Source organism: Hylobates moloch, unplaced genomic scaffold (genome assembly GCF_009828535.3).
Source record: "Hylobates moloch isolate HMO894 unplaced genomic scaffold, HMol_V3 SCAFFOLD_12, whole genome shotgun sequence".
NCBI lineage: Eukaryota > Metazoa > Chordata > Mammalia > Primates > Hylobatidae > Hylobates > Hylobates moloch.
In genome coordinates, this window is record NW_026652287.1 from 62,474,173 (window position 1) to 62,600,956 (window position 126,784).

The window sequence follows — 126,784 nt, forward strand, 5'->3', positions numbered from 1 at the left end:
GAGACAGAGTCTCACTCTGTCACCAGACTAGAGTGCATTGGTGGGATCTCGGCTCACTGCAACCTCCGCTTCCTGGGTTCAAGAGATTTTCCTGCCTCAGCCTCCCAAGTAGCTAGGACTACAGGCATGTGCCACCAAGCCTGGCTAATTTTTGTATTTTTAGTAAAGACGTTTCACTATGTTGGCCAGGCTGGTCTCAAACTCCTGACCTCACTATCGTCCTGCCTCGCCCTCCCAAAGTGCTAGGATTATAGGCGTGAGCCACCGCACCCGGCTAAAAAAAATTTTTTTAACCACAAGAAGGAAAACACTTGAAGTTGAGCTATAAAGGAAAGACTTTAGGGAAGACGGAAGATGAATTTGAATAAGGCTGTGAAAAATGAATAGGATTCATAAAAGCACAAAGAATGAGAAAGGTCGAGAAAGCTCAAGTAAACTAGTTTTGCTGAAGAGACTATGGTTTAGTGAATAATTAGAAGGAAGCCTCAACACAGAATGAGGTCAACTCAGGGAGGACCATTAATGCCAGGATGAGAAGTCTGAGATTTATTTTATGGGCAATGAGAGCCACCTAAAGGTTTAATAAAGGTCTTTCACATGATCAATGCAGTATTTTAGGAAGACCACACTGGCATAGTATAAGCCCAGATGTGGGGAGGCTGTCACTAAACCCCTCAGTCTCCCTCTAGGATGCCTTTTTTAAAAATAAAAAATTAAAAAATAAAAAATAATAACATGAGCTTTGGGAACAGAGTTATCCTCCAACAATAGTTGCTGGATGAACATCTCCATGACATTCACTGCTGCACATTCCTTGTTTAATTAGAAGAGACCACAGATGACCAAATCATAGGCTGACACATTCAAGCCCTGCCTTGTGATGAAACTAAACAAGACAGGGCTTACCTAGCGTAACCACAGGACAAGCGGGAGGAACCTTCCACTCTGCTCCCCAAGGGTAACCACTGGACAAGCAGGAGGAACCTTCCACTCTGCTCCCCAACGGTAACCACTGGACAAGCAGGAGGAAACTTCCACTCTGCTCCCCGTTTCCTACATCCAGACAAAATGCCAGCATCTCTAGTCCACCTCGTTTTGTTCTAGTCAAGTCCATTTTTTTTTTTTTTTTTTTGAGACGGAGTCTCATTCTGTTGCCCAGGCTGGAGTGCAGTGGCGCCATCTCGGCTCACTGCAAGCTCCCCCTCCCAAGTTCACGCCATTCTCCTGCCTCAGCCTCCTGAGTAGCTGGGACTACAGGCGCCCGCCACCACCCCCGGCTAATTTTTTGTATTTTTAGTAGAGACGGGGTTTCGCCGTGTTAGCTAGGATGGCCTCGATCTCCTGACCTCGTGATCCGCCCGCCTCGGCCTCCCAAAGTGCTGGGATTACAGGCGTGAGCCACCGTGCCCGGCCCTTTCTTTTTCTCTTTTTAAGAGAGAGACAAGGTCTGACTCTGTTGCCCAGACTGGAGTGCAGTGGCGAGATCTTAGCTCACTGCCAGCCTCTACCTCCTGGGCACAAGCAATCCTACAGCCTCATCCTCCTGAGTAGCTGCCTCCCTAGTACCACCATGCCCTGCTAATTTTTTTATTTTCTTATAGAGATGTCGCCCAGGCTGGTCTCGAACTCCTGGGTTTAAGCAATCCTCCCGCCTCAGTCTCTGTAATTCCAGAGTGCTGGGGTTACAGGCATGATCCACTGCATCCAGCCTAATTTGTTAAATTTTTTATGAGCTCTGTGAGCATAATGTAAAGATCCCAATGCTGGTCCTCATCTTCTCCATGTACCTGCCATCAGTGTTCATGCTATTAGGTCTTAGGACTTTTGGGCTTCCTACCCTTTTGCTTTGCCTCTCTTCGGCTGTGATAGCAATGGTCATCTCTGCAGATTGGACAAAACCAATTGTATTAGTCCGTTCTCACGCTGCTATGAAGAAATACCCGAGACTAGGTAATTTATAAAGAAACAAGGTTTAATTGACTCCCAGTTCTGCATGGCTGAGGAAGCCTCAGGAAACTTACAATCATGGAGGAAGGTACCTCTTCATAGGGCTGCAGGAGAGAGAATGAGAGCAAGCAGGGGAAACGCCAGTTGCTTATAAAACCATCAGGCCGGCTGGGCACAGTGCCTCATGCCTGTAATCCCAGCACTTTGGAAGGCCGAGGTGGGCAGATCACGAGATCAAGAGATCAAGACCTCCTGGCCAGCACGGTGAAACCCCGTCTCTACTAAAAATACAAAAATTAGCTGGGCATGGTGGCACACGCCTGTAGGTCCAGCTACTTGGGAGGCTGAGGCAGGAGAATTGCTTGGACCTGGGAGGCGGAGGTTGCAGTGAGCCAAGATTGTGCCACTGCACTCCAGCCTGGTGACAGAGCAAGACTCCATCTCAAAAAAAAAAAAAAAATCAGATCCTGTGAGATTCACTCATTATCACAAGAACAGTATGGGGGAAACCATCCCCATGATCCAATTACCTCCACCTGGTCCCGCCTTTGACTTGTGGGTGGGACCTTTACAATTCAGTGTGAGATTTGGGTGGAGACACAGGGCCAAACCATATCACCAGTTACTGGCATCTTGGCCTGTACTCTTTACCTTTTAGGGCTTTTTGTCCTGGGGCAGATGCCACAGAAAGACTGCTGAGATGCTTATTTCTACCCCTCAAAACACTATAAACAGGGGTGAGGCTGTGCAGGCTCTTCTGTTCTCCACCAAAATGTTCTACACATCATCATCTTGGTAAAGAAGCTTAATTCTCACAGGCTCTCATTCTGTGCTTGGCATAAAGTATACCCAGCAGCAGAAAACCAGGATAATAACACTCAGTATCAGACTTCTCTTCATTTTGTTAAACACTCTAAAAAAGGTAACAGGGCATGCTGTATCTTCCTGATCAAATATTATCAATATCTCCTAATATCCCAAATAAAATCCTTTGGAAAGAAAGAAACTAATATTTGTAAGGGATATCTTGTGTACCAGACTTTCTTCTAAGCAGTTTCCATACATTATTTAATCTCCAAAACAACCCCTTTAGGTGGGTATTTTTGTTTGTTGGTTGGTTTTTGTTTGAGACAGGTTCTCACTCTGTCACCCAGGCTGGAATGTAATGATGCCATCATAGCTCACTGTAGCCTCAACTTCCCAACCTCCCCAGCCCAAGTCATCCTCCCAGCTCAGCCTACCAAGCAGCTGGAATGATAGGCACGAACCACCACATCAGGCTAATTTTTTTAATTTTATGTAGAGATATTGCCCAGAGTGGTCTCAGACTCCTGGGCTCAAGTGATCCTCCTACCTCAGCCTCCCAGAGTGCTAGGATTACAGGCATGGCACTTGCCTCCAATCTGATTATTTCGATAAAAGTAATACTATGGAAAACCAACTAGCAGTAGCTGTTAAAATTAAACATATACATACCTACGACCCAGAAATTTTACTTCTGCCAGGGCCTAGTGGTGCATTCCTATAATTCTAGCGCTTTGGGAGGCTGAGGTGAGAGGATCTCTTGAGCCCAGGAGCTGGAGGCTACATTTTGAGCTATGATCACACCACTGCACTCTAGCCTGGGCAGCAGAGCAAGACTCTGTCTCAAAAAAAATTTTTTTTAATGTAAAAAGAGTGTGAAATCTTTGGGATTTCCTCATGCACTCACATATTACATTTTATGGAGCTCACACAAACTAAACTGAATAGTAGTACAATTATTTGATAAGAATATATTTTATTGGCTGGGCACGGTGGCTCGCACCTGTAATCTCAGCACTTTGGGAGGCTGAAGCGGGCAGATCACCTGAGGTCAGGAGTTCGAGACCAGCCTGGCCAACATGATGAAACCCCATCTCTGCTAAAAATACAAAATTATCTGGGAGTGGTGGCGTGCGCCTGTAATCCCAGCTACTTGGGAGGCTGAGGCAGGAGAATCGCTTGAACCCGGGAGGCGGAGGTTGAGCCGAGATCACGCCACTGTACTCCAGCTTAGGCAACAAGAGTGAAACTCTGTCTAAAAATATATATATATTTTTAAATTTGTTTTGTATCAAGAAAAAAATATGAAATCATAACTTTATTGTAGCAATCTAATGCAGGTGTCTTTTAAAACTATCTTTTATTTCCAGATGGTACTTGGGAATTTCTTTGTTTTATTTTTTAAATAGATTATCTTTCACAAACTCGGGGAGGAACAACTGTTTTTTAACCAAAAACTCCTCACCCAGGAACAAGCAAACTGCCTGAGAGCTGCATCTATTTTGCAATAGTGCCCCTGAAGCGCGCACGACGCCGCAGGGTAGGCGTCCCGCTCCTGACGGGACTCGTGGCACGGTCCTAAATTTGCAGAGGGATCCAGGGAGGATCAACCCACTCAACACTGGCAATGTCCCCACCTTCCCTGGCTGCAAACTGAACCCAGTAGCCGAGCCTCCCGCTCAAGAGGCGCGGCGAGGGGTGTGGCCGCGGCTGGGGTGGGGCTAGGGGCCAGGTCGTGCCCCCCGAACCTGGGCCGTGCCCCCCGCCCACCTCACTGCGCCTGTGCCCGAGGGCGCGGGGCAGGCTGGGAAGTCGCGTTACGGTGGTGGTTGGGTGCTTTGTGGGTCACTTGTTGCGCTGCTCGCACGTTTGTCGCGGCTCCTGGATGCCTCTTTGGCCGCCTCGCCTGTTCCAGCTCTCTCATCTGCCCCAGTCTTCCCGGCCCCTGCCCCGGACCCTCCTGCGCGCCCCTCCGGCTGCCTGTGTGCGACCCCAGCAACCGGCCCGGGGTCTCGCCTGCGCCGTCAGGTCATCGTCCAACCTGCTTGTTCTCAGCTTACCAAGAACGCCCCAGCGCCTGCGCTCCTCCTGTCTGACTTGTATTGAGTCATTTAATCCTCTTTGCAACTGAGACAGTGAAACGGAGACGCTCAGGAACGTGCTTCAGGTCACAGATCCAAGATGAGTTAGGGCCTGGAATTGAGTCGGGCTGCCTGCCACCATTCCACCTTGCATGTCACACCTGGACGAATGCCCTGTGCTTCACCTAAATTCGCCTAAATGTTCACTATTTCTTTTTATTTTGTTTCTTTTTTTTTTTTTTTTTTTCTTGATACAAGGTCTTGGTAGCCCAGGCTTCAGTATAGTGGCGTGACCAGAGCTAGCTCACTGGAGCTTTGAACTCTTGGGACTCAAGTGATCCTCTCGCCTCAGATTCCCAAATAGCTGAGACTACAGGCGCAGGCCACTACATCCGGCTAATTACGACATTTTTTGTAGAGGGGGCGGTCTCACTATGTTGCACAGGCTGGTCTCCGACTCCTGGGCTCAAAAGATCTCCCACCTCGGCCTCCAAAAGTGCTGGGATTACCGGCGTGAGCCACCGCATCCGGCCTGTTCACTATTTCTTTTTTCTTGACTTTCTTCTTTTTTTTTTTTTTTTTTTTTTTTTGGAGGCAGAGTCTCACTCTGTCGCCCAAGCTGGAATGCAGTGGTGCAATCTCGGCACACTGCAACCTCTGCCTCCCGGATTCGAGTGATTCGCCTCAGCTGGGATTACAGGTGCCTGCCACCAAGCCCAGGTAATTTTTGTACTTTTAATAGAAACAGAGTTTTGCCATAATGGCCATACTGGGCTTGAACTCCCGACCTCAAGTGATTCACCCTCCTCGGCCTCCATAACTGCTGGGATTACAGGTGTGAGCCACTGCACCTGGCCTGTTCACTATTTCTTAATCCCTGCCAGGGTCGTATTATCTTTGCAGCTGAGAGTTCTAAGTGACTTGACAAAGGACACTAGTGCAACTTTAATAGCAAAGCCTGGGCCATTTGCACCACCACATGTGTGGCCTGTGTTCTTTCCCACACCTTTTAAAATTTTAAACAGCCTTATTGAAGTGCTGGTGTAAAGCCTGTACATATTTAAAGCATACAGTTGGCCTTTTACATATGTGTGTATACATCCCTGAAACCACCACCACAATCAAGAGAATGAACATATCCATCACCCCCAAAAGTTTCCTTCTGCTCATTTATAATCCTTCCTCCCAGTCACAGCCTACCATATCAGTTCCCCAGATAACTGTGAATTTGCTTTTGGTCACCGTGGATTAGTTTGCATCCTATAGAATTGTATGTTAAGGAATCATATACTATCGGCTTTTTCTCAGGGTAGAGGCCAGTTACCGGGGCCAAGGGGTCACTTCATGATGAGCACAGAGGCCAATACTATGGCATGAGGTTTTGAGAAAAGGAAAGCTTTATTGCCAGTTGACCAGCGAGGAGACAGGAGGCCAGATCAAGTCTATCTCCCCATGCTGGCCTTAAGGCAGTACATTTATTAGGAAGGTTTAGGGGATGAGTTAGGGATCAACAGGTAGAAAGAAAGGGGAGGTCTGGAAAGTCCTTGGGCATGCACAGTTGTCTCTTGATGGGTTGCATGTGCAAATCCAGGATGCGAGAGTTAGTATGGAACATGCTGTGAAAGTTCAGACTGTGATGTCAGCAGCCTCTTTCTGCACAGACTCCAGTTGGCCATATTGGTTCCAACTGATTTCAGCCAGTTTCGTTCTCTTATAATTAAAGGGAGTTTCTGCAAAATGTTTCTTGTTTTATCTGCCATCATGTAAGCTTAAGAATTCCTGGCCTGGTGCAGTGGCTCACGCCTGTAATCCCAACACTTTGGGAGGCCGAGGCGGCTGGATCACCTGAGGTCAGGAGTTCGAGACCAGCTGACCAACATGGTGAAATCCCGTCTCTACTAACACCACAAAAATCAGCTGGGCATAGTGGCAGGCACCTATAATCCCAGCTGCTCCGGAGGCTGAGGCAGGAGAATCGCTTGAACCCGGGACAAGGCTGCAGTGAGCTGAGATCACGCCACTGCACTCCAGCCTGGGGGACAGAGCAAAATTTTATCTCAAAAAAAAGAATTCCTGTTAGTCACCAGTTTAACCCTTTGGGGCACGATTTCACTTCTTAGCTCTGTGCTTGCAAAATAATTAGACATCCTGTTATCAAGAAAGTATGGCCAGATGAAACTGGTGTGGAAGTTACACAGTCAAGCTTAACTATTTTGAAATTCGTCCATGTTTCTGAATAGGTCAGTAGTTCATTTCTTGTCATTGCTGAGTAGAATTCCATTGTATTGATATACTGCAGTTTTTAAAATCCATTCCTCCGTTGTTCACTTTTCAGTTTCTGGCTATAACAAACAAAACTTCTATCAACATGGGTGTGCAAGTCTTTGTATGAATGTATGCTTTTATTTGGATTAATAGCAGTGAAATGGTTGTGTCAAGCAGTGGGTATATGTTCAACTTTTTAAGAAATTGCCAAACTGTTTTTCAGATGAGATCAGGTGTGTTTAGGGTGATATGGCCATAGACCCGAACTATTTTTCAAAGTGGTTGTTCCAGACCAGGCATGGTGGCTCATGCCTGTAATCCCAGCACCTTGGGAGGCTGAGGTGGGCGGATCACCTGAGGTCATCAGGAGTTCAAGACCAGCCTGGCAGACAGAGCTAAACCCCGTCTCTACTCAAAGTACAAAAATTAGCCAGGCATGATGGCGGGTGCCTGTAATCCCAGCTACTTGGGAGGCTGAGGCAGGAGAACCAGGAGGAGGAGGTTGCGGTGAGCTGAGATTACACCACTGCACTCCAGCCTGGGTGACAGAGTGAGACTCATCTCAAAAAAAAAGAAAAATACAAAGTGGTTGTTCCATTTCACATTCCCACCAGAAGTGAATGAGAGTTCTAGATCCATATGTCCAACACTTGTTAGACATTCTAAAAGTATGTAGTGGTATCTTGCTGTAGGTTTAATTTTTATTTATCTAATGACATTAAGCATCCTTGGCTGGGTATGGTGGCACACGCTTGTAATCCCAGTACTTTGGGAGGCCGAGGCGGGAGGATTGCTTGAGTTCAGAAGTTCAAGACCAGCCTGGGCAACATGACAAAGCCCCTTCTCTATTTTTTTTATTTTTAATATAAAAAATTTATACCCAGCACTTTGGGATGTCAAAGTGGGCAGATGGTTTGAGCTCAGGAATTCAAGACCAGCCTGGGCAACATGGCAAAACCCCATCTCTACAAAAAAATACAAAAATTAGCTGGGCGTGGTGGCCTGAGCCCATAGTCCCAGCTACTGAGGAGGCTGAAATGGGAGGATTACTTGAGCCCAGGAGGTGGAGGTTGCAGTAAGCCAAGATCGCACAACTGCACTCCAGTCTGGGCAACAGAGTGAGACTCTGTCTCAAAAAATATATATATAAAAAATTTTAAAAAGACATTAAGTTTCCTTTCATGAGCTTATTTGCCATTCATATATATATTTTTGGTGACGTGAATTCAAATATTTTGCCCATTTTTAAAATTAGTTTCTTTATTACTATTCATAAAAATCTGGTATGTCTTTTCAGATATGTGTTTAATTTTTTTTTTTTTTTCGAGACAGGGTTTCGCTTTGTCACCCAGGCTGGAGTGCAGTGGTGCAATCACAGCCCACTGCAGTCTCAACCTCCCAGGCTCAATCAATCCTCCCACTTCAGCCTCCTGAGTAAGTAACTGGGAATAGAGATGCAAGCCACCACACCCGGCTAATTTTTGTATTTTTTGTAGAGACAGGGTTTCGCCACATTACCCAAGCTGATCTCAAACTCCTGGGCTCATGCAATCTGCCTGCCTCAGCCTCCCAAAATGCTGAGATTACAGGTGTGAACCACTGTGCCCGGCCCTCATAAATATTTCCTTCCCTCATAAATATTTTCTTCCTCATAAATGTGGCCTTCATAAATAATGTCCTTTTATTCTCTTAAAAGCATATTTCAAAAGCATTCTTAATTTCAATAAAGTTTAATTTGCCAATTTTTTTTTTGAGTTGGAGTCTCATTTTGTCTCCCAGGCTGGAGTGAAGTGGTGTGATCTGGCCTCACTGCAGCCTTCACCACCTGGGTTCAAGCAATTCTCCTGCCTCAGCCTCCCGAGTAGCAGGGATTACAGGCATGCACCGCCGCACCTAGCTAATTTTTGTATTTTTAGTAGAGACGGGGTTTCACCATGTTGGCTAGGCTAGTCTCAAACTCCTGACCTCAGGTGATGCACCCACCAAGGCTTCCCAAAGTGATTTGTCAATATTTTAATTTGTAGCTTGTGCCTTTAGTGTCCTAGCTAACAAATATTTGCCTAACCCAAAGATTTTCTCCTGTATTACATTTTTCTCTTGAACTTTTTTTTTTTTTGAGACGGACGCTTGCTCTGTCGCCCAGGCTGGAGTGGCACGATCTTGGCTCACTGCAAGCTCCACTTCCCAGGTTCACACCATTCTTCTGCCTCAGCCTCCTGAGTAGCTGGGACTACAGGCACCTGCCACCACGCCCAGCTAATTTTTTTTTTTTTTTTTTTTTTGTATTTTTAGTGGGGACGGGGTTTCACCGTGTTAGCCAGGATGGTCTCGATATCCTGACCTCGTGATCCGCCCACCTCAGCCTCCCAAAGTGCTGAGATTACAGGCGTGAGCCACCGCGCCCGGCCTTCTCTTGAACTTTTATAGTTCTAAGTTTTAGAATTACATCCATGATCTACTATGTTAATTTTTATATATAGTGTGAGATGTGGGTCAAAGTTAATTTTTTGCATATAGAAATCCAATTATTTCAGCCATTTGTTGAAAAGATTTTTTTTTTCTGAATTGCCTTTGCCACTTTGTTGAAAATTAATTGATCACATAAATGTGAGTTTTTTATGGAATCTCCATTCTGCTCATTGACCTGTTTATATGTCTTGACACTGACATGGTCTTGATTATCATAGCTTTATAGTAAGTCTTGAAATCAAATAAGTTTTGTTTGTTTGTTTGTTTGTTTTTGAGATGGAGTTTTGCTCTTGTTGCCCAGGCTTGAGTGCAACGGCGCTACCTCGGCTCACTGCAACCTCCGCCTCCTGGGTTCAAGCCATTCTCCTGCCTCAGCCTTCCAAGTAGCTGGGATTACAGGCACCCACCACCACGCCCAGCTAATTTTTTTGTATTTTAGTAGAGGTGGGGTTTCACCATGTTGGCCAGGCTGGTCTTGAACTCCTGACCTCAGGTGATCCGCCTGCCTCGGCCTCCCAAAGTGCTGGGATTACAGGCCTGAGCCACTGCGCCCAGCCGAGATCAGATAGTTTTAATCTTCCAACTATTTTTTTCTCAAAGTTGTTTTGGCTACTCCATGTCCTTTGCATTTCTAAATGAATCTTAGAATCAGCTTATCTAGTTCAACAAAAAAAGCCTACTGGGATTTGACTGAAATTCCAGTGAATCTGAAGATCAATATAGGGCAAGTTAACACCTTAAAAATATGGTCTTTCAAAATCTATGGATATGGTATATATTTCCATTTACTTAGCTATTCTGTAATTTCTCTTAGAAATGTTTTGTACTTTTCATGAGCAGGCCTTGCACATCTTTGGTCAGATTCATTCCTAAGTGTATCATACTTTTGTGCTTTTTTTTTTTTTTTTTTTGAGACGGAGTCTCGCTCTGTCACCCAGGCTGGAGTGCAGTGGCGCAATCTCGGCTCACTGCAAGCTCCGCCTCCCGGGTTCACGCCTTTCTCCTGCCTCAGCCTCTCCGAGTAGCTGGTACTACAGGCGCCCGCCACCACGCCCGGCTAATTTTTTGTATTTTTAGTAGAGAAGGGGTTTCACCGTGGTCTCGATCTCCTGACCTCGTGATCCGCCCGCCTCGGCCTCCCAAAGTGCTGGGATTACAGGCATGAGGCACCGCGCCCGGCCTACTTTTGTGCTCTTTTAAATTGTTTTTGCTTGTGTTTTAGAAACAGGGTGTCACTCTGTCACCTGGCTGGAGTGCAGTGGCATGATCATAGCTCACTGAAACCTCAAACTCCTGGCCGCAAGCAATCCTCCTGCCTCAGCCTCCCAGAGTGATGGAATTACAGGCATGAGCCACTGTGTCCAGACTATTTTCAATTTTTTAATTTAAAACTTATTTAAAATTTTTAATTTAATTAAAATGTATTTTAAATTTTTAGTTTTTTGCTAATATATAGAAACATAATTGATTTTTGTCTATTGATCTTGTATCCTGAAAATTTGCTAAACTCACTTATTAGAGTAGCTTTTTATACATTCGATAGGATTTTCCATGTAGACAATCATGTCAACTGTGAATAAAGACCATTCTCTTCTTCCTTTCCAGTCTGGATGGCTTTTATTTCTTTTTCTTGCCTATTGCACTGGTTTGAACCTGCAGTACAATTCAGTGGGGGAATGGGTGGTCTTTTCACTAAATGAGTCTGGGTCAATTAGATACTAATATAAAAAAATGAATATTATAAACCAAATAGTATCTGAGACAGGTCTCAATCAATTTAGAAGTTTATTTTTCCAAGGTTAAGGACATGGGAAAGATCTGTGCATTTCTCCAAAGATGACTTTAAACCCTTCAATATTTAAAGGGAAAGAGCAGGCTGGAGGGAAAAGAGGGAGGGAAAGGTCACATTACTAAATCCACGTGTTGCAAGAGAAAAAGAGCACATAAGGGAGTGTCAATCATGTTATTAGTCTCCTGCTCAGTAAATCAGCACTTTACATAAGATAAGGTGAACAAAGCATAGCTACCTGTGGACATCTTTAACCTTTTATCCACAGCCCTCTGCTTAGGAACAAAAAGAAAGTTACTTTCTTGCCTGATTCAGCTTTCAGCTTAATTTTTTCTCGTTTTGGCATAGTGAATTTTTTTTTTCTGTGTACTCTCACAGGATGGAATGGCATAGTGAATTGGGGTCCCAAGTTTCTATTTTTCTTTCACAACCTATACCCCTACCAAACACCAAACACAAAATTTAATTCGAGAAGCATCATCGACCTCAATGTGAAAGGCAAACCAAGAACACTATTAAAGAAAATATAACAGATCACGTTAATGTGTAAGCATAAGCAAAGATTCCTTAAACACGATGCAAATACCAATAACCATGAAAGATTAATAATTTATAGAATAACTTTCAGTTGTAAATTAATTAGTAAAATGGGTGTACCTCAAAAAACACCATTAAGAAGGTGAAAAGGTAAGTGACAGGCCAGGAGAACATATTGCAAAACATGTGTCAAAGAGCCCTAGAAATTGATAAGAAAAAGACTGACAACCATTTTTTTTTTTTTTTTTTTTTTTGAGACAGAGTCTTGCTCTGTCACCCAGGCTGCAGTGTGGTGGCACGATCTCAGCTCACTGCAACCTCTGTCTCCTGAATTCAACCGATTCTCCTGCCTCAGCCTCCCGAGTAGCTGGGACTACCGGCTCGTGCCACCACGCCCGGTTAATTTTTTGTATTTTTTGTAGAGATAGGGTTTCACCATGTTAGCCAGGATGGTCTCAACCTCCTGAACCTCCTGACCTCATGATCTACCGCCTCAGCCTCCCAAAGTGTTGGGATTACAGGCGTTAGCCACGCCCAATTTTTTTAGAGGAGGGGAGGGGCAGAGGCATGCCCTGACCTTCACCAAAGAGGATAGCCACAGGCATATAAGCAGAAGAAAAGGTGTTTAACATCATTAGTCCATTTGCAAATTAAAACCAGGACAGAGATACTGTTGCAGGGCATGTGGACCCCAAAATTGGGGCTTAACCCAGGAAGATTCTTGGCTTTGCCCAGAAGAGAATTCAAGGGCGAGCCGGTGGTGTTAGCAACTTTTCTTGAAGCAGCCGTGAATAACAGCAGCAGAGGGGCTGCTCTTGCAGAGCAGGGCCACCCACAGGCAGTGTGCCCAGAGGAGCAGCTCAGAGGCAGTGCTGCAGTCACACTTATACACACTTTTAATTATATGCAAATTAAGGGACAGATTATGCAGAGATTTTTAGAAAAAGCGTGGTAACTTCTGGGTCATCAGGTTATTGCCATGGAAAGGGATGGTAACTTCTGGGTGGTACCACGGCAATGGGGGGTACGGCACACCACTGGGTGTGTCTTATGGAAAGCTGCTTCTGCTCAGACACTGTTTTACCTAGTCCTCAATTTGGTCCAGTGTCCAAGCTCCACCTGTGGGGTCGAGCCCTGCTCCCTGTCACAATATCACTACAAACCAACCTGCTCAACCCCACCTAAGTGCAACCACTTAGGAAAACACATGGCGTCTACTGAAACTGAACATATTCACTCTATGACCTAGCAGCTCCATTCTTAGTATATATCCAACATGAGTGCTATGTCCACCAAAACACATGTATGATAATGTCCGTAGAAGTTTTATTCATAATAGCCAAAAACTGGAAACAACTCAAACGTCTATCAACAATAGAATGAATAAATAGATTGTATCTATACAATGCAATACAGTCGTGTGCCACTTAACAACGGGTATACGTTCTGAGGAACGTGTCATTAGGTGATTTCATCATTGTGCAAACCTTATAGTGCACTTACGCAAACCTAAATGGCCTGGCCTTTACCTACCTACACTATATGGTATCGTCTATTACTCCTAGGCCCCTAAATTAATTGCACAGCATGTTACTGTACTGAACACTGTGGGCAACTGTTACACAGTAGTATTGGCCAGGTGCAGTGGCTCATGCCTGTAATCTCAGCACTTTGGGAGGACTAGGCAGGTGGATTGCTTGAGGTCAGGAGTTCAAGACCAGCCTGACCAACATGGTGAAACCCTGTCTCTACTAAAAATAGAAAAATTAGCTGGGCGTGGTGGTGGGCGCCTGTAATCCCAGCTACTCAGGAGGGTAAGGCAGGAAAATCTGAAGCCAGGAGGCAGAGATTGCAGTGAGCCGAGATCTGTGCCACTGCACTCCAGCCTGGGCAACAGAGCAAGACTCCATCTAAAAAAATAAAAAATAAAAAAATTAAGTGTTTGTGTATCTAAACATAGAAAGGTATAGTAAAAATACAATATAAAAGATTTTTCAAAAGGTACATCTGTGCATGACACTTACCATGATGGAGCTTGTAGGACTGAAAGTTACTCTGGGTGAGTGAGTGAATGAGTGGTGAGTGAACGTGAAGGCCTAAGACATTACTGTACACTACTCTCAACTTTATAAGCACTGTACACTTAGACCACACTAAATTTATTTTTTAATGTTTTTATTTGTTCCATAATAAATTAATTTTAGCTTACTGTAAACTTATAATCTTTTTTAATGTTTGACTTTTGTACTCTTGTAACACAGCTTAACACATTGTACAGCTGCAAAAAAAAATTTCTTTCTTTATATCCTTATTCCATGAATCTTTTCTATTTTTATTTTATTTTATTTTATTTTATTTTATTTTATTTTATTGTTACTTTTTAATATAAACACACACATAAGCCCGGGTCTACATCAATATCGTTGTCTTCCACCTCAACATCTCAGCCCACCAGAAGGTCTTCAGGGACAATAACACTCATGGAGCTGTCACCTCCTGTGATCATAATAATGCCTTCTGGATACTTCCTGAAGGACCTGCCTCAGGCTGCTTTCCAGTTAACCTTTTTTATGTAAGTAGAAAGAGTACATTCAAAAATAACAATTAAAACTATGGGCCAGGCACAGTGGCTCACGCCTGTAATCCCAGCACTTGGGAGGCCGAGGTTGGGCAGATCACCTGAGGTTGGGAGTTCAAGACTAGCCTGGTCTACATGGTGAAACCCTGTTTCTATTGAAAATACAAAAATTAGCTGGGTGTGGTGGCAGGCACCTGTAATCCCAGCTACTTGGGAGGTTGAGGCAGGAGAACCACTTGAACCGAGGAGGCAGAGGTTGCAGTGAGCCAAGATTGTACCACTGCACTCCAGCCTGGGCGACAAAAGCAAAATTCCATCTCAAAAAAAAAAAAAAAGAGTATGGTATAGTACATACACATACAAAATGCTTATGAAAGAAATCCAAGACTTGAATAAATGAAGAGACATGCCATGTTCATGGACTATAAGACTCAACACAGTAAAGATGACAATCAGCCCGAAAATGATATACAGGTTTAATGCAATTCCAATTGCATTGTTACTGAAGATACCGTTTGCTAGAGGGCATGAAGCTTTTAAGTCGGCGCAGCTCATGCACCTGCTCAATGCAGATCTTGTCTTCTTGTACCTGAGCCCTCTGCTGAGTGAACTGATACAAAGCTTCCTGCTGGTGGAATGCCTGATTCTGCCTTGCTGGTGTGTGTGGTTCCTGCCATGAGTCCTTCTGAACAGGCCAGTTGAATCAATGTTTTTTGTTTGTTTTTGTTTTTGAGATGGAGTCTCGCCCCGTCACCCAAGCTGGAGTGCAGTGGCAAGATCTTGGTTAACTGCAACCTCTGCCTCCTGGATTCAAGCGATTCTCCTGCCTCACCCTCCCAAGTAGCTGGGACTACAGGTGCATGCCACCATACCTGGCTAATTTTTGTATTTTTTTTAGTAGAGATGAGATTTCACCATGTTGGCCAGGCTGGTTTCAAACTCCTGACCTCAAGTGATCCGCCCACCTAGGCCTCCCACAGTTCTGGAATTACAGGCATGAGCCACCGCACCCGGCCCGTGAATCAATGTTTAGTTGAATATAAGAAGACCCCAGTGGGCACTGCAGAGTGGTGGCGACAGTAAACCAGACTTTTAGTCCCTACACTCCATTTGGCCAATGAACTATGAGATGACAGGGATAAGGAAGGACATGTAGACGAAGCTTCGAATGCCTGGGTAGGAGGGTCCATTTGCCCAGCCTCTGGCATGGAAAACTCTGCAGCCCATGATGGGGAGCAGATGTGGGTTGAAATGAAACCAAATTCATGCTAAGAGGAGAGACTGCTCCGTGTTCATGAAGGGGACCCGGGTAGAAACCCACCTGCGGCCGGGCTGTGGGGACGGATTCATGTCTGGCTGGGATGGGTGTCGGGGGTGGAAGGCGAAGACAATGATCCTGCAGACCGCGTGCTTGGGATGGGACTGCCACTTGACAAAGCAGGGGAACGGCCAGATTCACTCCAACTCCTCCAAACTCCAATTTACGAGAGAGAAACGTTTGGGAACCCCCAAGACAGTATAGAGCTAAAGCAGACAGGCAAGGCTACAATGGCAACAGTTTAGTAGGATTTGGTGAAATCCCATTAAAACGTTAAAGAAAGCTCTCCGCGTGTGGGAAGGGGTAACCTAAACAGCATCCCTGAGTCTGAAAAGCTATGGGCTGAGGGTGCCCAAGTCAATTGAACCCTGCATTGGAGTCGGACCAGTGTCCTCTGCCGCCATCTAGTGGAAATACACAGGAATGCGGACATTTTCTAAAGTGACAGGAGATTTTTTAAGCAGTCATAAATAATTGTTTATTTTAAAGGTTTAAGCCATACCTTAAGACTGGATAAAACCCTTCATTTACATTTGGCAGACAGAGGGAAAATACACTTTTTACAAAATGCTTAAACAACTTTCACTGTAGTAAGTTGGTTTGGTTAATAACTATCATGTGATATCATTTTATGTAAAATATCTAGGCCGGAAAAAATATATATATGTCTAGGCCGGGCACAGTGGCTCACACCTGTAATCCCAGCACTTTGGGAGGCTGAGGCGGGTGGATCACTTGAGGCCAGGAGTTTGAGACCAGCCTGGCCAATATAGAGAAACCCTGTCGCTACTTAAAAATATATATATATAGCTGGGTGTGGTGGCACACGCCTGTAATCCCAGCTACTCGGGAGGCTGAGACATGAGAATCACTTGCACCCAGGAGGGGGAGGTTGCGGTGAGCTGAGATTGTGCCACGGCACTCCAGCCTGGGTAACAGAGAGAGACTCCATCAGAAAGAAAGAAAAGAGAAGAGAAGGGAAGAGAGAAGGAGAGAAGAGAAGCGAGGAGAGAGGAAAGAAAGAAAAAAAAAGAAAGAAGAAAGAAAGAAAGAAAGAAAGAAAGAAAGAAAGAAAGAAAGAAAGAAAGAAAGAAAGAAAGAAGGAAAGAGAAAAGAAAAAGAAAAGGAAGAAAGAAAATGTTTAGAATTCATGGAATAAAAGGAGTATTGCATGCATTATAAAAATTAATGGCAAAAACTATTTCAGTTGCCTAGCATATGGGGGGACATCCCATTGGGGAATAGAAATAGAAATACAAATCCTGGTGATCACCAAATGTACTAACTTGTCTTTTTTTCTTTGTTTTTTTCTAGACAGTCTCACTATGTCACTCAGGCTGAAGTGCAGTGGTGTGATCATAGCTCATTGCAGCCTCGAACTCCTGGGCTCAAGCAGTTCTCCTGCCTCAGCCTCCCCAGTATCTGGGACTACAGGCACATGTCACCATACCTGGCTAATTTTTTTTGTAGAGACAGGATCTCATCATGTTGCCCAGGCTGGTTTTGAACTCTTGAGCTCAGGCAATCCTCCTGCCTCAGCCTCCCAAAGTGCTGGGATTACAGGCGTGAGCCACCGCACCCAGCCTGAAGTTGTCCTTTTTTGTTAAAGGTGTTAACCAAAGTCTTGGAGGTGCACCATTGGCAAAAGTTTAGCAAAATGCTTCTGCATGAGAATCTAACCTTAGGGTTAGTTCCCTGAAAGCATGTGTCAACTACATTGCTAGGCAACATTGCTTAGAGTAAAAATGATCATTGGTACCTTGCACCTGGAATCACCAGGTAAAGTTGTATGTGGTATTTATACCAGTTTTTGCTTTCTGAGGGTGGAATTTTTGTAACTGGGCATGCCCCTTGCAGAGACCCTGGAAGCTATGTTTATAGAATTGTTATGGGGTTGTCTCCTGTGGGGCACAGGGCTTTTAAATCAGGAATGCTGGAAGCAGTGGCTCATGCCTATAATCCCAGCACTTTGGGAGGTTGAGGTAGGAGGCTTATTTGAGCCCAGGAGTTGGAGACCGACATGGGGAACATAGCGAGACTCCATCTCTACAAAAAAAAAAAAAAAAAAAAATTTAATTAGCCAGATATGGAGGCATGCACTTGTGGTCCCAGCTACTGGGAAGGCTGAGGCAGGAGGAGCGCTTGAGCCCAGGAGTCAGAAGCTGTGATGAGCCACAATTGTGTCACTGCACTCCAGTCTGGGTGACAGAGTGAGACCCTGTCTCAAAAAAATCAATGAATCCATCATTTAGGGCAGCTCTCCTAAAGGCCCAGTGTAGATCTCGCCTGTCTCCTTGTATCTACTGAGTGAACTGCATCAAGGACACTAGATTTGAGGAATGACTACCTGAAGGAAGCCGCTTTGATAACAACTAGGGCCCCTGCGCTTCATCCTTCTAAATACTCTGAATGTGACTCCTGGTCATCTCGTGAGTTTGAATAAGCCCAAGACCACTAGTGGGGATTGCATAAGTTACATCAGCCAAAATGATTTTTCTTTTCTTTTGAGACGGAGTCTCACTCTGTCTCACAGGCTGGAGTGCAGTGGCCCAATCTCTGCTCACTGCAACCCCCACCTCCCAGGTTGAAGTGATTCTCATGCCTCAGCCTCCCAGGTAGCTGGCATTATAGGTGCCTGTCACCACACTCAGCTATTTTTTGTATTTTTAGTAGAGACATGGTTTAGCAATTTTGGCCAGGCTGGTCTCGAACTCCTGACCTCAAGTGATCTGCTGGCCTCAGCCTCCCAAAGTATTGGGATTACAGGCATGAGCCACCACGCCGGGCCTTCTTTTGTCTTCTTTAATTTGGAATGCTTCTTTAACTTATTTTGTTTTTCCTTTTATGACATGGACATTTTGAAGAGTACAAGCCTATTGTTTTAGTAGAATGTCCTTCAATTTCACTTTGTCTGATGTTTTCTCATAGTCAGATTCTGGGTTGGGGCTTCCCCGACTTTAGGGAAGTCCACTCTGATACCCTCCCTCAGCCTTGCTCTCAAGTTCACAGCCAAGGGGTCAAGCCCATTGGAGCCTGCCCACTGCCACCTTCTGGAGCACAGGTTGGCAAATTTTTTCTCTGAAGGACCAAAGAGTAAATATTTTAGGATTTGCAGGCCACATGGTGTGTGTCACAATTCGACTTTGCCATTGTAGCCTGAAAGCAGCTATAGGTAATACATAAATGAATTAGCATGGCTATATTCCAATAAAGTTTTATTTACAAAAAAACAAGCGAAGGGCCAGATTTGGCCCCTGACTCTAATCCGTGTCCCAGCCCCCAAAACCTCCAGAGTTCCATGCCCAGCCTCCAGTCTATTTCCAGGGTAGGCCTCTCTTTCCTGCATGCCGTATCCTGAGGGGCATCATATTGCCATGCGGGTGTATGTTTTCCCTAGACTAAGAGGTGGCTGGGTTTTGTTTTGCTTCGTTTGAGATTGAGTCTGGCACCGTCACTCAGGCTGGAGTGCGGTGGCACGATTTCAGCTCACTGCAACCGCCGCCTCCCAGGTTCAAGTGATTCTCATGGCCTTGTCAGCCACTGCGCCCGGCCAAGGTGGCTGTTTTGAGGACAGATGTGGATAAACAAGCTGAGATGTCTGCAAGAGTGCAGGTGAAGACCTGGCACATTGCCAGGCTCAAGGAATCCTCCCACCTCAGCCTCCCAAGTAGCTAAGACCAAAGGCGTGCATCACCATGCCTAGATAATTTTTTAAAAAAAATTTTAGGGCCGGGCGCGGTGGCTCACGCTTGTAATCCCAGCACTTTGGGAGGCCGAGGTGGGCGGATCACGAGGTCAGGAGATCGAGACCACGGTGAAACCCTGTCTCTACTAAAAATACAAAAAATTAGCCGGGCGTGGTGGCGGGCGCCTGTAGTCCCAGCTACTTGGAGAGGCTGAGGCAGGAGAATGGCGTGAACCCAGGAGGCGGAGCTTGCAGTGAGCCGAGATCGCGCCACTGCACTCCAGCCTGGGCGACAGAGCGAGACTCCGTCTCAAAAAAAAAAATAAAAATAAAATAAAAAATAAAAAATAAAAAAAATTTTAGAGGCCGGGTGCGGTGCCTCATGCCTGTAATCCCAGCTCTTTGGGAGGCCGAGGCAGGCGGATTGCTTGAAGTCAGGAGTTCAAGACCAGCCTGGCCAACATGGTGAAACCCCATCTCTAATAAAAATTAAAAAAAAAAAAAAAATAAGCCTAGCGTGGTGGTGGGCACCTGTAGTCCTAGATACTCAGGAGGCTGAGGCAGGAAAATCACTTGAACCCGGGAGGCGGAGGTTGTAGGGAGCCGAGATCACGCCACTGCACTCCAGCCTGGGCAACAGAGTGAAACTCCATCTCAAAATAAATAAATAAATAAAATAAAAATAAAAAATAAAAAAAATTGTTTTGGCTAGGCGCAGTGGCTCACACTTATAATCTCATCACTTTGGGAGACTGAGGCAGGCAGATTGCTTGAGCCCAGGAGTTCAAGACCAGCCTGGGCAACATGGTAAAATTTTGTCCCTAAAAAAAATTTGCTTTACCTAGCTGGCACTGGCCAGGTGTGGTGGCTCACAGCCATTATCCCAGCACTTTGGGAGGCCGAGGTGGGCAGATCACTTGATGTCAGGAGTTCAAGACCAGCCTGGCCAACATAGTGAAACACTGCCTCTACTAAAAATACAAAAATTAGCCAGGCATGATGGGACATGCCTGTAATCCCAGCTACTTGGGAGGCTGAGGCAGGAGGATTGCTTGAGCCCAGGAGGCAGAGGTTGCAGTGAGACAAGATTGCACCACTGGACTACAGCCTGGGTGACAGAGCGAGACTCCATCTTGAAAAAATAAAAAAAAGTTAGCCTACATGGTGGTGTACGCTTTTAGTCCCAGCTAATTGGGAGGCTGAGGTGAGAGGATTGTTTGAGCCTAGGAGTTCAAGGCTGCAGTGAGCCGTGATTGCATCACTGCACTCCACTCTGGGCGACAGAGCAAGACCCTGTCTTGACAAAAAGAAATGTTTTTTTAAGTTTTTGTAGAGACAGAGTCTGGCCATGCTGCCCAGGCTGGTCTGGAACTCTTGGGCTCAAGTGGTCCACCCACCTCAGCCTCCCAAAGTGCTGGGATTATACGCGTAAGCCACCAGCCCAGCTACAATTCTAATTATTTTTCCTTTTTTTTTTTTTTTTGAGATGAAGTCTCATTCTGTCGCCCAGGCTGGAGCGCAATGGTGCGATCCTGGCTCACTGCAACCTCCGCCTCCCGGGTTCAAGCGACTCTCCCGCCTCAGTTTCCCAAGTAGCCAGGACTACAGGTGCGCACCACCAGGCCCGGCTAATTTTTGTATTTTTAGTAGAGACAGGGTTTCACCATGTTGGCCAGGCTGGTCTCAAACTCCTAACCTCAGGTGATCCACCCACCTTGCCCTCCCAAAATACTGGGATTACAGGTGTGAACCACGGTGACTGGCCTAGAATTCTAATTTTTAGACATTAGACACATGGTATGTCATCTCCATTTGCACTTTGCCCCTGCCCCATAATGCAAGGGGCAGCCTGTGTGAAAGCACAGACGCTTCTCAGAACAGCCTTAGCCAGGCTGGCCTGGTTCCCACAGATGTTCACCCGGGAAGAGAGTCTGCAGGCTGGCTTCTATCTGCACATCTCCCCTGGGAGAGTCTGGAGCAATTCCCAGGGCATGCCTCCCAGCCTCCCCTTGCCTGCAGCCACTCAGCTCCGCACCGGGCCCCAGCCTTGGTGCTCAGCTTCTCAACAACAGAGCAGAGAAGACCCCAAACTGGCCAGTTCCTCAGTCTTCCCACTCTCTACTTCTGGAATCTCTTTCTTTCTTCTTTTTTTTTTTTTTTTAATACATTTAGGGGGTACAAGTGCAGATTCCTTAAATGCATATATTTCGTCATAGTGAAGTCTGGGCGTGTAGCATACCCATCACCCGAATAACAAACAATGTACCCAACAGGTAATTCTTCAACCCTTATCCCCTCCCACTCTCCCACCTTCTGGAGTCTCCAATGTCTATTATTCCACTCTGTATGTCCATATGCACCCATTGTTTAGCTCCCACTTACAAAAACATGCAGTATTTCACTTTCTGTTTCTGAGTTATTTCTGCTTGAACAATAGCCTCCAGGGAGGCCGAGGCAGGTGGATCACCTGAGGTCAGGAGTTTAAGACCAGCCTGGCCAACATGGTGAAACCCTATCTCTATTAAAAATACAAAAATTAGCTGGGCGTGGTGGCCCATGCCTGTAATCCCAGCTACTTGGGAGACTGAGGCAGGAGAATCGTGTGAATCGGGGAGATGGAAGTAGCACTGAGCCAAGATCGTGCCACTGCACTCCAGCCTGGGTGACAGAGCGAGACTCCATCTCAAAAAAAAAAGACCCAGAAAAAAAAATAAATAACAATTGCTTCCAGTTCCATCCCATGTGGCTGCAAAATACATGATTTCATCCTTTTCTAGGGCTGAGTAGTAGTCCATGGTGTACATGTACCACATTTTCTTTATCCAGTCCTCCGTTGATGGACACTTAGATTGATCCATGACTTTGCTATTGTGAACAGTGCTGTAAGGAACATACAAGTGCAGGCGTCTTTTTGATATGATTTATTTCCCTTTGGGTATTTACCCACAGTTGGTTTGCTGGACAGAATGGTAGTTCTATTGTTAGTTCTTTGAGAAATCTCTATACTGTTTTCCATAAAGGTTGTACTAATTTACATTCCCACTAACAGCGTACAAACATTCCCTTTTCTCTGCATCTTTGCCAACATCTGCTGTTTTTTGTGGAATGTCTTTTCTTTATAGTCTATCTAATTTCCTTTAACCTCTTGATATATGAACAACAAATTCATCCTTCGTGGCAGCATTAAGACCTTTGGAGGTTTCTTGTTCTCCCCCTCTCATTCATTGAACACACACACCACCACCACCACCCCACTACCATGACTACCCCATCTCTGCCATCTGATCAGCACAGGGCCTGAAGGCACATTCCCTGTACCCAGAACACTATGAAGCAACAGGATGTTGTGGGAGTTACCATCCTACCAACACTACTGCATGCTCACGTCCAAGATGCTTTGGAATTCCGGCTAACAAAGTAACACCAATATGGTACCCAGGTCGCATAAGCACTCAAGTGTATCCAGAAAGATGAGCAATTTTTTTTTATACTTTAAGTTTTAGGGTACATGTGCACAACGTGCAGGTTAGTTACATAAGTATACATGTGCCATGTTGGTGTGCTGCACCCGTTGAGCAATTCTTTAAAATGTGATCCCATGAAATATTTCTAACTTTTCACAATCTCAAAAAGTAAGTGACAGCTATTGCTCTAAATATCACTTTCAATAATATAATACTTGTAGCAAGGCATCCTATAATTTTAAGAGCTACTGCTATGTAATTTACATAATTACTGTAATATAGTAACTGTTCTTTTCATTATTTTGCTGTGTTTTTACTTTTATCCTAAAATTGCTTTCCATAAACTCCAAAAGTTGTTTCTTTTAATACTTTCAGTCTCTAGAAAAAAAGCAATTTTATGAAATTGTTTTGCAATAATATATTGATTAATTACTCTATCATTTTATTTGCCAATAGTTATGCCCATTCCTTAGCGTAATTTACTTATTTATCTCTTCATTGACTCAGGCCACCATCAGAACACGTAATTATTCACGATAAGAAGTTGGGCAAAGCAGGAATTTTGCACACAAAGAGGTAGAGCCGAATCAGATATTGAGTACATTAATTTCTTTTGTAACTGGGTGCTGTAATAAGAGAGCTGAGGCTTGGACTTTAAAACTTGTGGTACAAATCTTGACCCAGCCGTCAACCACCTCAAGTCAAGACTATCACCTTCCCCAGCCCTTAGTGCCCCCACTATCAAAAGAGGAACTTGGTGATACTGATTCCTGTACAACACGGGTAGTATGAAGATCAAGTGATAAAATGCTTATAAGAGAGCGTTAATACCGGTGACATTAATGTGCTAGTTGTTATCTCATGACATGCAAAGTCTTCTCATTGGATCATGCTTCCCATGGCATTGCTTTCCTTTGACAGACTGCGATGGTTAATTTTTCACAACTTGGCTAGGCTAAGGGATGCGCAGATCACTGGTACAACATTATTTCTGGGTGTGTCTGTGCAGATGCTTTTGGAATAGATTAGCATTTGAAACAGGTGACTGAGTAAAGATTACTCTCACCCATGTGGGTGGGCATCATCCAATCTATTGAGACCTTGAATAGAACAAAAAGACAAGAGGCCAGGCATAGTGGTTCACACCTGTAATCCCAGCATTTTGGGAGGCCAAGGCAGGAGGATTGCTTGAGGCCAGGTGTTCAAGACCAGTCTGGTCAACAGAGTGAGATCTCGTCTCTACAAAAAATTTAAAAATTAGTGTGGCGTGGTGCTGTGATGGGATTTGTTCCCTTGACCTTGACCCCCTTCATGGGCGAGAATTGGAATGGCTCATTTCACTCAGCCTGCCGCTGGCCACTCCTTGCAAGAGGGAGCGTGTGAGCAAGCAAGTGTGGGAACCAGAGGGAACAAACGCTAGAAGCAAGTTCTGGCGGGAGCAGGCTCTGTATAGGTCTCACAGCAGCATACAAACCCCTGCCCTTTTCACACCCAGGTTCTTGTCCAGCATCCAGGAAGAATTAGGTTGCATGAACGGATTGAAGGGTAGCATATGTGGAGGATTTTACTGGGTGATGGAAGTGGCTCTCAGAGGGATGGGAATTGGAAAGGGGATGGTGTGGGAAGAAGGTGATCTTCCCCTGAAGCCACAGCATCTGAAGTTAGCCGTGTCTATCGGTCGTCTCTGATGCTGAGTCGCTTGTATCCCCACTGTTCAGCCGCTTGTGTTGTTCTGCCAGCTGAAATCCTTTTATGCGTGCAGGATAGGGGCGTGGCAGGCCAAAAAGGCAACATTTAGGCAGAAAAACAGGGTCAGCTGTTTTCACTTAGGGCCGTGGTTCCAGGCTTAAGAGTGGGGTTTAGCCAGGAGCCCAGCTGTTCTGTATCAGTGGTACATACCTCTGATCCCAGCTACTCAGGGGGCTAAGGTGGGAGGATCACTTAAACCCAGAGTTTGAGACTGCCATAAGCTGTGATTGTACCACTGCACTCCAGCCTGGGCAACAGAGCAAGACCCTGTCTCAAAGAAAAAAAAAAAAGAGGGAATTCTCTCTCTTTCTGTTTCTCTCCTTGAGCCAGTACATTCATGTTTTCCTGCCCTCCGACATCAGAGCTCCTGGTTCTCAGGCATGCACCCTATCCCCACGCCTGCACTTTTCCATTCTTTGGCCTTTGACTTCAGACTGAATTACACCACTTGCTTTCCTGGATCTCCAGTTCCCAGACAGCAGATGGTGGGACCTCTCAGTCTCCATAATCACATGAGCCAGTTCCTACAATAAAGCTCTTCTTATCTCTCTTGCTCTCCTTCTATAAATAGGTCAGAGAGAGACAGCGAAACAGACAGACAGCGATTCTCATGCCTCAGCCATCTGAGAAGCAGATGGCTGCCACCACATCCCGTTAATTGTTGTATTTTTAGTTGAGACGAGGTTTCGCCATGTTGGCCAGGCTGGTCTTGAACTCCTGGCCTCAATAGGAGATAGATAAGACAGATTGAGCGATTGAGAGATCGATCCTGTTGGCTCTGTTTCTCTGGAGAACCCTAATACACAGATGATGTTATCTGGACTTTTCTGCACAGGCAGCAGTGTGCTGGAGCTGTCCTCTCTCTTTGTTGGAATCGTACCTTGACAGTAAGTGCTTCCTTAAATCTTGTGCCCTAGGTGCCTACCTTGCCTCGCCCTAGTCCCAGCCCTAGTACTTTGGAGAAAGATCCATAAAAAGCCAGCAGATGCAGGAATAAGCCACTGTAATCATGTCTCGGTCTAAAGAGCTCTGGTTCCTGAAGTTCCTTCATACAGGAGTTGGTCCTCTCCATTCCTCTGCATTGGGCTGACAGTGGACCTAGAAGTCATTGGATTTTAACTTCATGTCCCATCATTATCATCCATCTCGAGAACTTTTTCATCTTCCCAAACTGAAACTCTGTATCTAAGCAATAATGCTCCAATCCCCCCCGCCTCAGCCCCTAGCAACCACCATTCTACCTTGTGTGTGTGTGTGTGTGTGTGTGTGTGTGTGTGTGTGTGTGTGTGTGTGTGTGTGTGTGTGTGTGTGTGTGTGTGTGTGTGTGTGTGTGTGTGAGACAGAGTTTCGCTCTTGTTGCCCAGTTTGGGCTAGAGTGCAATGGCGCGATCTCAGCTCACTGCAACCTCCACCTCCTGAGTTCAAGCAATTTTCCTGCCTCAGCCTCCCAAGTAGCTGGGATTATAGGCATGTGCCACCACATGTGGCTAATTTTTGTATTTTCAGTAGAGACGGGATTTCACCATATTGGTCAGGCTGGTCTTGAACTCCTGACCTCAGGTGAACCACCCGCCTCAGCCTCCCAAAGTGCTGGGATTACAGGCATGAGCCACTGCGCTGGGCTCCACCATTCTACTTTCTGTCTCTGTGAGTTTGACTACTCTAGGTACTGCATACCAGAAAAATCATACAATATTTCTGGTTTTGTTAGAATATCCTCTTTTCAAAATGAATAAACTCCTGGTTAAAGATGGTGGGTTTAATCCTATAGTTTATCACCACTCCCTCCCAATACCCCACTAAAATAATATAGTAAAGGAAGGGCCAGGTGCAGCGGCTCACGCCTGTAATCCCAGCACTTTGGGAGGCTGAAGCAGGCGGATCACAAGGTCAGGAGATCAAGACCATCCTGGCTAACACGGTGAAACCCTGTCTCTACCAAAAATACAAAAAATTAGCTGGGCGTGGCAGCGTGTGCCTGTAGTCCCAGTTACTCTGGAGGCTGAGGCAGGAGAATGGCGTGAACCTGGGATGCAGAGCTTGCAGTGAGCTGAGATCACACCACTGCGCTCCAGCCTGGGCGACAGAGCGAGACTCCATCTCAAAAAAAAATAATAATAATAATAATAGTAAAGGAGGTAATAAGTTGGAAATCTACAAGACATGGGAAGCCACCAAGAGATAAGAAATTTCAGCCGGGCGCAGTGGCTCACGCCTGTAATCCCAGCACTTTGGGAGGCCGAGGCGGGCGGATCACAAGGTCAGGAGATCGAGACCATCCTGGCTAACACAGTGAAACCCCGTCTCTACTAAAAATACAAAAAATTAGCGGGGCGTGGTGGCAGGCACCTGTAGTCCCAGCTACTTGGGAGGCTGAGGCAGGAGAATGGCGTGAACCCGGGAGGCGGAGCTTGCAGTGAGCCGAGATCCGGCCACTGCACTCCAGCCTGGGCAACAGAGTGAGACTCCAACTCAAAAAAAAAAAAAAAAGAAGAAGAAATTTCAACAGAATTATTAAAGATGTTAAGTAGCCAGGTGCAGTGATTCATGCCAGTAATCCCAGCACTTTGGAAAGCTGAGACAGCAGGATTATTTGAGGTCAGAAGTTCAAGACCAACATAGAAAGACCCTGTCTCCACCAAAAAAAAAAAAAAAATTAGCCAGGCTCGTGTTGCTGTGTGCCTGTATCCCCAGCTACTCTGGAGGCTGAGGCAGGAGGATCACTTGAGATCAGAATTTGAGGCTACAGTGAGCTATGATTGCACTACTGTACTCCAGCTCAGGTGACAGACAGCAAGACCCTGTCATTAAATTTAAAAAAATAAAAAAAGACGTAAAGTAGAGGGTGGACCCAAAGGACAAATACTGTAGGACCAATACCACTTATATGAGGTTCCCAGAGGGGTCAGATTCACAGCCACAGTAGGCAAGATGGTGGTTGCCAGGGGCTGGGGGAAAGGGGAATGAAGAGTTATTGTTTAAATGGGTACAGAATTTTATTTGTGTGTTTGTGGCTTTGTTTTTGTTTTTGCTTTGTTTTTGTTTTGTTTTGAGATGGAGTCTTTCTCTGTCACCCAGGCTGGAATGCGGTGGTATCATCTTGGCTCACTGCAACCTCCGCCTCCCAGATTCAAGTGATTCTTGTGCCTTGACTGCCCCAGTAGCTGGGATTATAGGTGTGCACCACCGTGCTGGGCTAATTTTTGTATTTTTAGTAGAGACAGCATTTCACCATGTTGCCCAGACTGATCTTGAACTCCTGAGCTCAAGCGATCCACCCACCTCAGCCTCCCAAAGTGCTGGCCGCGCCTGGCTGGGGATTGAATTTTAGTTTGGGGAGATAGAAAAGTTCTGGAGACAGATGGTAGTCATGGTTGCACAATAATGTGAATGTATTTAATGCTACCGAACTGTACGCAGAGAAGTGGTTAAAATGGTGATGTTTATGTTATGTGTATTTTATCATACGCACACAAAAATAAAGGGTAGCAGTAATGGACGAGAGAAGCAGAGGCTGACAGGGACTGGAATGGACACGGAGTGAGGGTGGAGAGGGGAATAGCAGCCAAGCAGAGAGCAACCCATACTTTGGGACCACCAAGTGGCTCATGCCCCATAAATTCCCGGTAGAGCAAAGGGTAGAAGTAGGACACGGAGCAGAATCTTCCTACTCCCTGACCCTCACTCATCTCACACAGCAGCCATGTGGTAGCTTGACATGCACCCACCTCAGAAAAGTTGCAGGGGTTCTTCTGTTAAAAAAAAAAAAAAAAAGAGGCTGGGTGTGGTGGCTCAAACCTGTAATCCCAGCACTTTGGGAGGCCGAGGCGGGCGGATCACTTGAGGTCAGGAGTTTGAGAACAGCCTGGCCAACATGGGGAAACCCTGTCTCTACTAAAAATACAAAAATTAGCCGGGTATGGTGGTGCACACCTGTAATCCCAGCTACTCAGGAGGCTGAGGCAGGAGAACTGCTTGAAGCAGGGAGGTGGATGTTGCAGTGAGCCAAAATCGCACCACTACACTGCAGCCTGGGCAACAGAGCAACACTGTCAAAAAAAAAAAAAAAAAAAAAATCAAATGTCTTAAAACACCCACAATCTGTCATTTGGAGGTTCACCAATGTCTAGAGAATGGCTTCCTTCCTGATCACCCTAAGTGAAGTCCTCCAGTGAATGAGTCCACTAAAAACACCGAGGCCCTCAAGAAATGATTTATGACATCGTTCTCACATACATTCCAATATGGTGACTTTGATGAAAGTCTCCAACATGCAAGACTCACACTAAGATATGCAAGCAAAAAGCAGGACCAGGAGGCAGGGACATCTTCATGCTATGTAACTGTCAGCACAGCCAAACCCATGCATAGTCAGAACCAGTAGCACATGTGCATAACAGGCCCACCCTACCATGCACACAGCCTGGACAGCAGGCCTGCATGGAGCAAAGGTAACTCAGGAATAGAAAAGAACTTTAAAATTTCTCTACGTACTTGGCCTGTGAGCTAAATCTGCATTTATCATAGCTGGAAATCAATAGACAATCTCCAAAATGGATGAATCAAGAACTGGTGATAATGGGATACTACTCAGCCATTAAAAAAAAAGAAATTGTGTCTTTTCACATGTAACCGCAGCACTTTGGGAGGCCAGGATGGGAGGATTGCTTGAGGCCAGGAGTTTGAGACCAGCCTGGACAAGAGAGGGAGACCTCTGTCTCTAAAAAAAGAAAAAGACATCATGTCTTTTGCAGCAACATGGATAGAACTGGAGGCCATTATCCTAAACGAAACAACTCAGAAACAGAAAGAAAAATGCTGCATGTTCTCACTTGTAAGTGGGAGCCAAATAATGTGTACACATGGACATAAGTGTGGACTGATAGACACTGGAGACTAGGAAAGGTGGGAGGCTGGGAGGAGTGTGGATGATGGGAAATGAACAGGTACAGGTTGGGCGCAGTGGCTTATGACTATAATCCCAGCACTTTGAGAGGCCTAGTTGGGTGGCTCTCTTGAGCCCAGGAGTTCAAGACCAGCTTGGGCAACAGGGCAAAAACCCTGTTTCCACAAAAAATACAAAAATTAGCTGGGTATGGTGGTGCATGCCTGTAGTCCCAGCTACTTAAGAGGCTGAGGTGGGAGGATTGCTTGAGTCCAGGAATTCCAGGCTACAGTGAGCAGAGATCGTGCCACTACACTCTAGACTGGGCCACAGAGTGAGAGCCTGTCTCAAAAAAAAAATAAATCAAAAAATAACAGGTACAATGTACTTTATTCAGACAATGGGTACACTAAAAGCCCTGACTTCACCATTACTCAATAGATCCATGTAACAACACTGCACTTGTACCCCTAAAATTAACACAAATTTAAAATAGGACAAGGTGCAGTGGCTCAGGCCTGTAATCCCAGCACTTTAGGAGACAGAGGTGGGTGGATCACTTAAGGTCAGGAGTTCAAGACCAGCCTGAGCAACATGGTGAAACCCTATCTCTACTAAAAATACAAAAATTAGCCAGGCAAGGTGGTGCATGCCTGTAATCCCAGCTACTCGGGAGGCTGAGGCACAACAATTGCTTGAACCCAGGAGGTAGAGGTTGCAGTAAGCCTAAATGGGTGACAGAGCGAGACTTCATCTCAAAAAAATAACTAGTGATGTAACCCTATTGTTTCCATGCAACAATAACCACCAGGAGAAACAGCTGAAGGAACTAAATATGGTTGCCTCCATAGGACCATAGGACCACAGCTGGGGAGAGAGAGGCCGGAATGATCTCCATGCATCATAAACCCTCCTGCATAATTTGATTGTTTAACCTTATGCATGTATTAGTGATACTTTGATTTAAAAAAAAAGTGTTCCAAAGAAAATGACTAGAAGGTTTTTTCTCCTATAGCATTGTTTCATTCTGGAATCTTCCAATTAAGCTTTTGGCTAAACATATAAATATGATAATGATAATTATTCAGGAATCAGGAGGTTTGTAAAAACATTGTGCCATTAGAGTAATCAAGCTCTGCTCTAACACATCTTGGCTTTTTGGGATAATTAGACCACACTGGAGGCCCAGATGGGGTGAATGAGAAAGCCATGGGTGTCTGCCACAGAGTAACAAGAAAACATCACACAAACCTACTCAGCTGGTAGTTGAAATCTGCATGTTAACTTAGTACACAAGGAGAAAAGAATAAAAATACTTGGATTTAGGGCAAAACATTTCACTTTAAAAACTAAGCGTAGAACATGAGTGCAGTAATTAATGTCCTACATAACTTATTTTAAGCCCTTGTGTTAAAATCAACTCTTTTGGCTGAGGGGAGGGGACAGGTCTCACTCTGTCCTCCAGGTTGGAGTGCAGTGGTGCAATCATAGCTCACTGCAGCCTCGATCTCCCAAGCTCAAATGATCCTCCCGCTTCAGCCCCCCAAGTAGCTGGTACTACATACATGCACCACCATGCCTGGCTAATTTTTGTAGAGACGGGGTTTTGCCATGTTGCCCAGGCTGATCTCCAACTCCCAGGCTCAAGAGATCTGTTTACCTTAGCCTCCCAAAGTGCTGGGATTACAAGCATGAACCACCAGGCCTGGCCTAAAACAAAATCTTTAAAGCTAGAAGTGATTTCTTCTATATGTTCCATTTTTAAAAAAATTCACCTCGTACTGTGAGCATAATACAAAAATAAAATTTAACCAATTAATTCATCTAACCAAGATTTATTGTGTTCCTACTCTGAGCCAGGTCAAGTTGGTGCTAAGAATGCAATGGTGAGACCGGGCATGGCAGCTCATGTCTGTAATCCCAGGACTTTGGAAGGCTGAGGTGGGTGGATCACCTGACGTCAGGAGTTCGAGACCAGCAACTATCTCAGACAGATCTCAGCAGTGAGAAGTCTCCTGAACTGAAAAATATCTAGGCGGAGCTGCAGTGAGAAGGCTTGACGGGGAGAATCTGGGAGAAGTTTCATGTGGTTTCTGGAATGTAGGACAAAGGCTTGGAGGGGCGAGGCACAGTGGCTAACGCCTGTAGTCCTAGCACTTGGGAAAGCGGAGGCAGTCAGATTGACTGAGGCCAGAAGTTCAAGACCAACCTGGCCAACATAGTGAGACCCACTTCTCTATTTATATTTAATCATATTATACGATAATGAAATGGTTTGGACCTGTGTTCCCACCCAAATCTCATGTCGAGTTGAAATCCCCAATGTTGGAAGGGGTCCTGGTAGGAGGTGATCAGATCATGGGGGTGGTTTCTAATGGTTTAGCACCATCCCCCTAGTGCTACTCTCATGATAGAGTTCTCACGAGATCTCCATGGCTGTTTAAAAGTGTGTGAGTGGTGGCTCCTGCCTGTAATCCCAGCGCTTTGGTGGGTGGATCACTTGGGGTCAGGAGTTTGAGACTAGTCTTGGTAACAAGATGAAATCCCATCTCTACTAAAAATACCAGAATTAGCTGGGCATGGTGGCTGGCGCCTGTAATCCCAGCTACTTGGCAGGCTGAGGCAGGAGAATCGCTTGAGCCCAGGTGGTAGATGTTGCAGTGAACCAAGATTGCGCCACTGCACTTCAGCCTGGGGCGCAGAGCAAAACTCCATCTCGAAACAAAACAAAAATTGTGTGACACCTCCCCCCACCATTATTTCTGCTCCATCCATATAAGACATGCCTGCTTCCCCTTCCCCTCCCACCACAGCTGTAAGTTCCCTGAGGCCTCCCCAGCCATGCTTCCTGTATAGCCTGCAGAACCATGAGCCAATTAAACCTCTTTTCCTTATAAATTACCCAGCCTCAGGCATTTGTTTCTAGCACTGTGAGAACGGACTAATACCGATAATATAAAAAATATTATTAGGCCGGGAGTGGTGGCTCAAGCCTGTAATCCCAACACTTTGAGAGGCTGAGGCAAGCCGATCACCTGAGGTCGGGAGTTCATGACCAGCCTGGCCAACATGGTGAAACCCTGTGTCTACTAAAAATGCAAAAATTAGCTGGGTGTGGTGGCACACACCTGTAGTCCCAGCTACTCCAGAGGCTGAGGCAAGAGAATTGCTTGAACCCAGAAGGCAGAGGTTGCAGTGAGCCGAGATCACAACACTGCACTCCAGCCTGAGCAACAGAGAGAGACTCTGTCTCAAAAAAAAAAGAATTTTTCTTTACTCAGAAAAATTAATTATAGATTAGTTTCCATTATTTTGATTACTTTCCAATCATACATATCTTATCAATTTCTATTGTTTGTTGTTAGGGTAGTTGGACAAATATTTGAGGAATGGTAAGGATAATAAAACTAATTGTAGAATGCTATTAAGTTTACAAAGCACTTAGTCATGCTTTTACTGCATTTACTTAGGAGGCAGATGGTATAGACAGATTTGCACCTGGTGCCGCCATTCTTCTGCCCTGTGTCCATGGAAGGCACTGGTAATTGATCACAGTACAAGCTCCTGATGTCTCAGACACAATCTCAGAATCCTTCTCAACACAAATCTCCAGGCAAGCAGTGTCATCTCCTTAAGTTGTCACTTGATGAAAAATTATATTTGCCATCCTAAAACGGTTTAAAGCACCTACATTGTGGAATTACAACAACTTGATTGAAATCCACGACTTCCACCTTAATACTAGATCTAAGTTACTTGACTTCCGCTTTTGAGTGGGGGGTGTGTGTGTGTATATGTGTGTGGTTTTTGTTTCATTTTTTTTTTTTGAGACAGAGTCTTGCTCTGTTGCCCAGGCTGAAGTACAATGGCGTGATCTCAGCTCACTGCAACCTCTGCCTCCTGGGTTCAAGCAATTCTCCTGCCTCAGCCTCCTGAGTAGCTGAGATTACAGACATGCATCGCCACGCCCAACTAATTTTTGTATTTTAGTAGAGACAGGGTTTAACCATGTTGGCCAGGCTGGTCTCGAACTCCTGACTTCAAGTGATCCACCCTCCTCCGCCTCCCAAAGTGCTGGGATTACAGGCATGAGCCACCGCACCTGGTTGGTTTTTGTTTTTTGTTTTTGGGGGGTTTTTTTGAGACATTCTCGCCCTGTTGCCAAGGCTGGAGTGCAGCACCACGATCACAGCTCACTGCAGCCTTGACCTCTTGGGCTCAAGTGATCTTCCCAGCTCAGCCTCCTGAGTAGCTGGGACTACAGCAATGTGCTACCACGTACAACTAATTTTGTTTTATTTTTGTAGAGCCAGGGTCTCGCTATGTTGCCCAGGCTGGTCTCGAACTCCTGGACTCAAGCAATCCTCCTGCTTCAGCCTCCCAAAGTGCTGGGATTACAGTCATGAGCCACCATGCCCAGCTAGTTTTCTCATTTTAAAATTAGACATAAAGACATGTAACAGAGAGCTGCTGTAACTAAATTAAGAAGCAGCAAACTATGAAATTTTACCATCTATGTCTTTAACTATACCAGTTCAATGATTCTGCTTTGACAAGAGACAGTAAGAGAAAGATAGGAATTAGTAACAATTCCACTCAATGTGCATGCACCCCAGAGCACGTATGGGATGGGAGACACCTTCCCTAGCAATGGTTATTAGTCTCAGTTTCAGTGTGTCTCTCACAGAATGAGAAGTTCACCCAATGAGAATGGGTCTGTTGTTTGAAGGAACATATTTTCCAAAACACATGGCCTCCAAATGCAAGCCAACAGCATCATATATTGCTTAAATGAAGGACCAGCAGTCTATCTCAACTTTAGAGAAAAAAAAACTAGCTAGGAGGTCCTCCCTAAGGATATAACAGATATGTTCCTAATGGATTTAAATATGGCCCAAGGCCAGGTGTGGTGGCTCACACCTGTAATCCCAGCACTTTGGGAGGCCAAGGCCGGTGCATCACCTGAGGTCAGAAGTTCAAGACCTACCTGGCCAAAATGGCGAAACCCTGTCTCTACTGAAAATACAAAAATTAGCCAGGCATGGTGGTGCATGCCTGTAATCCCAGCTACTCGGGAGGCTGAGGCAGAGGTTGCAGTGAGCAGAGATTGTGCTACTGCACTCCAGCCTGGGCAAAAGAGTGAGACTCCATCTCAAAAAAATAAATAAATAAAATAAAAATTAAAAATGAATATGGCCAAAAAAATCTTTCAAATTCCCCTTCCAGTTAGACTGTAAAGATCTAAATAAGCCACCAGTTTTGCTCTAAAGATGGGGGAAAACATAAAGTAAAATATCATACTGATTTTTTGGATATCATAAAATAGTCTAAAGGAACTAAATTCTAGAGAAAGAGGACAAGGCTTCATAGGTAGGAAAAATTAGGGATCAGTGGGGGCATTTGCCAAGTCTGGGCATGGGCAGGCAGAGGATGCGGCTCTCCATGGCTAAGAAGAAACCACTGATTCTTTAAACATCTCTACGGGCTGGAGCAACAGATGGAAATATCTAAGAACTCAAAACACAGTGCTAATCTTCCATTTTTGCTAAGTGGGTTGCAGTGCAGGAGGCTGGGTCTTCTGTCTTCCTCATTGAAAGACAGACAGAAAATTCCACTAACTCTTCATGCTTGGGTCCAAAATTCCACTAGAAGAAGGGGCCCATAAGACACGCAGATCACATCTTGCCCTTAAGACATTTAAAATCCAGGTGAACAAAAACTAACTAAATCTGCAATTCATCCAGCCCCAATTCAACTCCACTCTTGATTGGATCTGACTGATCAGCTCCTCATCCTAATTGACTGGCAAGAGGAAAGGGCTTGCCCTCTCCAGGGAAAAAAATATTTACTTCAGTCACTTTGGTTCTTTACAATGTCTAGCATACAGTATCTGGCTAGACACAATATCTGGCATAAAATTAAAAATTGTGAGATGCAAAGAAGCAGGAAATGTGACACATAATCAAGAGAAAAAAACAATCAATACATACAGATTCTTATATGATTGAGATGCTGGAATTCGCAGATAAGGACTTTATGATAATTACTATAAATATGTTAATGAAATTAGAGCATAAAATAGACAAAAAGATAAGAAGATGAAGACTTGCTTTTTTTTTTTTTTTTTTGAGACAGAGTTTCACTCTTGTCGCCCAGACAGGAGTGCAATGGCATGATCTCGGCTCACTGCAACCTCCACCTCCCAGGTTCAAGCGATTCTCCTGCCTCAGCCTCCCCAGTAGCTAGGATTACAGGTTCCTGCCACCACGTCCAGCTAATTTTGGTATTTTTAGTAGAGATGGGGTTTCACTATGTTGGCGAGGCTGGTCTTGAACTCCTGACTTCAGATGATCCACCTATCTTGGCCTCCCAAAGTGCTGGGATTACAGGCGTGAGCCACTCTGCCAAGCCAACAAGATGCAGATTTTCAACAGAAAAATACACTCTTTAAAAAGATAGCTGGACATGCTGGTGTGCACCTGTGATCCCAGCTACTTGGGGGGCTGAGGTGGGAGGATCCCCTGAGCCCAGGAGGTTGAGGCTGCAGTAAGCTGAGCTCGCACCCTATACTCCATCCTGGGTGACAGAGCAAAAGCCTGTCTCAAAAAATTTAAAAAAAATTTAAAAAGAGAGAAATCCATTAATCTGGGGATCAAGTGTACTAACACTAAGGTGAGATGCAATTTCAGGATAAGACTTTGGAGTATTGTTTACCATATATATATGTATATATATATGTGTGTGTATATATATGTGTATATATATGTATATAGATGTATATATATACGTATATATACGTGTATATATATGTGTATATATACGTGTATATATATGTATATATATATACGTGTATATATATATATTTTTAAACGGAGTCTAGCTCTGTCACCCAAGCTGGAATGCAGTGGCGCCATCTTGGCTCCCTGCAGCTCCCTGCTTCCCAGGTTCAAGTGATTCTCGTGCCTCAGCCTCCTGGGTAACTGGGATTACAGGTGTGTGCCACCATGCCCTGCTAATTTTTTGTATTTTTAGTAGAGACAAGGTCTCATTGTGTTGGCTAGGCTGGTCTTGAACTCCTGATCTCAAGTGATCTGCCTGCCTCGGCCTCCCAAAGTGCTGGGATTGCAGGGATGAGCCACCACGCCCAGTCACTATATCTAATTTTTACTGGCTTCCAGAAAGAACTCATCATGCTGTTCCAAAAAGTGAAGTTAGCCAACAGGATCTACTTCCTCTTTCAATCCGAGTCCACGCTCCTCCCAGACAATCCCAGCCAACGACAGAACACAGCAGGGGTACTAGGGCCTAACCATTTCTGTTCCAAAGAGCCATCTTTGCTCCAGGGCTTCCTGTTGGGTTGGCCAAGACGTTGTCAGATCTGCAGTACAGTCTAGGGCTCTCCCTGCTCAATCCTGCTTCTTCTCCATTTTACCTTTCCCAGGCATTACCTCCAATAAACCTCTTAACTCTGGCTCAGCATCTATTTCTGAGAAGAACCAACAGACACATATGGCTTTAGAACTCAACCTGTGGACTGGCCTCCCAAAGTGCCTGTAATCCCAGCACTTTGGGAGGCCGAGGCAGGTGGATTATTTGAGGTCAGGAGTTCCAGACCAGCCTGGCCAACATGGTGAAACCCCGTTTCTACTAAAAATACAAAAATTAGGTTGGCGTGGTGGTGCATGCCTGCAATCCCAGCTACTTGGGAGGCTGAGGCACGAGAATCTCCTGAACCCAGGAGGTGTACGTTGCAATGAGCCGAGATCATGCCACTGCAATCCAGCCTGGGCCACAGAGCGAGACCCTGTCTCAAAAAGAAAAAAACTCAACCTGTGTAAGATGTGTCTCCTCCAATGTGTGTAAGATGACTGACCCAATACCAGGCACAAAGCAGACTTTGTGTACTTTACAAAGTATACAATACCAGTGTATGTTAGGTATCTTTGCCTTTTGCATCATTTAGGATATGTGTTTGCTGGTCAGGAAAGACTCAAAATAACACTGCCACAAATAGGACAGCTGACAGTCCAAACAGTAAGGTGGCTTCACAGTGTCACAAAAGTCCTGGACTTCTAGCTGATCCTGTGAAATGGTCAGATAAGTGAGTGAAGCCATGTTGGACCCTCTAGACCAGGCAAGCTGCCCTCAATGATTCCAGTTGAGGCTATATGGAACTGAATGGCTTAGTCAAGCCTGATCCATGAAATTGAGAGGTATAATAAAGTGATAATTGTTTTAAGTCACTGAATTTGGGGTTGGTTCCTATAAACAGAACACAGCTCCTAACTAATACAAAGACAAAAACTTACCTTAAAAGTTTATATGTAGGCCAGGTGCGGTGGCTCATGCCTGTAATCCCAGCACTTTGGGAGGGCGAGACGGGCGGATCACAAGGTCAGGAGATCGAGACCATCCTGGTTAACACAGTGAAACCCCATCTCTACTAAAAATACAAAAAATAGCTAGGCATGGTGGCGAGCACCTGTAGTCCCAGCTACTTGGGAGGCTGAGGCAGGAGAATGGCGTGAACCTGGGAGGCGGAGCTTGCAGTGAGCCGAGATCGTGCCACTGCACTCCATCCAGCCTGGGTGACACAGTGAGACTCCATCTCAAAAAATAAACAAACAAACAATAAATTTATATCTAATACCATGGTACCATAGCATTTGGAAATTACTACTTTCCTGCTTTATTTTCATATGTTGTTTTTTTTTTCCTTTTAAGAAGGTCTTTATACTCACACAATTCTGTATTCAGCTTTTTTACTTAAATATTATTTCAAAAGCAAGTGCCTGTTTTTGCTATATAACCTTAGTTTTAATAGGGCCATTTTACATGGAAAGTTTGCCTTTTTGAGATAGAATTCACATATCATAAAATTCACTTTCTTTTTTTTTTTTTTTTTTTGCGATGGAGTCTTGCTCTGTCGCCCAGGCTGGAGTGCAGTGGTGCGATCTCGGCTCTCTGCAACCTCCGTCTCCCAAGTTCAAGCAATTCTCCTGCCTCAGCCTCCCGAGTAGCTGGGATTACAGACTCCCACCACCATGCCCAGGTAGTTTTTTTTGTATTTTTAGTACCATGTTGGTCAGGTTGGTCTCAAACTCCTGACCTCATGATCTGCCCACCTCGGCCTCCCAAAGTGCTGGGATTACAGGCTTGAGCCACCGCGCCCAGCCCTAAATTCACTTTTTAAAGTATACAATTTAGTGGGTTTTAGTATATCCACAATGCCATGCAACCATTATCATTATATACTTCCAGACATTTTCTTTCTTCTTTTCCTTTTTGACATGGAGTTTCACTCTTGTTGTCCAGAGTGGAGTGTAATGGCACTATCTTGGCTCACTGCAGCCTCCACCTCCTGGATTCAAGCTATTCTCCTGCCTCAGCCTCCCAAGTAACTGGGATTACAGGTGTGTGCCACCACGCCTGACAAATTTTTTTGTATTTTTAGTAGAGACGGGGTTTCACCATGTTGGCCAGGCTGGTCTTGACCTCCTGACCTAAGGCAATCCACCAGCCTCGGTCTCCCAAAGTGCTGGGATTACAGGCATAAGCCATTGTGCCCGTCCTACTTCCAGACATTTTTATCACCCCAGAAAGAAACCCTGCACCCCTTGGTAGTGACTTCCCATTCCCACTCTTCACCCCCATGTCCCAGCCCCTTGCAGCCACTAATCCACTAATATTTTCTGCCTCTATGGATTTGCCTGTTCTTGGCATTTCTTTTTTTTTTTTTTTTTTTTTTTTTGAGACAGAGTCTCACTTTGTTGCCCAGGCTGGAGTGCCTCTCGAGTAGCTGGAATTACAGGAATGAGCCACTGACAGTGAGCTTACCCTTTTTCCATCTATAACAATTTCCAGGCCGGGCGCGGTGGCTCACGCTTGTAATCCCAGCACTTTGGGAGGCCGAGGCGGGCGGATCACGAGATCAGGAGATCGAGACCACGGTGAAACCCCGTCTCTACTAAAAAAAATACAAAAAAAAAAAATTAGCCGGGCGTGGTGGCGGGCGCCTGTAGTCCTAGCTACTCGGAGAGGCTGAGGCAGGAGAATGGCGTGAACCCGGGAGGCGGAGCTTGCAGTGAGCCGAGATTGCGCCACTGCACTCCAGCCTGGGCAACAGAGCGAGACTCCGTCTCAAAAAAAAAAAAAAAAAAAAAAAAAAAACAACAATTTCCAAATTTACATCTCCATTTCAGATCTCCTGACTTTTAGGGTCATACCAATTATGAAACAGATGCAATTGCTTGGTGTCCCAACAGGCACTTCCAGCTCAACAAGTGCAAAATTATCTGCATCTATTAATATTTCCATCCTCCCCCCAAATAAACTACCTTTTATCCATTCTCCTTATGCCCATCACTGGCCCTAGGACTCACCTAGGTGTTCAGTCCTGGAACTAGGAGTCCTTATCTGGCTACACCCAATCAGTCACCAATCTGGTAGATTCTACTTTATGTTTTGCAACTCATGGTTTCCTGCACTCTAGGGCATCAGGAACTATGTATAATGCAGCTGATCAGCTGGTAGCCCATAGTGTAATATGCACATTAATCTCCGTTTCATGTACTACAAACAAGGTTGAGAACCGTGACACATTTTGTGACCATCGCAGCCTTCCTAAAGATCCAAAATCCATTGTTGCTTCCCTGCTTAAGAGCTCCCGGTAGCCTGTAGAAAAAATAAATTCTTCCCCATTCATGTTTTCAGCAGTAGAAGCTCTAGAATTTCTACACTTGAGGAGCTACGGGGTAAGAAAGATCTGCAGGATTTGCAAGGCTTGTCCAAAGCAATTGCCACCTAGTACACTGTTTTTTCCTTGTATTTGTCTTTATGAGGCTAGGGGATGGCTGTTGGACAATACGGGAGAAACAAAGCCCTCAACCCTCACCACCTTTGGTGTGGCCACTGCTATCCACTATCACTATAACTCCTAATATACTCTGCATACTGTAGGCTCTGGCCACACTGAATTGCTTACTTTCCAGAATGTGTATCTCACTCTTCCTCCTGTAATCACTCCATCTCCTGTTTGATCTGAAAGCTTCTTAATCCCATCTCTATTTCAGGCAAGATTTGAAGTCCCCCTCATACCATAGACAAAAATTGGCTCAAAATAAATCAAAGACCTAAATGTAAGAGCTAACACATAAAACTTAGAAGCAAACATTATGGGTAAATATTTGTATCCTAGATTAGGCAATGCTTTATTGCATATGACACCAAAAGTACAAACAACAACAACAAAAATGAATAAACTGGACTTTATAAAAATTAAAAACTTTTGCGCTTCAAAGGACACTAACAAGAAAGTGAAAAGACAACCAACCCACTGAATGAGAGAGACTATTTACAAATTATAGATCTGATTAGGGACTTGTATCTAGAATATATAAAAGAACTCTTTCCACTCAACGATAAAAAGAAAAATTGCCCAATTTAAAAGTGTTTAGCTGTGTGTGGGGCTCACGCCTGTAATTCCAGCACTCTGGGAAGCCAAGGCAAGAGGATCACTTGAGTCCAGGCGTTTGAGACCAACCTGGGCAACATGGCAAGGCCCTGTCTCTACAAAAAAATACAAAAATTATCTGGGCATGGTGGTGTGCACCTGTGGTCCCAGCTACCTGGGAGACTGAGGTGGAGGATTGCTTGAACCCAGGAAGGCTGCAGTGAGCCATGACAGGGCCACTACATTCCGGCCTGGGTGACAGAGTGGCACCCTGTCTTGAAAAGATACACAAACGGCCGGGCGCAGTGGCTCAGGCCTGTAATCCCATCACTTTGGGAGGCCGAGGCGGGCGGATCACCTGAGGTCGGGAGTTTGAGACCAGCCTGACCAACATGTTTTGTACTAAAAATACAAAATTAGCCGGGCTTGGTGGTGCATGCCTGTAATCCCAGCTACTAGGGAGGCTGAGGCAGGAGAATCTCTTGAACCTGGGAGGCGGAGGTTGAGGTGAGCCAAGATCGCACCATTGCACTCCAGCCTGAGCAACAAGAGTGAAACACTGTCTCAAACAAACAAAAAAAGATAGACAATAATAGGTGTTGGTGAGGCTGTGGAGAAAATTGGAGCCCTCATACAATTGCCGGTGGAAATGTAAAATAGTGTAGCTGCTTTGGAAAATAGTTTGACAGTTCCTCAAAAAGTTAAACTCTAAGTTACCATATGGCTCAACTACTTCATTCTTAGGAGGATTGAAAACACGTTCCCATAAAAACTTGTTCATAGAGGTATTCATGGATATTTGTAATAGCAGAAGTGAAAACAACCCAAATGTTCATCAACTGATAAATGGATAAACAAAATATGGTATGTCCATACAAAGGGATATTATTTAGCCTTGAAAGAATTGCCGGGCACGGTGGCTCGCGCCTGTAATCCCAGCACTTTGGGAAGCCAAGGTGGGTGGATCACTTGAGGCCAGGAGTTCGAGACCAGCCTGGCCAATATGGTGAAACCCCATCTCTACTAAAAATACAAAAAATCAGTCAGGCGTGGTGGTATGCGCCTGTAATCCCAACTACTCGGGAGGCTGAGGCAGGAGAATCGCTTGAATTCAGGAGGCCGAGGTTGCAGTGAGCCGAAATGGCACCACTGCACTCCATCCCGGGTGACAGAGTAAGACTGTCTCAAAAAAACAAAAACAAATAATTCAACTTCCTCGCACGGACCTTGTACTGAAACAGGGATTTCCAAACCTTTCTTTGTAGCCACTGTGCACTAGCCCCATCAGAGCTCTGTCTCTCTCCTGTGTCCCTCTCTTATGATGCCAAGCTTCTCGCCATTTGCTCACTCAGCTCACCATCCTGCCTGTGCTCTGCCTTCATCCTGCTGTTCATTCATACAGCAAATATTAACTGAGCAGCTACCCTGAGCCAGGTGCTGTACTAGGCCCCTGATGATACAGCAGTGACCAAAACAACATCCCTATCTCAAAATGTTTACATTCTAGTGAAGGAGACAGATACAAATAATTAAACAGACATACTTGAGAGAGATACATGCTATAAAGAAAATGCAAGCTGAGTTAAGGAGATGTAGAGTGATGTGAGTGGTATTATTTTAAACAAGGCTGTCAGGGACGTCATCTCTGGAGGTGATGCTTGAGCAATAAAGTGCTCAAGTACTGGTTGAATTAGACGTGACTGGAACAGAACACGAAGCTAAATCATGTATATCCTTAGACACCAAAGTCTGATTTTCTCTCTGTGTAGCATGGGATCAGTAGAGTGAGTAGAGGAAGGACACGATCTGAGTTAGATTTTTTTTTTTTTTTTTTTTTGAGACGGAGTCTCCCTCTGTCGTCCAGGCTGGAGGGCAGTGGCACAATCTCAGCTCACCACAACCTCCGCCTCCTGGGTTCAAGCAATTCTCCTGCCTCAGCCTCCCAAGTAGCTGAGACTATAGGCGCGCGCCACCGCGCCCGGCTAATTTTTTTTTGTATTTTTAGTAGAGACGCGGTTTCACCATGTTTGCCAGGCTGGTCTCGAACTCCTGACCTGTGATCCGCCGGTCTCAGGCTCCCAAAGTACTGGGAGTACAGGCGTGAGCCACTGCGCCCGGCCCTGAGTTAGATTTTAACAAGATCTCTCTGGCTGCCGTATTGAGAATAAAGTATTGGGGGCAAGGGTTGACACAGAGGCAACTTTTAGAAGGCTACTGCAATTCAGCCCGAGTAATCGTGGCTTGTGGGAGAGGTCTAGGAATGGAGATGAGAAGAGGTCAGATTTAGGAATATATTGTGTAGACATAACGGAGAGCTGTAGTCAGAACAGATGTGGAAGCAAGACAGAGGGCAAGGCTGACTCAAGGCTTTTAGTCTGAGCAGTTGAGTAAAAATGGTACCGTTTACATCAATAGGGAACGGTGGTGAAGGAGCAGGTTAGAGGGGAAACAGGGGCATGGCTTTGGACCCTTAACGTTTGAGATTCGACAGAAACCCTGGTCCACGGAATTGATCCAAGCTACATACTGATAATTGGGATTGGTGAGTTACAATGGCGTCGCAAGCCATGAAGCTGGTTCAGACCGGCTGAATGAGCTGGACAGGAAGGGGCTGAAACACTTGAGTCCTTGTGAGAGCCCCAGCTCCAGGGGCAGCCTCGGGGAAAGCTCCCTGGGCGATGGCTGCGGTAATGGAACCGTGGGAGCTCCACGAGGTGCAGGTTCAGCGTCTTAAAAGGATGAGCAGCGGCTCGCCACAGCTCGGAGGCGAGTGGGCAGCGCTCCAGGCCGAGGGCCCCGCGTCGGCAAAGACACAGGACCCACGACAAGGCGACCACGGCCTGAGTCAAAAGGAGGGCCGCGCGCCTCCTCTCCAGCCCGCAGCAAGCGGGTGCCACGAGGCACTCAGCCGGTCCCCGAAGTTCCTCTCACGCGCCCCAGGACCACCGCCGTAGTGCGCTGCGGGGACTCCCCAGGCCGCGAATGAGCCAGGAGCCTCCAGCCGTCGGCCAAGTATCGCGAGAGCGCGGCCTCGCCCTCCCAGCATGCCCCGCGCCGCCGCCGCTGCCGCCGCCGCCGCCGCCGCGCCGCGGTTTGAGGGCGGGAGGCTGGGGGAGGGTAGCGGAGCCGGCGCCGCCGCCATGTTGGGTCTGAAGCGGCTGCTGTAGGCGCCGACGGAGCGAGCGGGCGTGCGGAGCGGGCGACAGCGGCGTGGGATCTGCCTCTCTGCGAGCAGCTGGGAGCGGCGGCGGCGGCGCCATGAGCGGGGGCACCCCTTACATCGGCAGCAAGATCAGCCTCATCTCCAAGGCGGAGATCCGCTACGAGGGCATCCTCTACACCATCGACACCGAAAACTCCACCGTAGCCCTTGCCAAAGGTACGCGGGACCGGGCCTCAGGGTGGGGGCCGGGCCGGGCGCCGCTCGGGGCTGCTCCCCGCTCCGGCCCCGGCCTTCTCGTTCCCTCCTCTCCCTCCGTCGAGCTCCGGGAGGCCTCTCCCCTCCCTTCTCCGGGCCCCGGCGTCGCGGGCCGGACCGCGGTTCCCTGGCTTCCGCCCCCCGGAAGGTCCGCGCCTGAAGCCCGGGGAACTACGGGACTGAGTGCGCGGCGGGCGGGCGGCGGCCCTGAAGTCCGAGAACGGGCCGGAGAACACGGAGAAACGCGTCTTCCAACTCCGAAATTCGGGGCTTCTGTCGTCTTTAGCACAAAACAAAGCCGGAGTATTCAAAGAATTTTTCCGCCCAGCTTGAGTTCATCGCGGATGCGTTGACTACACAGCACCCATTTTCTCACTTTGTTCATTTCAATTCGTGGCGATCTTCCTCTAGTGAGCTCTTGAGTAATGTGCTAAAACTTTGGGTTTGCTCTGCGACGCAGACATTCTCGAAATGCCATCGATGCCGTGGAGCAGATCCCATCTCCCTCGGCTCATCCTCTGTTGGTATTTACCTGTTAAACCGGAATCCTCAAAGCCTGTTGTGCAACCATCTCATTAGGGCGCGTGGTAAAAATGCTTGCTGCTGCCCCGACGCCCCTGTTTCTGGAAACGGGTTCAAGCTTGATCTAGGATCCTTCTTGACCAGGCAAGCTTGACCTTTGATCCAGGCTTAGTGGGCGTTTACTGATCCCTCTGGAGGCTCTCTGGGAAAGGGAATTCGGCCGAGAAGGAAGGTGCCCCTACCCATAGTATTAATATTTGGCATCTCTAGAGTCTGTGTGGGTTTTGTTTCCGTTCACACGTGCAGGCCCTTTGCTCCGCCAGGAAACCAGAAAGAAAATAAACTTTAGCTCCTGAATCTTAAAGAAAATCTCACAACAGTGTAAAATACTTTGGGGGAAGCTAGATAACCTAGGTGATTTTCCCAGCGCATCTGGTAGAGATGGGAACTGCATGGCATGGTTAGGGACCCTCTGGGTAGGTTAGGTCCAAGGATAAAGAAGGTTTTCGAAATCTGTAAAATTTTAAAAATCGTTAACTGATAGGGGAGTGGTTTCACGGGATCAAGTATTTAATAATATTTCTTGGGCTCTGGTTATTTATTTATTTATTTATTTATTTATTTATTTATTTATTTATTTATTTATTTTTCTGAGATGGAGTCTAGCTCTTTTTGCCCAGGCTGGAGTGCAATGGCATGATCTCGGCTCACTGCAACGTCCGCCTCCCGGGTTCAAGTGATTCTTCTGCCTCAGCCTCCCAAGTAGCTGGGATTATAGGCGCCTGCCACCACCCCCAGCTAATTTGGTATTTTTAGTAGAGACGGGGTTTCACCGTGATGGCCAGGCTGGTCTCGAACTCCTGACCTCAGGTGATCCACCCGCTTCGGCCACACAAAGTGCTGGGATTACAGGCATGAGCCACCGTGCCCAGCCTTTGGTAAATCTTTTTAATAGCCCTGGTGTTGGGATAAATCTTATACCTGGGTAGGGAACCTTTTGATGTTATAGAACTGTACACCATAAAGGAGTAGTACGAGGTGGTGGTAGTTGCACAACTCTGCAAATTTGCTGAAGATCATTGAATTATACACTTTTTAAAATCACCAAGTCTAACTTTAATAGTATGAAAAACCAGGGAGTACCCCCACATTTCCCTCTTCACCTTGTGAAACATTGTGCTGTGACACATTACCTCATTAAAACACCTGTAGACTTAGCGCTTAGAAATCCACTATAGGATGTATGATGGTATTTGGTGTTTATTAAAGACTTTCCCAGTGATGCTTCTTAAGTAACTTAATTTTTGCTTGGCCTTATTTTGAATTTATTTTTATATTTTTTATACAATAGTTATTTAGCTGTATAGTGTTTTTCTGGTTTTATGAAATTATGAAAAAGCCTCTCTTTATGAAATTATGAGAAGTGCTGGGTGAGAGCCAGATATGGGTTGAAAATAATTTCTCATTAAAGTGGTTTAATAAATATTTTTTAAAGTATTGTTTTACTTAATCTGAATTTAAAGGTGTCTTGCCAGCTTAGTGACTCGATAAGTTGGCTGTGTTACCTTTATTCCTCACAAAGAAAAAAGAATACATTTGAAAATTTTTAAAGTATTTTTGTTCTTTTTTAAAAACTATGAACATTTCTTTTTATGCAGGAACCCCAAAAGCCTACATTTTAACAACCCACATTTTAAAAACTTTTCAGCAGCTTTTAGAGTCAATATTTCATTAGTCTGTAATAGTTAAATTCATATGACATAAAATATAAATTTGTTCTTTGTGTCATGACTTGATAAATATATGAATATAGCAGTGAAAAATTTTTTTAACCATTGAATTTATGTTTGTACTCATGGCTTTGATATTTCATCCCACATCATTATATGCTTTTTTTTTTCTTTTTGAGATGGAGTCTCTGTTGCCCAGGCCGGAGCTCAGTGGCACAATCCTGGCTCCCTGTAACCTCTGCCTCCCAAGTTTAAGCAATTCTCCTGCCTCAGCCTCTTGAGTAGCTGGGATTACTGGCACGTGCCACCACGCTTGGCTAATTTTTGTATTTTTTAGTTGAGACAGCCTTTCACCATATTGGCCAGGCTGGTCTTAAACTCCTGACCTCAAGTGATCCACCTGCCTCGGCCTCCCAAAATGCTGGGATTACAGGCATGAGCCACCGCACCCAGCTGCTTTTTCTTAAGCAACATGAGTTAAACGTGTAACCGGTTTGGGGAATTTGATTATGTTCGCAAAAACTGACATTATCAAACCTTTATATATTATTCTACATGATATTATCTAATTGAAAACTACATTATAACTGTCTAGTCAATACTGGACACTTATTTCGGATTTCAAGATTAGAAGCAAGGAGTTCAATCTTAAAATTTTAAAATTCACATGACTTGTTGAGTAATTCGATATCAGAAAATTTCACTTCCGTTTCAAAATTTGAACGAAGAATGGTAGTCTAAAAGATTAAAGCCAAAAGTGTTTTCCTTTGTTTTGTTTGTGTTTTTTGTTGTTGTTGTTGTTGTTTTGAGACAGTCTTGCTCTTGCCCAGGCTGGAGTGCAGTGGTGCAATCTCGGCTCGCTGCAGCCTCCACCTGCCGGGTTCAAGCAGTTCTGCCACAGCCTCCCGAGTAGCTAGGACTACAGGCGCCCACCACGGCTGGCTAATTTTTGTATTTTGAGTAGAGACAGGGTTTCACCATGTTGGCCAGGCTGGTTTCAAACTCCTAACCTCAAATGATCCACCCACCTTGGCCTCCCAAAGTGCTGGGATTACAGGTGTGAGGCACTGCACCCGGCCTAAAGCCAAAAGTTTATTCATGGAATTTATAATACAGTGTGTATTTGGATGTAGAGATCCCTGTTACTGTTTTTTAAACTATGGATTAAGAGTTAATCTCTTTGAGTAACAGTCTTAGAATTCTCTTTTGAACTTTTTTTTTTAATTTCTCGGGGAGAGTGTTATTGGGAAACCTAACTACACAGGCTGAAAAGATACATAAAATAAAAATGAAATATTTTTAAACAAACATCTTTGTAACCACCACCCAGGGCAAGACAGACATTGCCAGCATCCCAGAAGCCTCACACCACCTATATTTTCCCATTACAACTATCACCATCTTAATTTAAGCTAGATATAAATGTTCTTCTGACATTTATAGTTTTACCGTGTAAGTTTACATCTCTAAATAATAGAGTTTACTTTTGCCCATTTTTAACTTTATGTAAATAGGATTATGTTGTATATATTTTATTTTTAGCTTTTATTGTTTCATAATATTCCATCATGAATATAACACAAGTTTATTCCTTCTGCCATTGTTTTGGATATTGCATTTAGATTGTTTGCAGTTTGGGGCTATTATAAACAATGATTTTATGAACATCTCTGTTTAAGTGCACTGGTGTGTGTTTATGTAGTTTTCTTGAGATTATATACTTAGAATTTGAATTGCAAGAACATGGGGAATGTTGGTCTTTATCAGGTAATGCCAAGTAGTTTTCCAAAGTACTTGTTTAGTGGTTTTTACTTCATTTATTAGTATGTAAGAGTTCTTGTTTCATATCCCTTACCAACAACCATACTTGGTATCATATATTTTAATTCTAGCCAATCCTGGTGGGTATGTAGTTGCATTTAGTTTTAATCATTTCCCTCATTACTAAATGGGGCTGACCACCTTTTCATATTTGGGTCTTTGGATTTCATTTTTCATAAAATGCCTTTGAAATCTTTTGCCTTTTTAAAATTGAAACACATGTCTTTTTCTAGAGTTCTGTATTCTGAATATATATCCATTGTTGGATGTATATACTGCAAACATTTTTTCCATTTAGTAGTTTCTTTTAATGAACAGAAGTTCTTCATTTTAATGTAAACATGTTCATCAGTTTTTTATGGCTAGTGTTTCTTTTTTTAAAACATCATAGAGATACTTTGATTATCTTTAAACCTCTTTGTGCTTTGCTTTTTCACATTGAGGTTTATAATGCATCTGAAATTGATTTTGTGTACAATGTGAGATGTTCAGAGCTTTATGTTTAGTAAGGGATTCACTTGGTTTATATGGTCCATATTATAATTTAGGGCTTGGATATTATAATTTAAATATATCTGGAACTATAAACTGCTCTTGAAATTTTTGGCTATTTACATTTGATGTGGTATATAATTAGGGCGACCATATGGCCTAGTTTGCCCTGGTGGAAAGTCTTTGTTTGTGCCTGCTCTGGCATAATTATTAAAAACATCCCGGCTGGGCAGGGTGACTCAGGCCTGTAATCCCACCATTTCCAAAAGGTTGAGGCCGGAGTATTGCTTGAGCCCAGGAGTTCAAAACCAGCCTCGGCAATATATGGAGACTCCATTTCTACAAAAAATTTTAAAAAGTAAATTAGCCAAGCATGGTGGCATGCATGTCTGTCGTCCCAGCCACTTGGGAGGCTAAGACAGGGGGATTGCTTGAGCCCAAGAGGAGCTGTGATCATACCACTGCACTCCAGCCTCTGAGACATAGAACAAGACCTTGTCTTAAAAAATAACAATGATAGCCTGTAATCCCAGCACTTTAGGAGGCTGAGGCAGGCGAATCACCTGAAGTCAGAAGCTCGAGACCAGTCTGGCCAACATGGCGAAACCCCGTCTCTACTAAAAATACAAAAATTAGCCAGGTGTGCTGGTGCATGTCTGTAATCCCAGCTACTTGAGAGGCTGAGGCAGGAGAATCACTTGAACCTGAAAGACAGAGGTTAGAGTGAGCCAAGATCGCACCACTGTACTCTAGCCTGGGCAACAGAGCGAGACTCTGTCTCAAAAAAAAAAAAAAAAAACCACAAAATAATAATAATAATCTGTTTTCTCTCTTGAAAATGTTGCAGTGTGGATAAGTTATCACGCCATATAATCAAAAGCCTAATTGCAGAGGTGCTGTGAAATGGTTGATGTGCTTTATTTTCTGCTAGAGATGTCACAGACTAGCTTTAGTTCTAGAAAGTGAAACAGGTAAGTTTGAGGGGCTTTGATCCTCGGAACCTAAGCATATGTCAAGAAGTCATAAAGGCAACCTAGAAAGGCTTTGATGTCAGTCTGCTACGTATGTTTATAGATGATCTGTGTTGCAGTTTGCTTCTGCAGTTTGTTGCAGTTTGTAGTCTGTGTCACAACTCTGAATTTATTTTCTTCTCAGCACTGATCATGACTTACACTTAATCTTCTTTGCTTATTTGCGTATGTGTTTATTGTCTGTCTTCACCTTCCCCCTCACCTCCAGACTCTGAGCTCCTGGGATGAAAGGATGTTTAGTTAGTGAGTAAATGGAAATGATTTAGCATTTTAGCTTATTGTTCTTGTAGAAGTATCTTGGGTATACCTCCAAATAATGCTTTTCCATGTTCACAATTGCATTTCCCTATAAAATTAAATTATCCTCCCTCACATTAAGAAATCTTGAAGAATTTCAGTGAGTAGGGATGCAAGAAGATGAAATCTAGTGACATAATGAACATTATTGGGGAGGTAAATTCTTTGTGACTCAAGCTCAATTATAATTTTCATTTAAAGTTTAAAGGAAGCCTCCATTCAGGATGTAGGAGGAAATTACACAGTGGTGACATGTATGAATATTTTATGGAATAGTTCCAGTTGTGTTTGCACCTATGTCTATGAGTGAGTAGGATGCCTAAATAGGCTAAAATGAATGAAATTCTTATCAAAAATAAATTCTTATATTTAGTTAGCTTACCTGGATAATCGTTCAGATGGAAACCAGGTTGCTACTGCATTGGGAAAAGAGACTTTGTGAAGAACGATTATATAAGCCACTTGCCTTTAAAATAAGTTCTTAAAATCAAGAGATTGGTGGAAGGATATAAGAACAAGTAAATTGTTAACAGATTTCTTTAATCATCTGGTAAGTCTGGCTCATTGGCATAATTTATCTACTTCTTGATGTTAGTCACATAGTCATAAACTATTACCTTATTGGAGAGAGTGGAAGAGCTTTGTGTGATGGATAAAATACTTGTGGGGTGCTTTATTTGATTTCTTGCATTACTTGGGGATCTAAATCTAGCAATTCACAAAATTACTACCTAAAATGACAAAGATCTAGTGAAACTTCAAGCGGCAGTTTCTTTTTGTTGCCCTATTTAGTGATGTTGCCAGTACTTGGAGCCTTGGAAACAGTTTATTATTGTTACATAGTCCACAGAAATACTTGGTAATTCTGGGAGTCTGAAGTCAGGTGTCAGAAACTGTTTGTTTTCTAGTAGGGGTAAGTAAGGTAAGCCATGATTTTCTAAGTCAGAAGTAAAGAAAACAGCATAAAACTGAAGAAAAAAAATAGTAGAAGGAAGGAAGTGGGAAGAAAAAAGAAATCTTATCTGTGTATGATACATAGCAGGAATTTTGTATTTAACTCAGTGCCACAGTAATAATAGCAGTAACTACAGATAGTTTAACTTGAATTTAATTACTCCATGCTAGAAGATGCTTGCTGTAGAAACAATTTGTCTTTCTCTCATGATGCTATAATATATTAATTAGCTGTTTTAAAAACTAGATGTCATTGAAGTAAATTTTGTTGTTGTTGTTTTGAGACAAGAGTCTCACTCTGTCGCCCAGGCTGGAGTGCAGTGGCACGATCACAGCTCACTGTAGCCTTGACCTCCTTGGGCTCAGGTAATCTTCCTGCCTCAGCCTCCCAAGTAGCTGGGACTACAGGCACACACCACCACACCCAGCTAATTTTGTTTTTTGTAGATACAGGGTTTTGCCATGCTGCCCAGGTTGGTCTCTAACTCCTGGGCTCAAGTGATCTGCCTGCCTTGGCCTCCCAAAGTGCTGGGATTACAGGTGTGAGCCACAGTGTCCGGCTTGAAGTAAGTTTTTTAGTGGACAAAATGTGAGTTGGTCTGTAAAATAATTTATTCCCAAGGGCCTTATTCTAGTTTTGTAGGGTTTTTTGTTTGTTTGTTTCTGGAAGAAAATGTGATCCAAAATGCCCGTTGGAATACTTAGCAGCTTTTTGGTCTTGGACAAGTTATTTAACCTTAGCTTTAACTTCTTCATCTTTTCAATAGGGATGGATAATATTAGCCCATCTTTCAGAGTCATTCTGATAATTAAATGAGGTGATATAAAAGAAGTAACTAGTGGCCGGGCGCGGTGGCGCACGCTTGTAATCCCAGCACTTTGGGAGGCCGAGGCGGGCGGATCACGAGGTCAGGAGATCAAGACCGCGGTGAAACCCCGTCTCTACTAAAAATACAAAAAAAAAAAAATTAGCCGGGCGTGGTGGCGGGTGCCTGTAGTCCCAGCTACTCGGAGAGGCTAAGGCTGAGAATGGCGTGAACCCGGGAGGCGGAGCTTGCAGTGAGCCGAGATTGCGCGCCACTGCACTCCAGCCTGGGCGACAGAGCGAGACTCCGTCTCAAAAAAAAAAAAAAAAAAAAGAAGTAACTAGTTTAATGTCGGTGCTTAATAGAGAATAGCTGTCCCATGTTATTTCCCACCACCATCTCCCTCTCTGTCTAGGTGCTCAGTCTCTCTAGTAGCCCAACTGTGTCAGTCATTCACACCTACTGTAGTCTACCGTCATCTTACTGCCTTTCACTGTCCTCTGATTCCCCTCATAACTTTACTTCCCTCTTTGTCCTGCTTCAACTCCGTGAGCAACTGTGACAGTCAGTACACATTCCCTCAGCCCCTACCCCATTCCCCCTGTTGCTGTCTTATACAAGAAATCACAACCCTGATTATATCAACACAGATAATATAACCAGCCTCACTCTAAATTTATGTTCGCTAGCCTCCGCAGTCATAGTCACTTCCTAGCAGTGACACTATACTTCCATAATCCATTTCACTTTTCTACATGGCTATTCCATTCATTTTCCTCAAGCCTCCAACACCTCCCCCATATTCACTTTCAGCCCCTTAACCGTGCTTTCTGTAATAGTTAACTGAGAAAAGAACAGCAAATGAAAGATAATTTTGATAAACTTACCCCTCATATACCCAGTTACCTGCATGTGTCCCCCAAGCTTCTATGTTTTTTTTCTGATCAATATGGATAAACTTCTTATTTCTGTCTAAGACCACCCTTCCACTTGTGCAGCATTCGTCCCCTCTTGGTGATTCAAGGACATTGCTCCAGCAGTTCTCTACTCTCCTCAGTTTTTCCTTCCCTAACGCATCTTTCTGTCTGCTTACAGATAGGTGGTTATTTCTTCTATCTTTTTTTTTTTTTTTTTTGTACATCAAAATGAGTTATTTTAATGAATGAAAAACATTAAATCTACCAGTCTACAGAAAAAGAAAATGTGTATTTGACATCGTTTAAGGTGGCTCTTACATCAACTCGTTACTTGGAAAACTGGTATTTAAATGTCAAGAATTAAGCCTTTCTCCTGTCTTCCCAGCATTGACGATTTTGAAAAATTTTTGATACTACTGTACGTAACAATGCTTTAGCTAAGTAAGTATATCTTCTTAGTTCCAAGTATCCTATCAAGCCTGCTCTCCAGTCATTCCTGCTTAGGACTCCCTGTGGCCGGGTGAAACAGGACTCTTTCCCTTGCTCCAGATGAGAGACCAAAGCTGGTTTGGAAGTGGGTGGCACTGCTACAAAGGCCACAGCCTCATAGTTCTCCAGCATCACATCCCTGTACAAGGCCCTCTCAGCAGGCACCATGATGTCCCATTCCTTCGCAGTGAAGTACACAGCCACATCCTCAAAAGCCACTGATTCCTGGGGCCTGGTTGTTAAGGACACAGCTGTCATCATCTGACCTCTTTTATTCCTTTCTGGGTAAAGGTAAAAGTCTCAGGTGCGTGGGCTCCTGGCGGCCTCTGCAGCTTTTCAGCAAGCAGAGATGGTGGGCGCCACTGGCCGATCCTCACAAACCAAAACCTCCTATTTCTTCTATCTTAAGAACAACCAAAAAACCCCACTGTACTTGAACTGCATTTCCTCTTTTCTAATGATTGCCCCATTTCTATCCTTCCCTTTATAGCGAAACCCCTTAAAGAAGTTGTCTACACCACTTGTGTTCATTCATTTTTGAGCCCTGTTTACTAAGGTTTTTATTCCTACATATGAAGTTTTCTTATCAAAATTACCAAAGACTTCCATGTTGCCAAATCCAGTAGTCAGTTCTTAGTCTCATTCTACTTTACCAGTCAGCATTACATGGTACAATTGGTCTGTTCCCTGTGAAGTATTTTCTTCACTTGATCGTATGCAATTTTTTTCCTCATATCTCACTGGTTACCTCTCAATCTCTTTTGTTGATTCAACTTCTAAGCCGCCAAATGTTGGAGAGCTCCAGGGCTCAGTTATCTCCCCTTTTCTCTCTGTCCGTTAGCATTTATTTAATCGTCTGCATTCTTTTGATTATCTCATCCATTTAGTTCCTGGTTTCAAATGCTACCTGTATATCACTGACTCCTATCTCTAGCCTGGATTTCTCCTCTGAACTCCTGACTTGTATATCCATTGCCTCTTTAACATCTCTACTTGTAGGGACGTCTGCTAGAATCTCAATTCAGCATTCCCCAAACCTGTTCCTCCATCAGCCTTCCCCATCTAATCAAATGACTGCTCTATTCTAGTTGGTAAGGCCAGACACCTTGGAGCCATCCTTAATTCCTCTCTCTCTGTCTCACCTCATGTGATCCGAACATATCAGCTCTGCTTTCAAACTAGGTGCAGAATTTGACCTCTGACCACCCTTATTACCCTGGTCCATTTTCTCTCACTAGCCTATTCAGAGATACTCAGATTCCTGTTTCTTGTTTCCAATATTGACCTCGCAGTTGATTCTTTCTACTCCTCCCAATTTTACTTGAATGAATCTTTGTAATTAAAAAATAAAACACATGGAAAATGTAGGTGACAAATTTTCTTAGTGAACCTATGTTTTCTTGATTGCTTGACTGGTTGGTTGGCTATGTATTTCCAAATTAAGAGTCTTTATTCTACAGAACTTTGAAATTACTGCTTTTTGTTCTTCTAATATTCTGGGGTTGCTGATGCCAGTCTGATTCTCAGTCACTTTTCTCTCTGGAAGCTTTTATTTAGAATTCTGTATTCCTGGAATTCACAAATGTGATCACACTGGTTTGTTGTTGTTGTTGTTGTTTGTTTGTTTGTTTTTTGGTTTGGTTTGATTTTTCCTCTGAGTGTTTCTGTGTGGACCTTGTGAATCTGAAGAGTCAACTCTCAGCCGGATGCGGTGGCTCATGTCTGTAATCCTAGCACTTTGGGAGGCCAAGGTGGGCGGATCACAAGGTCAGGAGATTGAGACCATCCTGGCTAACACGGTGAAACCCCGTCTCTACTAAAAATACAAAAAAAAAAAAAAAAAAAAAGCCGGGTGTGGTGGCAGGCACCTATAGTCCCAGCTCTTAGGGAGGCTGAGGCAGGAGAATGGCATGAACGCGGGAGGCGGAGCTTGCAGTGAGCCGAGATTGCATCACTGCACTCCAGCCTAGGTTACAGAGCAAGATTCCATCTCAAAAAAAAAAAAAGTCAACTCTCTTTAAATCTAAGAAATCCATTCATTCTCTCTACCTCTGACACTCGCTCCCTCTCCTCTCCCCCTCCTCTTTCTAGCTCCATCTCAGATAATTTCTGTCTTGCCTCCTACTCCCCAGCCTTGTTGTTGTTGTTTTTTAATTCCTCATGGATGCGTTTATCCTGCCCCCTGTTTTTTCACTCTTACATCATATTTTCGTATCTGTCTCTTGGTTTTATCATTTGGAGATTAAAATATAAAAACAGCCATAAGGAAGAATGCCCAACTTGAAAGCAGCTTAGAGAGTCAACATTAAATTTAAACCATTGAGTAAAGATAGCAAACTGGACATGCTTTTACTTTTCCTTCCTGTTGATAAATCCTATCAAAACTACATGAGAGGGACTTTTAAAAAATACATAAACCTGGCCGGGTGCAGTGGCTCACGCCTGTAATCCCAGCACTTTGGGAGGCCGAGGCGGGCGAATTACGAGGTCAGGAGTTCGAGATCAGCCTGACCAACATGGTGAAACCCTGTCTCTACTAAAAATACGAAAATTAGCCGGGCGTGGTGGTGTGCACCTGTAATCCCAGCTACTTGGGAGGCTGGGGCAGGAGAATCGCTTAAACCCAGGAGGCAGAGGTTACAGTGAGCTGAGATCGTGCTATTGCACTCCAGTCTGGGTGACAGAGCGAGTTCGTCTCAAGAAAAAAAAATACATAAACCCATAAAGGACAAAGTAGATTTGGAAAGGAGACAACATCAACACAGTTTGGAAGGCTGAAAAGCAAATAGATGAGTTTAAATGACTTAGCAAAGTTGCGAGCCACAACCTAAGTAGGCAGTGGGAAAAGCCAAGATGTTACTTGACTTTGACCCCAAACTCCTAAAAGGCTCAGGAGTTGACATCAACAGGCACAATGGAAACTAGAAGATTGAAGTAATTGGGATGAAGGGTGTAAGTTTTGGGTATAAGTTTAACTTATTAACTTTTAACTTTATTGGGTATAAGTTACATACTATAAAATTCACCCACTGTAAGTGTGCAGTCCAATGAAAGTTGTGTATCCATCACCACAGTCCAGTTTTCTAACGATTCCATCAATTCAAGAAGCTTCTTTGTCGATGTTAGCCAGTAGCTGCCTAGGACCCCCAGTCCTAGGCAACCTCTGATCTGCTTTCTTTTGTAGACTTTCCTTTGCTTTTTTTTTTTTTTTTTTTTTTTGAGACGGAGTTTTACAGTTGTCACCCAGGCTGGAGTGCAGTGGCGCAATCTTGGCTCACTGCAGTTCCGCCTCCCGGGTTCAAGTGATTCTCCTGCCTCAGCCTCCCGAGTAGCTAGGATGACAGGCATGCGCCACCATGCCAGCTAATTTTTGTATTTTTAAGAGACAGGGTTTCACCATGTTGGCCAGGCTGGTCTCGAACTCCTGACCTCAGGTGATCCACCTGCCTCGGCCTCCCAAAGTGCTGGAATTATAGGCATGAGCCACTGCGCCCGGTGTTTCCTTTGCTTTTAATATGTAAATTATACTTATTAAATTGATTTCCTAATATTAAAACATTCTTGCATTTTTAGAAACCTTAAATTTCAAACAACTGTATTTCTCTATATCAATGATCAATTGGAGTAATTAGCCATTATCTATAATAGATTCATTACATGGAGTTCATGGTAGATTTCAGGGAGTCTTGATCCCCTGAAGTTATAAGCAATTTTTATTTACATACAGAAACATTTGGGGAGAGGGTTCATAGATGTTGTTAATTTTCCGAGACCCAGATAAATACAAGCTACCTTCGCTATGCCTAAATTAAAAGTTTTAACATATCTTTTCACTTTTCTCCCTTTGTCCCATTTTCCAGGTTTTATCTAATTTGGGGTTTAAGTTACAGATTGTTATTATTACATTGCTTCTATTTTTAGAATCCCTTAAGAGCAGTTTTATTAGCAATGTTGACTTAGATAAAACTGAGTTTTTTGTCTTTTTGTTTTTGAGACAGAGTTTTGCTCTGTCACCCAGGCTGGAGTGCAGTGGCGTGATCTCAGCTCACTTCAACCTCCGCCTCCCAGGTTCAAGTGATTCTCCTGCCTCAGCCTCCCAAGTAGCTGGGATTACAGGTGTGTGCCACCACACCCAGCTAATTTTTGTGTTTTTTAGTAGAGATGGGGTTTCACTATGTTGGCCAGGCTGGTCTCAAAACTGACCTCAAGTGATCCTCCCGCTTTGACTTCCCAAAGTGCTGGGATTACAGGCGTGAGTCACTGCGCCTGGCCCTGAGTTCTTATTTTACAGCTCAACACTATTAACTTTGTCTGAAATTTTTTTTTACAACAAAGAAAATTTCTGTGGATTGTTATTCTGAGCTGCATGTCTGCTGATACCTCTTTTGTTCTCTCTGTGTTAATATTTTGCATTACCTGGTATCTTCCACATTGTTCCATTGTCTGCTTGCATTTACTGCTGCATATGAGATGTTAGATACCAGTCCGATTCTCTTGTATGTAAAGAATGTAGTTCTTGGTGGGCTTTCCCACACACTTCCCACTGGAACTCTTGTAGGGCTTTTTTCTTCCAACATTCCTGTCTTGTAAGGAATGCATGTTGATCCCAAGAATCAAGCCTTTCTTTAGCTCAGGAAAACTTGTTATTCTTTGATATTGCTTTTCATTGTGGAACTCCTATTGACAGTCCATTTTAAACATTTATGCTCCATGTTGTTTATTTTGTTTTCCAGCTTTTAACCCTTTCTGCTGTAGATTCTGAGAGAGTTCCTCAAACCAGTCTTCTGATTCACCGATTTGGCATTCACTAGTGTCCCTTCTGTTTGATGCTTCTATTGAGTTTTCGTGGGTATGTGTGGTGGAGATGTGTATTTCTTTAAAATATTTGTGTTTAAGTAGAGAATCAGTGTACTTGATAAAAACATTTCAAAAACATACTCAGTGAAAAGTGCAGTTTCTTTCCATACTGTTGTAGAGATACACAGTGCATATATAAGCATATGTATAAAAATACCAAAGTTGGCTTTTTGTTTCCTATTTACTTCTCTTTTCTTTCACAGCCTGCTCTTGTTAGATTTTAATAAAATTTTCTCTTCTTTCCTGTATTGAATTGGTTTGCATTGGCACTGTGTGCTCTGATTGTCAGTCTTGATCTCCTTTCAGTCTGGCTAGTCTTCATGTGGCCCTTTTATTTTTACTGAAATTTGTAAACAGAAGTCTAGAATGATTGCTTTCTTTACCTGGCATATGCTCTTTTTTTGTTTGTTTGTGTTGTTTTGTTATTGAGATGGAGTTTTGCTCTTGTTGCCCAGGCTGGGGCGCAATGGTACGATCTCAGCTCACTGCAACCTCTGCCTCCCAGGTCCAAACAATTCTCCTGCCTCAGCCTCCCAAGTAGCTGGGATTACAGGCGCCCACCACCACGCCCGGGTAATTTTTGTATTTTTAGTAGAGATAGGGTTTCATCATGTTGGCCAGGCTGGTCTTGAACTCCTGACCTCATGAGATCCGCCCACCTCAGCCTCCCAAAGTGCTGGGATTACAGGCATGAGCCACTGCGCCTGGCCGGGGTGTATGCTCTTTTAACAGTGACGTGGGTCACCGTCCAATTTCCCGATACGTAGTTCCCCAGTGAGACTGACTAGTATGTGAGGAGTCCTCACTGAACAATTACTTACTGAGTGCACATGGGGGAGATACCCTCTTTTAAAGAGTGAGGAGTTCATTCCTTTGGCTAATTGGTTAGTCAAAATAGCAGTTTAGTCTCCTAATTGACATTATTTATTAACTTCTGTGTGGTGTAATGCGTTTTAAATTATTTATTTATTAACTCTGTGCTAGTTCCATAGAAGGTACTCTTTAGAGTCTAGACTCTTGGTAGCCATAGCCACCCTTTGCCATCTTCCTACCCAGCAGATACATAAATGAATGCCCATGGTTAGAGAAAGTGCATTCAAGCTATGAACTTAGTAGGATTTCTAAGGCGAGTTCACGTCACACGTTGGAGTGAACAGTGAATGCCCAAACCAGACACCTGAAATTTGTCCCTTTCACTCATACTCTGTATTCATTCAGTTCTTTGGATTTTACCTCCCAAATACTTTTGACTCCATCTGCTACTTCTCTGCATCTTCCCCAGCCCAGATTTTCATCACCTCTTAGGTGGTCCACCATGGTCCCTCTTTCTACAGCATGGGCCACACTATAGCACAAGTAATCTTTTCAAAACACAAAATCAAGTTGCTTTCTTTTTTTTTTTTTTGAGATGAAGTTTCACTTTTGTTGTCCAGGCTGGAGTACCATGGCGCTATCTTGGCTCACTGCAACCTCTGCCTCCTGGGTTCAAGTGATTCTCCTGCCTCAGCCTCCTGAGTAGCTGGGATTACAGGCGCCCACCACCATGCCTAGCTAATTTTTCTATTTTTAGTAGAGACGGGGTTTTACCATGTTGGCCAGGCTAGTCCTGAACTCCTGAGCTCAGGTGATCCACCCGTCTCCACCTCCCAAAGTGCTGGGATTACAGGCGCGAGCCACTGCACCCGGCCTCCAGTTGCTTTCTTAAAACCTTTTAGTGGCTTTCTATTCTTAGAAAAACTGGAATCCTTACCCCACTCTTTGATGCTTATTCAGCTTTATTTCATAGCACACATCCCCTTCTGCCCTTTACTTCTCTTTCCTTTTTTGTTCCGTGAACATACAGGTCATTCTTCTGACTTCACCCTGCTCCTGTCCCATATTCATCACTAAATCTCAGTTCAAATGTTTATGTTGCCAAAGAAGCTTTCTTTGATCTTCACTCTATTGTTTTATCTTTTTTTATTCTTTATGAGAATAATAACCACTTGTACTGTACAGAATTCCTGTGAGAGTTAACTAAATTAATACATATTATAGTGTCTAGCATATAGTAAGTACTCACCAAATGTTAAGTCAGTGTAAAATCTTATATCCTTTGTGTTTTCTTCTTATATATTCTCAAGTTCTTGTTTCTGACTTGTCCTTATACCCATCCCCTTTCTCAATCTTTACTGTCACTCTCCATGATTTAGGAAATCATTGCTTCTTGCTTTGAATCTAGCCTCCTCCAATAATTTCTCAATCGTAAAAACTACTTAACAGTATTTATTTACATGGCCACTGCTGGTGGTATTTTTTTTTTTTTTCCTGAAACACAGATCTAGCTGATGTCCCTCCTAAAATTTTGTTTGTTTGTTTGTTTGTCTGTTTTTTTAGACAGAGTTTCGTTCTTGTTGCCCAGGCTGGAGTACAATGAATCTTGGCTCACCACAACCTCCGCCTTCCCGGGTTCAAGCGATTATCCTGCCTCAGCCCCCCAAGCAGCTGGGACTACAGGCGTGTACCACCTCACCCAGCTAGTTTCTGTATTTTTAGTAGAGACAGGGTTTCACTATCTTGGCAAGGCTCGTCTCGAACTCCTGACTTCGTGATCCACCCACCTCGGCTTCCCAAAGTGTTGGGATTACAGGCGTGAGCCACCGCGCCCGACCCTAAAAAATTTTTAATGACTACATTCCTTTCTGGATAAAAATCTAAATTTAGCAGAGATCTTCCCTCCCTATCGCCCTGCTTGTCCTAATGCTTTGCAGGGGGTAGGGGGGCACATGTTGTACCTCTTTCTAGAGTGCCCCTCACTGGATTCTTCTGTAATACTCACCCTAAGCACCAAGCATGTAAAAGCTTCTTTTCTGCCCCCTTAAATTTTCTATACTTACTATTTAATAAGCTCTTCATTCAAGAGAATTACTCAGCTCCTGCCATGACTATATGTTAGACACTATGCTGTGTGCTAAGAAACAAAAGAAAACAACAGAGACAAGGTTCTTGAGGACACAACATTTAAGCTGGGGCCTGACAGATGAGTTAGAATTAGCCACATGTAGAGGCTGTCTAGGAAGATGTTAAGGCTATCTGTTATGTACAGTTACATAAGAGAGATCCTTTGTAAATGTGTTTTGCTTTGTAATAAACCTTCTAAGGAGCCAGTATTGTTTTGTTATTACATCACTATCTAAATTTTCAAATTGCCTTTTTGGTTTTATAAGGACAAGATGGGCTCTTGTAACAAGATGGCTTTGGGGTTTTTTCAGTCGAAGATGATGTAACCTCTAGAGTTAAGTGGGAAGAAGTTGATTTTGAGAACATATTGCAGAAGGTACAAGGAACGTCATCTGGGTTATGACCTCTGGAAGTGGAGGTAGTTTTTTGTCATTGGGTCACCAGTGCTTGGCATGTGATCTGTGAGGTGATTGAGAATATTGCAGACACAAGGGCAGGAGTAATGCCTCTGTTAGGGGTGTTAAGTTCATAGTGGGTTCAGGAAGAGATGGTGGAGGCTGAGGAACAGATGTTTTCATTCAGTGCAGTAATATTTGCTAACAGGAAGAAAGTAGTGTGGGTAAGGGTGAAGAAGGGGCCAGAGAAGAGAGTGCAGATGTGCAGAAAGTGAGAGTTTGTGGAAGCAGGCTGTGATGTGGTTCCAAGAGCTGGACTGTCGAATCTTATTTTTATAAAGCTCTGCTCTTAAGTAGAAAACCCAGAGTCAGCTTTCTCCCATTCTACCTTCAGGGCCTGGGCAAGAGTACTGCGTTATAGAAGAGATGGTGCTTTTTAGTATTTAAGTAATTAAACCTTCCTTGTTGTATTAAATCCATGTATAATACCTTATTCCAAGATATCTCAGATAGTTTCTGTATCTCAGATAGTTTCAGCAAGAGTTTGTGTATGGCACTGAATGGACAAGAGCTGTACTTATGTATAAATGTCAGAAAGAGAAGAAAAGTACTAACTGTAACTTTTTTGTTTCCTGGTTTGCTGCTTTTGCATGTAGACTGTTTTTTAAATATGCTGAGGTTGGGTTTGTTTTTCCCACTTTCCCATTCTATCAACATCAGTTGTTATTTACTCTAAACAGTTATTCTTTCATTTTATCCTAAGTGAGTTTCTTTTATAATTTAATTCAATTCCCTTGGTATTAAACACTGTTCAGTACTTCGGAAGTAGCTTACTTAATAGCTTTTTCTGCTGTGTGATTTATTCAAGAAATACTCAAATGTCAGCTATATGTAGAGCACTGTGTTAGATTCTGTGGGAGTTGCAAAGATGATCTAGATACAGATCTTTCTCCAGATCTTTAAATTCTAGAAGGGTAGTATAGACAGAATGATAGAATGCTGTGTGGTTTTCAAAGGAAGAACAGATTACTTCAGCCCAGGTGGAGTTGGGTGATGGCTAATTTTATGTGCCAACTTGACTGGACCACAGTGTCTAGATATTTGATCAAATATTCTCGATGTTTCTGTGAAAGTATTTTTTGTATGAGATTGACATTTAAATTGGTAGATTGTGAGTAGCCTCCATTTGTGGGTGGGCCTCATCCAATCAGTGGAAGGCCTTTAATAGAACAAAGACTGACCTCTGAGCAAGGAGTTCTGCCAGCCTGCTCTGTAGATTTTGGATTTACCAGGTCTCCTTAACCCCTTGGGCCAATTCCTTAAGTCTCTTTCCGTGTTTATATATGCACATCTGATTTATTCTGTTTCTCTGTAAAACCCTGACCGATACCTGGAATCTTCAAGTTGAAATTTAGGGTAGGGGGAGAGATAAAAATAGAGGACAGAAAACCTGATCTGTGAACTGAGAATAATGAGCTTTGTTGGAATTTAAGTTTGAGTATGTTGGGACCAGGTCTTGCAGCTGATACTTGACTGAAGAGTTTTAACTTTACATCGTAAATCTTATTCTAAGTTTTCATTTGAACTTGGTCTTAGTTTCTTAACTTTGTAAGCGTCTTTTGGATAATTCAGTGTTTCATTTGTTGCTCTCAAATTTTGGTATTCAACAGACTTGTTTCTTTTTCTTTTTGGTTAACATTAGAGCCTAATTTACAATTTTTAGTTCATGTCAAAAAAAAGTTCAGGCCAGGTGTGGTGGCTCACGCCTGTCATCCCAACTCTTTGGGAGGCCGAGGTGGGCAGATCATAAGGTCAGGAGATCGAGACCATCCTGGCCAATGTGGTGAAACCCAGTCTCTAATTAAAAAAAAAAAAAAATACAAACATTAGCCTGGGCGTGTTGGTGCACACCTGTAGTTCCAGTTACTCGGGAGGCTGAGGCAGAAGAATTACTTGAACCCAGGAAGCGGAGGTTGCAGTGAGCCGAGATCGCGCCACTGCACTCCAGCCTAGGCGACAGATCAAGACTCCGTCTCAAAAAAAAAAAAAAAAGAAGTTCAGGCTTTGGGAAATTTTTTTCTTCTTCTTTTGAGACAGTCTTACTCTGTTGCTCAGGCTGTAGTGTAGTGGTGTGATCATAACTCACTGCAACCTCCACCTCTGGGGTTCAGGCAATTCTCATGCCTCAGCCTCCCGAGTAGCTGGGATTACAGGTGTGTGCCACCACAACCGGCTAATTTTTTTTTTTTTTTTTTAATTAGAGACAGGTTTTGCCATGTTGGCTAGGCTGGTCTCAAAGTCCCAACCTCAAGTGATCTGCCCACCATGCCCAGCCTGGTAAATGTTAATAGTGTCGTTTGGGGGGTACTAGCTTTACTTAACTATGTATTTTAAGTATATAATGTTTATCATGCTTAAATTTAGAACATTTTTGGTATTTTATAATGGAGGTATTGTACTGGGAAGTTTGTCACTACAACTCATTTCTCTGGCCTTGTACTATGATTTTATATACAAGTATTATATACACTAACAACCAGTTTGGCATTAGGATGATGTTTGAGCTTAACTAAATCTGGAGACTGGATTAGATGAGTGATTTTGCCAAATAATTTGACCCTGTTTTTTGTTGTTGTTGTTGTTGTTGTTTGTTTTTTTAATGCATGGGATGCATTTCTATTAATAAATCTTTGGTGTTATTTCAAGCTAGAAATATAAAATTGATTCTATTTTTAAGACTAATAAAATTATTAGCTGGGCATCATGGCTCACACCTGTATGTAATTCCAACACTTTGGGAGGCTGTGGTGGATGGATTGCTTGAGCTCAGGAGTCCGAGACCAACCTGGGCAACATGGCGAAACCCTATCTCTACAAAAAATACAAAAATTAGCCAGGTGTAGTGTGTGTGCCTGTAGTTCTAGCTACTCAAGAGACTGAGGTGGGAGGATAGCTTGAGCTGGGAGGTAAAAGTTGCAGTGAGCCAAGATGGCACCATTGCACTCCAGCCTGGACTGGATGACAAGAAGGGACACTGTCTCAAAAAAAGAAAGAAAAAATTATTAGAGCAATGTAGCAACATGATGAAGTTTAAAATGTAGAGGACAACCACCCCTAGTTTCCCCATTCTCCCCAACTACTTTTGTCATTCTCTGTGTTCTCTTGTAGGCTGTATTTGTAGATGTGTGTGCACTTGTGTGTTTGAAGTTGAAAATTCACATAACATGCAATTAACCAGCATAAAGTGTACAATTCAGTGGCACTTAGTGTAGTCACAGTGTTGTGCAACTACCACCTCTCCTTAGTTTCAAAACTTTCCATCATCCTACTAAAATACCCCTAGGCATTAAATAATCCCTCTTCATTTCCCCCATACCCTGTTAACCACTAACCTGCTTTCTGTCTTCATGGTTTTTCCTATTTCGGATATATTATGTAAAAGGAGTCATACACTGTGTGACATTTTGTGTCTAGCTTCTTTTACTCAGCATAATGCTTTCACACTTCACTCTTGATGTAATGTATAGCATTGTGGTTTTTTTATGGCTGAATAATATTACATGTATTTTAAAATATGTATAACATATATATAAGATATATAGAGATCATAATTTGTCTTTTCATTTGTTGATGGGCATTTGGGTTGTTTCTACCATTTGGCTGTTATGAATAATGCTGATATAAACATTTGTATATAAGTTTCTGTGTGAACATAATATAATCTCTGGTACTTTGTTTTGGCAGCCCTAGCAAACTATATTGTGTGCTTTCTTTCCAGTGTAGTGCTTAGCACACTTGCCGGACTGTAACTTCCCTGAGGGTGGGGACATAAATGTAATGCCTGCCTAATATTACTTAAATATTCTAAGCCTGCTGAATTATTACATTTTCGTTAATTCATAATCCCCAAAATATCCCAGAATCAGATCAGTATCTATTCAGCTACATTATGACTTAATAGTAGTATTATGGCTTACTTTGAAGCCTAATGCTGTGTCAGCTTCAGAGATTAAAATGTCAGGAAACCAATAGTAATACTTACTAGAGGCATTGCAAGTGGTATTGAGTGTTTGGTGGACCTTCAACTCCAATTCAGTGACATCAGATCCAAGTAAGCAAATAGACTGAACTCCTTGAGAATAGGAACTGGCTTCCCTAGCATCTAGCATAGTACCTGGGACAGGTGGTGCCCAGCAAGTATTTGAAAGAAATGGGATGAAATGCAATGACATACAGCACCTATGCTCAGCTTAAAGCTCTAGTCACATTACCTATGGGTATTTACATTGGAATGTGTAGTTGCTGTAGAATCCCAAAATGAATACTAGAGTAAAAATGTTCTTTCTCAAAGTACTACGTGTTATGAATGAAAAAAAAATGATTAGAACATAGTTCAGATTTTGCCAGCCAGCCAAAGGCATTCGTGCTGTAATCTGAGGTATGCCTTCCTGCACTAAGAGGAACAGGGTTAATGGGAAAGCTAGAATTAGGAGCAGACCATTTGAAATCTGTGCATCTTTGTAATTTAAGCACTAATGTAAACCTAATAAAAAGATGCTAGTGTGCTTAAAGATAAGTTAAAATTTTTAAACAAATAATTCAGTAAATTTAGAACTTTCCCTTTAAAAAGAGTAAAGGTGACCAGAAGTGGTGGCACTACTCAGGGCTAGCTGTATTTAACTGTTGTTACCTGCAAATGCAAAAACTAAATAACATTTTAAGAAAAATTGGAAATGAACCAATGTGATTTCTGAATGTACTGACACAATTCCCTTATTTACTGATTGCATATGAGCTAATGTATGTGTTGTAGAATAGTTCCAGTAGTTCTTTACCTTTTCTGTGCTTATCATGCCTCCTTCCTTTCTACTGTTAATGCTCAAGTTTTAATCTTCCAGACTTCTCATTTGTTCTGTAACAGTATCTTATAGCACATGTGCCCTTCTAATCTCTCTTGTGGAATTTGTTCTTCACAATACTACAAGAATTCTATTGCATTGAAAACCGCAAATCTTATTAAGCCAGCCTCCATCATTAGAGCATGTTTCACAAACTTGGTGTGTGCAAATCATTCTTGTTCTGTGGTTTCTATTTTCATGCTTTTTCAGTTTGCTTGATTTGCCATATGATAGAGGTTTTCTTCACACCATATTTTGGAAAGTATGCTCTTAGTTTTAAATTCTACTATGGGTTATTTCCAAGACCCATAGTAGAATTTAACAAATTCTTTCAAATAAAAAATTTTAAAGCCTTCGCTTATTATCAACTAGCCAAAAAAAAAAGTGTATCAAGTGGCTCCTACTTGACATGATGAGAGATGAAAGTATAAGTTTAGATACTACTATTGTCGAGTTTTCCTCTCTCTCCATTCATCTTAATCTCCCAATTTTTGTTAAAATGTTGTGATATACTGTTCTTAGTTTGTTTCACTTTGTAACTTTGTAGTCTTTTCCGGAACTATTTCTATTCTAGAACCAAAGTAAATTGTCATGTACACTTCTGTGTTTAAATGAATTTATTGTCCATTTCTTATCTTTGGATAACACTTTTTTTGAGTTCTTTATTTTGATATACCAAAGCATAAGTCTCTGTGGCTTGTAGTGGTCTGTTTTTTGTTTGTTTGTTTTGTTTTTTTCTGGAAATACAGTGAAAGCTTTTGATGAAATTTAGGCCTTCATGTTAAGACATTTCTATTCTGTTATATCTTTAATTATATTTTTCTTATTCTTTTGTCTATCTCAGGGGCAGCAGTTAACTGTTGGATCTTCATAACTATCATCTCTCTAACCTTTTTAATGCTGTAGTACTTTTTCATGACATCGTTTACGTTTTCTCAAAATTATTCTTTTCTAGTGATTTGGTTTTACTGCATTGACTGTTGATGCATTTTTTAGTTATGCTGTTTTATTTATCTTGTGTAATTTTCTTTCCTTAATTCTGCATGCTACGCTTTCAGTGTTGTTTTGATCATAAAAGTCTATGCTATCTGTTTTTCTTGTGAATGTCGAAGCAGTTGTTTCAGAAAATTTCTTCTATTTTATGTGATAAATACTAATACTGAATGTATTTCATCTACCTTTTGAAGACTGTGTGCTCTCTGTCAGGGCAAACTGCTGGTAATGGAAAAAAAACAAAATAAGCAAATGAAGACCGTGTCCTCTTTGATTCTTCTCTTCTTCTTTCCTGCCTTTTTTCTTTATTTTGATATACCTTTTTCCTTCCTTCCATCATTGCCTCCCTCCTTTCCCTCTTTTCTTCCCTTCTTTCCATCTTACCTGTAAAATTTTTCTTGATTCCCTGATTTTTCTACTCTTTTTTTCTTTAGTAGGTCCTTTCAGTACCTGCTGCTTGCCAAAACGTGAAATGCAGATTCTCTTTTACTTCACTGTGAATTCACCTGGCTAAGCTCTATTAGGCCTTAGGAAGCTTAATAGAGCTTGTCTAATTTTGTGGAAGAAGGGCCTTTGACTTTTTCCCCCTCTGCTTCAGGATGATCTCATTTGCTACTTTGGAAGCATGAGACTTTATTCGTTGTGATGGTACTGAGGTTAGGGGTGAGATTGATTTATTTGTGATTAGTCCTTTCTCCTCCCTATCCCTCCTTTTGGATAAAAGTAAAAATATAAAATCCTCCTGCCTGCTAAAGTACTGTTTGGCCATCAGAGAAAGGGAGCTTCAGGTAGGGCATTCCGCATTTTTTTACTCATCACACCTGTGTCCCTATCCCCATCTTAACAAGCTGAAGATGCTAGTCAAAATTTCTCTGCGGGGAGGAGAGGGCAGAGGATACTTACGTATGGATTCTGGGCTTGGTCTTTCAGTTTCGACTAACTCATTCTGTACCTGAATGATACTATTTAATAACATTTCGTGGTATGGGTTTGAGAACTTTTCATGATTTTAGGGATGTTTTAACTTCCTTTTTGTTTCTTTCCTCTAGTTTTAGGGAAGGATCTTCTGCCAAACTACCTGTGCCACTCTCTTTCCTGGAAGTCTCATAAGTACTAGAAGGAACTTTTAGAATAAGTGTAGGACGTTATTTACACTGAAATAACATTCTTTTTTTTTTTTTTTTTTTTTGGAGTCAGATTGTCACTCTATCACCCAGGCTGGAGTGCAGGGGCGCCATCTCAGCTCACTGCAACCTCTGCCTCTTGAATTCAGCCAATCCTCCCACCTCAGCCACCTGAGCAGCTAGGACTACAGGCTTATGCCAACATGCCCAGCTAATGATTTTTTGTATTTTTAGTAGAGATAGGGTTTCACCATTTTGTTGAAGCTGGTGTCAAACTCCTGACCTCAAGTGATCTGCCCACCTCGGCCTCCCAAAGTGCTGGGATTACAGGCATGAGGCGCTGCATCAGTTCTGCAAAAAAAACAAACAAAAGCGTATGCATTAAAAATGTTAAGGGGGCCGGGTGCGGTAGCTCATGCCTGTGATGCCAGCACTTTGGGAAGCTGAAGCGGGTGGATCACTTGAGGTCAGGAGTTCTAGACCAGTCTGGCCAACGTAGTGAAACTCCATCTCTGCTAAAAAAAAAAAATACAAAAATTAGCTGGGCGTGGTGGCACACACCTGTAATCTCAGCTACTCAGGAGGCTGAGGCAGGAGAGTTGCTTGAACCCAAGAGGCAGAGGTTACAGTGAGCCAAGATTGCGTCACTGCACTCCAGCTTGGGCAACAGAATGAGACTCCATCTCAAAAAAAAAAGAAAATAGAAATGTTAAGGGGTTTACTTCCTTTAGGATACTCTTTAAATGAAATATGTTTCATATTCCCTATTTGGAACTTCTGTATGGATGCAGACATTTTCAGAAATCTCCCAGGACAATGAACCTGAAACTTTTATATTTATAAGAAACTTGGGGATTTGGTTATTTTATTTACTTATTTTGAAATAGGGTCTTGCTGTGTCACCCATGCTGGAGTGCAGCCACGGTTCAGTACAGCCTCAATCTCCCAGGCTCAAGCGATCCTCATACCTCAGCCTCCTTATAGCTGGGACTACAGGCATGCACTACCACACCTGCCTAATTTTTAAAAAATTTTATTTATTTTTTTGTAGAGACAGGACATCACTATGTTGCTAGGGCTGGTCTTGAACTCCTGGGCTCAAGCACTCCTCCCACCTTGGCCTCCCATAGTGCTGGGATTACAGGCATGATGAGCCACTGTGCCCAGCCAGAAATTGGCTTAAATTGCAGATTTTTGGACCCTGTCCCCAGCAAAAAGATTCGGTAGAAATCTTTATTTGTAGCCAGCTTACTGTGTTGCAGGTGGTCCCCAGTTTAACTTTGAGTAATGCTGTCTTCATTGTTAAAATAATCAGATTTAATTATATGGTAGATATTTTAGGTAACTAGGGTGTTTCAGGCTGTCCCATGGGGCTGAGTAGCTGGCAGCTGCTCGGCTTGGCTTCTAGAGGACTTACTGCTCAGCAAGGTAAATGTTATTAATACCTTCATTGCTCTCTGTGTCCCAAAGGTCAATACCCAAACTTTGAGATTTTGTAGACTGGAGGAATCTTTGTCTCCCCCTCCTTCCCCAAGAAAGACATAGGTTGCTAATTTTTATTTTGTTGAACGAGGACATTAAAAATAAACTAACTGTGAGTCAGGCACAGTGGCTTAGGCCTTTAATCCCAGCACATTGAGAGGCTGAAGCAGGAAGATCACTTGAGGCCAGGAGTTCAAGACCACCCTGTGCAAAATAGCAAGACCTCATCTCTACTAAAAAATAAAAAAAATCAGCTGGGCTTAGTGGCACATGCCTGTGGTCCCAGCTACATGGGAGGTTGAGATAGAAGGATCGCCTGAGCCCGGGAAACTGAGGCTGCAGGAAGCCATGACCACACCACTGCACTCCAGCCTAGGGGACAGAGACCCAGTCTCATCAATAAATAAATAATGAAAGGACATTTTAACACCCCACTACAACCACTGAAGATACAAATAAATAAAAATATAAGAGGAACACAACCTCATAATACTGATAGTCTTTTATATTGCATATATTTAACTTCAGGCAAAAGCCACTCTATTTTCCTCTTTTAAAAAAATTGTTTTAGCTATAGATTAATGAATACTTTCTCAGACATTTCAGAACTACTGCTTAGTAGTTGAAATACAACATTTAGAATCTGGGGTACTACCTGAATGTGATGAGTAGTCACACATCTCATATCCTTTGTTTTCTTGCCAGTTCGATCCTTTGGTACAGAAGACAGACCAACAGATCGTCCAATACCACCTCGAGATGAAGTCTTTGAATACATTATATTCCGTGGGAGTGACATTAAAGACCTTACTGTTTGTGAGCCACCAAAACCACAGTGTTCTTTGCCTCAAGACCCAGCTATTGTTCAGGTAACTGATGGTAAATTTGTCTTGGAGTACAGGTAAACTCCGCACAGGGTTAGCCTTGGCTTTTTTCTTTCTAGTTGAATGTTCATGTAGCTTATCATTTCCAAGTTACCTGGATACCTGAAATTACTGGATAATGTTCTCATATAGGTTTTTCTGTTTGTATCATAAATTAGAACTAAGGTAAGAAACAGCTGAGGAATTTATTATGAAATATTTTCTAATTTCAACAACAATTACATAGCTAACATTGAAGGCTACTCTGTAGAAGTGCTGTGCATATAAGACACCCTCTGAGGTTAGTACCATAATTACTCTCACTTTTAACAAGTGAGGAAGTTCAGGTGGAGCCACAATTTGAACAGATCCAGGCAGCCTGCTTCAGAATCTAGGATCCGTGCTACCATGCTATTGAGATATGGTTGATAATTGCAAACCAGGGCAATAACAGCTACTCTTAGGTAAGATAATTAGGCTTAATGGGGAAAAAAAAAAAAAGCAAAATCACATTGTTCTGCATATGTTATAATATGCAGTGTTGGTTTTTTTTTTTCTTTTTTCTTTTTTTTTTTTTTTCTTTTTGACAGAGTCGTTGGAGTACAGTGGCGCGAACTCGGTTCACTGCAATCTCTGCCTCCCGGGTTCAAGTGATTCTTCTGCCTCAGCCTCCTGAGTAGCTGGGATTACAGGCACGCACCACCATGCTCGGCTAATTCTTGTATTTTTAGTAGAGATGGGGTTTCACCATGTTGGCCAGCCTGGTCTCAAACTACTGACCTCAGATGATCCACCCACCTCAGCCTCCCAAAGTGCTGGGATTACAGGCATGAGCCACCGCGCCTGGCCTGCAATGTTATATAATAAGAAAACACAAACATAAATGTATTTTAACATATTTAGATCAGCTCTTAAATCTCCCAATTTAAGCTTTTTAATAAGGAATTGTAAATTTTGTTCTTGCAGCATAAGCTGGAGAAATTCTCTACTCTCATCTGCCCCTACCCTTGTTAAGTCTTATTGGTGAAAGGAAGCCTGAAGTGGAAATGTGAATCTCTCTAAATGGAGAAGGAAAAGACACATTCTTAATAGAGATAGCTCCCTACACCAAACACTGGTGTTACCTTACTGTCTCTTTTATATGGCTTTTGATAATGCTCCAGGAAACCAGTTATTTGAGTAATCAGTTTTATGGAAGGAGAAAAACTAAGAGAGCGCATATGAAAATGGTGTTGAATAACTTCTTCCAATAATCATAAACTTCTACTTGATCTTCTTATTCATTCATTTAGTAGTATTTACAGAGTGTCTGGCATGTGCTTAACACTAGTAGTGAACACACAGAAAAGGTCCTGCCATCAGTGAGTGTATGTCCTGTTAGCCTTTAATACACTTCATGTTTATATTATGAAAGTTTATAATAAGATAATATATGAAGTATACATGTATTAATATATGTTATATAATATATTTTATATGGTTTAGGTTTAAGTTAAAGTTTTTATAAAATGTTCCTCAGCTTAATGTAACTATAAGTAAAAATGTAAATGGTTTTATGTGGGATATGTTTGTTTCTACATCTGTGAATTTAATAGTAGGCCTCAAATGATTGAAAATAAGAGTAAAATCACACGTGAGATTTATATCAACATCAGACTAAAACCCATTATTACTAAGTGTGATTTTTCTCATATTTTTCTTTAAGCAAAGTTACTTTACTTAAGTAACTTTCTTTCCTCAATCTATAAAACTCAACTCAAATGGGGAGTTTATTGTAGAAAAAAGTATTTGTAAGTCACATTGAGTATAATTGGCACATTATAGACAGATACTGAAATCAAAAAGTTGTTTGGCTATTTTAATATTAAGTGCAAATTGTAATTCATTTTATATCTAGTAGTTATAATTTAATAGTTTTCTTAAAAGTGTAAAAATCTGGAATTTTTTTTTCATTATATTCATGTTGCTTAGAGCTTGGAAAGATAACTCATGATTTTCCTTCAGTCTTCACTAGGCTCATCGACTTCTTCATTCCAGTCCATGGGTTCTTATGGGCCTTTCGGCAGGATGCCCACATACAGTCAGTTCAGTCCAAGTTCCTTAGTTGGGCAGCAGTTTGGTGCTGTTGGTGTTGGTATGTTTTCTTTTTCTTTTATTTTTTTGTTTTTGTATTCTTCCTTTCTTTACCCCAAAGGTATAGAAACTCAACACAAACTATTAGAAACATTGTTTGATGTTCCTTTTGTAACTTTGTTTTATGGTGTTCAGAACACATTTTGATGATATCTTAAAGCCTTTATTGATATTAGTGGGTTTTTAAAAGTCAGCTTTCACAAAGTAACATTTTTTTTTACACCTAGGTATATCCAATATCTACCAAATCTTATTGGTAATTGGATTTTTTTTTTTTTTTTTTTAAAGACAAAGTCTCGCTCTATCACTCAGGCTGGAGTCCAGTGGCACTATCTTGGCTCACTACAACCTCCGCCTCGTGGGTTTAAGCAATTCTCGTGCCTCAGCCTCCCAAATAGCTGGGATTACAGATATGCATCACCACACCCAGCTAATTTTTGTATTTTCAGCAGAGGTGGAGTTTCACCATGTCGGCCAGGCTGGTCTTGAACTCCTGACCTCAGGTGATCCACCTGCCTTGGCCTCCCAAAGTGCTAGGATTACGGGTGTGAGCCACTGCGCCTGGCCTGGATTTTAATTAATAAATTTTTCTTTTTAATTTCTTTTTCTTTTTTTTTTTGTTTCTGAGGCAGAGTCTCGCTCTGTTGCCCAGGCTAGAGTACAGTGGCATGATCTCCGCTCACTGCAACCTCCACCTCCCTGGTTTAAGCAGTGCTCCTGCCTCAGCCTCCTGAGTAGCTGGGATTACAGGTGTGCGCCGCCACTCCCGGCCAATTTTTTTGTATTTTTAGTAGAGATGGGGTTTCACCATGTTGGCCAAGCTAGTCTCGAACTCCTGACCTCAAGTGATCCACCTCAGCCTCCCGAAGTGCTGGGATTACAGGCATGAACCACCAAGCCCAGCCTAAAATGTTTATTTTAAACACATAAGACATGCACACATAAAGATACACATAGCATGATTGAGGGCTTGGTGTTTTGTTTCTGTAACACTGGATTTGAAACAAAACTGTAATGAGAATGTATAGCAGGGCTGGGCGAATGACAGGCTTGCTTATGGCTGGAGGGTCAAGGGCTATTGAGTGCAAAAGCTGGATGTAATCAGATTGGCTCAGTGTTGTTTTGTTTTTATAGCTGTGCATTTTAGCATTTAAGTACACCTTTGTTCCCACGGTAAAGAACAGCTTTTTTTAAAAAATCGCTTCTCGGCCTTTTGGCTAAGATCAAGTGTAAAAAAAAAAAAAAAAAAAAGCTTTAAATCTCAAGCTTTTGCCCCTAATCTTTTAAAATTTCATTGAAATAATTATCAGTTTATTGTTTCACTGCACCACAAATTTAGTTTCAGGTGTATCTTGAAACTCATTGATATGCTAATAAGTTTTATTAACATTATTAAATTCCTTCCTATGAATATACTTTTTATACAGATGTGACTTAAGTATTTAAATGTTTTACTTATTCACAAAATAACAAAGAATGGCAAAAAAAAGCAAACTAAAACTGAATGAGCTGGGCACGGTGGCTCATACTTGTCATCCCAGCACTTTGGGAGGCTGAGGCAGGCGGATCACCTGAAGTCAGGAGTTCAAGACCAGCCTGACCAACATGGAGAAACCCCATCTCTACTAAAAATACAAAATTAGCTGGATGTGGTGGTGCATGCCTGTAATCCCAGCTACTAGGGAGGCTGAGGTAGGAGAATCGCTTGAACCCGGGAGGCAGAGGTTGCAGTGAGCTGAGATCGTGCCATTGCACTCCAGCCTAGGCCACAACAGCAAAACTCCATCTGAAAATAAATAAATAAATAAAACTGAATGAATATAAACAGAAACCACAGATGCTATTACATATTAAATTGATAATATAACCACACAGAGGAAAAAATAATTCAGATAACTTTTACACCCTTAGGATATATTCTAACAACAAATAGAACTATTAAGAAAACGTGACTTTGATTTGTATTATTGGTGTTATTTTTTATTTATTTATTTATTTTTTTTTTTGAGATAAGATCTGGCTCTCACCCAGGCTGGAGTGCAGTGGCACGATCCCACCTCACTGTAACCTCCGCCTCCCAGGCTCAAGCCATCCTCCCACTTCAGCGTCCCGAGTAGCTGGGATTATAGGCATGCACCACCGCTCCCGGCTAGAATTTTTTTTGTATTTTTTGTACAGACAGGGTTTCCCCATGTTTTCCAGACTGGTCTCAAACTTGTGACCTGAAGTGATCCACCCACCTCGGCCTCCAAAAGTGTTGGGATTACAGATGTGAGCCACTGCACCAGCCAGGTGTTAATTCTTAAACTGTTTTGTATGTATTATAGGAAAGGGCAAATGAATAAAATACTTACGTTGGGAAATAGTGTTTTTACCATGGAGAAGGAAGATATAAATATGAAATGGGAAAGGTGAGAAAGAACCCTGTGGTGCTGAATGTAAATAGATGGTATGAGTATGGACTCATTTTTTTAAAAACTTGTTATTTCCTAGCTCTGTTCATAGAAAGGACCTAGAAACAATGGAAACCCCGTAGCAAAGAACACATGTAGACTCAGCTTTTAGTTTCTAAATACCACTCCCCACTAAAAGGAACAAGGGCCTATTGAAAAACAAAGGAAAAGACATACTTTTTTCACATAAAAATGCCTGCTAATAAGTAGAAGGAGTGGTAGATAAAGAAAATTGCCATTTTCTAATCTCAGTATAATAATTATCGAGGATTATCATTAGATGCTGAAGTCGTTGGGTGAAAGGTGTTAGGAGAGGATATTAAGGTGATCTTAAAGTATCATCCCACAATTTACAAAGGGGGAATGTACCCTTGTAACACAGACATCTGGTGGTTACCAACTCCGTCAAGTGCTCAAGTTTAGCATTGCCTTAAGCAATTATGTGTCTCCTGATGTGATGATTGGGGTGGGGGGGGCAAAATATAATATCACCTTTGTGGGGTTCTTGCTGAAAATGCAGAATCTAGTTTTGAAGAAATGGGCTTATATATCCAGAAGGTGGGTTGTTTTGCAAGACAGTTATCCACACTTTTCAAAAGATTCAATATTACAAAGAATGGAGAGAGGCAGCAGAACTGTTTTAGGCTGGCAAAGACTGAAGAGACATAATATCCAAATGTAATATAGAATCGAATCCTGGGCTTTTAAAAAGTTGGCGTGTTTGTTTCCTGCAGGGGAGGAAAAGAAAACTTAAAAAGTTGGTGTGAAGAACATTTTAGGGACTATTAAGGAACTTTTGAGTATGGACTAATCGTTGGATGTTGTTATTACTGTTAATTTTCTGGTTAATCATATGGGAGAGTGTTTTGGGGGAGGTGGTTTTGAAGTATTTAGAAGTAAAGGGCCAGATTGATTTTAGCCTCTCTAAACAAAAGAAAAATTTGCATATTAAAGTATAAAGATGGAGAAACAGTGGGTTTGGTTAGATGTTAGCAGTTGATGAGTCTAGGTGAGGAATATATTGATATTCTGTGTACTCCTTCAATTTTAACATAGGTTTGACATTTTTCATAATTAAAAATTAATTCCTTTTAGACTTATTTTAGGTGAAATAGTGTAACTTTGGTCCATAAATTTCCAAATCCAGTGGTAAGATCAATGTTATTTATTCATGTTAAATCAAGATATACTGTATGTTAACTATAACTTAGAATCCTCTCCTGGAGATTCAAATAAGGAATGATTGCAAATTGTATTATCCTTTTTGAGGCTCCTTTGACTAAATTAGTTAACTGACTTTGAGATCATCATTATACTTCTTATGTTACCATGAAGTTTATGTAAGTAATTATGTTCAAAAATTTGAACAGGATCAAGCACGTAGTATCTATATAGTAACTATTGCTTCTGCCATTCTTCAAGGTTTACTCTCTAATCAGAGTATTTTATGGTTGTGAAATGCTTTTTATAAATATTTTAATCTAATTTTAATATTATTGTGCGTTGTTAGTTTATTACTTGGGTGTCACAAAAGTAGAAGGTTTTACTGGTGTTTTCCATGTCAGTAGAATAATTTTTGCAGGGTCAGGTTATTTTTGATTAATTGATTTCCATAGTGGTTAGGATAATTTATGAAGTGGCTAATTAGAAAACTAAGTGTTAGAAGTTACCAAATGAGGAAGAGGAAAGCTGTGGCATTGGTCAAGGTGACAGATGTTTTTCAGAAAAGGAATTAACTTAAATTTAGCTTGTTTTTTGAGATGGCATCTTGCTCTGTCACCAGCTAGAGTGCAGTGGTGCGATCTCAGCTCACTGCAACCTCCTCCTCCCGGGTTCAAGCGAGTGTCCTGCCTCAGCCTCCTGAACAGCTGGGGTTACACGCCACCATGCCCAGCTAATTTTTGTATTTTTAGTAGAGACAGGGTTTCACCATGTTGGTCAGGCTGGTCTCAAACTCCTGACCTTGTGATCCACCCGCCTCGGCCTCCCAAAGTGCTGGGATTACAGGCGTGAGCCACCGCGCCTGGCAGACTTTTCTTAAAACTGATGCAAAAATAATTCTTATATGTAAGAGATGAGATCATTACTGGCCTTAATTTCTGAACTCTTGGAAAAATTAAACATCTCACAATAAATGAAGCATCAAAACAGTATTTCCCTATGTTACCATTGAACAGTAGCAAGAGCTTACTGCTGCAGTTAGAAAAAGGATTCATAGAAACAGTGAAAGGTATAGATTGACCACCTATCTAAAGTAATTCTGTAGCAAGGATTAAAATGAAGAAACATGGAGCAATTAGATATTTTTTCTGTTATATTTACTCCAGTTGATAAGGTCAGCTGGTTGTTCTCAAATAATTGAGACAGGTTGACTAGCATGTCATGGCATGCTGTTTAAGTCTCATAATCTTATGTGCCAGATGGAGGAATATTGGCTGAATAGACCATCAGTGGGTACATTTTAGTTGATTAAGTAGCCAAACCATATTGGAAGATGGTTCTCTTAGGTCTCCAGTGTTTTGTAGAGACTAATTTTTAATCACTGAGTGATGAAGCCTTGAAGAGATGCTTATGAACTTTACAGTTAGCATGAAGCCAGGGGGTTGTTTCAACCATTACGGATGTTAAACTAAGGATTGTTAAAGATCAGACCAGGCACAGTGGCTCATGCCTGTAATCCCAGCACTTTGGGAGGCTGAGACGAGTGAATCATTTGAGGTCAGGAGTTCAAGATCAGCCTGGCCAACATGGTGAAACCTGTCTCTACTGAAAATACAAAAAAATGAGCCAGGCATGGTGGCGTGCGCCTGTAATCCCAGCTACTCCGGAGGCTGAGGCAGGAGAATCCCTGGAACCCAGGAGGCGAAGGTTGCAGTGAGTTGAGATCACGCCACTGTACTCCAGCCTGAGCGACAGAGCGAGACCATGTCTCCAAAACAACAAAAAAAGAAAGATTGTTAAAGATCTATTTTGGTAAAACATGAAGGAATTAAACATTCCAGTTAAAAGGCAGAGTGTCAGACTGAATTAAAAAAAAAAAAAAAAAAAAGACAAGGCCCAACTATATTATGTTTATAAGAAATGCACTGAAAGTGAAAGAATAGGCCGGGCGTGGTGGCTCTCACTTGTAATCCCAGCACTTTGGGAGGCCGAGGCGGGCGGATCACGAGGTCAGGAGATCGAGACCACGGTGAAACCCCATCTCTACTAAAAAATACAAAAAAAATTAGCCGGGCGTGGTGGTGGGCGCCTGTAGTCCCAGCTACTCGGAGAGGCTGAGGCAGGAGAATGGCGTGAACCCGGGAGGCGGAGCTTGCAGTGAGCCAAGATTGCGCCACTGCACTCCAGCCTGGGTGACAGAAAAAAAAAAAAAAAAAAAAAAGAAAGAAAGAAAGAAAGAAAGAAAGTGAAAGAATAGAAGAAAGTATACCATACAAACAGCAATAACAAGAGAAGTGTGTAGCATACATTAGTATCAGACAAAGGAGCTTAAAGATCAGGATTTCTTGCAGAGATAAAAGTGTGTGTGGAGGGGGGGCGTTCTTCATAAAGATAAGGATCAATTCATCAGGAAGATACAACAGTCCTGAATGTGTAACTTTTATAAAACAGTATACCCAACAATTGCAGAATATTGTTTTAAGTAGACGTGAACTGCTCAACAATATAGACCAAATGCTGGACCATAAAATAAGTCACACTAAATTCCAAAAGGAATAAAATCATACATGGTATATTATTAAACCACAAAATAAACTTGAAATTAATAAAGGTAACTTGAAGAATCCCCAGATAATTTGGTATCAAGTAAACTTGTTAATCACTAATAGATCAAAGGAGAATTTACAAGGGAAATTAGAGAATTTTTTAAATCTAGGCCAGATGTGATAGCATACACCTGTAATCCCAGCACTTTGGGTGGCCACGGTGGGAGGATCACTTGAGGCCAGGAGTTCAAGACCAGCCTGGGGAACGTAGGGAGACCTTGTCTCTACAAAAAAAAATGTATAAGTAGCTGGATGTGGTTGTACATACCTGTAGTCCTAGCACTCAGGAGGCTGGGGTGGGAGACTTGATTGAGCCCAGGAATTGAAGACTGCAGTGAGCTGTGATGCTGCAGTGAGCTGTGATTCTGCCACTGCACTCCAGGAAAGGCGGCAGAGCTAGACCTTGTCTCTAAAAAGAAAAAATTAGGCTGGGCGCGGTGGCTCAAGCCTGTAGTCCCAGCGCTTTGGGAGGCCGAGGCGGGCAGATCACGTGGTCAGGAGATCGAGACCATCCTGGCTAACATGGTGAAACCCCGTCTCTACTAAAAATACAAAAAAAAAAAAAATTAGCCGGGCGTGGTGGCGGGCACCTGTAGTCCCAGCCACTCGGGAGGCTAAGGCAGGAGAATGGTGTGAACCCGGGAGGCGGAGCTTGCAGTGAGCCGAGATCGCACCACTGCACTCCAGCCTGGGCGACAGAGCGAAACTCTGTCTCAAAAAAAAAAAAAAAAAAAAAAAAAAATTAAAAAAATGTATTTTTAATTTAATGACCAGAAAGTTTGTGGGTGTAGCTAAAACAGTGTTTAGAAAAATTTTCATAGCTTTAAATACATGTATTAGAAAACAAGAATTTTTGGCCGGGCGTGGTGGCTCATGCCCATGATCCCAGCACTTTGGGAGGCTGAGATGGGCAGATCACTTGAGGTCAGGAGTTCAAGACCAGCCTGGCCAATGTGGTAAAAACCCATCTCTACTAAAAATACAAAAATTACTCAGGCGTGTTGGCATGCGCCTGTAGTCCCAGCTACTTGGGAGGTGGAGGCAGGAGAATCGCTTGAGCTGGGGAGGCAGAGGTTGTAGTGAGTTGAGATGGCATTACTGCACTCTAGCCTGGGTGACAGAGCAAGACTTTGTCTCAAATAAAAAGGAAAAGAAAATAAGAATTTTTAAAATCAGTGCTCTAAGCTACCAGTTTAAGAAGCTAGGAAAGCGCCGGTTGTGGTATCTCCCACCTGTAATCCCAGCACTTTGGGAGGTCAAGGCGGGCGGATTACCTGAGGTCAGGAGTTTGAGACCAGCCTGGCCAACATGGTGAAACTCCATCTCTACAAAAATACAAAAATTAGCCAGGTATGATGGCAGGTGCCTGTAATCCCAGCTACTCAGGAGGCTGAGGCAGGAGAATCGCTTGAACCCGGGAGGCGGAGGTTGCAGTGAGCCAAGATCACACCATTGAACTCCAGCCTGGGCGACAGAGCAAGACTCTGTCTCATTAAAAAAAAAAAAAAAATGCTAGGAAAAATGGTTAGCTGGGCATGGTGGTGAATGCCCTTAGTCCTAACTACTTGGGAGGCTGAGGTGGGAGGAATCCTTGAGCCCAGCAGTTCATGGTTGCAGTGAATTATGATTGTGCCACTGCCTTCTAGCCTGGGTGACAGAGTGAGACTATGTCTCTAAAACAAGTTGGTGAGGACGTCAGGGGACAGCTAGGAAAAAAATGAAAGACAATTATTCCAAAAGTAATAGAAGGGGAAGAAAATAAAAAGATAAGAGCAGAAATCAATGAAATAGAAATAGATTATATATCAGCAAAGCCAAGAATTTGTTTTGGGTAGGTTTTTGTTTTTTGTTTTTTTTTTATATAAGATTGATAAGTCCCTAGCAAAACTGATTAAGGAAAGAAAGAACAACCAAGCAAGTTGTCAATGCCAGGAAGGAAAGAGTAGACATCAGTATAGACCTTAAAAGAATAATATGGGAATATACGAATGTCAACAAATGTGATAGTTTGGATGAAGTGGGCAAATTTCTTGAAAAATAGTAAACCAACACAAGAGGAAATAAAATCTCAATATCTCTATATCTTCTAATGAAATTGAAACAGTAATTTAAAATCACCCAGAAAGAAAATTCTAGACTGTTTACTGTTACATTCTACCAAACATTTAGGGAAGAAATAATTTTTACTAATCTTACACAAACTCTTTCAGATAGCTATGCACCATGATGCATGCCTGTAGTCCCAGTAACTCAGGAGGCTGAGGCGGGAGGATCTCTTGAGCCCAGGAGTTCAAGGCTGCAGTGAGCCATGATCATGCCACTGCACTCCAGCCAAGGCAACAGAGCAAAACCCTGTCTCTTAAGGAAAAAAAGGCTGGGTACGGTGGCTCACACCTGTAATCCCAGCACTTTGGGAGGCCGAGGCGGGCGGATCACGAGGTCAGGAGATCGAGACCAGCCCAGCCAACGTGGTGAAACCCCTGTCTCTACTAAAAATACAAAAAAAAAATTAGTTGGGCATGATGGCGCACGCCTGTAGTCCCAGCTGCTCGGGAGGCTGAGGCAGGAGAATTGCTTGAGCCCAGAAGGCGGAGGTTACAGTCAGCCGAGATCGCGCCACTGCACTTCAGCCTGGCTACAGAGCAAGACTCCATCTCAAAAAGAGAAAAAGAAAATTCGGAGAATAGAGGAAGAGGAAATATTTACTGACCCTATAACCAAGGCCAAATAACTGAAATACCAACTATGACTAGATCGTTACAAGAAAATTATAGATCATTGTCTCCCATGAACAAAAAATAATGTTTATTAGAAGTAGAAGCCAGCACTTCAGAAGAAGGATTGTATATGATGACAAAGATTTATCTCAGGACTGCAAAGCTGCAACATTTGAAAATCAGTTGTAACTTACCACGTTAACAGACCAGGAATAAAGAATAGAGAATCCAGAAATAGACCCACTCAGATACTTAGAGTACCAAGACAGTTCAATGGAGAGAAAAGACATTGTTTTAACAAGGGATGTTGCAGCAGCTGGTTATCTGTGGAAAAAAATAAAACTTGACCCCTGGCTTAAACTATAAATTAAAAATAATTTGGAATAGATTATAGACATAAATTGGTAGTAGAATTGGAGTAGAGGGAGTAGAGGGTGGCATGATCAGGAACTCATGGAAGAGATTTGCTCTAACCATTAAATGCGTAATCCAGAGGACAAGCAATGGGAGGCCAAGCCAGGTGAGGAAACATAGAGCAGCCTGCAGATGCAAATACACATCAAAGTGGCTGATGTCTTGGTCATCACCCAGGAATACTAGAAATAACTGGATGGGTTCTACTCCCCACAGAATTCTTGAAAGCACCAGTCCCTACATTACCGGGATATTGTGGGAAGTTGTGTTAGGCTTCTCCTGAGCTTACTGGAGCTGCAGCCAGGCTGGATTGCACCTCCAAGGGAGTCCCAGTGGCTCCCCTTGTCTAAGATACTGTGCTGCTTTCTGAAGCCACATTTTTTTTTTTTTTTTTTTTTTAAACAGAGTCTCACTCTGACACCCAGGCTGGAGCACAGTGGCCCAATATTGGCTCACTGCAACCTCCACCTCCCAGGTTCAAGCAGTTCTCCTGCCTCAGCCTCCCGAGTAGCTGGGACTGCAGGCATGCGCCACCACGCCCGGCTGATTTTTGAATTTTTGTAGAGACGAGGTTTCACCATATTGGTCAGGCCAGTCTTGAACTCCTGACCTCATGATCTGCCCACCTTGGCCTCCCAAAATGCTGGGATTACAGGTGTGAGCCACTGTGCCCAGCCCTAAAGCCACATTTTAAGAGGGTTAAGAACAAATAGAATTCATTAAATTAGGAGTCTAAGAAAGGAAGGGGAGAGTGTCATAAAGACCATGTGAAGTGAGTAATGGTTGAAGGGACTGGAGTTGACTAACCTGAAAATGGGCAAATTGCAAGGGGCATGATTGTAATATTCGTGTGTTTTAAGAGCAGAAGGATAAACTGCTGCTGTGGGCTAGACTGGTGAAAATATAGAAAATGATGAGAGAAGAGGTAGGTTTTATTAACTGAAGTAAATAGTTTGAACTTTTATCTCGAGGACAGTGGAAGCCATCAGAAGGTCTAAAGCACGATAATGTGATTATATTTTGTAAAAAATCACTCTGACTACCATCTTTTGGTTGGATTTAGAGGTTGTGGAAGGGGGAGGTGCTGTTGAAATATAGTGAAAACCTGCATAAATGAAATACTAAGGAAAGAGCACAGTATATCAAAAGTGAATGATCCCTAAGTACTGTAGAAACTTAAAGAAGAAATTTGATATAACCTAGTATGGCAGAGAATTGGGCCCTTTCTAGGGACTTTTTTACTCATGTTGCCAGAACTTTCTGCAGCTGCTTTAGGCAGAATGCAGCCTCACAGCCCCATCTTAAGGGGAAGCATTGAAACCAGAGTCCATCGTCTATTGCCTTGGAAATGCTGAAAAAGCTCCTTGTAAACCTGTCTGCTGGTTTGGCTATTTGTCCAGATACTTAGTATTAGAATCATTGAACCTTAATGTTAGTGTTGACTGTACTATTTCTGCTACTTCTCTAGCTGGTATGGATCCTTGCTGTCCCATCTGCAAAACTGCCTAGGACAGCACTCCATGTGTTATAAACATTGCTTGCATCCAAGGATAGTGGACAGTATATTGGCTTCTCCTTCCCCCGCCCTCCATATATCCATAGAATTCCCAAACTATTGAGTACACTTTAATTTCCAAGATTATTAATTTGTACAGATGTTGCGGGGAGAGGTAGACAATTACCGTCATTAAAATGCTGCATTACTTTGTATCATTGAAAAATGTAAAACATTTTTTAAAATTTTTTTATCATTTAAAAACATCTCTTTAAGCTGGAAGCTCTTTGACATCCTTTGGAACAGAAACATCAAACAGTGGTACCTTACCCCAAAGTAGTGCGGTTGGTTCCGCCTTTACACAGGATACAAGATCTCTAAAAACACAGTTATCTCAAGGTAAGCTATCTCATCCCTAAAATATTTCCATTCTAAACTTTTATAGTGGTTTTTGTCTTTTTCTGAATGTAAGAGCTTTTGCAGCTTGTAAATCACGTGTATAATTTCTGTTTGGTTCCTTTAAAAATTTTCTCCAAATTGCTGTATTGCAATGAATATATTATTGAATGACTCTCACTATTTAGACTTATTACAGTTCTTAGATCATGGAACTGAAATGCTGAGCATTCTCTAAGTTGGACTTTTTTTGCAAAGCAATTATGTAACTTGTATGTAACACTTAAATATATCAAATTGGGCTCAGACTCACCATTAAAGTTGAGCTATCCAAGATGAATTGGAAATATCATCAGAAGAAAACTGTGTATTATGCTGTTACATTTTCCCTAACATCCTCACAGGATGGAGAGTAGTGGTTCTCAGTGTAGGCCACTGACAACTGAATCATCTGGGGTGCTTCTTAAAAATTTAAATCCTGAGACTTACACATCAGAATCCCTGAGGCCTGAGGATTTGTATTTTAGTAAGCTTCTTATTCTTAAAATTCTGCTCTTCAACCAGCCAGTCTCATAATTTTAAATGGTTATCCATACCTTTTATTCTTATCTTTGTTTCTTTCTTTTTTCTTAATATTTTTCTTTTATTTACTTATTAGAGATGAGGTTTCCCTATATTGCCCAGGCTGGTCTCGAACTCCTGGGCTGAAGCAGTCCATTTGCCTTGGCCTCCCCAAAGTATTGGGATTACAGGCATGAGCCATTGGGCCCAGCTTTTTTTTTTTTTTTTTTTTTTTTTTTAAGAGGTGGGTCTCACTATGCTGCCCAAACTGAAATGCAGTGGCTATTCACAGATGTGATCATAGCGCACTGCAGCCTTGGACACCTGGCCCCAAATAAGCCTCCCACCTTAGCTTCCCCAGTAGCTGGGGCTACAGCCTTGTGCTACCATGCTCGGCTTTTCCTTATCTATTTTTATCCACTTTAGAAATGGGTATTTTTGGCTCATTGCTTTATATGAATGGTTTTTGTTTTGTTTTGTTTTGTTTTGTTTTGTTTTTAAGTAAAGCAATGTTAAGTCATTTCAGAAAGACCTCTAATCACAAGACAGTATTTTAAAAAGCTATTAAGGGTAAAAATTCAATGCTAAACATAATCTTATGTATTTCAGTTAAGATATTTTGAAATAGTTCTTACTGTTACTCATATTGATTAGCTTAATTTTTTTCTTTTTTTTTTTTTTCTTTTAAGATGGAGTCTTGCTCTGTCACCCAGACTGGAGTGCAGTGGCACAATCTCGGCTCACTGCAACCTCCATCTCCCAGGTTCAAGCGATTCTCCTGCCTCACCCTCCCAAGTAGCTGGGATTACAGGCATGTGCCACCATGCCCAGCTCATTTTTTTGTATTTTTGATAGAGATGTGGTTTCGCGATGTTGGCCAGGCTGGTCTCAAACTCCTGACCTCAAGTGATCCACCTGCCTTGGCCTCCCAAAGTGCTGAGATTGTAGACGTGAGCCACTGCGCCCAGCCTACTTTCTTAATTGTTAAACATTCTAAAGATTGTTTGTTTTTGAGATAGGGTCCTGCTCTGTCTCCCAGACTGGAATGTAGTGGTGTGATCATGGCTTACTGCAGCCTCCACCTCCTGAGCTCAGGCCATCCTCCCAATTAGCTGAGATCACAAGCAAGCACCACCAGCTAGTTTTGTAGGAACAGGATTTCGCCATGTTGCCAAGGCTGGTCTGGAACTCCTGGGCTCAAGCAATCCACCCACCTCAGCCTCCCAAAGTGCTGGGATTATAGGCATGAGCCACAGTGCCCGGCCTATTCTGGAATTTTTAGTTAAATCAGGAACACATGAAAAAGAAGCATAAATATTGAAATTAGCATTATTCATGAAGAATGAGAACTAATAAGGAACTTAAATTAGGCAGAGGCAAAATGTAAATTAAATATACAAAAGTCAATAGTTCTGGCTGGGCACGGTGGCTCATGCCTGTAATCCCAGCACTTTGGGAGGCCAAGGCAGGTGGATCGCCTGAGGTCAGGCGTTCGAGACCAGCCTGGCCAACCAACATGGTGAAACCCCATCTCTACTAAAAATACAAAAATTAGCCGGGCTTGGTGGCGTGCACCTGTAATCCCAGCTACTCAGGAGGCTGAGGTGGGAGAATCACTTGAACCTGGGAGGCAGAGGTTGTAGTGAGCCAAGATCACACTACTACACTCCAGCTTGGGCGACAAAGCGAGACTCCATTTCAAAAAAAAAAAAAATTAATAGTCCTAAAGCCTAATCCATTGATTATGTAATGAGGAGAAAAGATGATTACAGTAATGCAAAATAGAAATTGTATACAAAATATGTAATAAGAAATAAGTTGGTCATACTAAGAAATATAACCAACTTCTATGATAAATAATATAAGAGAGGGACATAAAAGTTGCATATAATGGAAGAAACATATCTTATTCCTAGATAGAAGAACAAGAACAGTACCAGCACTTAGGGAGGCAAAGCCAGGATGATCACTTGAGCCCAGGAGTTTGAGACCAGCCTGGGCAACATAGTGAAACTTCATCTCTACCAAAAAATTTTAAAAATAAGCGGAGTATGATGGTGGACACCTGTGATCCTAGCTACTCAAGAGGCTGAGACAGGAGAATCACATGAGCCCAGGAGGCCGAGGCTGCAGTGAGTCCTAACTGCACTACCTCACTCCAGCCTGGGGGACAGAACCGAGATCCTATCTCCCAAAAAAAAAAAAAAAAGATTCAGTATTGAGAAGACTTTACTTCTCATAGTTATCAAATTTATTGCAAATTAATTAAAAAGCAGTGCAAGTAGAATAGTAGGAGAATTTAGTAAAACAGATTATCTTTAAAATAAACATGGAAGTGTGGCTGGACATATTTGAAAAATAAAAGTAATGGGTTTACTGACATGATAATAAAATGTAGCAATGCAGGAAAAAAAATAAGAGATGAATAGAATGCAATAGGCAGTCAGAAACAGATCCGAGTGTAAGTAATAATTTATTCTGGGTGCAGTGGTTCATGCCTGAAACCCTAACATTTTGTGAGTTCAAGACAGAAGCCAGGGATTTGAGACTAGCCTGGACAACATAGCAGGACCCTGTCTCTAAAAACGTTAAAAATTAGCTGGGCATGATGTGTGCGCCTATCAGCTACTTGAGAGGCTGAAGCTAGAGGATTGTTTGAGCCCAGGAGGTCAAGGTGGCAGCAAGCTGTGATTGCGGCCCTGCACACTAGCCTAGACAACAGAGCAAGACTTCATCTTAAAAGAATTTAGTAGATGATAAAGGTATTATTTTAAATTAGTGGAGAGAAGGCTGTCTGTTCCAATTAATAATGTTGCCTGATCATTTGGAGAAAGTCACTCTAGATTCTTTCCCTCATACTGAGCACCAAAAAATATATACATTTTAAATAGATTAAAATGTTAAAAATTTTGAAGTATGTGTTTATTAAAAGAAAGAGGTGTATTTACATAAAGCTATGACAAAGAAGTCCTAAGAGTTTGCATTTAAGTTTTATCAACTAAAATTTCTGAATTTCACAAAATTAAAATTCCTAGAATTTTCTTTTAAGTGTGATAAGATTGTGAAGATAGCCCAAGGGAGTGTCTCTTTATTATGCAGAAATCACTTCTGGATTTATTCCTAATAATGTATCCAGTATCACAGTATCACCTATATTTCCCTGTTTGTGACAAAACTGGCATCATGATGATTAGTAGGCCTTAATAGTGAAAAGGCTTTTTAAGTACACAGCAAATGTTCCTGCACTTGTTCTGATTGCCCCATTGCTTGTACTTCTGTAGTACTTGTGAGCCATAGGATCTTTTCTCAAAAGCCTTGATAAAGAAGTTTTATAAACTTATAAGATGATTTAATGTAGTACCATAAAATTAACTGTAGCAGTAGACTTTTTCAGGAAGACACGTGAAATAAAAAAAATTAGCAAGGTGTGGTAGCGCACACCTATAGTCCTAGCTACTGAAGAGGCTGAGGCAGGAAGATCACTGGGTCCCAGGAGTTAGAAGTTGCAGCGAGCTGTGATTGCGCCACTGCACTCCAGCCAGAGCAACAGAACAAGACCCTACCCTGTCTCTAAAACACAAAAACAAAACAAAATGTGTTTTATAAGTGATTATAAAATGTTTTTTCATAGGCCAAACTTATATAAACCATGATTTCCCATTATAATCCAGTGGAAAAATTGCAATGCTTCTGTTAGTGGTAACTTAATTTTGAAATGTTAATTAGATTGTGCCTGTGTCGGTTTCTGGGTTTTGATAAATGATCATTTATTTGGCTAACTTTGCCATTAATGGCTGAAATGGTATTGCACATTTGTAATTGCATACTTTAGATAATCATAAATTGGGGAAATATTACTAATAAATTATCCCTGAATCATCTGGGTACATAATAATGCATTGTCAGCACTCACCAGTTGTTTGACGCCTGCAAATATGCACAGATGGACAGTAACATTTGCAGCATATTTGGGGGATTTTTTACATGAAATGAGCATTATTTTTTTAAGCAAAGCATTATATTTTGGAATAATTATCAGATGTGAGTGCCTAAGCAGAGATATACAGCAAACATTATCAGGACAGAAAGCATGAGGGGAGCACCCGATGTTACATTCTTCAGTTCATGCTGTGACCAGGCTCTGACCTCATAAAAGGAAAAATATAATTTATAAGTACAAACCCCATTTTTTGTTTTGGCTCTTTTCTTTTTGTATTTTTTTGAGACAGGGTCTAGCTTTGTCACCCAGGCTGGATGCAGTGGACCAATCTTGGCTCACTACAACCTCTGCCTCCCAGGCTCCAGTGATCCACCCACTTGAGCCCCCTGAGCAGCTGGGGTTACAGGCATGTGCCACCACACCTGGCTAATTTTTGTATATTTTTGTAGAGACAGGCTTTCGCCATCTTGTTCAGGCTGGTCTCGAACTCCTGAGCTCAAGCGATCTGCCCACCTCAGCCTCCCAAATTGCTGGGATTATAGGTGTGAGCACCCGCGCCCAGCCAAACCCCATATTAAGCAAAAACTTGCCAAGAGATCTTTTAAAAGGCAAGGAATGAGTATGGCTACCGTGTAATTATCTGAAGGGTTTTTTGGTTGTTTGTTTTTTGGTTTTGTTTGTTTTTTTGCTGGCCTTTTAGTTTTTATGTTTAATTATCCAAGCCCCTAAAGCATTAAAGAACTTCACTTATCTAACTTTCTAGTTCTTTTACTTTATTTATTTATTTATTTATTTATTTATTTATTTATTTATAAGACAGGGCCTCGCTCTGTCGCCTAGGCTGGAGTGCAGTGGCACGATCTCGGCTCACTGCAGCCTCTGCCTCGCAGGTTCAAGCTATTCCATCTCAGCCTCCTGAGTAGCTGGGAACACAGGCACGTGCCACCACGCCTGGCTAATTTTTGTATTTTCAGTAGAGACAGGGTTTCACCATGTTGCCTAGGCTGGTCTTGAAATCCTGGGCTCAAGCGATCCTCCTGCTTCAGCCTCCCAAAGGACTAGGATTATAGGCATGTGCCACTGCGCCTGGCCATTTACTTTCTTATAATAGAAATTTAATGGAGATAATACCTGTAGATAGATGTAAAGGTATTGTTTTAGTCATCTACAGACAGTACTAAGAAAAATTAAAACAAGTCACCATAGTCTTATGGTTGTCATTGGCGAAAGCCTAAGTTTGACCTGACTACAACATGACCTTTGATAATTCTAGAGAATCTCGTACCAGGCAGCAATTTTTTTTTTTTAATGTAAACTCTTCCACTAAATAGAAATAACAGATAAAATTGTGAGGAGGAGGGAGTTGTTTTGAAGCTGTTGAAGTTTTTTTTTATTATTATTATTTTTTATTTTTAGCCTAATGACAAGCCCACTAAAGATACCATTCTTAATATCTGGTCTGATAAGTGGATTAATTCAGATTTGTGCTAAGGATTTGAATTGGTAGAAATAAAACTCTGGACAATTTTATTTAGGGTCTAGATTATTTTGAAATCTCCAATAGGGTAGTTTCTTATCTTTTGGTTACATTTTAGGTCGCTCAAGCCCTCAGTTAGACCCTTTGAGAAAAAGCCCAACCATGGAACAAGCAGTGCAGACCGCCTCGGCCCACTTACCTGCTCCAGCAGCTGTTGGGAGAAGGAGTCCTGTATCAACCAGGCCTTTGCCATCTACCAGCCAAAAGGCAGGAGAGAATCAGGAGCACAGGCGAGGTAGAACTTTAGCTGTTTACTGTTCCTTAATTGACTAATCAATGTTTTCCACTCACTTTATTTTCATTAGAAGGATTTACTTCATATGAATGATCCCAGAAAATTAAACTGAACATGATAGAATGTTTGGTCTTTCAAATTTGACTCAAAGTGTTGGTGGTGTGGGTATAGTTTTTTGGGCATTGCACAGGCTTTGTTTTGGGTTTTTTGGTTTGTTTGTTTGCATTTCTAGCTATGGAAGTTTTTGATGATGTGCCCTGAGTTGATTTGGCACTTTGCATGTCTTCTTCTGTAGCTGAAGTACACAAAGTTTCAAGGCCAGAAAATGAGCAACTCAGAAATGATAACAAGAGACAAGTAGGTAAGTTCTTGGATCTGAAAGTCACATCCTATGCTTCTCAACAGGGAGAACATTTTAAATGTATGATACATAATTACTATAAAAAAATGAAAGGCGGGGGTTGTGACTGTAAAGGAGGAGCACAGGGGAATGTCACTGTGGTGACAGAACAGTCCTTTATCTTGATTGTGATGGTGGTTTTGCAAATCTATATATGGTAGAACATCATAGAACTATGCATAAAGACATACCAAAAAATGAGTACATGTACAAACTGGTGACATCTGAGCAAGGTCTGTAGTTTAGTTAATTAGATTGTGCCTGTGTCGGTTTCTTGGTTTTGATAATGTACCATAATTATATAAGATGTGACTGTTGGAGTTTGGGAAGTTGGGTGATGAGCACAAAGGACGACTCTGAACTAGTTTTTCAATTTTTCTTTTCTATAATTACTTTAAAATAAAAAGATTTTTTTAAATTTTACTTTTCTGGAAAAAAATTCTACTTAGTGGTAGGCCTTTTTTTTTCTGAGATGGAGTTTCACGCTTGTTGCCCAGGCTGTAGTGCAGTGGTGTGATCTCGGCTCACTGCAGCCTCCGCCTCCTGGGTTCAAGTAATTCTCCTGCCTCAGCCTCCCGAGTAGCTGGGATTACAGCCGCGTGCCACCATACCCAGCTAATTTTTGTATTTTTAGTAGAGACAGGGCTTTGCCATGTTGGCCAGGCTGGCCTCAAACTCCTGACCTTATTTTCCACCCACCTCAGCCTCCCAAAGTGTTGGGATTACAGGCGTGAGCCACTGCACCCAGCCAGGCAGTTATCTTTTAATATGTTCTTGAGTATTTCCTGCTAGTAGGATTCGTTCATTTATATTTACATTTTCCTATGGCTTCTACTTTTGTGGTTCTTATGTTTTGTGTCAGTTTCAAGTTAGGATTATAAAATTGGTTTTCATTGTTTTCTATGCCTTTGGGAATGGAATTTTCTTTATGTTACAAGTTTGAAACGTTTCCTCATTAAAATTAAGCCCAGAGGCCAGGCATGGTGGCTCACACCTGTAATCTCAGCACTTTGGGACGCCGAGGCGGGCAGATCACGAGGTCAGGAGTTTGAGACCAGCCTGGCCATATGGTGAAACCCTGTCTCTACTAAAAATAGAAAAATTAGCTGGGTGTGGTGGCACACGCCTGTAGGCCCAGCTGCTCAGGAGGCTGAGGCAGGAGAATCACTTGAACCGGGGAGGCAAGGTTGTAGTGAGCCAAGATCGCACCACTGCACTCCAGCCTGGGCAACAGAGCGAGAGTCCGTCAAAAATAAAAAATAAAAAAATTAAGACCAGCTCCTGTTTTTGAATCAGTTGTTTAAGAGCTGTAGTTTTCTTTTATGATTATTGATTTAATAAGGTTTTATATTTTCTTTATCTGTTTTGTAATATATAACATTCTAAAATCATTCATTTTATTAATATTTTCAAATTTATTAATGGAAAATAAATTATAATTTTACAACTCTTCTAAATTAAAAAGGGAATGTATAATCTACCTTATTTAGAAAATGATTGAAAAATGATCTTCCACTTAATTTTAGAAACCTAGATATGATATTTTTAGATGTATATATACTCTTATTTCTCCTCTACATTTATATATGTATATTTTTATATCCTTATTTTTTTTTTTTTTTTTTTTGAAACAGAGTCAACCTCTGTCGCCCAGGCTGGAGTGCAGTGGCGCGATCTCAGCTCACTGCAACCTCCACCTCCCAGGTTCAGGCCATTCTTCTGCCTCACCCTCCTGAGTAGCTGGGACTACACATGCCATGGAATACAGAATTTTGTTTCATTTGACTCATTATATTTTACCTTTTTTATTCAGAAAAAGAGAGAGCTCCCCTCCCAAAATAAAATAACTGCCATACTATCTTTCATTGCCCTTCAAAACTAACCCCCCACCAAAGGGGTTCATTAACAGAACAGTGAATATTCTTCCAGATTTTTTTTGTAGATTTTACAGACAGACATCTATACCCAAAATCTTTTTTTTTTTTTTTTTTTTTTCTGGAGACAGAATCTCGCTCTGTCGCCCAGGCTAGAGTATAGTGGTGCGATCTCTGCTCACTGCAGCCTTCGCCTCCCGGGTTCAAGCCATTCTCCTGCCTCAGCCTCCTGGGTAGGTGGGATTACAGGCACGCACCACCACGCCTGGCTAATATTTCTGTATTTTTAGTAGAGATGGCGTTTCACCGTGTTGGTCAGGCTCGTCTCGAGCTCCTGACCTTGTGATCTGCCCGCCCCAGCCTCCCAAAGTGCTGGGGTTACAGGCGTGAGCCACCGCGCCCAGCCCCAAAACATTTTTTTTTTTAAGACAGAAGGATCATGATGTAATTCTGGCTTGTGGCTGAGGCATTTTTAATAGTAGAGGTGAATGTTTTAAATATCCTACTTATCTAGATTTATGTCTGGATATGCTGCTGTGGGGTTTTGTGGTTTGTTTTCTCAAACCTAGGCAGTTTGCCAAACCTCAGCAAACAGCACAAACCTGTCTGTTACCCTGTAGTCACTTCTCATCCTTGTCAGTATGTGTGGAGCATTTCACGCAATTGTGATCATTAAACTCATACTGCTTTCTGCTCTGCGTTTGTCAGTTAACATCAAATATTCTTCCTCTGTTTTTTTTCTCGTTAGTCATTTTTCTTGTGTTGGATATTTGGGTTCCCACGTTTTTCACTATAAATTATGCTACTTTCTATTGCTTTATCATGTCTCTTATGATTGGCTGAAATTTTACTGTGTTATAGAGGAGAGAGAATATATAGATACAGGAAGGCTTGAATAATATAGAGCCATCTAGAGAGACACAGTGAAGATGGAGTAGGAAGTGTTCGGAGTCAGTAAGGATTGGTACTTGTCTGTTTTTTATCTGTGATGTGGAAATAACACCTATTTTCTTGCAATTTGTGCCGATTAGTGTTTATTTTTCTTACTATAAATCTTGGTTCCTGTTATTCTTTCCATAAAAGGCTTTCTGCGTTTTGAGAATCCAATATGTGTCTGGCACTTCAGTTTGCCGGTGTTGGGGATATAGCAGTAAGGAAAACAAAGCCCCTGCCCTCAAGGAGCATACATTAATTTAGTGCAGAAGTCTCCACACTTGCCTGGCTATATACTCTGTCAGTAACACATGTGAGTGTGGACTCCATAAATACAAATGTTTAGAAATTTTGTGTGAGCTATTCTCAGTCTACATATTAAATATTAGTGAAACTTAATTTTTTATTTTGTATAAAAAATACAAATACAATAAAATAGAGACCTGTAAGCATTTCTGTTGTTGACTGTTGAATCTAAAGAGCACAATAGCAGCATCTGTGCTAAATCAGCTATTACACATTGAATGTCCTTTGTATATATTCTTTATTATCATAGCTCCAGGTGCTCCTTCAGCTCCAAGGAGAGGGCGTGGGGGTCATCGGGGTGGCAGGGGAAGATTTGGTATTCGGCGAGATGGGCCAATGAAATTTGAGAAAGACTTTGACTTTGAAAGTGCAAATGCACAATTCAACAAGGAAGAGATTGACAGAGAGTTTCATAATAAACTTAAATTAAAAGGTAAGCTTTGATTTTTCTATTCGGAAAATAATCTTATTTGATCTGTGAATTATGGATGTTTCTCAGATTAGGTGTTTTTATGTAATTCAGGTTAGCTGTCTTGACTTTTATGATATGTGCTTTTGTTTGTCCTTAGAAGATAAACTTGAGAAACAGGAGAAGCCTGTAAATGGTGAAGATAAAGGAGACTCAGGAGTTGATACCCAAAACAGTGAAGGAAATGCTGATGAAGAAGATCCACTTGGACCTAATTGCTATTATGACAAAACTAAATCCTTCTTTGATAATATTTCTTGTGATGACAATAGGTACAGTCTTTAAAGTTGTTCTTTTGCTCTTATGATATTGATTGAAGTGTAAAATGGTTTCATGTAAATTCACGAGGTTTAATGAATACTACCATAATTGTTTTGTTTTGTTTTGTTTTGAGACAGTCTTAACTCTGTTACTCAGGCTGGAGTGCAGCAGTGCAGTCACAGCTCACTGTAGCCTCAAACTCCTGAGCTCAAGCAATCCTCCCATCTCAGCCTCAGTAGAGGGGACTACAGTTGCACACCACCCACCCAGCTAATTTTTTTCATTTTTTTGTAGAGATGGGATCTCGCTATGTTGCCCAGGCTAATCGTGAACTCCTGGCCTCAAGACCAGCCTCCCAAAGTACTAGGATTACAGGCATGAGCCACCACACCTGGCCATAATTGATTTTTTAATGTTTTATTTTGCTAAAAGAAAATATATACTAAAGTTCTAAATTATTCATTCAAAAGAAATAATCATGTACTTTTGTTTAAGGATATATTCATATTTTAATATTAGCAATTAAGCATTTAGGTAATGTCTAAGTAGGACTTTTTTTCACCCCTCTATGTTACAGTTCAAATGAAGCCAGAACCGAAGTGCTAATCTACTTTGAAGTTTGCTGATACCATAAAACTGCCAGATTGTAGTAAATGTGGGTCCAGAAAATTGGCAAATTATTGAGAGGTTAATTAAAGGACCCAGTGTGAGGAACTAACAGTTCTAGAGGTTCTCCTGCCCAATCCGGATTGTCCTTGTCCTTGTCCTGGCTGAAGTTTGGTGCCCTCTGGTGGCAGTTGTTTGCTTCAGTATAAACATGGGTGGACATAATTCTGAGTCCCACGATTGGCTGGACGACAGCAGCAATAATTCAGATACTTCTTGGGTTAATTGGTATCGGGTCCAGAGATTGGGCCAGCAACATAATGGGGACCTAAGGGCCCACTTTCCATCTCCTAGCTTCCCAAGACAAGGCCTCCCTGTCTGACTTTACCTTCTTTTCCTTTGGGGGCTGAGTGGAAAGCGAAGTCAATTACCAATCTCATTTTATCTGAATTTCCATTATTTTGGAGCTGTTACTATGTTTATCAGGTTTATTTGCAAGAAACTAATGTCAGTCATGTGTTGACATGAAGTTTAACAGAATATTATAGGAACACATTGAACTCATATGCCATGAGCAACTCGTGATAACTTAGATAAGATGCTTTTTTTTTTTTTTTTTTTTTTTTTTTTTTTTTTTTTTTTTTTTTTTGAGACGGGGCTTCGTTCTTGTCACCCAGACTGGAGTGCAGTGGCGCAATCTCGACTCACTGCAACCTCCACCTCCCAGGTTCAAGTGATCATCCTGCCTCAGCCTCCCAAGTAGCTGGGATTACAGGCGCCTGCCATCACGCCCAGCTATTTTTTGTATTTTTGGTAGAGACCGAGTTTCATCATTTTGGCCAGGCTGGTCTCGAACTCCTGACCTCAGGCGATCCGCCCCCTCGGCCTCCCAAAGTGCTGGGATTAGAGGCGTGAGCCACCGCGCCTGGCCGAGATGCTTATTTCTAATTAGCTTTAGTAATTACTTAGGCTTAATCTGGGAGTAGCACTGCATATTTTGGCTGAGAGATATTCTTTTAAACCTGATATGCTGAAGATTATTTGCTTTTATAATAGAGAACGGAGACCAACCTGGGCTGAAGAAAGAAGATTAAATGCTGAAACATTTGGAATCCCACTTCGTCCAAACCGTGGTCGTGGGGGATACAGAGGCAGAGGAGGTCTTGGTTTCCGTGGTGGCAGAGGGCGTGGTGGTGGCAGAGGTGGTACCTTCACTGCCCCTCGAGGATTTCGCGGAGGATTCAGAGGAGGTCGTGGGGGCCGGGAGTTTGCAGATTTTGAATATAGGGTAAGTGTTATTGTTAATAAATTCTTTGGGGTTGACATGCATTTTACAAGACTCAAAACATTTTTACTTATTTTTGTTTTGGGTGAATTGTGTTGAGGACATTAGAATAACTTCCATTTTGACTTTTCAGTAGAGGATATACATGATTCAGATGTGTATATAAAGACACTATACAAAAAAAGACAGTATAGTATCACCTTTATTTCGTGTTAACAGAATATACTTTTAACACCAAAAGAGTCTATCTAGGAAGCACATACTCCCAGAATGGAAGGGCAAGCTTTAACATTTAATAGCAGTTAACATTTATATAGTATTTACCAAGTACCAGACGTTGTTTTAAATATTTTTTACATATTATTTAAACCGCACATCAACTCTGTGAGGTAGGTTCTATTATTATCCCCATTTTACAAGTGAGGAAATGGGTATAGAGATATTAAGTAACTTGTGAAAGGTCACATAGCTAGTAAGTGATGGTGTTGGGTGTTGAGCCCAGCAAGTTGGTTCCTGAGTCACTACTCTTAATTTGGTTTTGTGGAAAATTCACTACATCTTCCCTGGTTTTCTCCTTTCACCATGAACTTGAAAATGTTTGAATATATTGGCCTTCAGGAGCTACTGCTAGAGAATTCTGTAACTCTGTATAGTAGCCTTATGTGTATAATTTAGCTTTTGACAGGTGTCTGTAAATTAAGTCAGCATAGTAACTATCTCAGTTAACAGTAAACTATCTTAGTTTATTGATTTTAGAAGTAGTGGAGAGGAAAGGCTATAACAGAAAGGATCAAAATCTTGTAAAGAGCTCCACTTGTAATAGCAACAGGCAGCTGGAAACAGACCTGTTAGCAGGACTTCCATTGCCCAGTACTTAAAACTGGCCATTGTTGAGATCTCTCTGGAAAGAGATCAGTATTAGTGGCTTTTGGACCTACTCTCTTGATTTTGATGCCTTTGATATTGTGCCATCACAGCCAAGACTGCCAAAAATTATACTCAAGTCACCAGCTTATGCCATCCAGCCGTTGATGGCCTTATGCAGTTGGAGGACTTCTGACTTGCAAAATCACCTTCCCAGCTAGGAGAATCTGTCTTAGGAACTCCAGAATAGCCCTTGCTTATCACTGTTACTGCCCTTAAGTTTGCCAGTGACACCTTGCTTACAGAATTCAGCAGTAGTATTTTCACAAATATTTTATTTGCCATTATCTCCTCTGCAATATTTGACGCTGACCAACCACCCAGTTTGGAGTCTTTCTTCCTAGTCTTTAAAATACTCTTCTAGGTTTTCAATTTATACTCTTTGTAATTTTTTAATACTCTTCATTCTTTTTTTGGGTGAGGGGGTGGAGTGTGTCAGGGTCTTGCTCTGTCACTCAGACTGGAGTGCAATGGCATGATCATAAGTCACTGCAGCCTCAACCTCCCAGGCTCAGGCAGTCCTTCCACCTCAGCCTCCCACGTAGCTGGGACTACATGCACGTACCACCATGCCCAGCTAATTTTTAATTTTTTTGTAGACACAGGGTCCCACTCTCACTATGTTGTCCAGGCTGGTCTTGAACTCCTGGGCTTAAGCAATCCTCTCCTCTCAGCTTCCCAAAGTGCTGGGTTTACAGGTGTGCCACGGTGCTTGTTCCATCCTCCCTTTTGTAAGCCTGTCCTGGACCGTATATGTTTCTGCACTGCATCTCTATCTTCACTGTCCTGCTGTCAGCTTAAACTTCCTCAGACTGATCTTTTCATCTTCCTTCTCTCCAGTCATCTCAGCTCTGCCTCCTCCCGGTGTTCCATGTTGGCTCATGGTATACTGCCCAGGCACTAGAGGTATCCATGATTGTGGCCTGTGCCATTTATTCCTTTGAGATGTCCCTGTCAACTACCATGATAACCCACCAGTTGGGCTTCAGACCTTCATCTCTCTTTACCCCACTTTAAGGCAGATCAGCTACATTTTGAACAACCTATGACAACTCCTTGTTGAAGACCACATTGAGTCAGCTTGGTCTGAGAAAAAGTACGTTTAAATTAGACTTGGATCCAGATGAGAATAATAGCAATAGTTACTAGTATGACCTTTCAGACCCTTAGTTTTGACATTTGTGGATAAAGAGTTGTACCATTTATTCTGAAATACACCTTTTAAAGATCATTAAACTTTCAGAGTTGGAAAACATCTGAGAGGTCTGACCTGGTTAAAACATAAACCTCTTCTGCAGTATCTCTTATAGGGGCTGGGAGCTTACTCTTCCCAAGGGCATCCATCCCACCCCAGGGATGTTCCAATTGTTACAATCTCGGCTTGACGTGGTGGCTCACACCTATAATCCCAGCACTTTGGGAGGCCGAGGTGGGTGGATCACCTGAGATCAGGAGTTTGAGACCAGCCTGGCTAACATGGTGAAACCCCATCTCTACCAAAAATATAAAGAAAATTAGCCGGGCATGGTGGCACGTGCTTGTAATACCAGCTACTCAGGAGGCTGAGGCAGGAGAATCGTTGAACCTGGGAGGCAGAGGTAGCAGTGAGCTGAGATCACGCCACTGCACTCCAGCCTGGGCAACAGAGCAAGACTCCGTCTCAAAAAAAGGAAAAAACAAACCTTCCATGCAGTAACTGTGTGCCCCATGTGCTTACTAGTACAAACATTTTTTTGACAACCATGTCACGCTGTTTATCATTTTGAGCCTTTTGTAAAACTCCTATCACGTATATTGCAGAATTGAAAATGCATTGTCGTAGTTACCTCCATGCATCTTTGTCTACGCTCCTGTATCCTTGACAGATAGTCCATCCTCTGCTTAGGTGTTTCCAGGAGTGATGGACTCAGCGAACCCTCAGGCATGGCCCAGTGTTTAGGAGGCTCAGTTCTGACGTTGCAGTCCCTGCTTTTCTTAACTGCGTGAGGATCCCACTTGATATATCTGGCTTATTCCTCATTACCCTTTAACCTGTCTGATTCAAGCAAGCTGCCTCATGGTTATCTCACATACACATTGTGCTTGATTCCAACTCCATCCCCATTCATTTACCAAATATACAGAATTCTTCAGATATGCCAGGCACTATGTTGAGCATTGGTGCTGACTGATGTAGGCCCAGCACTTTTGATGTTTACATTTTGGTGGGAGACAGACATAGCTAAAAGTCAGGTCCCCGCTTTGACTTATCCTTTACAGCCTTCCCAAGTTTTGCTCTGTCTTCTCTTTCTTCCTACACTGATTTCCTCCTCTTCTGACCTGTAGCTATCTGCTTTCTTTGGCACACATTTTTAAATACACTCACATTCGCTATTTTTTGTATTTAGTTTTGTTCTGCATCACCAGCTAGATAAGAACCTCTTGGCTTTAGTGAATATGTATTCTACTTTTCTTCCCACCACAACACTCAGCTCAACATGGAGCCATAGTGGGCTTGAAGTAATTGCTTATCATGTTGATGAGGAATTTGCCACTCCAGCCTTCAGTGAGGCCAAAGGTCTGTCAGTGTAGCTAGCCCTTGATTGTTCATTCCAGAGTTGAATAATCCTTTCATCTGCCACTAGAGCCCCGAACCCAGCAGCCCTACACCTCCTAAATCATAAAATCATTTCACCTGGCACCTTTAAAGGTAGAAAATGGTGAGTGATCACTGTCACATAAAGGAGATTTACCACTGAAGATTAAACTTGTATCTGAAACATCTAACACTTCCTCCCAGAGATGGACATGGATGACATTTTCCGCAGCCTTCATGAAATGAGTTGGCTTTATTTTTTGTGCTATATTAGCAGGAGTCATTGTGGTTTGGGGGTAAGCATAAACGAGCTTGGTTGTTTAATGAAAACATGGGTAAAGATAAAATCATCAAGTTTTAGAATCCTTAAAAGAATCAGCCAAACTAGAATCTCTCTGCTACCACACTCACATTAGATGATAAGGAAACTAAGGACCCCAAGAAGTTAATTGTCATGATTGAGGTACAAGGTAAGAAATCCAAAACTCACTCTCTTGACTTGTGGCCTGATGTTCCTTAAGAGTAATGTAAATATAGGCCAGTGCAATGGTTTACATGTGTAATACCAGCACTTTGGGAGGCCAGGGCAGGATTGCTTAAGCCCAGGAATTCAAGGTCAGCATGGGCAACATAAGGAGTCCCTATCTCTATAACAAAGTTTAAAAATTAGCTGGAGTGGTGGCACATGCCTGTAGTCCCAGCTACTCAGGAGGCTAAGGCGGGAGGATCACTTGAACTTGAGAGGTCAAAGCTGTAATGAGCCATGATCGCACCACTGCACTCCAGCCTGGGTGACAGAGCGAGACCTGTCTCAAAAAAAAAAAAAAGAAAAGAAACAAATAATAACCTTGGCCGGGCACGGTGGCTCACGCTTGTAATCCCAGCACTTTGGGAGGCCGAGGCGGGCGGATCACGAGGTCAGGAGATCGAGACCACGGTGAAACCCCGTCTCTACTAAAAATACAAAAAATTAGCCAGGCGTGGTGGCGGGCACCTGTAGTCCCAGCTACTCGGAGAGGCTGAGGCAGGAGAATGGCATGAACCGGGGAGGCGGAGCTTGCAGTGAGCCGAGATTGCGCCACTGCACTCCAGCCTGGGAGACAGAGCGAGACTCCGTCTCCAAAAAAAAAAAAAAAAAAAGAAATAATAACCTTATGGTAAGTTTGGTTGCATGGTATTCCCCGCCCCCATTCTTTTTTGAGGTGAGAATGGAGATCAGGACTAGCAATAATAATGTAACCAGCTCCTGTTTTAACATGCTGCTGTCAGGGAGGTTAAGCCACCATGGTGGGTTATAAAGATCCCATCTGTGTTTCCTCAGATGGGGTCCAAAGACAACAAGGTGTCTGAATGACTCAGCATAATGCTCTCTCTCCTCTCCCCCTTTCATTTTCTCCTTTCTCTCTCCTGTCTCCCTGTCTCTTTCTCTTTTTTTTTTTTTTTTTTTTTTTTTTTTTACCTTTCAGAAAACCACAGCTTTTGGACCCTAAAAGGTCTGGATTGATCGTACTGCTTTCTGAAAGGTAAAAAAAACAAATACTTTGGGAGGTGTGAGGTTGGCTTTGTGGGGGACAGCAGGTTCATCTTTTAGCTCATTGCTGTCAACTTATGCCATACCATATGTATTTCAATTTAATAACGGGGTGCAAATGTTTTGGTGTTGTATACACAGATGAAGTTAAGTCTCACCTAGGAAATGTCTGTTTCTAACAGTTGGGGTGAGAATCAGCAGTAAAAACCAGGTATATGGTAGCAGCTGGTCTAGAGGAAAATAAAAGCCCTTGGCTCCAACCCTTTGTACGGGCCTTTAGTTTAGGGTCAGTCTTGCTGGAAATCTTGAGATTTGTATTGCTTTCTCACTGGTTACTTTTTAAAAATTCCCCAGTCAGCCTTCCACTTTTCAGAACTTATTTCAGATTTAAGAGTTATCCTTGTAAAATTGATTTTTAAACCATTGTTTCCTCCTGGCATGAAATTTTGGAGAGAAATGTTATACTATTTTATTGCTTAGTAAAGACATCAAAGACTTGGGGATTTTATGAAACTTGCTTCAAAGTATGTTGACAGTTGTATTTGATGAGTTTGACTACTGAGTTGAGGGTTTAAGTCCTATCACTGCTTTTAAAAAATTATTAGGGAGAACAACCAAAGATGAGGAAGTACACCTGTATTTTGGGGTGGGGTTCACCACTGCTGGAAGTAGTCCAGTCCACTACTGACTGGAAGATGCAGTCAACAATGAGGTACTACTGAGTATGGAAATTATAAAAAGAGTTTCGTGGAAATCAGTGAGACAGGTTTTTCTATGAAAGTAAAAGGGAGGGAGTATATTTAAAGATAACTTAAAATAAACGAGTAAAGTAAAAAGAAATAATACACCAGTAATTTGGAACATGAGCTAAATTTTTTTTTCTTTTTTAGAAAGACAACAAAGTTGCTGCATAGTCTACAAACAAGTCTCTGAAAATAGGTGAATTTCTAGCTCTTCATGGTCCTGAACATTGATTTCAGTCTTTGCGAAGAACGAAGAAGTGAATTCGCTGTACATTTGTCACCAGCACTGGGTTTTTGTTTTTTGTTTGTTTTTCCGCTTAATTTCAAAAATAAAATGCAGTTACTTTTGGGGGTGGAAGGCTCATCTTAAAACATGAGCATTAAATATATTTGGAATAGCAGAAGGTTAAGTAATTTCTTATGTATAGTTAAACTAAAGCAGTACTTCAGTGGGACTTACAAGTATTTTTTCATCACTGAAAGGTTTTTTTTTTTTATCACTAAATTGTATTTGGCAATTGCAAGTTGCCTGCAGATAGGGCCGTGATACTGTGTTTTGAGCCACAGAAGGTTGTGTGTGTGCGCGCGCGCGTGTGTGTGTGTGCGTGTATCTTTTTCCTCCTTTCTTTTGGGGAATCCTGTAATATGAGGTAGCTTATTTCGTCAATTAATTAGGGTGCTGGATGGTAGAGAATTTTGTCAGTCAACTATGTACACACAGTAAATACTGTTTCTTAGGCAAAGGTAACTTTTTTATATAGTTGTAAAATTCCATTATATTCCATTGCCAAAGAAACATTAAGAACTTTGTATAGCTGTATAAAAAGCAACTAATTTTTTAAAGAATAAACATTTTAAAGTCAGCAAACATACTGTGTCCTTGCAGAAGTTGATGTGCTGAGCAGCAGCATTATGGGTGGGTCTTTTTTTCTTAGTTTTCCAGGCTTAACATGTTTGATTTTGTTTTTTAATGTTTAGAACATAAATGAAGATTTGATCCATTCTTTCATTATCTAAAAAGGATTAATTATTCATGCTCATTGTAAGAACTTCATTTTGTAGCAAATGGCATATCACAGGATCTGTCCAGATAATCGATATTTTCAGTATACAAATGTAAATAATCACAGATGAGAATGTACTTAGCTGTATTTTCAAATAAGTAATCTTCCCCCTCTTTTTTAGGACTTTAAAACTAGGCATCAATGAACCTGTTTTTCCTATTATGCCTGGAATTTACTCATGATACCTTGACTCATTCTATCATATTTCAAGAGGATTCAGAGTGCTAGAAATTATTTTGATAGCCTATAACACACGGCAACACTGGTCCTTGGGCCTATGACCCACGGATGACTCAGTATAGAGTTCATTGCTAATTATAAATTACTAGTGAATCTTTTTGATATTTTAAGCTTTAGTGGGAAAAATCTGGCCACTTCTGTGTTTTTATGAAGGCCATGGAATAAAAGGATCCAGAGATTTAAATATTTTTATCTAATATTTTGATTGTTTTATTAACTTTCTCCTTAAAATATTCAGTAGTGATAAAGATATAGAAACTGCACTGTAGGAGAATTGGAATATTTAAGGCTGGTTGACATTTTTTATTTTAATTTTATATCTTTTGTATAGCTCTACAAGGCAGTGTTTTGTAATTTGGTTTCATTATGAAGATCCAGTACTTGGCAGCCATAGTTTAGATAATATTGTTTAGTGCTGTTTGCTTGCATGTTAACAACAAAACCTTTTAGAGGACCCACAAATCATGATATTGAACACATTTCTGAGGCATTCAGAGCATCAAAGCAAGTACCATGGCAATACATGTGTAGACTGTTTGAGTTGTCCCAGGCCAATTTCAAGAAAGAAAACTGTAAATACTAGTTCTACTTGCTCTGAAATTATGAGTTCATGCGTTTTCCCAGCCCTCCAAATCACTGACTGGGGCGTTTTGTGCCCCAACAATAACTGGCAGCATGGCATACCTGCAGTACACCTTACAATATTAAAGCAAAGTTTTTATTCTAAAACAGAATAAAACTATTCAATAAAAAATGCTCGTCAAAGTTCTTTCTCTTTAAATAGTAACATTCTGTTTCAGTAGGAACATAGCGAAAGGCATCTTTTAAATGGAAGAGCGAAATTATGATAATGTTTGTATTCCCTGTAATAACTATAAATTTTACTTTATTTCTAAGATTGAGTTATTGTTGCAGATGTTTAGGGAAAGCTAAAAGCCCCTTTCTTCCCCTCCTGATTGTAAATAAAATACTTCTGAGATCAGATCCGTGACATGAGGAGATTAAGCCAACCAGGCACAGGCCAAGCTGGAAACAGCAGCCAGAACACACTCCCTGTGGGCAGACGCATGAAGAAGATGCAGAATCTGTCTATTAGAACAGTCCGCTCCAAAAGCTGGGCTTCATGTGATGGTAGGGCAAGAGGTCGGGAATGGTAGTGCAGCACAGTGGCTCTCTGTGGGGTTGACCTGACATCCTAGGAGCACAGTCATCTGTTGCTTAATAATAGCAACATGTTCTTATTTTTAAATAGCAATGAGGTCTCACTTCGTTGCCCAGGCTGGTCTCTAACTCATGGGCTCAAATGATCCTCCCATCTTGGCCTCCCAAAGTGCTAGATTACAGACATGAGTCACCATGCCCGGCCATGACACATTCTGAGAAATGTGTTAAGCAGTGTCATCATTGTGTGAGCATCAGAGAGTGCACTACACAAACCAAGATGGTATGGCCTACTCCACACCTAGGCTATATGGTGTAGCCTGTTGCTCCTCGGCTACAAACCTGTACAGCATGTTACTGTACTGAATACTGTAGGCAGTCATAACACGGGGGTATTTCTGTATTTAAAACATATCTAAACATAGAAAAAGTATAGTAAAAATAGGGTATCATAAACTTTGGGACCGCCATTGTATACTCAGTCCATCGTTGACCAAAACATCATTAAGTGGTGCGTGAGTACTGAGGAATGTGAGGGGTTGTGTTTTGGTTGTCACAATCACAGGGGATCATCACTGGTATTTAAAAGTAAGGGCCCAGATGGTAAATGTCCTATGCTGTGCCACACAATAAATTATCCAACCCAAAGTGCAGTAGTGCCCCTCTACTCCGAGAAACACTGGCTAAAGTCCCTCCACATGGAAAGACAGTAAGTGGGAAATTATTTCCTGCCAACTTGAAAAAAAAAATTTACTACTTAGGAAATTGTCCGCATGGGAGTATTAATATAAAGGGAACTTACGTCCCATAGCACTGTCAGCATTGTGGAAACATCACATAGGAGTTAGGGCTTCATCCTGTTCTCTGTCAGTGCTTCACAAGTCTCATCAGAATCTACCGAGGAGCAGGCCGCGCGCGGTGGCTCACGCTTGTAATCCCAGCACTTTGGGAGGCCGAGGCGGGCGGATCCCGAGGTCAGGAGATCGAGACCACAGTGAAACCCCGTCTCTACTAAAAATACAAAAAATTAGCCGGGCGTGGTGGCGGGCTCCTGTAGTCCCAGCTACTCGGAGAGGCTGAGGCAGGAGAATGGCGTGAACCCGGGAGGCGGAGCTTGCAGTGAGCCAAGATCGCGCCACTGCACGCCAGCCTGGGTGACAGAGCGAGACTCCGTCTCAAAAAAAAAAAAAAAAACTACCGAGGAGCATTTTTCAGTACAGATTCCCAGGCCCAGAGAGTCTGATTCTGAAGTTCCCTAGTACAACAGAACCCAACCTTTTTGGCACCAGCGACTGGTTTCACCAAAGACAGTTTTTCCACAGATGAGCAGGGGGTATGGTTTTGGGGTGATTCAAGTACATTATTGTGCACTTTATTTCTATTATTACATTGTAATACATAGTGAAATAATTATACAATTCACCATCATGTAGAATCAATGGGAGGCCTGAGCTTGTTTTCCTGCAACTAGATGGTCCCATTTGGGGGTGATGGGAGACAGTGACAGATAATCGGGCATGATCAGTGAGTGCGCAACCTAGATCCCTCGCATGCACAGTTCACGATAGGGTTCCCAATCCTATGAGAATCTAATGCTGCTGCTGATGTGACAGGAGGTGGAGCTCGGACGGTAATGCTCACTCGTCAGCCAGCCTCTCACCCACTGTGCGGGCTGGTTCCTAACAGATCGCGGACCACGACCGGTCTGCCGCCCAGGGATCAGGGACCCCTGCTCTGGTAGGTCCTAGGAATCTTATTGATCCCACAGGTCGTTGTGATTAGCTAGGTTTGGGAAGATGGCTGTACAACACCAAAGCTGGTTCCTGCTTTGGGGGTGCTGATACATTTTCCACAGTAGGATTATCTTAGCATTTTTCCCATCCTTCCAAACCCTGTATATCCAGATTGTGACTGAGGCATGAAGAGAGGGACGGGACTAAGTGGAAAGGAGGGAACAGTTTTGCAGGATGGAATCGGGAAATCAAGAGGTTGAGACTCGAGTTTCCTCCAGAGTTTGGGTGCTTTGAGTACTGAGTTTTATTTAGTTTTTATTCTTGGCATAGGGTTTGTGTTCCTTCTATCTCTTAACTTTACATGCCAGTTGTCCCTGCCTCTGTGGGTTCTCTGTCCATCAGAGAAGCCGCTCCTTCTGCAGGGCCCCTCTGTCACAGCGTGGCTATGAGAAGCAACTTCTTTTCCTGAGAAGGGTTACTTAGGCCATCTGATCACATCTGGATTCAGTGTGTTGCAGGATCCCCCTGCCCTGTTAGTTCACAGATTTAAGCTGTTTTACATAGTAAAGGTGGGGAGAGTGTCATGGTATAAAGTAATCGAGGTGAATGGGCTCTTCTGTAGGAGCGCAGGTGTCACCAATTTGCTTTAGTTTACCTGTCCCGACTGGTTTTGGGGGTTTTTTTGAGACACAGTCTCACTCTATCACCCATGCTGGAGTGCAGTGGCGCGATCTTAGCTCACTGCAACCTCTGCCTCCCAGGTTCAAGTGATTCTCTCCCCTCAGCCCCCCGAGTAGCTGGGATTACAGGCGTGTGCCCCCACACCCAGCTAATTTTTGTATTTTTAGTAGAGATGGGATTTCACCATGTTGGCCAGGCTGGTCTTGAACTCCTCACCTCAGGTGATCCACCTGCCTCGGCCTCCTGAAGTGCTGGGATTACAGGTGTGAGCCACTGTGCCTGGCCTGTTCTGTTTTTAAAAGATAACAAGTATTAGGCTGAGCGCGGTGGCTCACGCCTGTAATCCCAACACTTTGGTAGGCCGAGGTAGGCGGATCACGAGGTCAAGAGATCGAGACCATCCTGACCAACATGGTGAAACACCATCTCTACTAAAAATACAAACAATTTAGCCTAGCATGGTGGCAGGCGCCTGTAATCCCAGCTACTTGGGAGGCTGAGGCAGGACAATTGCTTGAACCCAGGAGGCGGAGGTTGCAGTGAGCTGAGATTGCGCCACTGCACTCCAGCCTGGGCAAAAATAGTGAAACTCCATCTCAAAAAAAAAAAAAAAAGATAACACGTATTATTAGTAAAATTGAAATCAAACTTAGGGAAGTATCGTAGTACCATTAATCTGTCAATCTGAAGATGCTAAAAGGAGATTTGCTTAGCAGGCTGCCTTGGCTTCTTCCAAGATGGGGAGACAGACAACTTCTTGGAAGCAGTGTCCTCCAAACAGAAATTGGTCAAGGAAGGGAAGCGGGAGAGAGAGCTTTGACTAGCAGAGGCTTGGAAGCCAGCCAGCCAACAGCCAACAGCACATGTGTGCATTGGGAAGCTAGTGGTCCAGGGACCAGGCACTGCTCCTGTGGGATCCATCCCAGCCCTCTAAGGAGCGGTGCAAAGGTTCTTATCCTATTTATCGGAGCCAGTGTCCAGAAAAGGAAGCTTGTGGTTTGAGACATTGTGTAAATCTGGTTCCAAGAGCACGAGGTAGGACTCTGAATCCGATGTGGTTTCTGTTCTCGGTGATGGTGCAGAGCTGTGAGCCAGTGGTAGGGTGTCCTTTAAATTCCAGCTCAGTACACTAGTTAATGAACGTGGCTGACTGATAAAAATGTTTTCAGGTTTAGCTCATGAACATATCAACATAGACCTAAATATAATTCCAGTTCATCATAAATGTTGATTTTTTGAGGAAATGCTTTAGAACGTACTGATGCCCATGTTGTGGTTATAAGGAAACAAAGCAGCTCTGTGAGGCCAAAGCATATTTCAGTTCAATAGTAAGGCTTTCTTAGAAAGAATGACTCATAGTCACTCAGAGTTGAGTCTCACAGAAGCAACAGAGAGCAGACAGCGAGGAACGCAGGGCCCAGAAGGTCCAGCCTTTCCCTCCAGGCTGAAGGGTTAGGGAAGATCGCCAACTTTAAAGGGGGTGTGAGAGGCCTGGGCCCAGGTGAGATTGTACTGAATTCCAGTAAACTGTACAGTCATTCCAGGACAGAGGACAGGAACATGTTTACTAGGTGTCTGGAGTGCACCTCTATAATCCTCATACGCACTTAATCCAGATAATCCCGGGATGCCGGCCTCACGCAGGATTGTTGATGAGAATGCAAATCCCAGCATTGCAATTCAGGATTTTGCTTGTGCTGAAAGCATTTTGTCAATGTTTTCTTTTGGGGTTAGCTGGGTGACAGTTCTCCCTTGCTGTATTCCCAGTACTTAATAGCGTTTCTTTGACTCAAAGTGGATATGTGGAACATTGCAGACTGCAATTTATAACATAGAATTAGGTATATATTTTCATTATAAAAGTAATACATGTAAAAAGAATGCAGGCTTCTTGTCTGATTGGGTGGTATTTTTAAAAAGTAACAAAGAATGCAGGCAGTGTAGATTATTTTTGTTTTTTAAAGGAAAGAGAAGAAAAAATTCTCTAATCCCACCACCCAGAGCTGACCATGTTAACACTATTTGGGTGTACATTCTGTCTGGCATTGTTCTGTACAGGCATATGCTCTTCAGCAAAAATGGATTTGGCCAGACGCAGTGGCTCAGCCTGTAATCCCAGCACTTTGGGAAGCTGAGGCAGGCAGATCGCTTGAGGTCAGGAGTTCCAGACCAGCCTGGCCAACATGATGAAACCCCATCTCTACTAAATGCAAAAATTATTAGCCAGGCGTGGTGGCGGGTTCCTGTAATCCCAGCTACTTGGGAGGCTGAGGCAGGAGAATTTCTTGAACCCAGGAGGCGGAGGTTGCAGTGAGCCAAGATCGCGCCATTGCACTCCAGCCTGAGTGACGAGCGAAACTCCATCTCCAAAAAAAAGAAAAAAGAAAAGAAAAGAAAAGTCGATGGGCACAGTGGCTCACGCCTGTAATCCCAGCACTTTGGGCGGCCAAGGCAGGAGGATTGCTTGAGCCCAGGAGGTTGAGGTTGCAGTAAGCCATGACCACACCACTGCACTACAGCCTGGGTGACAGAGTCTAAAAAAAAATTCCACATTTCTAAGTGGGAAAATCTGAAGGCCTTGATCTGCTGCCAAAGGTCATTGGCTGTGTCTTTTGAAACATTTTTATTACGAAAGTGTCATGTGGTTATAGGAAATGAGCTGCTTCAGCCCGGCACAGTGGCTCATACCTGTAATCCCAGCACTTTTGGAGGCTGAGGCAGGCGGATCACCTGAGGTTGGGAGTTCGAGACCAGCCTGACCAACATGGAGAAACCCCATCTCTACTAAAAATACAAAATTAGCCGGGTGTGGTGGTGGTGCATGCCTGTTATCCCAGCTACTCAGGAGGCTGAGGCAGGAGAATCGCTTGAACCCAAGAGGTGGAGGGTGCGGTGAGCCGAGGTCACTCCATTGCACTCCAGTCTCGGCAACAAGAGTGAAACTCCATCTCAAAAAAAAAGGAAATGAGCTGCTTCAAACAGATCCTCACTAAAGACCAATGACTGGCATTGCCTGAGCAACATAGGGAGACCTTGTTCCTACAAGTTATTTATTTATTTATTTATTTATTTATTTATTTATTTATTTATTTGGAGTCAGAGTCTCGCTCTGTCGGCCAGGCTGGAGTGCAGTGGCGCGATCTTGGCTCACCGCAAGCTCCGCCTCCCGGGTTCACGCCATTCTCCTGCCTCAGCCTCCCGGCAGCTGGGACTACAGGCGCCCGCCACCATGCCTGGCTAATTTTTTTTATTTTTAATGGAGACGGGGTTTCACAGTGTTAGCCAGGATGGTCTCGATCTCCTGACCTCAGGATCCGCCCTCCTCGGCCTCCCAAAGTGCTGGGATTACAGGCGTGAGCCAGCACACCCAGCCTATACAAGTAATTTTTTAAAAATTAGCTGGGCGTGGTGGTGCGTGCCTGTAGTCCCAGCTACTTGGGAGGCTGAAGCAGGAGGATCACTTGAACCCAAGAGGTTGAGGTTGCAGTAAGCCATGACCACACCACTGCACTCCAGCCTGGGCAACAGAGCAAGACCCTGTCTCCAAAAGAAAAAAAAGTACACATCATAATTACCTATGTAACCAGCACCCAGATTATAAATCAGATTATTAACAGTACCCCAGAAATCCACCAAGCTCCCTTCCAGTAGTCCCCATCCCTTCAAGGCTAACTACAGTCCTGACTTCTGACACCATAGATTGCCTTTGGTGTTTTTTCTTTATATAAATGGAATTATACAGTATATCCTCTTGTGTTTGGCCTCTTTACTCAGCATTGTGTTTGTGGGATTCATCTCTCTTGTTGCATTTGGCTGCAGACTGTTCATTTTCATTGCAGTATAGTATTCCATTGTGTTAATAGACCACAGTTGCTTCTTTCTACCGTTGATGCCGCATTTGGGTGGTTTCTAGCTTCTGGCTATTAAAATAATGCTGGTACTGTTTTTTCCTTTGGGAGAGAAGCCAGAACTAGAATGGATGAGAGGAATGCTGACCTAGCCCTCTTGAGGACTTGGAGCATGGTGAACCATATGGTAGTGCCCTGCTTGTCACTAACCATAAAGTAGCAGAAAACCCTGATGTACGGTAGACATAGATGTAGATAATGGTATATATTAGAGCAGATCCAGAGTTAATCCTCCGTGTGCCTAGCCTCTGTCCCCTAAGGACACTGCTCCCCCATTGCCCTTACTGGCGGCAGTGGAATATTTCTTGCCCTACAAAACTGTGTTCAGGATGTGGATGCGGTCTCCTTGCTTCCCTGCTGATAAAAACTCCTACCCCAGTGAGGTTCATGTGATCCTCTCACTCTCCTGGTGATGACCATTTAATGACCTGATCTCTGCCCATCATATCGTGAGAAGTCTGATACCCGTCTTCCTCTTCCTCTCCTCTTCTGTTCTATTCAAAGTGACTTCAGCTGTTGTGTGATCTACCCATCTGTATTGGGGGTCCCCAGGGTAATCGCATGCATAGCTATGATATATTACAGTGACAGGATACAAAGCAAAATTCACAAAGGGAAAAGATGCGTGGGCAATGTCTGGAGGAAACCAGGCTCAAACTTACAATGGGGACTCAGAAAGCAGAGCCTCACAGGATGTGCTTAACTTCTTCTCCAGCAGGGAGTTGCAACAACATGCATGGGATATTGTCTACCAGGGAAGCTTCAGACTTAGTTGCCCAGGGTTTTTACTGGGGGCTGATTATGCAGACACCCTCTGCGTGGCACATGCCAAAATTCCAGGCTCCCAGAAGTAAAGCACAAGTAAACCACACTGTTTACAACAGTCTGGTACAGTCTGGATACAGTGCACCACTCTTACCAGTTCTGGGAATGGTGGGAACCCTCCTGAAATCCAGATGTCAGGCAAGAGCCAAACTTATAAGCAGACCTTGTAAATGACAGCGGTCAAACCTGCTTCGTCAACTCCTCTGCACACTTGCCCACACCCTGGCTTCCATCCTTGTCCTGTGACCTTTTCCTGTTGTCCCCTCCTACCCAAAGCTGTGGACACACCTGAACCTTGTCCATCAACCTCAACTGCAACACCTCCAAATCACAGACTTAAGATACCCCACCCTTTGACCTTCCAGCTGTCTTGCTCAAGAAACAGCTAAGAAAAATAAAAAATAAAAAAATTGCTCTTCCAGGGACGTTGTCTGCAGGCACTCAGAATGGTCCAGCATTTGACATACCGACGTAGGCTTTCCTACAATACAGCCTCTAACAAAACTAGGCTGTCCGGAACCCCTGGTAATAGAATTGTTTACCTTTACACCAAGAAGGTTGGGAAAGCACCAAAATCTGCATGTGGTGTGTGCCCAGGCAGACTTCGAGGGGTTCGTGCTGTAAGACCTAAAGTTCTTATGAGATTGTCCAAAACAAAGAAACATGTCAGCAGGGCCTATGGTGGTTCCATGTGTACTAAATGTGTTCGTGACAGGATCAAGCGTGCTTGCCTTATCGAGGAGCACAAAATCGTTGTGAAAGTGTTGAAGGCACAAGCACAGAGTCAGAAAGCTAAATAAAAAAAATGAAATTTTTTTGAGTAATAAAAATGAAAAGACTTGCTGTAAAAAAAAAAAAAAATTTAGGCCAGGCGCGGTGGCTAATGCCCATCCTCTCAGCACTGGGAGGCCAAGGCGGGCAGATCACGAGGTCAGGAGAACGAGACCATCCTGGCCAACATGGTGAAACCCCTGTCTCTACTAAAAATAACAAAAATTAGCTGGGCATGGTGGTGCGTGCCTGTAATCCCAGCTACTTGGGAGGCTGAGGCAGGAGAATCGCTTGAACCCTGGAGGCAGATGTTGCAGTGAGCTGAGATCACGCCACTGCACTCCAGCCTGGCAACAGAGTGAGACTCTCTCTCTCTCAAAAAAAAAAAAAAAAAAAAAATTAAAAAGCAGTGACCTAACCCATTCCCTTCCTTAGTAACTGTTTTTAGCCTGGTGCAGAACTCCAGGTCCAGAATCTTTATACTTTCTCTGGCTTCATTAGTTCCCTCTTGCTTTCCCCGCCACCATCTCCAACCAGTCTAAACTCCATGACTCACTCTTCATTTATCTTGCAAACACCCTAAACTCCTTTGCTTCTCTTTTGAGAAGCTCCTGCCTAGAGAAACTTCAACCCTTAAAAGCATCCATTCATCCACATTGTCAATGTCTTCACCCAGGGGGTTGAGTCCTGAGGACAAGAATCACAGTTGAGCAAATTAATGCCACTGTAATGCCGATTACTACCCTCAACCTTGGCCCTCAACTTTGCCATCAAAACCAGGTATATTTCTGTAATCACTGTGCCCCTAACTTTGCATCAAAACCAGTATATTTCTGTAATCATCTCTCTGCAGTCAGCAAGTGGTCTTGCCATCTATTTCAAAGACAGCTGGTGGCTGTTGAATGAAAACAGTTTCAGACGCTTACCACACTCTAAACCAGCCTCATCTGCATCCCAGGCCCTATTAAAAGGAGGAAGGGGCTGGGTGCAGTGGCCCATGCCTGTAATCCCAACACTTCAGGAGGCTGAGGTGGTAGGATCGGATTGCTTGAGGCCAGGAGTTGGAGACCAGCCTGGGCAACATAGCGAGACCTCATCTCTACAAAAAATTTAAAAATTAACTGGGCTTGGTGGCGCATACCTGTAGTCCCAGCTTCTTGGGAGGTTGAGGTCAGAGGATCACTTGAACCCCAGAGGCTGAGGCTGCAGTGAGCTAGCTATGATTGCCGGGGCAGGTAAATCACTTGAGCCCAGGAGTTTGAGATCAGTCAGGGCAACACAGTGAGACCCCGTCTCTAACCAAAAAAGATAAAGGAGATTATCCTGGGGATCCTTTACCTCCCACTCCTGTTTAACTGTCAGGATTCCTGAAGTGAAGGGAGACTTCACTTCTCAAGCCACTTGGCCTATTCTACCAAAACAGTTCTTGGTAAGATCACCAACAATCTCCAGTGAGCGTTTTGTTTTGAGACAGGGTCTCACTCTGTCACTCAGGCTGGAATGCAGTGGTGCGAACACAGCTCACTTCAGCCTCCTGGGCTCAGGCGATCCTCTCACCTCAGCCTCCAGAGTAGCTGGGACTACAGGTGTGCCACCATGACTGGCTAATTTTTAAATTTTTTGTAGAGACATAGTTTTGCCATGTTGCCCAGGCTAGTCTCGAACTCCTGGGCTCAAGTGATCTGCCTGCCTCAGCCTCTCAAAGTGCTGAAATTAGCACCCAGCTGTATGTATTATCTTGGTTTTGTTTTTGTTTGTTTACAATTTTTTCCCCTGGAGTTTCTGATTATCTCTCGGATGTTCTCTGTTACTTGGAATCTATTCCACTCTCCTTGTACTCACCAACTTTCTAGTTTAATTCCGACCATTTCTTCTTTGGACTGTTCTTTTCTGTACAGCTTTTGGGTTTTCCTGGAGTTTCTGAATGTTCATTCTTGCTGGTATTTGTTGCCTTTATCATATTCTCAAGTTTTTCCAACTCCTCAACCATACTATGATTTAGTCTACAAAATCTCCTTTTTTTCGTAGAGACAGTTCTTCCATAACCTTCCACCATTCTGCTAAGATCCAAACAGGCCGGGCGTGGTGGATCATACCAATAATCCCAGTATATTGGGGCGCTGAGGCAGGCAGATCGCTTGAGCCCAGGAGTTTGAGACCAGCCTGGGAAACATAGTGAGATCCTTGTGTCTAATAAAAAAGAAAAAAAAATTGAAAAAGATAAATAAAAAATAAAACACAAATATATTGCTTCCAGGTGTCAACAAAGTCATGATGCTGAGATTTTGCCGTCACTGCTCTCCTGGGCTAGAATTAGGGTTGCTGGCACCATGTTTTCCATTCCTTTGTTTACTGGAATTTCTCCTTAAGGAGCTTTCTAGACAGGAAGGTCTCTGTCACATCTTCTTCCTCGTTTCTTTTTTTTTTTTTTTTTTTGAGGCAGAGTCTTGCTCTGTCGCCCAGGCTGGAGTGCAGCGGTGCCATCTTGGCTCACTGCAGCCTCTGCCTGCCGGCTTCAAGTGATTCTCCTGCCTCAGCCTCCCGAGTAGCTAGGATTACGGCACCCACCACCACACCTGGCTGATTTTTGTATTTTTAGTAGAGACAGGGTTTCACCATGTTGGCCAGGCTGGTCTCGAACTCCTGGCCTCAGGTGATCTGCCTGCCTTGGCCTCACAAAGTGCTGGGATTACAGGCATCAGCCTCTGTTCCCAGCCCCAGCCTTCTTTGCTTATTTAACAACAAAACATCGAAGCAATTCTTACCTTAGTTGCTGACCCTTGATCTAGCATGCAGTGATGCTAAGTCTAATGCCAATTTGATTTTTTCTTTTCATTGTAGATTACCTGTTTTTTCCCTGTGGAAACAGCGTATTATCCTTTCTGTTAAGAAATGTTATGACTTCTCAGAGTGTGGGTCTTTTTGTTTCACTCCAGGATTATGCTGGGCAGTTGGTAGGCCCTTTTGATTTAATGGTTTGTGTCTCCCCTTTAGCTTGGGTAATTTTTTTCATACCATCCTCCCTGTACTTTCACTAGAAGTCTCTTTTACTCAGATATAAGAGCTGCCCATTCGGCCGGGCATGGTGGCTCACACCTGTAATCCCAGCACTTTGGGAGGCTGAGGCAGGCGGATCACTCGAGGCCAGGAGTTTGAGACCAGCCAGGCCAACATGGTGAAACCCCATCTCTACTAAACTACAAAAATTACTTGGGCATGGTGGCACGTGCCTGTAGTCCCAGCTACTGGGGAGGCTGAGGCAGGAGAATCATTTGAACCTGGGAGGTGGAGGTTGCAGTGAGCCGAGATCATGCCACTGCACTCCGGCCTGAGCGACAGAGCGAGGCTCCGTCTCAAAAAAGTAAATAAATGGCCGGGCGCGGTGGCTCACGCTTGTAATCCCAGCACTTTGGGAGGCCGAGGCGGGCGGATCACGAGGTCAGGAGATCGAGACCACGGTGAAACCCCGTCTCTACTAAAAATACAAAAAAATTAGCCGGGCGTAGTGGCGGGCGCCTGTAGTCCCAGCTACTCGGAGAGGCTAAGGCAGGAGAATGGCGTGAACCTGGGAGGCGGAGCTTGCAGTGAGCCGAGAGCGCGCCACTGCACTCCAGCCTGGGCGACAGAGCGAGACTCCGTCTCAAAAAAAAAAAAAAAAAAAGTAAATAAATAAATAAATCCCGTATCTCTTAGTTTTTTCTGCTATTTTCTTTCCTTTGCTATTGTTTATCTTAGTCTCTTTTCTGTAGTAGGCTTTATTAAAATATCAGCGGATTCTTGGCTGTCTGTCATTAGAAGGAGGCAAACGGGTGCCCTGGAGCTCTCTGTGTGACCAGGACTTGTTAACCAGCAGTGTTTGCTTTAAGGTAGTGATATTTATTCTTGAGATTTCTGAATTCCAGAGGGCTTTGTTGTAGGATGCCAATCTCTCCAGATCCCACAGATGTCTACGGAAAACAATCTTCCTTTTTTTTCTTTTAATCCTGATATTTATTTATTTATTTATTTTTTAGACTGAGTCTCGCTCTATCATCCAGGCTGGAGTGCAGTGGTGCGATCTCAGCTCACTGCAACCTCTGCCTCTGGGTTCAAGCAATTCTCCTGCCTCAGCCTCCTGAGTAGCTGGAGATTACAGGCACAGGCCACCACACCCAGTTAATTTATCCATTTATAGTAGAGACAGGGTTTCACCATGTTGGCCAGGATGGTCTCAAACTCCTGACCTCAAGTGATCCACCTGCCTGAGCCTCCCAAAGTGTTGGGATTACAGGCATAAGCCACCACACCTGGCCTATTTTTATTTTTTGAGAGAGAGGGTCTGGCTGTGTTACCCAGGCTGGAGTGCAGTGACGTGATCTTGGCTCGCTGCAACCTCCTCCTCCGGGGCTCAAGCCATCCTCCCACCTCAGCCTCCCGAGTAGCTGGGATTACAGGCATACAACACCACGCCCAACTGGTTATTAAATTTTTTTTGTAGAGATGGGGTCTCACTGTGTTGCCTAGGCTGGTCTCATTCTGGTCTCAAGTGATCCACCCACCTCAGCCTCCCAAAGTGCTGGAATTACAGGTGTGAGCCACTACGCCTGGCCCTGTGAGGTATTTTTCAGCAACTTTCTAGACTGACAAGAGCAGCTGGAAGCATGGCAACCCCGGGCAGAGCATAGGGTGCTGCCGCCTGGACCGTGCTCAAGGGGCACTAGTGTGCGGGAGGAGCCAGCTGCCTGGGCCTCTGGAAGGCTTCTGCCTCTGAGCCAGCAGGTACAACACAGAACAAGAGTGAGAAGGGGACTTGAAAACAGGAAATCTAATTGAAGGTCTGCACAGGTAGTGAACAAACCTGTTTCTCACTGCTGCAGTCGGCATGGCTTATAATTAAGCAGCATACTGTTACAAAAAAACAAACAAATAAAAGGAAGAGTCTTGGCTGGGTGCAGGTGGTTTATGCCTGTAATCCTAGCACTTTGGGAGGTTGAGGCGGGGGATCACTTGAGGCCAAAGAGTTTGGGACCAGCCTGGGCAACACAGGGAGACTCCACCTCTACGAAAAAAAAAACTAAAAAATTAGCCAGCCATGGTGGCATATCCCTGTGGTCCCAGCTACCCAGGAGGCTGAGGAAGGAGGATTGCTTGCGCACAGGGTTGAGGCCGCAGTGAGCTGTGATCATACCATTGCACTATAGGCTGGGCAACACAGTGAGACCCTGTCTCAAAAAAATAAGTAAAATTTAAAAAAATATAAAAATTAGGCCGGGCGCGGTGGCTCACGCTTGTAATCCCAGCACTTCGGGAGGCCGAGGCAGGCGGATCACGAGGTCAGGAGATTGAGACCATGGTGAAATCCCGTCTCTACTAAAAATACAAAAAAAAAATTAGCCGGGCGTGGTGGCGGGTGCCTGTAGTCCCAGCTACTCGGAGAGGCTGAGGCAGGAGAATGGCGTGAACCTGGGAGGCGGAGCTTGCAGTGAGCCGAGACTGCGCCACTGCACTCCAGCCTGGGCGACAGAGTGAGACTCCGTCTCAAAAATAAATAAATAAATAAATAAATAAATAAATAAAAATAAAAATTAGCCGGGCATAGCGGCTACTCAGGAGGCTGAGGCAGGAGGATCCCTTGAGCCCAGGAGGTTAAGGCTGCAGTGAGCCATGACTGTGTCACTGCACTCCAGTCTGGGCAACAGAGCCAGACTCTGTCTCAAAAAATATATAAAAATAGGCCGGGCGCGGTGGCTCATGCTTGTAATCCCAGCACTTTGGGAGGCCGAGGCGGGCAGATCACGAGGTCAGGAGATCGAGACCACGATGAAACCCCGTCTCTACGAAAAATACAAAAAATTAGCCGGGCATGGTGGCGGGCGCCTGTAGTCCCAGCTACTCAGAGAGGCTGAGGCAGGAGAATGGCGTGAACCCAGGAGGCAGAGCTTGCAGTGAGCCGAGATTGCGCCACTGCACTCCAGCCTGGGCGACAGAGCGAGACTCCGTCTCAAAATAAATAAATAAATAAATAAATAAATAAATAAATAAATAATAAATATATATATAAATAAAAAATCATTTTAGAAAGAAAAATACTTCACAGGCTTATTCCTGCCCAATTCTATTTATAACTTAATTTATTCATGTGTTGACATCTTAATGCACTCTTTTTAAATAAGAGCAACTTCATTAAGAAAGTAAAGGAATAAAAGAATGGCTACTCCATAGGCAGAGCAGCCTTTAAGGCAGTCTTTTTTTTTTTTTTTTTTTTTTTTGAGACGGAGTCTCACTCTGTCACCCGGGCTAGAGTGCAGTGGCACGATATCGGCTCACTGCATCCTCCGCCTCCCGAGTTTAAGCGATTCTCCTGCCTCAGCCTCCCAAGTAGCTGGGACTACAGGCGCCCACCACCATGCCCGGCTAATTTTTTGTATTTTTAGTAGAGATGGGGTTTCGCCATGTTGGCCAGGATGGTCTCGAACTCTCGAGCTCAGGCAATCCACCCGCCTCGGCCTCCCAAAGTGCTGGGATTACAGGTATGAGCCACCACGCCTGGCTAATTTTTTGTATTTTTTAGTAGAGACGGGGTTTTACCATGTTAGCCAGGATGGTCTAGATCTCCTGACCTCGTGATCCACCCGCCTCGGCCTCCCAAAGTGCTGGGATTACAGGCATGAGCCACTGCACCCGGCCTTTTTTTTTTTTTTTTTTGAGACGAAGTTTCCCTCTTGTCGCCCAGACTGGAGTGCAATGGCGCGATCTCAGCTCACTGCAACGTTCGCCTCCCAGATTCAAGTGATTCTCCTGCCTCAGCCTCCCAAGTAGCTGGGATTACAGGCATGTGCCACCATGCCCGGCTTTTTTTGTGTGTGTGTGACGGAGTTTCTCTCTTGTTGTCCAGTCTGGAGTACAATGGCTTGATCTCAGCTCACGGCAACCTCCGCCTCCCGGGTTCAAGTGATTCTGCTGCCTCAGCCTCCCGAGTAGCTGGGATTACAGGCATGTGCCACCACACCTGGCTAATTTTGTATTTTTAGTAGAGACGGAGTTTCTCCATGTTGGTCAGGCTGGTCTTGAACTCCAGACCTCAGATGACCTGCCCACCTCGGTCTCCCAAAGTGCTGGGATTACAGGTGGGAGCCACTGTGCCCAGCTAGTGCAGTCTTAAAGGCAAAGAAGGTAAACATTTGTGCTTGGTTTCCCATCTAGAGGGAGCAAATCTCTCTGCCTCTACCCTAGTTCAAAGCCCCTTCACCTCTTGCGTGGACTATGTTAACCTCCTCATTGGTTATCCTCTCTTCATACTGCATTCTTCTGTGCCATATTCTGTATAGAGACCAGAATGCACTTTGGGGAACACGAATCTGATTGTCAAATTCTGTCACATGTCTTAGAGAAGGCATCTAATCTGGAAGCCTTAAGAGATGGTGGCCAGGCAGGGTGGCTCAAACCTATAATCCCAGCACTTTGGGAGGCCAAGGCCTGTGGATCACTTGAGGTCAGGAGTTCAAGACAGTCTGGCCAACATGGTGAAACCTGCCTCTACTAAAAATACAAAAATTAGTTGGGCATGATGGTGCTTGTCTGTAGTCCCAGCTACTCAGGAGGCTGAGGCAGGAGAATCACTTGAACCTGGGAGACGGAGGTGGCAGTGAGCCCAGATTGTGCCACTGCACTCCAGCCTGGGCGACAGAACAAGACTCTGTCTCAAAACAAAAAAGAAAAAAGAAGAGATGGTGTCCTTCTGGAAGTTGTATTGCCGCACCTATGGTCTGATGGGAATGAGATCATGGTGTCAAGCAGACCCATGCTAAGGCAGCCCCCAGGCAGAGACTCCTCTCCCCATGGCCTCAGTACTGGTCTAGGACTCTGAGTCATAGATCTAAAAATAAGTCACAGGGCTGTGAGCTAGCAGGACAGCTGCACACCTCTGGGTCTGTGGCGAGCCAGTGGTCCACAGTGGGGACGCCCTACGTCCAGCACTGCTGCTGCTCCTTCGTCTAGAGGCCTTCCTTGACCGATAAAGCAAGCAATGCTGGGTAGCCCACACCCACTATAACTTTGGCCTGCAGGTGTCCCTGGATCAGATGCCTGTCTGAGCCTGGCTTCCAGACTGTCAATGGCTTGCTCTGCAGCTTTCACCAACCCAGGTCACGACTTGTGTTTACAACACCTCATTGGCCAGGCACAGTGGCTCACGCCTGTAATCCCAACACTTGGGAGGCCTAGGCGGGTGGGTCACTTGAGGTCAGGAGTTCAAGACCAGCCTGATCAACCTGGTGAAATCCTGTCTCTACGAAAAATACAAAAATTAGCCACGCGTGATCAGGTGGCACGCACCTGTAATCCCAGCTACTTGCGAGGCTGAGGCAGGAGAATCACTTGAATCCAGGAGGCGGAGGTTGCAGTGAGCCGAGATCGCACCACTACACTCCAGCCTGGGCGACAGAGCAAGACTCTGTCTCAAAAAACAAACAAACAAAACACCTCGTGTCTGGGCCAGCCTGCTTTCCTCCTCTTTCAGCTGGTACTTGGTTTAAATCTGGAAATTCTGGAGTCTTTGGAATTCCATTGACCTGAGATGGGTTACTGTAATGCTGTCTCTCTCTAGTACGGTTGGAAGGTAGCTGTTCTTACGAAAGGAAAGGAGGTGTCGGTGTCAGATGTGTTTATAGTTGCATTATCTCAACGTGAACTTCGCCTTGTTCTCACCTAACTTGAGAAAGCAAGGAAATTTGGAATTCAAATATTCTAATAATATTTGTTATTGAGGACATTCAAATAATATTACATTCAAATATTAGTAATGTCTATTACAGCAAACTACCAGAAAAGGACAGCAAACTACAGATGAGCTGGCAACGATGAGCCCACAGGGACTGTTGGTGGGAAGGCTGACAATTCCTGGCACGAGCCCCAGGGTGCCTTCTAAAGCAGGCTAACATCTTCTCACATTTGATCCTGCCCCTGCTCTCCCATGCACAAACAGGGTGTGCAAACAGTCTGTTTAGCTTTTCAAAAATAAAGAGGAGGCCAGGCGCGATGGCTCATGCCTGTAATTCCAGCACTTTGGGAGGCCCAGGTGAGTGGATCACTTGAGCTCATGAGTTCAAGACCAGCCTGGCCAATGTGGTGAAAGCCCGTCTCTACTAAAAATACAAAAATTAGCTGGGTGTGGTGGCGTTTGCCTGTAATTAGCTGGGATTACAGGTGCGTGCCAGTACTGGGGAGGCTGAGGCAGGAAAATCACTTGAACCCAGGAGGCGGAGATTCCAGTGAGCCGAGATGGCGCCATTGCACTGCAGCCTGGGCAAGAAAGCAAGACTCTCTAAAAAAAAAATAAAGAGGAGCTGGCCAGGCGCCGTGGCTCGTATCTGTAATCCCAGCACGTTGGGAGGCTGAGGTGGGTGGATCCGTTGAGATCAGGAGTTCGAGACTAGCCTGGCCAACATGGTTAAAACCCATCTCTAAAAATACAAAAATTAGCTGGGTGTGGTGGCGGGTGCCTGTAATCCCAGCTACTTGCAAGGCTGAGGCAGGAGAATCGCTTGAACCTGAAAGGCAGAGGTTGCAGTGAGATGAGATCACTGCTCTCCAGCCTTGGTGACAGAGCAAGGCTCCATCTGAAAAAATAAAAATAAGTAAATAAATAAATAAAATAAAAAACATCTCTGATTGGAACCATGTAGCAACTTCAGAGCTGGCTTGGAGGACTCTGGCACTGTGTGGAAGGAATGAAGACTCAACACGTTAGATCCTCCTTCCCACTGTGCCTGGAGGGAGCCGATAAGCTGCAGGCTGGCTGGCTGTGAACTCCTTCCAGGCATCAGGATCGCTGCCAAGGACAGCCATTCTGACAGCCACAGTGCCCTTTTTGTTAGGGCTAATAAATCCCCTCTTGTTTTAGTGACAAGGAGTTGGGGTTATTACATTTTGATAACCAAAAGGAAAGTCCACTCACATGGGAAAAGGGGACAGAGTTCTAGTTTCTTCAACCAGCTGGACCCAAGAAGATTTCTCATGCCCCTTAGCCCTGACCCCTGATGGGTTTAAGAATCTGAGGGGATGTTCATAAGTTTCACTGTTCAGAACCCCTCCAAAACATGTTCAACCTAGGCCAGGCACAATGGCTCACGCCTGTAATCCCAGAACTTGCAGAGGCCGAGGCAGGCAGGTCACTCGAGGTCAGGAGTTCAAGGCTGGCCTGGCCAACATGGTGAAACCCCCATCTCTACTAAAAATACAAAAATTAGCCAGGCATGGTGGCATGTGCCTGTAGTCCCAGCTACTCAGGAGCCTGAGGCACGAGAATCGCTTGAACCTGGGAGACGGAGGTTGCAGTGAGCCGAGATCACGCCACTGCACTCCAGCCTGGGTGACAGAGTGAGACTCTGTCCCAAAAAAAAAAAAAAAAGTGTTCAACCTTTTTTTTTTTTTCTGAGGCAGAGTCTCGCTCTGTTGCCCAGGCTGGAGTACAGTGGCGTGATCTTGGCTCACTGCAACCTCCACCGCCCAGGCTTAAGCGATTCTCCTGCCTCAGTCTCGCGAGTAGCTGGGATAACAGGCGTGCACGACCACGCCTGGCTAATTTTTTTGTATTTTTAGTAGAGACAGAGTTTCACAATGTTGGCCAGGCTGATCTCGAACTCCTGACGTCAAGTGATTCGCCCGCCTCAGCCTCCCAAAGTGCTGGGATTATAGGCGTGAGCCACCATGCCTGGCTCGACCTCAAATTCTTTACGAGGCCACAGAATTGACTCTGCACACTATCCTCTAACAATTCCTGGGAGACACATCTTGTCAGACCAGAGCCTCAATGCGGGCCTTCTGAATGCAGGTGGGGCCTGTGGCCAGGTCCACGTATGGGGATCTGGGAAGGACGGGACCTTTGCTCTGTCAGCTGTGGAATGGACAAGACCTACCCTTGACTTTCAGTAAAGCATTTGAGCCCAGGAGGTCAAGGCTGCAGTGAACCATGATTGCAGGACTGTACTCCAGCATGGGCGACACAGTGTGACTCCAAGGCCACAGTCCTATGGCTCCACCAACACTAGAACTGTGCCTAGGGTCCCTCCCCAACACACCTGTCCTTTCTTTCCTGGTTATAAGAGCCCTTAGACTCCCTGGGAGTTTGTAGGACCTAGAAAATCTCCCTCCCGCTGGGCACGGTGGCTCACACCTGTAGCCCGACACAAGGCAGGAGGATCGCTTCAGCCCAGGAGTTTGAGACCAGCCTGGGCAACATAGGGAGACCCTGTCTCTACAAAATAAAAATTAAAAAATAGCCGGACATGGTGGTGCATGCCTGTAGTCCCAGCTATGGGAGGCTGAGGTGGGAGGATCACTTGAGCCAGGGAGGTTGAGGCTGCAGTGAACTGAGATCAGGCCACTTGCACTCCATCCTGGGCAACAGAGCAAGACCCTGATTCACAAAAAAAGAAAGAAAGAAGGAAAAAGAAAAAAAAAACCTCCCCACCGTGCAGACCGCAGATCTTCACAGCTGGTAACTGGTGGGTGTAGTCTCAGGTGGCCCCTAGTCCCTTGAGTAGCTCACCCTCCACACACACACACACACACACACACACACACACACATCTAGATACTGTTGCTTCACCAAGCCCTAGAGAGCCCTCAGGGAGCCCTGCAGCAGTTCCTCCTACCTGTACCTTAGGTTTCTCCGTCTCCACACCACCCCAGCAGCCTGTTACTCAGGACCTTGCAGACGGTAAAATCAACAACGTGGTACCAGACCTCTTGCCCTGGCTGCAGTGGAAGGGGCCTGGACTCCTGGGGTCCAGTCTACCCATCAGAGATCTCCCAGGCTCCTGGCCAGCCCCAGATCACGAGGACAATGCAAGGTGACCATAGCTTACTGCAGCCTCAGCCTCCTGGGCTCAACGCACCCCACCGTATACGTGGTGTGAGATAAAAGCAGATTATTCTGCCTGGCAAGGGCCTCTTAGCCACAGCACAGCTGTTTCCAGCCAGTGGGGGCTGGGGCAGAGAGGGCACAACAAGGTCCTCACAGAGTTATGCACAGGGGAGAGAAGGGGAGGGGAACTTCCTCAGGGAAGCAGTCTGGAGACTGAGGGGGAGGGGTCCCCTTCCACACTTAACCCATGCTGTCCTCAGCCCTGTTCCTTCCTGGGCTATGCCACCTAAGCCACTGGCCTGGCCTCACCCCAGACTCTCCATACCCAGCAGATGCAGCCAGTTGCTCTGTGCCCAAAATGTCTAGCCAGCCCTCTTCAGACCTGTTCCCAAATCCTGCAGACTCTGGAATGCAGCTACCCTTCCTGAGGCTCACCACCCATCTCACAGCTTTCACATCCTGCCCAAGGGAGACCAGGAAGGTAAAATAGAAAAGTTACTCTTGGCCAGGTAAGGTGGCTCACATCTGTAATCTCGGCACTTTGGGAGGCTGAGGTGGGAGGATCACCTGAGGCTGGGAGTTGAAGACCAACCTGGGCAACAAAGTGAGACTCCATCTCTATAAAAAGTTTCAAAAATTAGCTAGTCATGATGGCACCCATTTGTAGTCCCAGTTACTGGGGAGGCTGAGGCAGGAGGATTGCTTGAGGCCAGCAGTTCAAGGCTGCTGTGAGCTATGATTGTGCCACTGCACTCCTACTGGACAACAGGGTGAGACCCTGTCGTTAAAAAAAAAAAAAAAAAGTGACTGTCTGCAAACAACCCCATTGCCCCCTCCACCACCAAGAGCACTTGGCTGTGAAAACCCCTTTCCTGAAGGCTTTTCTTTAAGATATTCCCACTGAAACTAACATGTAAAGCCCAGCCTAGAAGCACTGACTTTTATTTCCATAAAGAATGCACAAGCCAACAGTAATAACTTTGGCTACCTAAGAAAATCAGTTCTGGAATCCCCGAAGGGCCCTGTAAATGGGATGTTCTGATTCTGCAGCTCTTCTGACAATAGGAATGTGAAGCCCTTAGAAAAGCCAGCCAGAGCAAATCTGCTTTTTTTCTCAGCAGGGAGAGCCAGCTCCTGCTGAGATCAGGGTGCATTTTCTTTCTTTTTCTTTCTTTTTTTTTTTTTTTGAGACACAGTCTCACTCTTTCCCCCAGGCTGGAGTGCAATGGTGTGATCTTGACTCACTGCAACCTCTGCCTCCCCGGTTCAAGCGATTCTCCTGCTTCAGCTTCCCGTGTAGCTGGGATGACAGGCGCCTGCCACCACTCCCGGCTAATTTTTGTATTTTTAGTAGAGACGGGGTTTCACCATGTTGGCCAAGCTGGTCTCCAACTCCTGACCTCAGGCGATCCGCCCGCCTCAGCTTCCCAAAGTGCTGGGATTACAGGCGTGAGCCACCGGGCCGGGCTTTCTTTCTTTCTTTTTTTTTTTTTCTGAGATGGAGTCTTCTTCTGTCGCCCAGGCTGGAGTGCAATGGCGCGATCTCAGCTCATTACAAACTCTGCCTCCCAGGTTCAACCTATTCTCCTGCCTTAGCCTCCCAAGTAGCTGCGATTACAGGCATGTGCCACCACGCCTGGCAAATTTTTGTATTTTTAGTAGAGATGGGGTTTCACCATTTTGGTCAGGCTGGTCTTGAACTCCTGACCTCAGGTGATCTGCCCGCCTCAGCCTCCTAAAGTGCTGGGATTACAGGCGTGAGCCACCGAGCCTGGCCCAGGGTGCATTTCTTTGGCATCTCTCACAAATGTGGGTCTCGTTCATTCCAGCTCTTGGGTCACGGAGGAGCTCCTGAAGCCTCCTTCCACTCATCTGTCACAGGCACAAACCTCAGAGATGCTCATGCTTTTCACAGGACCTGACTCTAACTCTGCCTCTATCCAGATACA

General features: G+C 43.4%; 3 protein-coding genes across 7 annotated transcripts; 2 read left to right on the forward strand and 1 right to left on the reverse strand.

The window, feature by feature from the left end:
- Positions 1–44,088: 44,088 nt before the first annotated feature.
- LSM14A (LSM14A mRNA processing body assembly factor) lies at positions 44,089–104,807 on the forward strand. 5 transcript variants are annotated; one of them, XM_032170407.2, is made up of 11 exons: positions 44,089–44,402; positions 70,895–71,058; positions 73,057–73,186; positions 84,308–84,430; positions 90,524–90,700; positions 90,996–91,061; positions 94,464–94,646; positions 94,786–94,954; positions 96,606–96,837; positions 101,800–101,856; positions 102,755–104,807. In XM_032170407.2, exons 1-10 carry the CDS (start codon positions 44,282–44,284, stop codon positions 101,821–101,823), a joined length of 1,389 nt encoding a protein of 462 aa, XP_032026298.2. In that variant the 5' UTR covers positions 44,089–44,281; the 3' UTR covers positions 101,824–101,856; positions 102,755–104,807. The 5 variants fall into 5 exon arrangements, with proteins under 5 accessions (XP_032026298.2, XP_032026299.1, XP_032026300.1 ...); XM_032170408.2 differs by having other exon boundaries at positions 44,091–44,402; positions 94,783–94,954; XM_032170409.2 differs by lacking the exon at positions 101,800–101,856 and having other exon boundaries at positions 44,091–44,402; positions 94,783–94,954.
- On the reverse strand, positions 53,197–54,096 carry LOC116478867 (KRAB domain-containing protein 1-like). The gene has a single exon (XM_032170411.2). It carries the CDS (start codon positions 53,759–53,761, stop codon positions 53,372–53,374), a length of 390 nt encoding a protein of 129 aa, XP_032026302.1. The 5' UTR covers positions 53,762–54,096; the 3' UTR covers positions 53,197–53,371.
- Positions 104,808–112,647: 7,840 nt separating the features above from the next.
- Positions 112,648–113,070, forward strand: LOC116479625 (large ribosomal subunit protein eL34-like). Its single transcript, XM_032761816.2, has one exon. The coding sequence runs from the start codon at positions 112,666–112,668 to the stop codon at positions 113,017–113,019; it is 354 nt and encodes a 117-aa protein (XP_032617707.1). The 5' UTR covers positions 112,648–112,665; the 3' UTR covers positions 113,020–113,070.
- Positions 113,071–126,784: the final 13,714 nt, after the last annotated feature.

Coding starts and splice junctions, on each gene's coding strand:
- LSM14A (XM_032170408.2), top strand. CDS start 44,282: ATGAGCGGGGGCACCCCTTACATCGGCAGCAAGATCAGCCTCATCTCC. Junction 71,059..73,056: donor AAGACCCAGCTATTGTTCAG/GTAACTGATGGT, acceptor ATTTTCCTTCAG/TCTTCACTAGGCTCATCGAC. Junction 90,701..90,995: donor GAATCAGGAGCACAGGCGAG/GTAGAACTTTAG, acceptor CTTCTTCTGTAG/CTGAAGTACACAAAGTTTCA.
- LOC116478867 (XM_032170411.2), bottom strand. CDS start 53,761: ATGATGACAGCTGTGTCCTTAACAACCAGGCCCCAGGAATCAGTGGCT.
- LOC116479625 (XM_032761816.2), top strand. CDS start 112,666: ATGGTCCAGCATTTGACATACCGACGTAGGCTTTCCTACAATACAGCC.